Raw genomic sequence first — 144179 nt, 5'->3', positions numbered from 1 at the left:
CATTATCTTCTTCCTTATGGCCTGAGGAGTATGCTTGCTGGTGTGTTGGCTTACCTTTGCTGTTCTTCCATTCTTTTGCTGGGTCCTTCTAGAAAGATGCACGAAGCCATGCGCCATATTGAGTTCCAGTATTGTTATGAATGGACCTCTTTATAGTAGGCTCCTTGCATCCATTTGGCCCATGCTTTATTATACCACAGTTAAAACAAAAAGAAGGGAGGCGCTCATATTGTAGTGAAACCCATACTTGCCTACCATTGATGGAGCACAACACCCCTCTCATGATAGGTTGTGTGATATTAATAGAGATACGAACCAGTAGATATGGTCCCCATCCAAGTCCTTCCTTATCAACGTCTACCTCCACCACGTCCCCCACTTTGGAGCCAATCTATTGACCAAACTCTCTAGTCATCCCTCCAATGGGGAGATTATGTAGTTACACCCAGATAACTTCCTTGTCGAAATGTATCCCCTTGGTTGTTACCATTCCATCGTAATCCTTGATGCAAACCAGGCAACGATCGAAGGTCCATGGCCTTCCTTTCTTGACCTTCTCCAAATCTTTATCCTCATGGAATTCAAAAAGGAATAGGCTGTCCCCCATTACTCTGAAGTGTACCTCCCTTCTTGGCCTCCATAGCTTCAGCATGGTTGCTTTGAAAGCTTCTTGGTTTACCATTTTTTCCATTACTAGTAGCCCCACTAAGCACCTTCTCCCCCTTTGGGAAGCCACACCATCCATGCTAAGGTCCACTTGAACCTCTTGCTTTTCAACATCCGTCAATCTGAGTTTGTTCCGTTGCTCGAGAATGGCCTCTGTCATCTCATCCTTCTCCTCTTCCCTTCTCTTCCTCCATTACCACTAAGACAACACCTTACAAACAACCTTGCCTAAAGCAAGACAGCACCTTCTCAGCAAAAGCTAGAAGGATGATCGAGCTTCCATGAATATATGATATATAATATTACTCAATCTTATAATGTTCTTTCCATTGAAATATTAGTCAGAATGGAATTAGATAGACTCGAAATACAGACTACTAAGTCTTAATCTCATTAATCGCGATCACTTGATCCAAAGTTCGTTGATAAATCACTAAGTAGATTGGATTGACACATGCAGGAAGGATAAAAAATATATAGAAGCTTGAAAAAGTTGTCCTGTTCTTGCTCGAATTTGTAAAATATAAGAAATAATTACCATGTGAGTGAAAACCTCAAAGGTAGGTCAAAAGAACAAGAAGAATGGGACAGTGTAGCCGAGCTTGTAGCATATCTAATAATTCAAAAAAAAATATCAAATATGTATTAAATCCTTTTATAAAAAATTATATATATATAATTATTTACTTTTCACAGATAATATAACTAATTAGTTTTGAGTATTGTTATTAGGTCATCTTAAACTTACCACTCATATCTCTTGACATGGCACGGCTGCCTCATAGTTTGTTAAAAAAAAAAAAATCAAACTAAAAATAATTCAGAAATTTAAAAATAAAAAAGACTAAAATTCTAAATTTTCTTTGTATATTTTTTATTTGTATTTTTAATCTTTTTGAATAACAAGAAGAATGGGAGCAGAGTGTAGTGGAGCTTTTAGTAGATGACAATAAGTTAAAAAAATATCAATATATATTAAATCAGTCTATAAAATATAATATATATAAAAAAATATAATTATTTAATTTTCACAAATAATATAACTAATTAGTTAATTTAGACAAAGCGTATTATAAAGCGAATCCCAGGGACTTAGACAGGGCAGCTAATTAATGCATGTGATCTTGACCTTTAGAGCCATCTCCGAGAAACTTTATTCTATGGAGCGATTGAAGTTGTTCCAACTTGTTATATGGCTCCACTCCAAAATATCAATCAACTTTTAGGATAACTTCTTTTAATTCTCATAATAAAGAAAAATCGATAAAACATATTTTATGTGTAAGATATATAAATTGGGATGACCCAAAAATAATTTCACAAACTGATGTAGTTTGATATGATTCGACTGATTATAAATTTACTTTTATTATAAAGTAGATCTAATGGATTAGATAAAATCACATTAATTTATAGGATTACTTTTATGTAATTCTTTTGTAGATATAGTAGTACTCAATAAATTAAGTTTAAAGTAATTTGAAAGGTCATATAAATATACATTATGTAATTTGGAATTTATAAGTTTAGAAATAGTTTCACTTATTTTCTATTTAACTCTTTTTTTAATTAATAATAAAAATAGGACAATGTTAGGGTGACTACCGAATTTGCCCATCAAATATGCACACTAGTACAAATGAGTTTTTTATTTTTATGTAATCATTTTTTAAACATCCCTAACCTTTAAAAAATAAAAAAATATAAATGGGAGTTATACTATCATTTTTCATAAAAATTCTACCGCAACATATATGGAGTTTTGTGGTGACTAAAGTTGCCGCAAAAGCCATAAAAACTGTCACAAAACCTTTTTCTAGTGAAAAAGTGATGCCACGTATTAATAGAAAGAGTTTCCCTTTGGAACGGTATGTCCTATAAGGAGTTTATCGGAGACCAATAAAAAAATGACACTTCAGTTGAGCACATGATCTCAGCCTGAACCTGGTCGCACCCTAGCAATGGCCAAATCACCGTTTACAGACCGAAGAAAGAATTGTTTCGATGAACAAAAATTCCTTCAAATGCAAGCATCAAAGGATTGTTTTGGTGAATAGAATTTTGTTATGAGATTGGGGATTTTGGGTTCCTAAAAGCACGAAGTCTATCTTGAGATAGTGCTGCTGTGTCGTTTCATTTAAGTTGTTTAAATTCAATATTTTACTGAGTCCAGAGTCGTGGGCTAGGTGGGTCCTTAGTGGGTTGTTGTTTTTATTAATGCTTGTAATCGTTTGGGTTAGTTTTTTTAATTCCGTAAGTAATGGGTTTTGCCCCACGTTGTGTAACGAGTCACTGTCCATGGCCTATTTATGTTAACTGCATTCAATGAAAGAGGATATCAATTGTCTTCAATTTACAAAATATTTAGAATCATAACAGTGGTATCAGAGCCAGGTTCTGGCACCATGGCAGAGGGAACGCGCCATGCTCAGTTGCAGGAAGCAGTTGCTGCTTTGAAGGCTGAATCCACACAGGTAAGGGAGGAGTAGGACAGGCAGAAGCATTTGTTGGAGGGCATCTTTCAACATTTCAACAACTTACCGTCCAGCTACGAGCACTTGGTGGTTAATGCTGCAAAACAAAACTCAGAAGAGAATTCATCAGGTAATAATCCTCTTAGAGTAAATGGTAACCCTCTATTTGAGGGTGGTGGGGGAATTCAAGCAAGGACACTTCGTTTGGCCTTTCCAAAATTTGATGGATCTAATCCTGCTGAATGGATCCTTAGGGCTGAGTAGTTTTTCTCTTACTACAACACTCTTGATGACCAAAAGGTTCAAATTGCCTTTTTTCACATGGAGGGTAAAACCCTTACTTGGTATTGTTGGCTGGTAGAGTCGACTCCTATGAACACGTGGGATGAACTTGTGGGGGCACTTAAAATTAGATTTGGTCCTACAGCTTATGAGGATCCCATAGGAGTTTTTACAAAACTCCAACAAGTCAATTCTATTGAGGAGTACCAAAGTCAGTTTGAGATTCTGTCTAACAGAATCAAAAGTATTACAGAAGAATTTAGAGTGAGCACTTTTATAAGCGGGTTAAGAGATGATTTGAAAATTTCAGTTGCTATGTTTAAACCAACCACTTTATCAGCTGCTTTTGGATTAGCAAGGTTACAAGAGGAGGAAGTGGGAAGGGGAAGTCAAGGTTACCAACCCAAATACCATAATCCACAACCCTTCAACCAATATCAACACCCTAAGCTATCAACAATCTCACCCATCCTTAGACTGCCTGCACCTCCACCTAGACCCAAATTTAAAAACCAGAATACAGCTGTGAGGGCACAATGTATTTTACACTGTTACATTACTTTTTCTTCCCTATTTGCAGCTCCTTGATCCTTCAAAAATTATTATATAACGCTGTAAATATTTTTCAAACTCTATTTTAGATTTAAATATATTATTTCTTTTACAATAAATTCATTGACTGGTTGGTTATTTTGGACTGAGTCCGAGGAGTCGGGGGTCGAATGAATTTGAGGACGGAGTTATTTGTTTATTGTTGATGTTGAGTTTTGTTGGATAAATTGTATCTCGAGGTGTGCATTGCATGGTGTATTCATGTGCATGTATTAAATTGAGAAAAACTGGTTTTATCAGTGTGAATAGATTTTCAGGTGCGTGTATATCACGACCCCAAGCCGGGATGAGGTATTATCTCGATGGAGCTCCTCTGGTCACTCGGGAGTGGATAATACTGAGTGACATTCCCTGGGTTGTTGTTGGGCGATGACCGGATCGCATGATACAATAACGTTGTCATGTCGACTCTGTGGTCCCTCGGTTGGCGGGGACTAGAGGATGGCCTGGTCCAGGTACACTCTGGGCGAAAGATTGGGCATCGCTAGTTTAGGTGTCACATGCGTAGTCGTTACCTGCGGTGTGACACAGGAGCCAGAGTGTGTAGATGATCCCTCGGGGAGATCATGGTGCATGCAATAAATTGGAACGAGTTTTGGATATTGGATACGGGCTATTTTTTGGAAAAAATGGCGAGGTTTTGTTTGAGGTTATTGTGATCCATTTTCTGGGAAAATGGTGGTTTCCTTAGTTTGGGCCATTATCTGGGATAATGGCAAGGACTGGTTTTACGGGATATGTTTTGGGCCAAAATGAGATTTTTGGCATGCGTGGAAAAAATGTGGATTTATGGGACATGTGCATTTGGCATTCTTTCATGCATATTGTTGAGTTTAATATATTTTTTTATTTTGTGGCGTTTGAATTATTATTTACCTGCGGCACCATTTTGGTATAGTAGATTTTGATGTAGATGTTTAGGAGGAGGAGGAGGCTAAGCCCGAGGAGGCGGCTCCGCTAGAGTTTTGATTTGGAGTTGTTTATGTCAAAAAAATATCTCTACTAGTTTTTATGCCTTGTATTATGGTTTTGAAATAATATTTGAGACTTGTAATATTTTATTATGTGTGGTTTATACGAGTTTGTATTTAAACAAAAATTCTGGTACTTAGTTATAAGACTTTATTATCCGCTGCGTGTTTTTATTGTACACTTGTTGCATGTAGACACACACTTGGCACTTGGCGATAGGGTGGTGACCTGTGTTGTCATCATCCCGACACTTTGATTTCCAGGTATCCGTACGTGGGAGTTGGGGGCATCACAGGTGGTATCAGAGCGGTTTGGCTCTGGGTAAAACCATAGGTCCCGTAGGTGCAGTACCAGAATGTTTTTTTTTTTAAGTTGTGATTTGAAATTTATTTTATTTAAAGTTTCTATTTGAATTGTTTTATTTAATTTGAATTTATTTGAGTTAGCTTGTTTGTAATTTATTTATTTACTTGTGTTATTGTATGATATTTTATTTTCTTGTTACTTGGTTTTGGTTTTATGTTGTTTATTTTATTATATATTTAAATGTGGTCAAAGGTTGTGTTATGGCAGGAAGATAGTAAGACCAAGAAAGCCTACTGAAGAGCCTCGGGATAATTTGCCGAGAGACGATGCCATAGCTCAAGTGTTAAGACAAATGACTGAATTTCTGCAGTAAAATTTTTGGCCACAACAAGGAGAGCCTAGTAGAGCGATGCAAGCTGGATGCACCTATGAGCGTTTTCTAGCGCATAGAACCCCACCTTTCACTGGAGAAGAGGATCCACTTCTGGTTGGAAAGTGGATTAGAGATTTAGAAAAGACATTTGAAGTATGCGGTTGCACCGAGGCGCAACAAGTGCTTTATGCCAGTTATTTGTTACAAGGTACTGCTTCTAAATGATGGGAGACAAAAAGAGAATTGTTAGAGTCGGAATTGGGGTCCTTTGTCGCTGTGTCCTGGCAGCACTTTAAGAAAGAATTTGATGATCGTTTCTTTCCAGCTTCTATGAGAAGGCAACAAGCAAGAGAGTTTACACGCTTGGTCCAAGGAAGTATGACCGTGGAACAGTATGCCCGGAGATTTATAGAGCTTGGGTGATTTGCTACTCATCTCATTGCCATGGAGGAGATGCAGGCCGAGCATTTCCAGGATGGTCTATGACCTGATATACGCAGAATCATAGTCTACCATCGGATTACCACTTTTCAGGATTTAGTTGATTTGGCCACTCTTGCAGAGTGAGAGATTAATTTGAGCATGGGCTCCCCTCTAGGACAAAAGAGGCAGAGTTTTACTGGCGAAGGAAGTAGTTATGGTTCACCTCAGAAGTTTGTTCAACGGACCGAGACTCGACGACAAGTAGCCTCGAGAGTGCGTATGGGAGGACGGGTGCCAGTTTGCAGAAGGTGTAATAGAGCACATGTGGGTGAGTGCCTTTCGGGTGGGGCTCGGTGCTATAATTGTGGCCAACAAGGACACTTTGCTCGTGAGTGTCCTAGTCCAGAGGTGATTCCGTAACCTTGAGGACAAGCTTTCGTAAGAAGGGGGGTCTATTATGAGATTGGGGATTTTGGGCTCCTAAAAGCACGAAGTCTGTCTTGAGATAGTCCTGCTGTGTCATTTCATTTAAGTTGTTTAAATCTAGTATTTTATTGAGTCCAGAGTCGTGGGCTAGGTGGGTCCTTAGTGGGTTGTTGTTTTTATTAATGCTTGTAATCGTCTGGGTTAGTTTTTTTAATTCCATAAGTAATGGGTTTTGCCCCACGTTGTATAACGGGTCACTGTCCAAGGCCTATTTATGTTAACTACATTCAATGAAAGAGGATATCAATTATCTTTAATTTACAGAATATTTAGAATCATAACAAATTTGCTGCTGCGTCTTCTTCTTCTTCATTTGTTGCTTCTCTCTCTCTCTCTCTCTCGCTTCATTAATTTAGTATTCATCTTGTGACATCCCCTTTTTACGTGTATTTTCAATGAAGGAGTATTTTAATTTAATTAAAATATTAGTTCTTTTATTTTAAATTATTTTATTTAATTGGATTATTTAGTTGTGATATTTGTTTTGTGGAGCTTTCTTTATTTTATTTATCGTTTTGAATTTAAATTGCTGTGTTATTTAATTTAGTTTTTTTTTTTGCATTTAAAATTTAGTTCTTAGTTTTACTATTTATTTATTATATTTTAGTTTGACGTGGTGTTTAAATTAATTTAGTCGTTTTATAGTTTTTAAAATTGTTTTCGTCGGATCAGTTTTTGGATTCCGAAGGTGAGGACTGGACCTCATTTCTTTTCCCTATCTTTTCTTTTTCTTTTCCCTTTTTCTTTTTCTCTTTTCCTTTTCTTTTTCTTTTCCTTCTTTTCCTTTTTCTTCTTTTTTCTTTCTTCCTTCCGGTTTCCTCCCGTGCGCTGCATCCTCTCTCTCTCCTCACTATCGCCGTTCAGCTTCTGCTGCCCAGCACCACCCACCCAGAAACCTTCCCCTCCGGCCGATGCACCTCCCCACCAAATTTTGCCTCCATCTGAGCCGCCAATTGCCGCCAAGAGCCCCTCCAAGCCACACAGTTTTTGTGCATTTCTGCCGCTATCGTTCCACCTCCGGCCACCATCTCTTCACCACGTCATCACCTACCTCTTGCCATCCTAAACCACCCATTTCTGGCCCCAATCCGTTGCTGGAGCAGCTCCCCCACGAGCTCAACTCTGTTTTGCCCTTTTTCCGCTTCCACCGCCACCCACGGCCAAAACTGACTTCCATTAGCTTCATAAACATCTCTAGGCCATTCCCTATCAATTTCAAGTCTTGGTTTGTCCCCGTTCGAAAGTGGGTATTTTACAACCCACGGCCACAGTGTATTTTACACTGTTATGTTGCTTTTTCTTCATCGTTTACAACGTTGTGATCCTTCGAGAAATATCTTATAGCGCTGTAAGTATTTTCCAAACTTGCTTTAAGATTTAAATGTATTTTTGTTTCGACAAATAATTGTGATTGGTTGGTTGCCGGACTGAGTCCGAGGAGTCGGGGGTCGGATGGATTTGAGGATGGAGCTATTTATATTTGGTTGATGTTGATATTTGTAGGAGATTTGTGCCTTGATGTTTGCATTGTATAGTGCATGCATGTTCATGTTTAAAAAGGGAAAACTGGGTTTTCGTGTAGTTGCATGCATGTACATGTGTTTGTAAAATGAAAACTGGACTTGTAAGCGAGAAATGATTTATAGTATATGTGAACAATTGGATTGACTGGTTTGAGTCAGAGGCACGTGTAGGGATGGTGGTAAGCAGGGACGGTGGTAGAATCCAGCCTGTGGTTCCCGCCTACAATGCACGCGGAGTAGGGATAGTGGTAAGCAGGGATGGTGGTAGAATTCTGCCTGTGATTCCCTCCTACTGTGCGCGCGTAGGGACGGTGGTATGCAGGGATGGTGGTAGAGTCCCGCCTGCGATTCCCGCCTACAGTGCTCTGATGATTTGGTTTTTTGGCGAGATTATGTTTAAAGGGCATGTTTTGGGCCAAAATGGGATTTTTGGCGTGCGTGGAAAAATGTGGATTTATGGGATATGTGCATTTAGCATTCTTTCATGCATATTGTTGAGTTTAATATGCTTGTATCTTATGGCGTTTGGATCTTTACTTACCTGCGGCACCATTTTGGTACCGTAGATTTTGATGCAGATGTTGAGGAGGAGGGGGAGGTTGAGCCCAAGGAGGCGGCTCCGCCAGAGTTTTGATTTGGAGTTTTATGCCTTGTAGTTTGGTTTAGAAACGATATTTGAGACTTATAATATTTTATTATGTATGTTTTAATCGGGTTTGTATTAAACAAAAGATTCTGGTACTTAGTTATAAGGCTTTTATTATCCGCTACGTGTTTTTATTGCACACTTGTTGCATGTACACACACTTGGCCACTTGGCAATAGGGTGGTGACCTGTGTCGATTTCCACGTGTCCGTACGTGGGATTTGGGGGTGTCACACATCTGCTGGTTCTTTCTTTGTTTTCTTTTTTTGTACTATTTGATCACCAGTCTTTATATCTTTAGAGACATGAAGCAATATTCAAAGCACCAACCAGAGGTACCACTGTTACTATTTTCTTGCTCTTTGCATTTTTTTATGGGATTTTTGTTTCAAGCCTTTGGTTTTCTTGTAAACAAGACTAATGGAAAACTTGCAGAGAAGTAGTAGTGCTGAAATTTGTTGTTTGGGTTATGGTGGTGCCTATAGCTCTTCTGGCCTAGAGTGGTGATGCGCAAATTGGTACAGAAAATTGTAAAAAAATGAATTCAAGCCACCTTATGAACCATTAAAGATTTTTCATTTATCATGATGGAAACCAAATGGTGCGGAAAATTGAAGGAAAAGAAACCAAAGAAGAAATGACGTAAAGTCTTCAAATCTAGAGAAAATCGATTAATTGAAGTTGCTGGAGAGAGAGGAGAAAAACAGGTCAAGATCTTGGAGCGGCGGTAGAGAGAGAGAGAGAGAGAAGGGGGTGGGTTTCAACAGAGAGAAGCTTTCGCATCAATTTGGGCAATTTTTGTTTTCCTCTGCAATGTAGTCTACTATTGGGAACATGTGGGCTCTACGTGGCAGGCTACCATTGGTCGTTGTTGTTTGAAGAATAATGGTACACCTGTATGAAGATATTCTCTTATAGAAAATATCTCAGCAAAACAACCCTTTTTTCATGCAACCATGAAGTTTGTTGCAAATATTATTTACTATGGCATATCCATTCATTGTAAATATGCAGGGGAAAAAGCCGCCACAAATAAATTGTTTTAGGGTTGATTTAGATTTAAAGATGAGATGAGATAAGATAGTTTTAGATAAAAGATGAAAGTTAAATAAAATATTATTATAATATTACTTTTTAATATTATTATTATTTTGATATTTGAAAAAGTTAAATTAGAATTTGAAAAAATTCAATTTTTTATTATATTTTGTGTAGAAATTTAAGAAAATTATAATAATGAGATGAGATGAAACACTTTGTAAATCCAAACCAGGCCTAAATGTTTATCCTTGTCAGGAAAACTTATTTTCCAAGTTGAGATCTTTAGGACAACATTTCATGTTGATAATTATCTTTCCCTACGTACCATATTGGCAATTTATGTCGCCACAAGAATATATTTTCTGTAAAGAGATATTGTGGCAAAAAGTTTTAGTGACAAAAAGAGAAATTCCACAATGAGACATCGTGGAAAATATTTTCTGCCATTCATAACGAGTTTGTCAAATTTAATTTCCATGTTTGTTACATAAAATGATTTTTATTTTAAAAACAAGTAATATTGTTAGTTACAAGTCTCAAATAAACAAATTTCATACAAATTCTTTGTAAAAATTTGGATTCCAATAATAAAGAATAGTTTTTTTTTTCCATTTTTTTTTTTTTTTGGTTTGGTGGGATTCAGTTTTTTACAAAAACTTATACGAGATTTGTCTGTTTGAAGTTTATATATATTATTTCTCTTTACAAATAATCATGTACTAATTTAACATTATATTTTCATCCAAATATCAGAAATAATTAATTATCCAAAAGATGGGGAACATCAGCCCGAAATAGTTTGTACTTGAGAATAAGCTTCATAAAGAGCCTGAAGATAAAATACTGATACTTAATAATTAAGTATATCAAGATTGGCTAAAACACGTCCATACACACAAATTTATATAGACGTAGTTCTGTCATCATTGAACATGGCGCACATGAAAAGAGTGCTTAACAATGAAACATAGTTTGACTATATATCAACCATTGTGAATGAAAAGCAACAATAACATCTATAAATTAAAGCAACTTCGTTAGGTTAATACATTTTAATCCAATTACTTCATGCCAGCAGTTTGAGTAACTAGGTGGAAAGATAAATGATATTTGCAGTTATAGAGTATGCAAATGCCATGCATTTCTTTTGAAAAAAGTGAGTAAAAATTAGATATATGCACAAGAAAAAAATTTATTTTTTAATTAAAATAATGCGCATCATTTGTGTAAAAAAATGTCCAACCACTGAACGTAACCGTTCACCTGCAAAGTATCAAAGGATGTCGTCATTGTACGCCTGCAATGTGACGCCCCCAAATCCCCACTCATGGACATTGGAAAATTGAGACGTCCGGATGATGACATTACGGGTGGTGATGACATTACGGGTCACCACCCTATCGACGTGTGCCAACTGTGTGTATAAGCAACAAATGTGCACGAAGAAACACGCAGCGGATAGCAAAGTCATATAACTAAGTACCAGAATTTTTCTTAGTTTAATACAAAGCTGTTCAAAACATACATAATAAAATATTAAAACTACAAATATTATTCAAAACCAAATACAAAGCATTAACTTCCACTCAATACTCCGGCGGAGCCGTATCCTCGGGCTCAGCCTCCTCCTCCTCTTCAATCTCTGCACCAAAATCTACGGAACCAAAAATGGTGCCGCAGGTAAGTAAGATCCAAACACCACTAGATAAAAAACATATAAAACTCAAACAATATGCATGAAAGAAAAGCCAATGCATATGACCCGTAAAACCATATTTTTCCACGCACGCCAAAAACTCATTTGGCCCAAAAAACATATCGTTTAAAACCAAGCCTCGCCATTATCCCAGATAATGACCCAAACCACCATTTTCCTAGAAAATGGATCACAAAGCCTCAAACCAAACCTCGTCATTTTCCCAGAAAATGGCCCGTAACCAAAACCATAAAAACGATCCAATTATGCATACACCATGATCTCCCCTAGGGATCATCCGCACACCTTGGCTCTGTGCCACACCGCAGGTAATGACTACGCGTGTGACACCTAAACGAGTGATGCCCAGACTCGCGCCCAGCGCATCCTTGGCCAGGCCATCCTCTAGTCCCCGCCACTCTAGGGACCACGGAGACGACACGACAGCGTTACCATATCGTGCGATCCGGTTGTCGCCCTGCGACAATCCAAGGGATGTCACTCAGTATTATCCACTCCCGAGTGACCAAAGGAGCTCCACCGAGATAATAACCCATCCCGGCTTGGGCTCGTGAGACTCACGCACCCGAAATCCATTTACGCCAACAAAACACGATTTTCTCAATTAAAATAAAATGCGCATGAATGCAATATATAAATGCAACCTCAATGCACAAAACAACCAATCAATCATAAATCAACAAACCAAACAACTCCGTCCTCAATCCATCCGACCCCTGAACTCCTCGGACTCAGCCCGGAATAAACCAACCAACAGCAAATAATTTATTGTATGAGCAAAATATATTTAAATCTAAAAGTAGGGTTTGAAAAATACTTATAGCGCTATATGGTATTTTTTTAAAGTTCGCGGTGTTGCAAAAGGCGGAGGAGAAGCAACGTAACAGTGTATTTTACACTGTGGCCGTGGGTAATAAATTACCCACTTTCGAATGAGGACAAACCAAGACACGAAATTGATAGGGAATGGCCTTGAGATGTTTATGAAGCTAAAGGAAACGAGTTTTGGCCGTGGGTGGCGGTGGAAGCGGAAAAAGCTCAAATCGGAGTTGAGCTCGTGCGAGCTGCTCCGGCAACAGATCGGGGCCGGAATTGGCTGGGTTAGGACGACAAGTGGTAGGGGAAGAAGCTATGAAGAGGTGGTGGCCGGAGGTGGAACGACAGCGCCTGAAAAGTTTAAAAACCGTGTGGCTTGAAGGAGCTCGTGGTGGCTAACGGTGGCTCGAATGGAGGTGAAACTTGGTGGGGATGTTCACCGGTGGAAGGGGAAGAAAACTAGGTGGGTGGTGTAGGCCACACCACCGGCGAGCGGCGGTTCTGGGCTGAGAAAGCAACCGGCGACAGAGAGGAAAAACAGGGCTGGTGCCATGACTTCCAGCCGTGTGTAGAGGCCAACAGCTGGTCGGATGACCCTGAAAATTGGTGGGGATGATCACTGGTGGGAGGGTAAGATTTTGGTGGGGGTGGTGTACTACACAGTGGCCGGACGGCGGTAAATCGGGCGGTCAAAGGGCCGGCGACGGTAAGGAGAAAGGGAAAAAGCAGCGCGCGGGGAAAGAGAAACTGGGGAAGAAAAGAAGAAGAAAAAGAAAGAAAGGAAAGAAAAGAAGAAAAAGAAAAGGAAAAAGGGAAAAAGAAAAAGAGAAAAGAAAAGAAATGAGGTCCAATCCTCACTTCGGAATCCAAAAACCGATCCGCCGAAAACGATTTTAAAAACCGTAAAATGACTAAATGAATTAAATACAACATCAAATAAATTAAAACCAATATATTAATTAAATTAAAAATATCCCTTCAGTGAAAATACACGTAAAAGCGGGTCATCATATCCTCCCCCCCTTAAAAACAAATTTTGTCTTCGAAATTTGCAAGATCAAACACCAACTTGTAACAAGCCACATAATACCACTGAGATCAAGATTAAGAGATGTACCGTCATTTACTCAAAAAAGTAGGGGTATTGCTCTCTCATGTCCGCTACTCGCTCCCAAGAGAAATCTTGAGCTAAAGGATCTCCCCATGCCACCTTAACCAAAGGTATCGTCATGGACCTCAACTGTTGCTCTTTCCAATCCATGATCTGCGACAGAACAACCTCATAAGTAAGGTTCAGTTGCAACTAAATACCTTTTGGGTCAACAAAGAGCGGCTCTTGTTGTCCAAAATTCTTCTTCAAGGATGATACATGGAAGACATCATGAATATCCCCAAAATATTCTGGCAAAGCAACTCTATACACGACGGACCCTACCTTCTCCAAAATTTGAAAAGGGTCGATATACCTCGAATCCAGTTTTCTCTTCTTACCAAAATGCTTAACTCCTTTCGTATGAGAGATTTTGAGATAAACCCAATCACCTTCTTCAAAGGATAACTCTCTCCTCCTGGTATCTGCGTAGCTTTTCTGACGACTCTGAGCTGCCGCCATTTTATCCCTGATGATTCGAACTTGGCTTTGTATCCCTTGAATTATTTCGGGCCCAATTATCTTATTCTCCCCGACTTCATCCCAACACAAAGGCGATCTGCACTTCCTCCCATAAAGAGCTTCATAAGGAGCCATCTGAATGTTCGCATGGAAGCTGTTATTATACTCAAATTCTATGGGCGGCAAGTGAGTTTCCCAACTCCCTTGAAATTCCATGACACATGCTCACAACATGTCTTCAAGGGTCTGAATGGTGCGCTCTGATTGGCCGTCCGTCTGCGGGTGATATGCAATACTAAACTTCAACTTAGTACCCAATGCTGCCTGCAAACTTTTCCAAAACTGATATGTGAATCTTGGGTCCCAATCCGACACAATACTCTTCGGTATACCGTGCAGCCGCACTATCTCTTTCACGTACAAGCGTGTCAACTTACCCAAGGAATCAGTGTTATTAACAAGCAAGAAATGAGCACTCTTCGTTAACTAGTCAACAATCACCCAAACCGAATTCTTCCCACTAGGAGTCCTCGGCAAGCCCACTACAAAGTTCATCGTGATGTCATCCCACTTCCACTCAGGGATAGGGAGGGGTTGGAGCATACCTACCGGTCTTTGATGCTTGGCCTTAACTTGACCGCGTGTGTGGCATTTCTCAACATAGAAAGCAACATCCCTCTTCATTCCATCGCACCAATAATTTTTCTTCAAGTCCCGATACATCTTCGAACTGCCGGGATGAATTGAATAAGGGGCCGCATGAGCTTTTGCCATGATCCGCTCCTTGAATTATGAATCTTTAGGGACCACTCTACGATCTCGGAACCAAAGAATCCCATCTTTATCCATACTGTAATGCAACGGCCCTTGAGATTTTCTGACTCTTTTTCTGATATCCAACAGCTTCAGATCCTTCATTTGAAGAGTCTTCAATTCCTCAAAATTAGCCACTCGAATATTAAGAATTGAAGATAATATTTCCTCTTGCTGTGAACTCTCAACAAGGAGTCTTCTCATCCCGCAAAGCAAGGAATCCAATTCTGACGACTCAGCCTCATCTTCCAAGTGCGATTTTTGGCTCAAAGTATTAGCAACTATATTTGCCTTCCCCGGATGGTACTTGATCTCGCACTGGTAGTCACTAATTAGCTCTAGCCATCGCCTCTACCTCATGTTCAGATTCTTCTGGGAAAACAAGTGCTTCAAGCTCTTATGATCGGTGTATACTTCGCAAGCTTCCCCATACAAAAAGTGCCGCCAGATCTTGAGGGCAAAAACAATCGCAACCAATTCTAAGTCGTGCGTCGGATAATTCTTCTCATGGTCCTATAGTTGACAGGATGCATAAGCAACAACCCGTCCCTTCTGCATAAGGACACAACCCAATCCAAATTTAGACGCATCACTGAAGACTACGAATGGCTTGTGTGGTTCTGGAAGCGCTAACACTGGTGCCGTCGTCAATCTGTTCTTCAATTCCTGGAAGCTTCTCTCACACTTGTCTGACCAAACAAATTCTGCATTCTTTCTAGTCAAAGCTGTGAGAGGTCCGGATAGGCGAGCAAATCCCTCCACAAATTTTCGGTAATATCTGGCAAGTCCCAAGAAACTCCAGATCTCGCGCACTGTTGTCAGATGCTGCCATGAAAAAATGGCTTCCACCTTACTAGGATCAACAGCCACTCCGTCTCGGAAAATCACATGCCCAAGAAATCTGACTTCCTCCAACCAGAATTCACACGTGCTGAGCTTGGCATACACCTAGTGTTCTCTCAATTTCCCAAGAACTAGACAAAGATGATAAACATGTTCTTCAACATCTCGGGAATAAATCAGAATATCATCAATGAATACTACCACAAAGTAATCCAAGTAAGGCCTAAATACCCGATTCATTAAATCCATGAAAGCAGCAGGGGCATTGGCTAACCCAAACGACATCACCTTAAATTCATAATGCCCATATCTCGACCTGAAAGCAGTTTTGGGCACATCCTTGTCCCTTATCCTCAACTGGTAGTATCCTGACCTTAGATCAATCTTCAAGAGCACAGCTGCTCCTTGAAGCTGATCAAACAAATCATCTATCCGCGGGAGAGGATACTTATTTTTGATGGTCTTATTTAATTCCCGATAATCGATGCACATGCGAAGGGTTCCATCTTTCTTTTTAACGAACAGCACTGGCGCACCCCACGGCAAAGTACTTGGCTGAATGAACCCCTTATCTACCAGCTCTTGCAACTGAGTCTTCAACTCTTTTAATTTTGCCGGTGCCATACGATAAGGAGCTTTATGCACAGGAGCCGCTCTAGGTTCCAAGTCTATAACAAACTTCATTTCACGAACAAGGGGTAGCCCAGGCAAGTCATCCACAAACACGTTGGGGAATTCTTCCACAACGGGAATATCTACTAAAGACTTCTTCTCAGACGGCGTAGACACCATCTGGACTAAGAAGGCATCCACTCCCATGCAATCTCTCTTCTTGCTTGAATTGCCAATATAATTACCGACTTTTCTTTTAGCTAACTCCCCGCAAATTCCAGACAATCACTATCTGGAGGCTAAAAGCTAATTACCCGACTTCTGCAATTAATACTTGCAGAATATCGGTATAGCCAATCCATCCCAAGGATAATATCAAAACCTAGCAGCTTAAATACAACCAAATCAGCATCCAAAAACCTTCCATCAAAATTTAAAGGGCATCCCAAAGCAACCTTGGAACACCATACCATTTCACCATTGGGTAGAGCCACTACCAATAACTTCGGCAAAGGTTCTGTAACCAAATTACACATCCAAGTGAAAGTGGAAGATACAAATGACTGTGAAGCACCCGAATCAAACAAAGTGCAAGCATAAAACTCATATAAACGGACTCTCTCTGAACCAAACACATTAACCCATGAAATCCAAAAACAAAGAAGAAACCAAAGCACACCAAAAATCAAATCCAACATTAAATTAAATTAGATCCATACCTGTAATTACTCCAGCATCATGGGTCGCTACCGCCTCATCATCAACATCTCTGGGTGTGACAGCATAAACCCGAGCTTGCACTCCACAAACTGGCACTCGTCCTCCCATAAGAACACCTGAGGACTCTTGTGGTCGAGTCTTGGTCCGCTAAACAAATTTTTGAGGCGAACTCGAACTACTTCGTTCACCAGAAAAACTCCGCCTCTAATGTCCTGGAGGGGAGCCCATACTCAAATTATTCTCTCGCTCCACAAGAGTGGCCACATCCACTAAATCCTAAAAAGTGGATATCCAGTGGCTGACCATCATTCTGCGTATATCAGGACGCAGACCCTCCTGGAAACTTTCGGCTTGCATCTCCTCCAAGGCGATGAGGTAGGGAGCAAAATGCCCAAGTTCTATAAATCTTCAGGCGTACTGTTTCACGGTCATGCTCCCTTGAACCAAGCTTGAGAATTCTCTTGCCTTTTGCCACCTCACGGAAGCAGGAAAAAATCGATCATTAAACTCTTTCTTGAAGCGCTGCCAGGTCACAGCGGCAAAAGACCCCAATTCTGATTCCAGCATTACTCTCTTGGTATCCCACCACTCAGAAGCGGTGCCTTGCAACAGATAGCTGGCATAGAGTACTCGTTGCGCCTCAGTGCAACCACACACCTCAAAAGTTCTTTCCAAGTCTCTGACCCACTTTCCAGCTTGAAGTGGATCCTCTTCTCCAGTGAAGTGTGGAGTTCTATGCGCCAGAAAGCGCTCATAGGTGCATCCAGCTTGCACCATGCCACTAGGCCCTCTTGGGTATAGCCAAGGCCCTCCCTGATGTGGCCAAGGACCTCCTTGTTGTGGTCAAGGACCTCCTTGTTGCGGCCAAGGCCCTTCTTGTTGTGGCCAAGGACCCCCTTGTTGTGGCCAAGGCCCTCCTTGTTGGGGCCTAAAATTCTGCTGCATGAACTCAGTCATCTGTCGTATTGCTTGGGCAATGGAATCATCTCTCGATGTATCGTCTCGTGGCTCCTGAGTAGATTTCCTTGGTCTCACCATCTTCCTGCCACAACACAACCTTTGACCTCTTTTAAGAAAAACAAATAAAACCAACAATATAAAACCAAAAACCAAAACCAACACCACATAGCAAGAAACAAAAGAAACCAGCATGCAATAACATAACTAAATAAATAAAAACAAGCAAACAAGCTCAAATAAACAAAGAAAATAAAACAAATCAAATAGCAACTTTACTTAAAATAAATTTTAAAACACAACTTAAAAAAAAAACATTCTGGTACTACCTACGGGACATGTGGTTTTACCTAGAGCCAAACCGCTCTGATACCACCTGTGACGCCCCCAAATCCCCACGCACGAACACGGGGAAATCGAGACGTCCAGATGATGACATCACGGGTTACCACCCTATCGACGTGTGCCAAGTGTGTGTATAAGCAACAAATGTGCACGAAGAAACACGCAACGGATAGCAAAGTCATATAACTAAGTACCAGAATTTTTCTTAGTTTAATACAAAACTCTTCAAAACATACATAATAAAATATTACAAGTCACAAATATTATTCAAAGCCAAATATAAAGCATTAACTTCCACTCAATACTCCGGCAGAGCCGCATCCTCGTGCTCAGCCTCCTCCTCCTCCTCAATCTTTGCATCAAAATCTACGGTACCAAAAATGGTGCCGCAGGTAAGTAAGATCCAAACACCACTAGATAAAAACATATAAAACTCAAACAATATGCATGAAAGAAAAGCCAATGTACATGACCCGTAAAACCATATTTTTCCACGCACGCCAAAAACACATTTGGCCCAAAAACATATCGTTTAAAACCAAGCCTCGCCATTATCTCAGATAATGGCCCAAACCACAATTTTTCCAAAAAATGGATCACATAGCCTCAAACATAACCTTGCCATTTTCTTAGAAAATGGCCCGTATCCAAAAACAATAAAAACGATCCAATTATGCATGCACCATGATCTCCCCTAAGGATCATCTGCACACCCTAGCTCTGTGTCACACCACAGGTAACGACTACGCGTGTGACACCTAAATGAGTGATGCCCAGACTCGCACCCAGTGCGTCCCTGGCTAGGCCATCCTCTAGTCCCCACCACTCTAGGGACCACGGTGTCGACACGACAGCGTTACCGTATTGTGCAATCCGGCCGTAGCCCAGCGACAAGCCAGGGGTTGTCACTCAGTATTATCCACTCCCGAGTGACCAGAGGAGCTCCACCGAGATAATACACCATCTCGGCTTGGGGTCGTGATACACACGCACCCCTGAAAATCCATTTACGCAAATAAAGCCAATTTTCTCAATTTAATAAAATGCGCATGAATGCATCATGCAATGCACACCTCAAGATGCAAAACATCCAACTAATCACAAAAACAACAACACCAAGCAACTCCGTCCTCAATCCATCCGACCCCCAAACTCCTTGGACTCAGTCGAGAATCAACCAAACAATCCAATAATTTATTATAAGAGCAAAAATATATTTAAATCTAAAATAGAGTTTGGAAAATACTTACAGCACTATAAGGTATTTTTTGAATTATCACGATCTTACAAACGGCAGAGAAAAAGCAATGTAATAGTGTATTTTACACTATAGCCGTGGGTTGTAAAATATCCACTTTCGAAGGGGGACAAACCAAGACTTGGGATTGATAGGAAATGGCCTAGAGATGTTTATGAAGTGAATGGAAGTGAGTTTTGGCCGTGGGTGGCGGTGGAAGCAGAAAAAGGGCAAATCGGAGTTGAGCTTGTGGGAGCTACTCCGGTAACGGATCGGGGCCGAAAATGGGTGGGTAAGGATGGCAAGAGGTAGGGGATGAAGTGGTGAAATGATGGTGGCTGGAGGTGGAGCGATGGAGCCAGAAATGGCCAAAAGCCGTGCGACTTAGATGGGCTATATGGGGTTAATGGCGGCACGGGAGGGGCTGGTTTTTGGTGGAGAGGTGCGCCTGCCGGTGGGGATTTTTCTAGGTGGGTGGTGCCAGCCACATCGTTGGCGAGCGGTAGGTCTGGGCTGGAGAGGCTGGACGACGACAGAAGAGGGAGAGAGAGTGGTTGAGCGCGAAAGAGGGGAAGAAAGAAGAAGGAAAAAGAAGAAAAAAGAAAAGAAGGAAAAGAAAAAGAAAAGGCAAAGAGAAAAAGAAAAAAGAGAAAAGAAAAAGAAAAGATGAGGGAAAATAAATGAGGTCCAATCCTCACATCCGAAGTCCAAAAACTGATCCGACGAAAACAATTTAAAAACCATAAAACGACTAAAATAAATTAAACACCACATCAAACTAAAATAAAACCAATTAAAATACAATAATTTAAAATAAAAGAACTAATATATTAATTAAATTAAAATATTTCTTTGGTGAAAATACACGTAAAAATGGGATATCACAGTGGAGTCAACACTCACATAACTGCAGACATGGAAAACCTGGTGCTTCATGAAACTTATCAAGGTGGAAATGATATAACAATGGGAATTGGTTCTGGTCTGTTAATAACTCTTACTAGTTATACTTTTTTTTTTCCCTACATCTACTCCTAAACTTGATCTAAATAATGTCTTACATTGTCTATCTGTTGCTGCCAGTCTCTTATCTATCCAAAACATTCGTTGTAACAATAATTTATGGTTTATGCTGACTTCCAAATTCTTTATTGTGAAGGACAACATTTTGGGCCAGATTCTTTTACAAGGACCAAGTAAAAATGGTGTTTCTCCAATTCAATTCCCATCATCTTCCAATAAAGCTTGAGTTTACATCGCCACTTTAGGAATTTCTATTTCTTTATTATGTCACTTTTGAGGTCATCCATCTACCAATGTACTGAACATTTTGAAGAATAAATGTAGTCTTCCAATAAAAGGAAAAATAGACTATGGTTCGGTTTGTGAGCCCTATCAAATGTCAAGAGTAAAAGCATTCCTTTCAATTCTTAAATCGTGCATCTATTGCCCCTCTTGAATTGATACATTCTGATTTATGGACATCTATTGTCACTTCTTTGAGTGGTTATAAGTGTTATGTAATTTTCATTTATGACCTTACTCGATTCTCTTGAATGTATCCTATGCACCACAAATATGACACCTTCACTTGTTTTGTCAAATTCAAATGCTTGGCTGAAAATTTTCTACCCACTAAGATCAAATCCTTTCAAAGTGATGGTGGAGGAGAGTTTATGTCCAAACAATTTTTCCACTTTCTGGACTCCCATAGTATTCTCCACATATTTTCTTGCTCATACACACCTAAATAAAATGAACTTGCTGGATGTAAGCATAGACATCTTGTGGAAATAGGGCTTGCACTTTTGGCACACTCACACTTACCTTCTCAATATTGTGTTGATGCTTTCAACACAGCCCTATATCTCATTAATAGAATGCCTACAGTGGTGCTACAATTTCAATCACCATATCAAAATTTACTCCACAAACATAGATCTCATGACTTCAACACAAGGATGTAATATCTCAAAACTTTAGTAAGATCTCTAACTTTAGCCATATCAGATAATCATGCATATTCCATACAACCTATCTATAAATGCATAAATGGAAAGTCAAATTTGTAAAATTAATATTCTCTCAAATCATGAGATTCACTTTGTTAGCTCCGTATGTAATTACTCACACATATTGTAAACAATTTGTTGAGAAATATAATAGTATTCTCTACAATCTCTAGTTTAATCTTTTATATAGTTACCCCATCATATAAATTCACGTAGGAATAATTATAATTATTTATAAAAAGTTAAATTAATTTTTGATTTTTATAAAAAAAATTGTTAACTAATTTGAAATACATAGAACGCACACCTCAATCTCGCTGCCTGTCGTGATCTCCCTCTCTTACAATACTCACATTAATGTTCAAATATTGATACTTATAGAGCAACAATTAGCATTTTTGCCATTAATATGTTATGCAAGCGGAGACTTTTTTTTTTTTTTTTGTCCTTTTTGGAAAATGAGGATGGAACCTCTAGGTCTTTATTGAAAAGCCCTTACTTGTGGAGGAGGAATACCGTGGTTACAATGCCAATGGCCAACCAAAAGGAAATATAGACAAATCAACCTTAAGAAAGAAAGACATGAACCACCAACTTCTTAATTGTAAACAAATGAACCAATGAATCAGATAGAAAAAAAAAACTAAAGACTAAAAACCACAGCAAGCACCCAGTGGTCATGACCGAAACTTCCAATAGGTCTAACCAAAACATCAATGAACCTTTCACAACTAAGCTAAACCACTACGATTAGTGCACATAATACCCTTAAGCAAAGGCGAATTTCATGTTCCCATTTTCATCACGCAGGACCCCGTCGACACCCAACTCACCTTGATTATGTAAATTACTAACATCAACATTTAGTTTAAACAACCTAGGATTAAGATAGACTGTCAAAGCACTGCCTCTCTAAAAACTCTCTCCCTTCTCTCTAAACTCTCCAAGTTCTAGATCTGACTAAAGGAGGTGGGAGCTTTGGCTGCCCCTTCCTTTCCTTCCCCTTCTCCTCTGTAGTTTTTGCTTTTTGTTTAGTGTTTTTAGATTATTTTTTTTGTGTGTTTTCAGACAAATAAGTGAGGATCGCCAATCAAGTCTTTCCAGCAGCCAACCATCAATACGCGCCCCACCTGAATGTTGCCCAGCCATCGATCTTCAAGACCACCAAATGCAGCGTCATTCAGAGTGGAGTCTAGCCCGCATGCGTGGAAGGAAGTTTCGGAGCTCGTCGGCGTGTGGCCCTCACACCCCATCGAGGAGCATTTTTCCAATGCAACGCTCGACTTTTCTGGGATCTCTGACTTTGAGACTTCAAAGATTAACCATCGGCTTTCCTCCAAGAGTAATGCGTGTCTTGCACGCATCACTGCCACCTGTTTTGTGGTCTGTTCCTCTGATTCTGGAGTGTTTCTGTTCTTTATCTTCATATTTTGACCCTAGTGAGGTGATGAGCTACTAGATAGGATGCAATCTGGGGCAAGTGCTGGTGGAGAGTGGCAAGCGATGTTACTGCCGGTGGTCGTACTACCAGCCTTTGCAGTGGAGGCTAATGGTGGTCCCTGCGGGTGTTGGGTGCTTGTGCTATCTAGGCTCGTACTGTTTGGGCTCGTTAGGCCGATGCTTGTGATGGGTGTGCCATCTGGGCTCATGCTGGTGCTTCTGGCTCTGTTATTGTTTTGTGTGTTTTGTAATGTAGTTTTTGTTATTTCGTTATTAATAATGTAGAAATAGACTATTGATTTAGTGTCCATAGCAGCAGTGTTCTGTACTCTACCTTCTGGGAGGATGGAGGGGGCTATTCAGTTCTGTTTAAACAGAGCGCTCTCTCTTTGTTAGGAGAGAGTTATTGAGAAGTTAAGACAATGTTTGGCTTATAGTCTGGATTTTTCTATATTGATAAGTCACAGTTGTAACTTTGGTTTATTGAATAAAATGAAGTCTATTTCCATCCAAAACAAAACCACCAAGGACCTGGTTTTTGCTAGGATACTGCAATAAATTTTTCTTAACTTCTAGTATTAACCAACAGGTTCAACACATCAATGTCCCTTCGTCCCAGTTAAGAAAAAGCCTTTAACTTGATACCAAACCAGTTTATCCAATATTTAACAGAATGCCACAAAGAATCAATAGAATCATTTCTTCCTTCCATTCTATCAAACATCTCTAACACCACAAATTCCAAGTGATGATAATAGGAATTAAATCAAGTAAAATACCAACCTGCGATGACCTGGAAGTATGCCGAAACCAAGCCTCAATCGTTTCTCTCCATAACCGATTAGCCACATATGGAATTCCCAGAGTAATGGACCTAAATTTCCATATAGCCGCATCAATTTTGCCCCCTTGAAGAATATGGTTTAAGTATTTAAAAGCACCATTTGGACAACACTCACATTTGGAGACAGGGGAATTCCAATTTGCCGAATACGTTCATCAACACTTAACTTTTTGATAAGGCTTTCCACATCAAAATTGAAAATTTCTTTAGCAAAGCAGCATGCCATATCCACTCTGACCACTATATTTTTGGAGCTACTACACATTAAAAATTCCACGCACTCTTGGTTGTAAAGGAACCATCTGATGTACCCAACCAAACCAGTTGATCCGAGCCACCTCTTGTACCACCAATCTTAGAGACAATAAAATTTGCTTGCTCTTACCCCAAGAAAATAAAATGTAAGCTTGAGATTTTATTGAATTCTTTAAACATAGATCGACCTCAAACCCACAAAACTTTTGGCTTTTTCCTCCAGCACATTAGGCTCTGTTTGGATGTCAAGAGTATTTCAGATCATCTGTGAATTAATAATAGTAAAATAAATTATGAATAATAGTGAACCCCAAGGGGTTGGTCCAAGTGGTGAAGGCCTTGGTCTTGAGGTTTTACTCCCTTCAAGATCCAAAGTTTAACACCTCATAGCTGCAAATAATCCTTTGAAGTCACACCCTATAGTAAAAAGCCAGTGATTTAACCAGTTCCAATCCGTGTAGGGAAACTTCCGAAGGTGCAGTGCATGGAATTGGAGTTTTACTTTGCAGGGGTGGGTTTGAAGGGCCCTACCTTGTCGAGGTTCCCCGATATAAAAAATTTATGAATAATAATGAAGTAATCTAAGAAGTTCTTATATAGAACAATTATATTCTCAACAACATCTTGGCACATCTTTTGGGTCAAATTACTCTGATTAATACAATTATGCATTGGAAAGGTCGGTCTTATGTCCATATGCATGTATATGCATGTATACCATGTATGCATATATATGACTATATTCTCTTTCAGAGCTCATAAATTATATCCCTTGAAATCGGCAATTGTATATATATCATGCTAATTCAATTAGTTGGATTATTGTTCAACAATTTCAGAGAGAGTTTCTGATCCCTGATCACGTACGTATACGTAATGGTTGAATGGTTCTATCCTCCAAAACCAATATTCAGGAAAATTTTAATTAGAGACATGAGCTTGATAATAAGAAAACAAATTATTAGAAGACATTGGGATTATATATGTATAAATATATATAGATGCCGGCAATTTCTTGTTTAATTAAAACCGACAATATGCCCAACTATACTAATTGTTAATTGTTATTAGATCCATGATTATAATCTCCAAAAACATGCAATGACATCAAACTTAATTGTTTTTTAAGGTCTTATATATAGTGTACTGGGTTTACTGGGGTAGTAGTATTGAGCTGGACGGTATCTAGGTACAGTTTTCGGACTTTAAATAGCAAAGCAACAACGTGGGAAAACTTTAAGAGATTGAACAAGACAGCTCAAGGTTTCCCTGTTGAGTTAGGAAAAGATTAATTCTATTTCATCAGTACCTCCCAAAAAAAGGTAACCTAATTAGCACCATATTTCGTGTTTCTATTAGCAAGAAAAAAGAAAAGTATTAATTTGCTAGCTGTTCTTAAAAAGCCTAATCTATATTAATTTGTTGTTTTTTACCTATTCCTATGATCACTGATATAAATATTGATGGTTGGAATTGAGGAATTTGAAGTCAACATGCATTTAATCTATTGCAACTGGTAATGATTATCCATATTTAGGCTAGAAGGCAAAGTGGCAATTATTATAGGTGGAGCAAGCAAAATTGGAGCAAGTACAGTGCATCTATTCCACAAACATGGAGCCAAGGTTGTTATTGCAGATATACAAGACAACCTGGGTCGAACCATATCTGAAAAGCTTGGAGAAAAGGTTAGCTACATCCATTGCAATGTCTCCAATGAAGATGATGCTGCAATCTGTTGAACCACCCTAAGTGTGAAACCAACCCACTGCAAACTCATTCACCAACCCCCTGCAAACTCAACACCGTTCTCTATTTTGGAGTATTAGGCCACCCACCCAAATCTCTCCAGCAAGGTCAGAAATTTCTGCACCGAAATTAGAGATTGTAGGCTGCTCTCCTATAAATAGGAGAGCTTAGTCGTGTAGAATGTGTGGGCAAATTACAAAGAGAAAGAGAGGACGTGAGAGAGAATTTGTAGAGTTTTTGTATTCTCGTAAAAGCTCAGTAAAAGAGGCTCCAATGGACGTAAGCAATTTGCTGAACCACTTAAATATCGTCTTATGTGATTTTGGACAGGCCAGAGGCACAACAATTGGTATTAGAGCTTTGGTTTTGCGCTGTCTAGAAATCAAGTTGTTCGAAATCAACTTTTGACAACTCCAGGGTGTTCCACACATCAAGACAAATCCGTTGGACAGGCCAGAGGCACAACAATTGGTATTAGAGCTTTGGTTTTGCGCTGTCTAGAAATCAAGTTGTTCGAAATCAACTTTTGACAACTCCAGGGTGTTCGACACATCAAGACAAATCTGTTGCCGCAAACAAAATCGAAAATGAAAGGTCGAAGGAGCCCGCACGTGCCGGTAGAAGATTAGAGCATGAACACACGCGCTCCACGTGCATCTGGAGGTTGAAGATGACTGAAAATCATGCACCATGAGCCCCCACGCGTGGACACGTGCCCAGAGGTGGAAGATGTGTGACCCACATGCACTCCACGCACCCCACGCACCCTAGAGGAGTTCTACACATGCATCTCACTCTCCCACGTTCCCACCAGCACCAGCGCGTGTACTACACATGCCACAGTCGCTACTGTAGTGCATGCATCTCATGCGCCAGAAAATCAGAACCGTCCATTTTTCCAGATCCTTGTTGGGCTTGATCTCAGCCATTTGGAGTCCAATTTCAACGATCAAATAGTGCTTTCCAACTATTTTGATCATTCCGGAGTCATCTGTATGATTAGAATTTTGAAATTTTGTGTCTAAATTTTCTAAATTTAAATGGAAATATCTGGAAGAGATAGGAGCTCTGAAACTGGGCGTTGGTCCACAGTGTCAAATGCCAAGTTTGAAGTTGAGAAGTTCGATGGAACAAGCAACTTCGGCATGTGGCAGTGTGAAGTGATGGACGTTTTGATCCAATAAGAGTTGGATATTGCGTTGGACGATAGACCAGGTGATATAACTTAATAGGATTGGAGGAAGCTTAATACCCAAGCTTGTAGTAAAATCCAGTTATGCCTTACCAAAGAATAGAAGTATTTTGTCATGAGAGAGACAGACGCTAAGAAACTTTGGCAAAAGTTGAATGATAAGTTCATGAAGAAGAGCATTGAGAGCTGTTTGCATTTGAAGAAAAAGCTCTTCAGATTCCAATTTCATGAAGGTATTTCAATGTTTGAACATCTGAATAGTTATAACCAAATTCTTGCTGATTTGTTAAACTTGGATGTTGAAATCCAAGATGAAGATAAAGCTTTACTTTTGTTAAATTCCTTGTCTAATACATATGAGCATTTAATTACTACTTTATTGTATGGTTTTGACGATGTATCTAGTTCTTGAATTAGTAATGAGTACCACAGAAAAGATAAGCAGGTACAACAAGATACATCAAGTGAAGCGTTAACAGCAAGAGAGAGACCACAGTCAAGGTATCCCGGAAAGAAGAAAGGTTTTCAATTGAAAACCCGGGCCACATCACGTGGTTCATCAGTCGGCAGAAAACTCACCAGAGACGAGTGTTCCTTTTGTCGCAACAAAGAACACTAGGAGAATGATTGTCCCAAGCTGAAGGGACAACAGTAGAATCAACCCACCACAGCCAATGTCGTGGACATAGATGATGATTCAGATTTTGCCTTGACAAGTTCATCATCCATTTGTCATTCCGATGAATGGATTATGGATTCTGGATGTACCTATCACATGTGTTCCAATTGGGACTGATTTACTGAGTTCACAAAGATTAAGGGTGGAGCAATACTTATGGGCAATGACAGTGCCTGTAAGACTCGGGGAATAGGTGGCATTTGGTTAAAGATACACGATGGCAGCGTCAAGACTCTGACAGAAGTTCGGTACGTTCCAAACTTGTGGAAGAATCTCATCTCACTGGATCTCTGGATTCAAAGGGATTTAGAATCACCATTGAAGATGGAACTCTCAAAGTACTAATGGGAGTTCAGGTGGCAATGAGGGGTTTGAGGCGAGGAAACTTGTACTTCTTGCAAGGAAGTACTGTTGAAGGAAGAGCTTCCACATGCTGTGAGAAGCAAGATGAGACTGATGCCGACACCACCAGTCATTGGCATATGCGTATGAGACATGCAGGAGAAAAAGCTTTGCAAACACTACTGAAGCAAGGCTTACTCAAAGGTGCCAAGACTGGTAAACTGTCTTTTTATGAGTATTGTGTATTGGGGAAGCAAAGACAGATCAAGTTTGGAACTGATGTACACAATACATAGGGAATACTTGACTATGTACACTTTGATGTTTGAGGACCTACCCAAAATGTATCTTTGGGAGGTAAGCATTGGTTTGTAACTTTTGTGGATGATTATTCTCGTCGTGTGTGTGTGTATACGATGAAGAATAAAGATAAAGTGCTAAAAATCTTCCTTGATTGGAAGAAAATGGTTGAGACTCATACCGAAGATAGGGAATTGTCAGACAATTCACGGTACGAGGTATACCGTAGCAGAACGAATGAATCGTACTTTACTAGAGAAAATGCGATTTATGTTGTTGGATGTTGGATTTAGTAAACAATTTTGGGCTAAAGCTGTGACATATGCCTCCCACCTCATCAACCGACTACCCGCAGCTGCCAATGACAGGAAGACACCCACTGAAATATGGAGAGGTACACATGCTACTGATTATGACTCTTTACACATTTTCAAATGTCCTGCTTACTATCATGCTAAAGAAAGTAAACTTGATCCTAGAGCCAAGAAAGCAAAATTTTTGGGCTTTAGTACTGGTCTAAAAGGGTATAAACTCTGGTGCATAGAGTCTAAAAAGGTGATCATCAGTAGAGATGTTACATTCAACGAATTTGAGATTCTTAAGTCACATAAGCATAAAGATTCCAATGAAGGCAGCCATGATAGCGAAACACCTGATGATTTGCAAAATGTGGAGTTTTCCACTCAAAATGATTCAAGAGAAACAAATGGAGAGCACAGACAAGATGAGGTTAATAGTCCAGTCACAGTACCTCCAATACAACCTCAATCAATAACAACCAACAGACTGAGATGAGAGAAACGTGTACCGACACGTTTTGCAGATATGTGACATATGCATTACCAGCTGAAGGGGGTGAGATTCCAACTACTTATAGAGAAGCCATACAGTCCAGTGAACAAGCTGAATGGACAAAGGCGATGAATGAAGAGATGCAGTCTCTTCACCAGAACCAGACTTGGGAGTTTGTGTCACTTCCAAAAGGAAAGAGGACAATTGGCTGTAAGTGGATCTTCAATCAGAAAGATGATCAAGCTGCTAAAAATGGATTGCGGTACAAAGCTAGGTTGGTAGCCAAGGGCTACGCTCGGATAGAAGGAATTGACTACAGTGAAGTATTCTCTCCTGTTGTGAAGCATTCATCCATTCGGATATTGCTAGCTTTGGTTGTACAATATGATCTTGAGTTAGCACAGCTTGATGTAAAGACAGCTTTCTTACATAGTGATCTGGAAGAGGAGATTTATCTGTCTCAACCATAAGGTTTCAAAGAAGCTAGAAAAGAAAATTGGGTATGCAGTCTGAAAAAGTCACTTTATGGCTTGAAGCAGTCACCTCGGTAATGGTATAAGCGGTTTGACTGCTTTATGATGGACCTGAAATACACTCGTTGCTAATATGATCACTGTGTGTATTTTAGAAAACTTGCAAATAGATCTTTCATTCATTTGCTTTTATATGTAGATGATATGTTAATTTCATGTAAAAGCAAGGGGGGATAAATCGCATAAAAACTCAGTTAAATCATGAGTTTGAAATGAAAGATCTGGGAGAAGCATGAAGAATATTGAGGATGGAGATCAGCAAAGATAGGTTAAAAGGTACAATTCACCTTATTCAGAAGTAGTATTTGAAGAGAATACTACAACGCTTCAACATCAACTCGAAGATGAAGCCGGTGAGTACTCCTATGGCCCCATATTTCAAGCTCAGTGCATTGCAGTTTCCTAAAGGTGATGAAGAGTGGGACTACATGAGGAATGTCCCATATGCAAGTATTGTTGGAAGCTTAATGTATGCCATGGTGTGTACACAACCTGATATCTCCCAAGCCGTTAGCTTAGTTAGTCGCTATATGCATAATCCTGGAAAGGTTCATTGGCATGCGGCTAAGTGGATTCTACGGTATATTTGAGGAACCGTAGATATTGGTTTGAAGTACGAGAAGAGTGAAGATAGTCTAGTAACTGGATATGTTGACTCAGACTATGCAGGTGATCTTGACAAATGCTGATTGACAACTGGATATGTGTTCACTATGGCAAGAGGTCCAGTTAGTTAGCGATTAACTTTGCAGTCGACAATTGCACTATCATCCACTGATAGTGCAATTTGGTTATAGGGATTTGGTTACAGAAGCCATTTGGTTATAGGGATTGATAATAGATATGGGCTTTAAGCAGCAAGAGGTTACTATTTACTGTGACAGTCAAAGTGCAATTCATTTGGCCAAGAATCAAGTATATCACTCTCGAACAAAACACATAGATGTTCGATTTTAGTTTGTACGTGAAATATTATAAGAAGAGGACATCAAACTTTAGAAGATTGGCACTAAAGATAATCCAGCAGATATGTTGACGAAAGTCATCACAGGGATCAAGTTTCAACACTATTTGGACTTGATCAGTATTGTACACTGTTGAGCACCCTCGGGTGCATTGGAGCGTATTCGATAGACAAAGTCTCTCATGTCAAAGAATGAGGTGCATTCAATTGAAGAATGAATCACTTTGCAAGCAGCCTGGTATGGCACACTTGGGTGGAGGGGGTGATTGTTGAACCACCCTAAGTGTGAAACCAACCCCCTGCAAACTCAGCACCGTTCTCTATTTTGGAGTATTAGGCCACCCATCCAAATCTCTCCAGCAATGTCAGAAATTGCTGCACCAAAATCAGAGTTTGTAGGCTGCTCTCTCCTATAAATAGGAGAGCTCAATTGTGTAGAATGTGTGGGAAAATAACAGAGAGAAAGAGAGGACGTGAGAGAGAATTTGTAGAGTTTTTGTAATCTCATAAAAATTTAGTAAAAGAGGCTCTAGTGGATGTAAGCAATTTGCTAAACCACTTAAATATCGTCTTGTGTGATTTTAGACAGACCAGAGGTGCAACACAATCTTATTGACACCACCATAGCCAAACACGAACAGCTTGATATAATGTACAGCAACGCAGGCAGCATCTACAGTCCCTATATGAGAATTATGGATAGCACTAAAACAGGTATAGAACGAGTTGTAGGAGTAAACTTGGTTGGCGCTTTCCTGGGAGCCAAACATGCTACAAGATTCATGATACCACAGTGCAAGGGTTGCATATTATTTACAAGCAGTGCTTCTGCATCTATTGCAGGACTTTCATCTCATGCTTATGTAGCCTCGAAAAGTGGACTTTTGGGGCTGGCTAGGAACTTGGCAGCCGAGCTTGGCCAATGGAATAAGGGTTAATTGCGTGTCGCCTTATGCTGTTGTGATTGGTAGTAGAATGTTACAACAAAGTGTAGAAGAGGCAGCAAAAACCGAAATGGCAGTGAATGAAATTGGTAATTTAAAAGGACATTCTCAAGGCAATAGATGTCGTAAAGGCAGCACTCTACTTGGTTAGTGAAGATGCAAATTATATAAGTGGGCTCAACCTCTTGGTGGATGGAGGGTATTCTGTGGTGAATCCTAGCATGGGGAACTTTTTAGGCTCATGCCATGACAACAAGAGAGCGTTTTAGCTAGGCCAAGTCCGAAGTACTTCAAGTAAATTAAATAAGGGCATATGTTTCATTTTCAATTAGGTTTAATGTCGTTTGCGATGTGTCTTTAGTTATAAGTACTAAGGATTCTCTTCTGATCTTGATTTTGTAATAATTTGATGTGTTGGAAGGAAGGCTGACCACTTAATGTTACAATACCTCTTAATTTATGAGTAATGTTACAATACCTCTTAATTTATACCACTCACTCTATTTTCTTGAAGTACTCTAGTGCCATGTGGCTTACTTATAAACCCACAAAGTGATATAACTTGATGTAATAGGTAAGATTATAAAGTTACTTTTACTATAATGGAGATCTAATGGATTTTATGAATTCATATCAATTTGTGAGTTTATTTTATATAATTTCTTTGTGTCTATAGTTTTTCTCTTTCGTTATACCCTTTCATGTTTGTGTTTTTATTTTATTTATTTTTTTATAAGCCACGTGGCACCACATTATGATAATGTTACATCAAAGAGACAAAATGAATAATATAAATTAGAAAGCATAGTAGCATTAATTGAACAAAACTAACAATTGATAAAAACAATAATAATATACCATAACAGAATAATGATTGTCGAAAATTACTTGTCTTGATACGCCGGCCGGTGGAAACAATAAAATCTTGAACACTAATATGATGGATAATTGCCGAAAAGTGTTTTGTCTTGATACACCAGCTAGACGGTAACTATGACTGTTCTTTAAAATGTGAAAAATTGTCAACATGTGTGATGAGCGATAGAGACACATGATAACATGGTTGTTTTGGTCACTAGACCTCCTTGTAATCATGTTCCTTCTTCCCCTTAAAAGGTGAATGAAAGTATATTGTTTCAAAACAAAAAAAAAGATAGAGACACATGATACAGTGTTAGAAGTAAGGAGACACTCATGAATGGGCTCAAAGAAAGTCACACATTTTTTTTTACATAATTCTCCATTCGAAGACAGGAAGTTGGTATAAACTTATAATTACTAGCCATTTTGTAAAGTTGTAAGACGGATGACAATAAATTTATACAAAATTTTACCCTTGCATAGAATGAATGGAAAATTATCTTAAAGACCTCTAAGTTCATACCATAAACTTACTCTAATGAACTTAGAGTGATACCATAAAATGCGGAATTAAGTGGAGATAGAGAAAATGAAACAAAGCTCAAAGATTAATGGAAAGAATTAAACATGAGCAGATATTTTTGGAGTCTCAGACTGCCGATGCATGATATGTTTTGAAATGAAAAGAAATATAAATCCAAAAACTTTCAAATATTATTAATTGAAAGTAAATATTTAAACAATACTTAAACAAAACTTACACAAGCTTGAAATAAAGAAAAGAAGAGAAGGAAGGTGAATTGAAGCTTGCAAGTAAGTAGGGGAAACAGTTCTTGCTGAAGGTTGGTTCGGCTAGAAAGTTCTGCCTTACAAATGAACCGAAGAGCCCTTTTATAGAAGAAGGAAGCTCTTTTACAAATAGTGAATCCCATAAATTACGGAATGAACAGTGAACAGTGACCAGTGTATGCACTCGTCGAAAGTAACTTTGTCTTCTTCCGCCGAAAGTAAAATATTCTTTCTGCACTCAGAGCACCGAAAGCATCTTTGTCTCAATGTGCTATCTGGTTGTGCCGAAAGCAAACTTGAAATGATTAAAGCACCGAAAGCATTTCTGTCTTCAATGTGCTTGTCCGTTTGTAATGATCAAACTATCCTTCCGCCCCCAAAAAGATGGGACTCCTGGGTTGAGAAGAGGCCAAATGTCTGGCATGAGTCAATTATCTCCCAGTCTAGGGGGATAGTCTTCTGAGTCATGGCCAAAGGTGTTACTGCATGGAGTAGAAGCCGTCGAGTCTGTTGACGAAGCTGCTGACTCTGCATCTGAATCTTCACTGTCGGAGGTATGTTTTATGGACTGCTTCAACAGTTTTAGTTGTAAAAGTAAATCTTTCTTCTTCTGTTTTGGAGAAGAAGAAGAGCTCGCAGAATTCTTCTTTTTGGCTGAAGATGATTTCTTCTGCTTTGATGAAGAACTCTTTGATCCTGAACCTGAAGCCTGATCAGTTAAACCTAGAATGGTTGGATATGTGATCAAAGCTTGATTTGGGGTGGGGGAAGGGAACTGTTGTTTATCCTTGAGGTTAGGAACAACAAGGGGAAAATCAACCGAAATCCTTGAGACAATATCGTTAGTGTGAGGAAATTTATCCCACCACTTGACAAAATATTGTCGAACTAACATGTAATCTTTTTTAGTGTACTGCCATCTACAAATCCAAGGAGTTTTGTATTTGGCACAAAAATGTAGTAAGGGTGGGAGTAAGGTATCCTGTCCTTTCATTTTTGATACACTGGAAATGGTAAAATGTTTAATAGCCTTCTGAAGACTATCAGGAAACAAATCATCAATGGGGCCAAAGAAATGCCACCATTTCTGAAACCACAAAGGAAATGACTGCTTGCAGTTCTTGTTGAAATTGAAAAACCAAGAATGCTACATGGCAGGTGTTTGAAACAAAGGAAATCTTAGCCAAGCTTCAATATAATCATAATAATTATACTGAGCGTTAGAATCCTTGATTGTTTTGAAGGTAGAAGGGTGGGTTTCCCATTCTTCTTCGGTTATGACTGAAATGATAAAACAGTTGTGAAAGATGACCCTTGCAGGATCAACTTTGCAGTAAATGGGTTTAACTGAAATGGAACCGGTGCCAACCAAAATTCCAAGATAGTAGCTGAGGTTTTTGTTTAGATCTTCGGGGATCCAATGGAAACCTCGGGGAAAATAATCAGAAGCAATCTGGAAGGGATCTGTTTTTATCGATTTCTCAATGTAAAACAGATTTTGAAACCAGGCTTTCTGGAAATATTCTGCCTTGTTGGCAGCAGGAAATCTAGGGTTTACCGTAGCCAGGGGGCTCACATACGCATCGTATGGAGTGGCCAAGGTAGAAGCAAATGAACTGGGGGGAATTGGTCTAGGAACTTGTCCTAGACTGGTAAATCTATTGGCTATCTCCAGTGGGGAGGAAGCCAAGGTTGATGCAGATGCTGGAGGCATAAGCATTGGTAAGATAGGTCTGGGAGGTGGTGAAGTAATCGATGGAACCGGTTTCTTCTTCTTACTCATGTTTTCTGCAAGAATTCACGGGTAAGAAAATCAGGGATCGAATTATCAGTTCCTTTGATAAATTCAATATCATAATCAAAAACGCTTAAAATAGCTTGCCATCGTGCAAAAATCTGTTTTGATGCAATGTTTTTAACATCTTGTTCTAAAATAGTTTTAGCAGTTTTGCAATCAATGCGTAAAAGAAAATGTTGATTAAGCAAATCACTTTGAAATTTAGAAATACATAGTACTACAGATAAAATCTCTTTTTTAATAGTACTATAATTATACTGTGCATGGTTCCAGGTTCCGGAATGGAAACGAACAATCTGTTCAGAGGAACCAGGTGAAACAATCTATTTCAGGATGCCGCCATAGCCTGCGTCTGAGGCATCAGTTTCGACAATCTTGAAGCTATTTGAAGTAGGAATCCCAAGCCACGGGAGAGTTTTGACATGTGTCTTGATTTGTTTAACTATGTTGGTGTGAACATCAGTCCACGGAGAAGGATTGGAACGCAATCTCGCAAAGAGAGGGCGACATTGTTTTCTCATATCCTTGTAGAAATCTGAAATGTAATTTAAAGAACCAAGAAATCTTTGAAGCTGGTTTTTGTCAAGGATGACGTTTGGAAATTTGTCAACAAATTCAATAGCTCTCTGGATGGGCCTGATTTTGCCTTCAAAGATGTCATAACCAAGGAATCTGATCTTGGTTTGAAATAGTTTAATCTTTTTTGCAGAAACAACAAGTCCATTTCTTTTGATGATCTCAAGAAACGTTTTAAGATGTTTCCAGTGTTCATCAATAAATTTGGAGAAAACAAGAACATCATCTATGTAGACGATGGTGAAATCAGTGAATGATAGAAAAATATCATTCATAATATTTTGAAATTCACTAGGAGTGTTCTTTAGCCTGAATGGCATGACGTTCCACTCATAGTGACCGAATGGAGTAGTGAAAGCAATCTTGTACCTGTCTGACTCCCTAATTTGGATCTGCCAAAATCCAGACTTAAGGTCAAACTTGGAAAAAATAACTGCATCACTTAACCTATGAACCAAGTCATTCTTGTTAGGGATGGGATACCGAATCCACTCTAACACTTTGTTCAAGGGTTTGTAATTAATGACTAAACGGGGTGTTCCTCGCTCAATCTCAGCATTTTTCTGAACATAAAAAGCTGCACAAGACCAGGGTGACTTACTATGCCTGATGATATTCTTAGCAAGAAGATCCTGGATTTCATTTTTACAAAACTCCAAAGTTTCTCTATTCATTTGAATAGGTCTTGCTTTGGTTGGAATTAAATTTTCAGAGAAATCTTTAACATAAGGTAAAGAAACAACATGTTTCTTCCTATGCCAGAAAGCATTAGGAAGTTCCGAGCAGATCTCATAAATCAAAGTTTTTTGAAAATCTTCAATTTTAGATCTAAGCATGGGATCATTCAAATTATCAGAAACACGTTTGAACTTGATTTCTTGTTTAAGAAAATCTAAATGTTTTCTTTTTGTAGAAAGCAAAAACACAGATCTTCTAGCAGTATCACGTTCAAACTTGGAAGCAAACTTAAACTTAACTTTCTGTCCAAAGGGGTCAGTGGTGATCCCATCGGCTTCAGAAAGGAATGGATAAATCATGTTGAGAAAAGGCATGCCAAGAATAACATCATGAGTCAAATTCTTAACAAGCACAGAAGGAATCTTAAAGCAAACATTGTCCTGGCAGATATGAGCTGTATTCAACTCATAACGAATCTTCATCTTAGATCCATTTGCCGAGAATAAATTCTCTTCGGACTTTTCGAAATAGGAGGTAGGAACTAAGCCTTCTCGGATACAATTAAGATCCGCTCCTGAATCGATCAAGGCAACAGCAAAGAATCTATATTCATGGTTAACAACAATTTCTACCAAGCAAAACCATTTCTGTGGAACAGAACGGTGAATCAAACAAAATTCCTTAGTTGGACTAGAGGGTTCAGCATGGTCTGACTGGTTTGATTCTTCACCAGAAGGACTTTCGTGATCAAATTCTTTATCTAACTTTAAACATGCTAAATCTTGTTTAAAAGATGCATTCTCAGATTTGAGATTTTTGATCTCTTCTCTGAGTTCAGTAATCTCTCTTTTAACAAGAGATACTTCATGCTGTAAATCATTTAATGAAATATCTTTGGGTTTTTGTTTTTGAAAACGTCCCAAAGTTTCTTCAAAAGAAATCTTGCCCTTGGAAGTCGATGGCTCTTTACGAGTCATTGTTTCCTTAAGCTTTTTGAGATATTTCTCTTTAAGCTCAAGGTCTTGAATCTGTGAGATAATTGAGAGGAGCATGTTTTCATGTTCCTGCTCTTTACTCAAAACAGGTCCTTGTTCTCTTCTTCTGTCTAAAACATTGATTGTTTTGACTTTAGAAGCACAACAAGAATCATTGCATCCAAACTTGATGTTTGGTGAGTTAACATGATCAGAATCCGAGTGGTAATCAGATCCACTTGAACTAAGTTCATCATCATCCGAAGATGTAGAAGATCCATGTTCAAGTAAAGGAAACATATCTTCTTGATCAACGGAATTGATATTTAACTCATTAAGCTTTTTCTTAAAACCTCGTGGCTTCTTTGTACACTTATTTGCATAGTGTCCAGATTGGCCACAATTAAAACATGTTCCCTTTGCAGGGGTTTTTGAAATCTTTTTATGAAATGGTTTCTTTTTTGAAACCGATTTTGAAACAGGTTTTTTATAAAACTCCTCACGAGATCTATTATAGTTTCTGCGAGGTTTTGCAAACTTTTTAGAACTTTTTCTGCGCTGTACAGATGGAGCAATAGGAGGAAGGCCAAATTGTTCGCAAAAGTTTCCCATCTCATATTTGGCTTTCTTTCTATCTTTCATCTGTTGAGCAATCATCCTTTGATCATTGCACATACTAATACCAAGTTTCTGAATCATACTTACAATGTCACCGTAAGTATAATCATCATAATTCAGATAACCCGTAATATCAGTAAGTGAGTCCTTTACCTTAATGGCGAACAAACGAGGCAATCCATCAATGAACTTCTCCTTCCAGTAAGGTTTTTGAGAATCATCTCTAAGCATAACACGAGACATAAAAACATCTTTATACCAACGATAATCAGACATTTTATTGCATCGCAAGTTATTCAAATAATCAGAAACTCTGTTTGTGATGTTGGAAGGGGTTCCAACAAAATGTTTAACTATGGTAAAAATCAGGGTATTGACACCATCAGGAGACCCATGGGTTCCTTCCCTTCGGTCTTCCTCTGGTGGCAAGATGGGCAAACCATCTGCGTCTCTTTTGACAGCAGAACGAATGGTTTCCCTTCCTTCGGTAGTGAGATGTTTATCCCACCAAGAACGAAGCATCCCTGAAAATCCGCTGGCCAGGATATCAACAATCTCAATCTGGCTGAGTTTGCTTTTGTAATAAGCAATAGCAACCATGGACATACGATTCAGAGTATTGAGGATTTCTTGCTCAGAGAATCCATCAATATTCCATTCATACATTTGGTCAGCAGATACGGAGAACTGAGAGTGTGAACCTCTCTCTTCATACTGTAAATCAGGAGGTGTGGGTCTAGAATACCAGTTTTTCGTGAGACCTATTGGTTTAATATCTCTCGAATATATCCTGGCAAGTTCGGGCTTTTTAACCTGAAGACCCTGAAATTCTTTTTCAAGTCAATCTATTTTCTGAACTAAGGAATTATCAGACAAAGAAACATCATCATCAGAATCATTCCAAGTATGTACAGAAAAGGAATCATCAAAATTAACCCCTGGGCCGTTTCTGTCTATGACAGAACAAGAGGGTTGACTCACTCAAAAATGAGTAGCACTAATGCTATCCCAAGTGCAGGAGGATGTCGTGTAATAATTAGGAATAAATTCCTAGATCGTCTCCTCAGGGAAAGTTGCTTAAAATTAAACTTGTTGAAAAAATGTGAAAATCTTCACAAAGAGAAAATAAAATGATGGTATATGCAATGGATGGAAAAGGGTACTAGTCATGGACTAGATTCATGTCTTTTGAATTTTTTTGTTTGTTGGATTGGAATGTAAAGGACTTATAAATTAAACTCAGAAATTAATAAAACTAAATTAAGCATTAAACTAAATTAGAAAGTAATCAACAAAACATGAACGGAAAATTTAAAATACCCAAAACCAAGATTCTAGAATTCATCTTTGTAATTAAATCACGAATTCTTAAAATAACACATAACAGTTGTAATCACTATTAAATGAAAACTTAAAGAAGTAGGACAAATAAATAACACGAAATAAGTAAACAGAAACTCAAAAGTATTCTATAAACTTTAAACTGAAGTTAAATAAAATAGGGAACGAAAAGTCTAAACGAAAACGTCCTTTCACGATTCAATTGAAATTCGAAACGAAAAGGAACAATTTCTCACGTATCACTCTTGAAAATTAATCTCTAAACCTTTAATAAAAACTCTATAACAATTCCTCTGCTCTTCACGTATGATATTTAGAAAAATCAAAAACAAAAACAAAAGCTTAAAACCAAACCTTTCTTGCAATAAATTAAGGTAACACAATTAATTAGAACTTCTAAAACAATTCTTTATGAAACAAAATAGCACACTTGATTAAAAACTTCTAAAACAATTTCTTTTATTTTATGAAACAAACTAGTAATGAAACAAACTAGTAACTTAATGGAAATTAAGGTATTACACTTAATGAAATACAATTCTAGAACAAATATTAATACACAAAAAAAAAAAATACTAAAACAACAAAGCTTTGAAACTAAAAAGAGAAACAAAATTTCTTAAAACAAAAAGGAGCTAATTCTTTCAAGTACATAGCAGAAAATTGTTTGTGTTGACAAGTGTTTTTCTAAGATTGAGTTGTCCTCAATTGTTGTTCTCTAAAGCTTCGGTGTGCACCTCATTTTATAGCCAAACATCTTGGCTACTTCATCTCTCATTCAATTGGTTTTGCATTCACACCCAACAACCAAATCTTCAATCTTGCTTTCACACTCAATTTCGGCCACTTGCATTCCTCTTTCTTTATTTTGTGTCTTGCATTGCATTACTCTTCAATTGCCGTGTCTTCCATTGCATTCCTCTTTCTTTATTTTATTCAATTGGTTTATTAATTCAAACCAAACAACCAAGTCCAACATGCCTAACTTCTTGCCTAACTTCTTGCCTAACTTGTTGACTAACTTGATGCCTAACTCTTGCCTAACTCTTGCACGGTTTCTTCATTGCTTCTTCAGCCGATTTCTTCAATTTGTTTCTTCAATTTGTTATTTCAATTTCAGCACATGTTCCTTCATTCACCTACTGCTTTGACTGGTCCAAACTAATTCAATTCATTCCCCCAACTACAATTCACTCCAGCCGACTTCTCTTCAAGAATCAAGCACGGCATCTCTTCAATTTGTCACATGTTTTCTTTCTTTTTTTTCTTCATTTCGGTTCTTGTTTAATTCAATGGAAAGGAAGCAGCCTTTTATGACTTTTTCAATGTTAAATTTGGTGGAGAGCAGCAGCCTTTTTCTTCATATAGTTTCGGTGGACAGCAGCCCTTTGATTTCAATAACTTCTTCCTTCATTTCGGTGGACAGCAGCAGCCCTCTTCTTCCAATCCATCACATGTTCCTCACCTTAATTTAGCTGCAACAACCAATGTAAGTTAAGCCAAACCAGCAGCCTTCCAATTAATGTATAATTTAGATGGGTTGGAAATGAGTTGGTGGATTTATTTGAGTGCGAAAAGGGATCCATTGGTGAGATGGTAGCTAGCCGAAATGAGGTTAGATGGAGTTAGGATTGTTTAAATGGTGGGAAGGCTCAAGACAAAGTATGATCAAGGCATGAACATAATGAACCATGGTATGCATGAAAAATGGAGATGGAGATTAAAAAAAAGAAAACACTTAACAACAAAATAACACAAATGCAAAATTAGCTTGAGCAACTTCCATTCAAAGATGGCAAGAAGTGTTTCTATCTTTTGAGGTTCATGAATTGAACCCAAAAGATGAAAAGATAGCTCAAGAAATCTTATGAACATGAAGAACAAGAAAAACAATGGTACAAATGCAAATAATAATGGAAAGCAAGAAAAATTATGAACTAGAATGCAAGTAATCAATAGCTGGTAGAATTCAAGCATAAATTCATGCTTTTAATCAATTAAAATCACAACTTTGATTTATTCATTTTAACCATTTTTCCATTTAAAACCAATAATAATGTCATGATGAATTTAAAATACATTGGTTTTAAATAGTTAAAATGTGCAATATTTCAGCTCAATCAAGGGTTTTTCTTGCTTCACCTCAGCAAGCATTTGATCAAGTTTAGCCATTGTATTGGTCACTCCAAAATGGATTTTTGACCTATCTGATGGCAGGACGATCAAAGGTTTTTCAATCGTTTTGTTTAAAGCAGGTTTTTCGAAAACAGGTTTTTCAACTTTATCCTCAATACGGTCAAGTTGTTGACCTATAGTATGGAGGGTCTGGTTGACAAAATCGTTTTGCTCTATGATCTTTTTTGTTTCGGCAAAAACATTTTCATTCGGACCTGGATCCGAGATCTTAAAGGGTGAAGCTCTCACTTCTTTCCCTGTGACAGAAACAAGGATGGTTTCTAAAGGAGGGTGGCTGGTTTTTACAACTTTCCTGCCTTCTTCTTTAGTAAAACTTGTTTTTAAAACATTTAAAAATTTCTTCGAATCATAATGATTTTCAAGGAAATCGAAGAATAAGATGTGCTTGTTATCCTTGTACATCTTTTTCTTCCATTCTTTTCGAATCTTCTGTTTCTCAGAAATTGAATAAATCCTATGATAAGTTTTTCGCTTATCACGGTTTTCTTTAGACATAAAATCAGCATGTAAATTAACCATATCAATTACAAGCAATTCAGAATCTAAATCATCCAATGCTTTATCCAAAACCATTAAACTGGAATGGACTGGAGCAACCATATCAGAAGCTGTAGGAGATGTTGATTCAACCTCATCTTCTACTTGTACTTCTTCCTTTATGGATTTACCTTTGGATTTATGATCATCTATGGTTGAATAATAGGCGGAAGTAACCTGGGACTTAGTTGAAATTCCTTCCAACTTTACGTCTTGGTCTAAGGGTTCTTCTTTTGGATGAAGTTCCCTAATCTGGATCGGACGAGTGTGATTATCACGGTCCCTCAAGTATCTTTCGAGATTTTCATCTCTTAGATCTTGGTCCGAACTAACTGAAGACCTAGAACCTGCAAAAGAATTTCTTCTTTTACTGATAGAAGGTTGGTCAAAAGAAATCTTTACAGTACCATCAAGATACTGTTGGATAATCTTAAGGTCTGAATTTTGAGCTGGTATCTTCCTAGGAGGAAGTTCCTGCTTGAGTACCCATTCATTTGGAAGAGTTACGTCCTTCCAAAAGAGCATCTTGGGCGTTGTGATGTTAGAATTTGAAGTTGAACTATATATCAAAACGGTCTCATTTTTTGGAGACTTAATCTTAGCCTTTGGCTCAAGGCTAGTGCTTAAGACTCTGTAATAGATGCGGTAAACTAAGGATATTGGTCTGCTGCCTTCAACCATATCAAAACTAGAGGTTTTAACACTCAAAGTTAAAGAAGACAAAACATTCTTATCAAACAAATCAACAGTTAAATCAGGATAACAATTAAAATGAACTGGTCCGTCAATTAGGGATGTTTGAATGATCCCTAAAATACTATTATTGTAATTTAAATGTCTTTCATCACGTAAACATAAAAGAACACAAGCATCAATACCTTTTCTAACTAAAGGTACTACTGCAATTTGAACAGAAGCAATATGCATGAACTTATAACCCTTTTCTTGAAAAGATTTTATGGTTTTCTTTTCAAATAGAACACAATGTTCTTGTGTTCTGGAAATGGGAAAGGTTTGTTCTAATGTTTTAACATGAAACAAACTTTTCATTTTAGATTGAATCCAAGTGCGATGATAAAGAGAATCGATTTTGATCTTTGGCATATGCCATTGATCAGAACCATTTGAATCATTTTCAGAAATCTCACAATCTTCTTCATTAACAATATCAGGAGGCATACCTGACTGGGAACTAACAGATGAGCTAGATCTATACATCTTGTTCATCTTGGTAATTACTGAAACAAAACTCTTGGGTACATCCTAGATCTAGGTCTTTTCATTTTCCTAGTTGCAGGACTCACACATACCGGAGGGCCACAAGACCAAAGCACAACCTCTATATCCCTTCAACGTCCTTCACACGCCTACCCGGCTAACACGGACCACAAGGAACTCCGGAGGTATCTCGTAGGGTCTATTCGACTGCGGTGGTGTACAACAGGAAAGAGAGAAAATAACTAGAAACAGAATGAACTTAGAGTGTTTCCAGAAATTATCAAGATAAGAAAGAGATAAAGATATGACAATATCGTTAGTGTTTCCAGAACTTAGAATCCTTGATTGTTTTGAAGGTAGAAGGGTGGGTTTCCCATTCTTCTTCGGTTATGACTGAAATGATAAAACAGTTGTGAAAGATGACCCTTGCAGGATCAACTTTGCAGTAAATGGGTTTAACTGAAATGGAACCGGTGCCAACCAAAATTCCAAGATAGTAGCTGAGGTTTTTGTTTAGATCTTCGGGGATCCAATGGAAACCTCGGGGAAAATAATCAGAAGCAATCTGGAAGGGATCTGTTTTTACCGATTTCTCAATGTAAAACAAATTTTGAAACCAGGCTTTCTGGAAATATTCTGCCTTGTTGGCAACAGGAAATCTGGGGTTTACCGTAGCCAGGGGGCTCGCATACGCATCGTATGGAGTGGCCAAGGTAGAAGCAAATGAACTGGGGGGAATTTGTCTAGGAACTTGTCCTAGACTGGTAAATCTATTGGCTATCTCCAGTGGGGAGGAAGCCAAGGTCGATGCAGATGCTGGAGGCATAAGCATTGGTAAGATAGGTCTGGGAGGTGGTGAAGTAATCAGTGGAACCGGTTTCTTCTTCTTACTCATGTTTTCTGCAAGAATTCACGGGTAAGAAAATCAGGGATCGAATTATCAGTTCCTTTGATAAATTCAATATCATAATCAAAAACGCTTAAAATAGCTTGCCATCGTGCAAAAATCTGTTTTGATGCAATGTTTTTAACATCTTGTTCTAAAACAGTTTTAGCAGTTTTGCAATCAATGCGTAAAAGAAAATGTTGATTAAGCAAATCACTTTAAAATTTAGAAATACATAGTACTACAGATAAAATCTCTTTTTTAATAGTACTATAATTATACTGTGCATGGTTCCAGGTTCCGGAATGGAAACGAACAATCTGTTCAGAGGAACCAGGTGAAACAATCTGTTTCAGGATGCCGCCATAGCCTGCGTCTGAGGCGTCAGTTTCGACAATCTTGAAGCTATTTGAAGTAGGAATCCCAAGACACGGGAGAGTTTTGACACGTGTCTTGATTTGTTTAACTATGTTGGTGTGAACATCAGTCCACGGAGAAGGATTGGAACGCAATCTCGCAAAGAGAGGGCGACATTGTTTTCTCATATCCTTGTAGAAATCTGAAATGTAATTTAAAGAACCAAGAAATCTTTGAAGCTGGTTTTTGTCAAGGATGACATTTGGAAATTTGTTAGCAAATTCAATAGCTCTCTGGATGGGCCTGATTTTGCCTTCAAAGATGTCATAACGAAGGAATCTGATCTTGGTTTGAAATAGTTTAATCTTTTTGGCAGAAACAACAAGTCCATTTCTTTTGATGATCTCAATAAACGTTTTAAGATGTTTCCAGTGTTCATCAATAGATTTGGAGAAAACAAGAACATCATCTATGTAGACGATGGTGAAATCAGTGAATGATAGAAAAATATCACTCATAATATTTTGAAATTCACTAGGAGCGTTCTTTAGCCCAAATGGCATGACGTTCCACTCATAGTGACCGAATGGAGTAGTGAAAGCAGTCTTGTACCTGTCTGACTCCCTAATTTGGATCTGCCAAAATCCGGACTTAAGGTCAAACTTGGAAAAAATAACTGCATCACTTAACCTATGAACCAAGTCATTCTTGTTAGGGATGGGATACCGAATCCACTCTAACACTTTGTTCAAGGGTTTGTAATTAATGACTAAACGGGGTGTTCCTCGCTCAATCTCAGCATTTTTCTGAACATAAAAAGCTGCACAAGACCAGGGTGACTTACTATGCCTGATGATATTCTTAGCAAGAAGATCCTGGATTTCATTTTTACAAAACTCTTTCGGTTGATTTTCCCCTTGTTGTTCCTAACCTCAAGGATAAACAACAGTTCCCTTCCCCCACCCCAAATCAAGCTTTGATCACATATCCAACCATTCCAGGTTTAACTGATCAGGCTTCAGGTTCAGGATCAAAGAGTTCTTCATCAAAGCAGAAGAAATCATCTTCAGCCAAAAAGAAGAATTCTGCGAGCTCTTCTACTTCTCCAAAACAGAAGAAGAAAGATTTACTTTTACAGCTAAAACTGTTGAAGCAGTCCATAAAACAAACCTCCGACAATGAAGATTCAGATGCAGAGTCAGCAGCTTCGTCAACAGACTCGACGGCTTCTGCTCCATGCAATAACACCTTTGGCCATGACTCAGAAGACTATCCCCCTAGACTGGGAGATAATTGACTCATGCCAGACCATTTGGCCTCTTCTCAACCCAAGAGTCTCAACTTTTTGGGGGCGGAAGGATAGTTTGATCATTACAAACGGACAAGCACATTGAAGACAGAAATGCTTTCGGTGCTTTAATCATTTCAAGTTTGCTTTTGGCACAACCAAACAGCACATTGAGACAAAGATGCTTTCGGTGCTCTGAGTGCAGAAAGAATATTTCACTTTCGGCGGAAGAAGACAAAGTTACTTTCGACGAGTGCATACTTTCTGAAAAGTGAATAGTAAAAAGTCACTATTCACTGTTCACTCTAAGTTCATTCTGTTTCTAGTTATTTTCTCTCTTTCCTGTTGTACACCACCGCAGTCGAATAGACCCTACGAGATACCTCCGGAGTTCCTTGTGGTCCGTGTTAGCCGGGTAGGCATGTGAAGGACGTTGAAGGGATATAGAGGTTGTGCTTTGGTCTTGTGGCCCTTCGGTATATGTGAGCCCTGCAACTAGGAAAACGAAAAGACCTAGATCTAGGATGTACCCAAGAGTTTTGTTTCAGTAATTACCAAGATGAGCAAGATGTATAGATCTAGCTCATCTGTTAGTTCCCAGTCAGGTATGCCTCCTGATATTGTTAATGAAGAAGATTGTGAGATTTCTGAAAATGATTCAAATGGTTCTGATCAATGGCATATGTCAAAGATCAAAATCGATTCTCTTTATCATCGCACTTGGATTCAATCTAAAATGAAAAGTTTGTTTCATGTTAAAACATTAGAACAAACCTTTCCCATTTCCAGAACACAAGAACATTGTGTTCTATTTGAAAAGAAAACCATAAAATCTTTTCAAGAAAAGGGTTATAAGTTCATGCATATTGCTTCTGTTCAAATTGCAGTAGTACCTTTAGTAAGAAAAGGTATTGATGCTTGTGTTCTTTTATGTTTGCGTGATGGTAGACATTTAAATTACAATAATAGTATATTAGGGATCATTCAAACATCCCTAATAGACGGACCAGTTCATTTTAATTGTTATCCTGATTTAACTGTTGATTTGTTTGATAAGAATGTTTTGTCTTCTTTAACTTTGAGTGTTAAAACCTCTGGTTTTGATATGGTTGAAGGCAGCAGACCAATATCCTTAGTTTACCGCATCTATTACAGAGTCTTAAGCACTAGCCTTGAGCCAAAGGCTAAGATTAAGTCTCCAAAAAATGAGACCGTTTTGATGTATAGTTCAACTTCAAATTCTAACATCACAACGCCCAAGATGCTCTTTTGGAAGGACTTAACTCTTCCAAATGAATGGGTACTCAAGCAGGAACTTCCTCCTAGGAAGATACCAGCTCAAAATTCAGACCTTAAGATTATCCAACAGTATCTTGATGGTACTGTAAAGATTTCTTTTGACCAACCTTCTATCAGTAAAAGAAGAAATTCTTTTGCAGGTTCTAGGTCTTCAGTTAGTTCGGACCAAGATCTAAGAGATGAAAATCTCGAAAGATACTTGAGGGACCGTGATAATCCCGCTCGTTCGATCCAGATTAGGGAACTTCATCCAAAAGAAGAACCCTTAGACCAAGACGTAAAGTTGGAAGGAATTTCAACTAAGTCCCAGGTTACTTCTGCCTATTATTCAACCATAGATGATCATAAATCCAAAGGTAAATCCATAAAGGAAGAAGTACAAGTAGAAGATGAGGTTGAATCAACATCTCCTACAGCTTCTGATATGGTTGCTCCAGTCCATTCCAGTTTAATGGTTTTGGATAAAGCATTGGATGATTTAGATTCTGAATTGCTTGTAATTGATATGGTTAATTTACATGCTGATTTTATGTCTAAAGAAAACCGTGATAAGCGAAAAACTTATCATAGGATTTATTCAATTTCTGAGAAACAGAAGATTCGAAAAGAATGGAAGAAAAAGATGTACAAGGATAACAAGCACATCTTATTCTTCGATTTCCTTGAAAATCATTATGATTCGAAGAAATTTTTAAATGTTTTAAAAACAAGTTTTACTAAAGAAGAAGGCAGGAAAGTTGTAAAAACCAGCCACCCTCCTTTAGAAACCATCCTTGTTTCTGTCAAAGGGAAAGAAGTGAGAGCTTCACCCTTTAAGATCTCGGATCCTGGTCCGAATGAAAATGTTTTTGCCGAAACAAAAAAGATCATAGAGCAAAACAATTTCGTCAACCAGACCCTCCATACTATAGGTCAACAACTTGACCGTATCGAGGATAAAGTTGAAAAACCTGTTTTCGAAAAACCTGCTTTAAACAAAACGATTGAAAAACCTTTGATCGTCCTGCCATCAGATAGGTCAAAAATCCATTTTGGAGTGACCAATACAATGGCTAAACTTGATCAAATACTTGCTGAGGTGAAGCAAGAAAAACCCTTTTGTTCTGTCATAGACAGAAACGGCCCAGGGGTTAATTTTGATGATTCCTTTTCTGTACATACTTGGAATGATTCTGATGATGATGTTTCTTTGTCTGATAATTCCTTAGTTCAGAAAATAGATTTACTTGAAAAAGAATTTCAGGGTCTTCAGGTTGAAAACGAGCTTGCCAGGATATATTCGAGAGATATTAAACCAATAGGTCTCACGAAAAACTGGTATTCTAGACCCACACCTCCTGATTTACAGTACGAAGAGAGAGGTTCACACTCTCAGTTCTCCGTATCTGCTAACCAAATGTATGAATGGAATATTGATGGATTCTCTGAGCAAGAAATCCTCAATACTCTGAATCGTATGTCCATGGTTGCTATTGCTTATTACAACAACAAACTCAGCCAAACTGAGATTGTTGATATCCTGGCCAGCGGATTTTCAGGGATGCTTCGTTCTTGGTGGGATAAACATCTCACTACCGAAGGAAGGGAAACCATTCGTTCTGCTGTCAAAAGAGACGCAGATGGTTTGCCCATCTTGCCACCAGAGGAAGACCGAAGGGAAGGAACCCATGGGTCTCCTGATGGTGTCAATACCCTGATTTTTACCATAGTTAAACATTTTGTTGGAACCCCTTCCAACATCACAAACAGAGTTTCTGATTATTTGAATAACTTGCGATGCAATAAAATGTCTGATTATCGTTGGTATAATGATGTTTTTATGTCTCGTGTTATGCTTAGAGATGATTCTCAAAAACCTTACTGGAAGGAGAAGTTCATTGATGGATTGCCTCGTTTGTTCGCCATTAAGGTAAAGGACTCTCTTACTGATATTACGGGTTATCTGAATTATGATGATTATACTTACGGTGACATTGTAAGTATGATTCAGAAACTTGGTATTAGTATGTGCAATGATCAAAGGATGATTGCTCAACAGATGAAAGATAGAAAGAAAGCCAAATATGAGATGGGAAACTTTTGCGAACAATTTGGCCTTCCTCCTATTTCTCCATCTGTACAGCGCAGAAAAAGTTCTAAAAAGTTTGCAAAACCTCGCAAAAACTATAACAGATCCCGTGAGGAGTTTTATAAAAAACCTGTTTCAAAATCGGTTTCAAAAAAGAAACCATTTCATAAAAAGATTTCAAAAACCCCTGCAAAGGGAACATGTTTTAATTGTGGCCAATCTGGACACTATGCGAATAAGTGTACAAAGAAGCCACAAGGTTTTAAGAAAAAGCTTAATGAGTTAAATATCAATTCCGTTGATCAAGAAGATCTGTTTCGTTTACTCGAACATGGATCTCCTACATCTTCGGATGATGATGAACTTAGTTCAAGTGGATCTGATTACCACTCGGATTCTGATCATGTTAACTCACCAAACATCAAGTTTGGATGCAATGATTCTTGTTGTGCTTCTAAAGTCAAAACAATCAATGTTTTAGATGGAAGAAGAGAACAAGGACCTGTTTTGAGTAAAGAGCAGGAACATGAAAACATGCTCCTCTCAATTATCTCACAGATTCAAGACCTTGAGCTTAAAGAGAAACATCTCAAAAAGCTTAAGGAAACAATGACTCGTAAAGAGCCATCGACTTCCAAGGGCAAGATTTCTTTTGAAGAAACTTTGGGACGTTTTCAAAAACAAAAACCCAAAGATATTTCATTAAATGATTTACAACATGAAGTATCTGTTGTTAAAAGAGAGATTACTGAACTCAGAGAAGAGATCAAAAATCTCAAATCTGAGAATGCATCTTTTAAACAAGATTTAGCATGTTTAAAGTTGGATAAAGAATTTGATCACGAAAGTCCTTCTGGTGAAGAATCAAACCAGTCAAACCATGCTGAACCCTCTAGTCCAACTAAGGAATTTTGTTTGATTCACCGTTCTGTTCCACAGAAATGGTTTTGTTTGGTAGAAATTGTTGTTAACCATGAATATAGATTCTCTGCTGTTGCCTTGATCGATTCAAGAGCGGATCTTAATTGTATCCGAGAAGGCTTAGTTCCTACCTCCTATTTCAAAAAGTCCGAAGAGAATTTATTCTCGGCAAATGGATCTAAGATGAAGATTCGTTATGAGTTGAATACAGCTCATATCTGCCAGGACAATGTTTGCTTTAAGATTCCTTCTGTGCTTGTTAAGAATTTAACTCATGATGTTATTCTTGGCATGCCTTTTCTCAACATGATTTATCCATTCCTTTCTGAAGCCGATGGGATCACCACTGACCCCTTTGGACAGAAAGTTAAGTTTAAGTTTGTTTCCAAGTTTGAACGTGATACTGCTAGAAGATCTGTGTTTTTGCTTTCTGCAAAAAGAAAACATTTAGATTTTCTTAAACAAGAAATCAATTTTTACTATTCACTTTTCAGAAAGTATGCACTCGTCGAAAGTAACTTTGTCTTCTTCCACCGAAAGTGAAATATTCTTTCTGCACTCAGAGCACCGAAAGCATCTTTGTCTCAATGTGCTGTCTGGTTGTGCTGAAAGCAAACTTGAAATGATTAAAGCACCGAAAGCATTTCTGTCTTTAATGTGCTTGTCCGTTTGTAATGATCAAACTATCCTTCCGCCCCCAAAAAGTTGAGACTCCTGGGTTGAGAAGAGGCCAAATGGTCTGGCATGAGTCAATTATCTCCCAATCTAGAGGGATAGTCTTCTGAGTCATGGCCAAAGGTGTTACTGCATGGAGCAGAAGCCGTCGAGTCTCTTGACGAAGCTGCTGACTCTGCATCTGAATCTTCACTGTCGGAGGTCTGTTTTATGGATTGCTTCAACAGTTTTAGCTGTAAAAGTAAATCTTTCTTCTTCTGTTTTGGAGAAGAAGAAGAGCTCGCAAAATTCTTCTTTTTGGCTGAAGATGATTTCTTCTGCTTTGATGAAGAACTCTTTGATCCTAAACCTGAAGCCTGATCAGTTAAACTTGGAATGGTTGGATATGTGATCAAAGCTTGATTTGGGGTGGGGGAAGGGAACTGTTGTTTATCCTTGAGGTTAGGAACAACAAGGGGAAAATCAACCGAAATCCTTGAGACAATATCGTTAGTGTGAGGAAATTTATCCCACCATTTCTCTAGGGTGCTCAAGGTTGTGCTCATCTCATTAATAGCGCCTCGCAACTCATTTATGGCCTGAGTGTTCTGATTATTTGTGGTGGCCTGAATCTGCATGAATTGCTAAAGTGTATTAGCCATCTGAGCCATACTGTCATCTAGAGTCTTCTTTGCAGATGATGAAGGCCGAGAACTCTGTGTAGCTACATGAGGCTGAAATCCAGGAGGAGCTACATAAGGATAGCTCTGAGGATTCTGATATGGTGGATACTGGTGCTGAGGAGCACACCCTGATTAAATGGCTACTGCTGAGGTGGTGGGGACCGACCAGGCTGATCATTTCTCCATGAGAAATTTGGGTGATTCCTCCACCCCGGATTATATGTGTTGGAGAAAGGCTGATTTTGTGCTCTATTAACCCAGTTAGCTGATTGCATCTGCTCAGACCCACCTTCTTGAAATACTGGCATAATCGGGAAGTCTTGGGTCTTATGGTTTAAATCAGCACATATAGAACATGCCTCTACCACCTTCACGGCCTTCACTTTTTTCATTTCCATGACCTCTAGTCTTCTAGTCAATGCAGCTATTCGGGCCTGAACATCGGTGTCTTCTTTAAGCTCATATCTACCCCCTCCAGAAATAGCCCTCAGTGGCTGTGCTGCTAATGGAACTCGATCAGTACGAGTGTTCCACTGTTGTGCGCTCTCAGCAAGGTAGTCAAAAAATGATAGTGCTTCATCAGGTTCCTTGCTGAAGAACTCCCCATTGCACATTGTCTGAACAAACTGCTTGCATTTTGGAGTAAGACCAGTGTAAAAATAGCTCACCAACCTCCAAGATTCAAGACCATGATGTGGACAGATGTTCATCAAATCCTTAAATTTTTCCCAACTGGCCTGAAAGGTCTCATCAGGTCTCTGACTGAACTGACTAATTTGCTCTTGCAAAAACTGAGTTCTCTGAAAAGGAAAAAACTTTTGTAAGAATTCACGCTGCATATCAGACCAACTAGAAATAGAATTAGACCTCAAAGAATTAAACCAAATCTTCACTTTATCCTTTAAAGAGAAAGGAAATAAACGAAGTCTAATGAATTCATCAGTAACGGCCCTAGTGATAAAAGTAGTACAAGCCAACTCAAAATCTGTCAAGTGCTGGTAAGGACTCTCAGAATCCATCCCGTGGAACTGAGGTATCACTGACATCATGCCATGCTTAATAGAGAAATTAGATATATTTTCTGGTAAAACAATGCATGAAGGTGTAGTGGTGCGAGTGGGTTGCAAATAATCCTTAAGAGTGCGTGGTGCAGGTGCAGCCATATTTTCTGGTTCAATTTCAATTTCCTCACCTGACTCACTAATAGAAAAGACAGAAGAGCTATCTATCTCCAAACTGTATATACTACTCTCAACACTCGATGTGACTCTAAGCAACCTATTTGAACTGTCCCTCACCCATGACATGAAACATCAGTTTAAAGAGCATAACAAAAATAATGAGTTTAAATTTATGTTAAAATACTTTCCCCGGCAACGGCGCCAAAAACTTGACTCACTCAAAAATGAGTAGCACTAAAGCTATCCCAAGTGCAGGAGGATGTCGTGTAATAATTAGAAATAAATTCCTACATCGTCTCCTCAGGAAAAGTTACTTAGAAATCAAACTCATTGAAAAAGGTGAAAAACTTCACAAAGAGAAAATAAAATGATGGTATGTGCAATGGATGGGAGAGGACACTAGTCTTGGATTAGATTCATATTTTTGGATTTTGATTATCGGATCAGAATGTAAAGGACTAATAGATTAAACTCAGAAATTGATAAAACTAAATTAAGAATTAAACTAAATTAGGAAGTAATTGACAAAACATGCACTGAAATTGAAAAGCCCCAAAATCAATGTTCTAGGGTTCATCATTATGTTCAAATCACAAATTCTCAAATTAAACCACCGTAATTGTAATCACTACTAAAATGAAAGTTTAACGAAACGATAAAAATAAATAACATGAATTGAATGAATAACAAATAAATTTCTCAAATGTCTAAATCAAAATTCTCTAAAATAATTCAGAAACTCAAAACTGAAATGAAATAGTAAGTAGGGGATTGAAAAGATCAAGCCAGTTGAATGGAGATGAAGATTCGAAGCGGTGGAGGAGGCTGAGCTGCAGTGGCAATTGGACCCCTCAAGGAGTTCTTCAATCTGCTGTAGTGTGAGTGAATGATCCAGTGGAAATTGTGTAGCTGCGTGAATGATCGATTGAATGAATCCTCCTCTTCGAATCTGAACGAAAATTAAAGGAAAAATGAATTCTAAGTGTTTCTCTACTCAAAAACCGAGTTTTCCCAGCCCAAGAGTCGTCCTAAGATGTTAAAAAAAACATATATATACTCTGACGGTGGAATGAACCCTGATCTGTAAAAATGCGATATTCGCTCGAGCGGAGTGTCGAGCGAACATCGAGCGTTCGGCTCTGCATAAGTTCGCTCGAGCAGCCTGTCGAGTGAACATCGAGCGTTCGACTCTGCCTGAATTCGCTCGAGCAACCAAATGCCTCCGCTCGAGCGATCTCTTTTCCCGCATCTCGCTTGAACCCACTGTCGAGTGGAAGTCGAGCGTTTGAATCTGCCTGACTTCGCTCGAGCGGCCAGAAGCCGCCGCTCGAGCGAAATGTACCATAATCCATATTAATTGGCAGTTGATAAAATTAGAGCAGAAATTCATGCTTTTAATCAATTAAAATCACAACTTTGATTTATTCATTTTTCCATATAAAACCAATGATAAAGTAATGAAAGAATTAATATATATTGGTTCCAAAAGCATTAAAAATGCAATAATTCAACTCAATCATGCATTCATGTGCATTTTATTTAAATCGAGAAAATCTTGTTTTATTAGTATAAATGGATTTTCGAGTGCGTGTGTATCACGACCCCAAGCCGGGATGGGTTATTATCTCGGTGGAGCTCCTCTGGTCATTCGAGAGTGGATAATACTGAGTGACATCCCCTGGGTTGTCGCTGGGCAACGATCGGATCGCATGATATGGTAACGCTGTTGTGTCGACTCCGTGGTCCTAGAGTAGCGGGGACTAGAGGATGGCCTGGTCCAGGGACGCGCTGGGCGCGAGTACTGGGCATCGCTCGTTTAGGTGTCACACGCATAGACGTTACCTGCGGTGTGGCACAGGAACCAGAGTGTGCGGATGATCCCTAGGGGAGATCATGGTGCATGCAATAATTGGATCGGTTTTATGGATTTCGGATACGGGCCATTTTCTGGGAAAATGGCGAGGTTACGTTGAGACTTTGTGATCCATTTTCTGGGAAAATGGTGGTTTCTTGTTTTGGGCCATTATCTAGGATAATGATGAGGTATGGTTTTAAAGGTTTTGTTTTTGGGCCAAATAGGATTTTTGGCATGTGTGGAAAAATGTGGTTTTTGTGGGACATGTGCGTTTGCATTCTTTCATGCATATTGTTGAGTTTAATATGTTTTTATCTTGTGGTGTTTGGATCTTTACTTATCTGCATCACCATTTTTGATACCGTAGATTTTGGTGCAGAGATCGAGGAGGAGGAGGAGGCTGAGCTCGAGGAGGCGGCTCTGCCGGAGTATTGATTTGGAAGTTATGCTTTGTAGCTTGGTTTGAAATAATATTTGTAGCTTGTAATATTTTATTATGTATGTTTTGAACGGCTTTGTATTAAACCAAGAAAAAAATTCTAGTACTTAGTTATATGACTTTGTTTATCCGTTGCGTGTTTCCTTTTGCACATTTGTTGCTTATACACACATTTGGCACTTGGTGATAGGGTGATGACCCGTGTTGTCATCATCCCGACGTCTCGATTTCTACGTGTCCGTATGTGGGATTTGGGGGTGTCACAGCCCAAAATTCAATATGGTCTTAAAAGGAGGAGATCCAGTTTTCATCCACATGATACGCTACGAAAGACACGACTTGGGCTTATTGTTATTGAAGGCCTTGGACTTATTTATTTCATTAAAAGAGCTTATTTTATTAGTTTAGAATAAGTGGGTTTGATGATGTCAGTCCACACATATGTCTTATTTCTAATGAACTAGGGTTTTTGGGAAGGCTTTGTATTTTGGCTCAGGGCATATTTGGAAAGTTATTATTTAAAGTGAACTAGGGTTTTAGAAGTACTGTAGCTCGGCACTGTTCATGCTACAGTACAGGCGGCTCACTTAGGGTTTTAGGGATTGTTATTTAAACCACTTGTAGCCTCATTTAAGAAGGTAAGACATTATTGAAATTGATGAATTTTATTCATTGGAAGTTAAGTTTATCTCCTCTTGTTCTTAATTGAACGCTTGAACTTATCAAACGTAAATCACAACCTTTGTGGCGTTTCTCCTTTGTAGTCTAGGTTCTTGAGACGGGTTTTTCAACGGGTCTAGATTTTCATATAATCTAGGTTCTTGAAATAATTTCTCATCGGGTCTAGATTCCTCCATCCAATAGACTTGATATTGGCTTTCTTGGGTTTGTTTTTTCCAATATTGTTGTTGGGCCTCAAAACAAGTCTATTGGAGTTCACATCATTTGGTATTCAGAGCTCGATTTCTCATCAGGTCTGATTCTATCTTTTATTTATATCATCTTTAATTCTAGGGCTTCATTTTTCTAGGTTTGCAAAGATAAAAATAAAAGTGCAGAAATTCATGTTTCCTAAGGCTGCCAAAATATGCATGTGCTTATTTTTAGAAGAATGTTGTGAGAATAAGAGAAGAGAAGCCGAACAACAATGGTCAGAAGAGAACGTCACCGAGATGAGGAGAGTGATAAGAGCTAAGGATCTAATATCCAAAACTCTAGATCACACTGACATGAATGTGGCATAGCGAGAAGGGAAGAGGATGACGTCAGAATGTGGTGAGCAATATGAGAACAAGGATGAAGATTCACCAACGTCTTGTGAAGTTGAACCAGGTCTTGACGTTGGGATACAAGAGACAACCACCGATGGACAACGTCAAAGAAGAAGGCAAATGAGACATGAGGAGTCATCTCATGTCTCGACCTTTGATAAAGAAGGTCAACCCACTAACACAATCAAGGGAAAGCCTCTGTAACACCCCACTTAAAAGTACCTTAAGACTTGAACTTAGTACCTAAGATCCTAGCTAGTCTAAGTTATGTTTTTTTTTTTTTAGAAACTTGTAGAGCTTAATTGGCATTAGTCTCACACCATTGGGTTAGTTAGAATCATAAGAGGATTTTAGTGTATTATTAATTTTTGTGGATAAATGCCAAGAGGTTAATAGTGGTATGACACATGGCATATTGACGAGCTAGGCAAATGGCCTAAGTATTGGATGGATCTAGGAGAAGCCCAAGAGTGTTTCATTTAGAACCCTAATTTGCTAAGGATGAGATGGGCTAAGGATAGATTTAAAAGCTTTAGGCTCAACTTGGGAGATATAAGGTTCTAAGCCCTTCTTAAAGGATACTAGAAATTAGGCCCAATGTAATGGACATAAGGTCATTGGGCCTAACTTATTAAAAGTGAAGGCCATTGGCCCAACCTAAGAAAAACCTAAGATTAGAACCCAACCCAGTGGGCCTTTGAGGCGAAGGATAGGTCCCATAAATCTAGACATAAGATCCATAAAATAGCCCACTCCAAAACCCACAACCAAGGCTTGCTCATATAGCCCAACAAAAGCCCAACCCATGAAGCCCAAAGCCTTTTCTTTTATTTCATTCTTCCAAATGGGACACACATATACCACACCATTAGTTTTCCTTAAAAGCTCAGCCACACACCCCTAGGGCTCCCTCCCAACCATTGTTAAGTTTCTAACTTGAGTTAAGAAGCACTATTAATCTCAAAAATGAATAGTAACTTACACATCTTGATTTTTGCATAGTTTTCTATAAATTATTTTTCTTCACTATTAGGATTTGAAATTTTTGGCCTTTATAATTGTTTTGCATCATCCTTAGACAACCCTAAAAGGTTAGGTTTAACCAAACCCATGTCAGTTGGAACCAAGCCATGTCAATGTCCAAAACAATCACCAATTGGCACCTTGGTGCATCACCATGCACACTTCATCAAACCAGCCCCTAACCCATGCCATTTCCACCAATTGTTTTAGGGGCAATTGCACTATTCATACCTCACTACATCACTCAAATACCAAACCTAACAAGGGGCAAAATGGTCCCAAGGAACAAAAGCCAAAACCCAACTATTTCCTTAGACGGTGTAGTTGAATACTACCTGGCACCTTTAACCCTTCAAGGATTTTCTGCTTTTCATTAAGCCACCTCCACACAACACCACCACCACTCACCTCCAAATCCCAAAGAAGTCTTCAAGGCACTTAATCACATTTTTGTGCATCTATTCCCCAAGGAAAAGCCAAACTGATTGGCAACAGGAGAAGGTTGCTCATGTCACTCAACTACCAGCATCACTTTGCTTCTCTTTCATTTCCTACACATATATGATCAATTGGAAGCCAATCAAGCCTTCTTCCCTCACCTAAAAAGCCACCAAATGAAGTCATCATACCTGCAAAACAAATCCATATGGATGAGACAAATAAATGATGAAAATTTGGCCGGCTAGGAAGAACTCTACCTGTCAGCTTCTAGCATGACCTCACCTTGGAATTATTTTATTATTATTATTTATTTTATAAAACCATGGTAGCCCCTGCACCTATAAACACATTGCAGCACCTAGCCTTGATAAAATCATGAAATGGAACACTATTCACCTTACCAAAGATGACACAATATGGAATTTTACACTCATAACTACCATTGCCCGCTTCCACCACTCACAAGCCTCACCATTGCCATCTCCCTCTCCCTTCACCCCTCCATTGAACCCTATAAATATCCCCCTTCACTCCTAATTTCCTCACACCATTTCCATGGCATCTTACTCTAGAGTTCTTGAGAGGAAAAAACTTTTTGCGTGAGAAAAGAGTTGAATCCGAGTACGTTGTGCAAGTGATATTGAAGTGAGTTGTGTTTAGGAGCTCAAGGGCCACCATTTTTGTAAGTAATTGTACCCTAACTTTTTTTAAGTGTTAGAATGACATGTTAGGTTTCAATTTATGGCATGAGAATGATGTTTTGATTGAGTTTAATTAAGGTTTATCATAAAAGATGCAAACTGGGTCAAATTTGAGGTATTGATTGAATAAATTGTTTTGGGCTGAAATTTTAGCTATGGTATGTCTTGATATAATTTTGTATGATTTACTAATGTCTTAAAATAATTTTTGAAGGTTTAAATTGAGGTAAAAAGTATGCCATGATAGGTTTATAAATCCATATCTTATGTTGATCATTAAGCATGTTTCAGTTTCACTTGGTCAAAGTATATTTTATGAAGCTTTGCTTAAATTTACTAAGCTTGAGTAATGAGCATTTAGAAAAGCCTTGTGATTGGTATGAGAATGAAAATACATGACTTATTTAGGTTCTAAACATCTCATTGATAAGGAAAAGCTAGAAATATCGTGCATATACTTAGCTGATGGTTTAGTGATGATTTGGCTTTGGAGTAATGCACAAGTGTTGGGATGATTTCGTATGATCTGTATCTAAGTTTTAAACATGTCTCTATGGTTATGTTCATGGTTGCCACTTGAGGAAATTTGAGCACACATGCATCCCTAAAGGTTATAGATTTGAAATCACATATAAGCCTATATAGATGCATGCCACGAGGTGGTTGATTTTGGCATAGTTGTGATTTGATTTTTGTAATTATAAGGGCATAGATGATTTTAGAATATAAAAATATGAAGTTTGTGAAATTTGGTATTTTTGGGGCACAAATACAAATAGTAAAAATTTAGGGCCTTAGTGGCAATTTTGCAAAATATAGGGGCATTTGTTTAATATTGACTTGTGAATCTTTTTTATTACGAACATCTTCCTTAGCGATGCAATTCCTAACTTAGAATAACTTTGTTTACAATTGCAACAATTCTCTAAAACCTTCAAAAAGTTTGTAAGTTAACCTCAAACTTACGCTTAGATAATTTATTTATGATTTATTTATAAATGTCACATTCATAATATAAATGTCATTTTAAGCATGAAACATAAATTTACTATTTAAGCATATTATATCAAACTTTCATTTTCATACTTCACAAACACATGTCACGAAAAACATTTTCAAGCATAGCATGAAAATTAAATTTTGTTATGACCATAAAGGCTAGGATGGAGAGTTATCCTAGTGAAACTCCATTGTCTACTCTGGGGTAATTAAAAATTGAATGGTAACATTTAGGTTGACAAAGAACTGTTAACCGGCTCCGAATGGATTCTTTTTTAAGAGTAGCAAAGCAAAGCATTTATAGCACCTAAGGTTGGTTGATGCATATGTTATGATGTTATGATGATATGATGAAATGTTATGTTACCAATGCATTGAGATCGAGTCTACAAACAACATAGATTCAACATGAATTGTACTACGGTCACCAGCAAGTACTCACAATGCATAATGGAGAGTTGTGATGATACCATATGTTATGATGTTATTGTTAATAATGACTTTAATAGTGATAAAATATGTTTTATTCGAATTGGTAAATGTTCTCTGTAAGAAAATGTGCATCAAGTTCTTTTGAAAATGTTGAAGAATCTAGATGGGAGACAATTACTAATTTTTCTACATAGCATGTATCTCATGTTTATCGTTTATCATGCATAACTTACCTCTGTGCAACTTGGTTGTTTAATTTATTAAGATTTCATGTAAATCTCACCTTTGTGGACCCACTACCATTTCCCTTGAAATGGTAGAAGTTGTGTCAGGACCGATTGAGGAAAAACTGGATGGACCACTAGATACAGATGGTTGAAGAGGAGCTGAACCTTAAGTGAAGACTAGATATTATTTTGATGTTGATAGCACTGATTCTTCATATTTTAGAGCGTATGAAAGAGTTAATCTAACTATTGAGACTTGGTTTCAAGTATCTTGTATTAAGGAAATTCTATCCTTAAGTTTGAACTAATGATGGTTATTACTGACTATTGAGACTTGGTTTCAAGTATCTTGTATTAAAGAAATTCTATCCTTAAGTTTAAACTTATGATGGTTATTAATATCATTGAGATATTTAGTTCATTCTTGTATAAGTTCTTTTTTTTTTTAGGCATTGATGGGTCCCCCATCTGAACTCGGAGAGCCCTACCAAATCTTGAAACAAGATTCCTGATGAGTGTGCGAAAGTGCACTCTAAATACCCTATTATTGGATTAAAATGTTAAAATGTGAATAGAAATCATATAAATTAATGTGTATTCTTAAATTGAGTTTCTATTTACGTTGGGGATACTCCTAAGTAGTTTTTTATGTTTAATTTCAGAATTTATAAAAAAGCAAGTCAAGCCCAATCAAATTTAAGAAAGGACATTCATGGGGTTTGAGAGCAATTTTGAAAAAAAGAAAAAGAAAAAGAAAATCACAAAATGAAACCACAAGAAGTCCAAGTCTAAAATTCGCTAAGAGACAGTCTGGACATACTTTAGTCTTTTGACCGTATCTTTTTACTCACATATCAGTATATGCGATTCTTGATACATTAGAAAGCTATCTTAAAGGGCTATAACTTTGTCTGTAATAAGGATTTCCAAATTCGAACTCCTGAAAAGCGTACGTGACTGCCAAGATGAGTCCTAAAATTTAGGTGATTTTTTTATGCAGAAATTAAGAGGACATTAGGGTTTCTTTCCTATCTTATATAAGCATATTTTTAGCACGAAATGAGGGGGGAGGAGGCACAAGAGGTAGATTTGAAGAGATGAGAAAATCACTTCCATAGCCACCGTTCGCTTTAGTTTTCTCTGGAGATTTTTGTTATCCAGTATATTTATGGGTAACTAAATTCTCAAGTAGGGTTAGGGATAAATTTGCACATTAGATGATATTTCTAATTTATTTTTAATTCATGTATTGATTTGTAATTGCTAAAACTCTTTTGTTTTATCATTCTCAATTCATCGTTGATATTTTCTTCTCCAAATAATCATAGAATTTAATTCTATTTATGGATTTAGTCATGCTTTTTCTATTGAATGGATTGGTTCTTTGATTATGTTTGGATCAATTATTTATCTATATTGATTTAGTTCTTTGCTACAATATCGCTTCCTGAGTATATTGTCGTTGTTGGATTTTCTCAATAGGAATAGTAATTTACATATTTTAAAAGTGGTGAATGATTTTTCAAAGGGTTACATTTGATTTAATTTTGGTTTATAAATCTATACCTTCCGATTGAGAATTTCGAGAATTGAGTTCCTAATTGAGTTATCTAATGAATTAAGAATAATTAAAATTTCAGATTTGTGCAAGGGATTCCCAACACTCTACTGTTTGTCAAATTTGAGTACTTTTTTCGATAATCACTTTGCTTCACTTTAATTTATATTTAAAATTAATCTTTGTTTTTCATTACTTATTTAATATTTTTCTTTAGTTTCTTTGTTTCTTTTGCTATTCTTTTAATTTGTCTCCCTGTAGAATTGACACCCCAAAGCTGTGCTATAACTATCGCGTTATTTTTTGGGCGTAATCAATTCCTTATAAGGTGGGGAGGATGTGAGGAACCACCAAGCTTGGAAGGGGATAGACCATTCTTAGAGTTGAGTGGAAGGCAAAAATGAGAAATATTTCAGTGGTTTAAGGAATTAACAACGAGTGATGTAGAATGTAGCTAGTCTAACATCCGGGTGAGCAAACACCTTGTAGGAGGCCTAGCTGTCATGTTCTAATGTGAGGTAGGGCTGTACACGAATGGGTTCAACGTTGATTTTGGCGCCAAACCAAGAAACCACCGACTCTGCCATGAGCCAACACCACCGACCGAAACCGTGGGTTTGGAAAGAGAAAACTGAGTATATTGGTCTCGACGTGCTTTGGTGCTATCTTCAGTTTACCGTCGGCATTTTCTGTGAAGAAGGAGGACCTAAGGATGAAGGAATATGCATCGTGCCGTCGTTTGCCATGGAAGAAGAAGAACGTTACATAGAGGAACTGAGGTAGAAGATGACGTGTGGAAGAAGAAGATGGGTGATTGATTCAGTAGTTTTCCCTTGGGTCGAACCTGGACCGAGTTGATCAATGTCAATTTCTATGTATTTCACTCGATTGCCGACCGGTTCTTTGCCGATTTCAACCCTAATGTGAGGTTGAGGACTGTTTGGTAGTTTCATGTACACCCCTAACGTGAGGTGGAAATAAATGTCTCAACCCTAGTAGGTGAGCTAAAAAAGTCACCTACTATGAAGGCGAGAGAACGAGGAGTTGAAAAGTCTGGTGAACTCGGAGGAGATGAGTTACTTGCCCAAGGAGAGATAGGATTACTTGTCCAAGATGAGCAATGGCCATGGAAAGACCAACCTAGACATGTAAACTTTGTAAGATAACACAGAAGGGCTCGAAAAGGTGGTAGTGTCGCATGCAAAAAGTCCAGACTCCGTCTGAAAGGTTACATTCGGAGTGGTTCTACAATGAAAGGTGAAGGCATAGTAAGTCATGTCATCTGGAAGTAGAATTATGGCCCAACGCCATATGGAGAACCCTCCTTTAAGGAAGGACTGAGGAGTTGGCAGGGTGTAGGGATGTGCAAACCATGCATTAGCCATTTGTCTCTATCATCCCTTAGTATGACAAAGAAAGATTAAAGAACATCCTTAGCACAAATCCAAAGTAAAAAAAGATTAAAAAATGACATCTAATAATCCCACCCTATTTAAATGTAATGCCCGTCCTTTTGGTGGGACCTTTTTAGTTTGATTTTGATAAAAATCGACTGGAATTTCAATTCCTTTAAAATTTCTTTTTCATTCATGCTTGGATATAAAAGACTCCATGTTATAAATAAAATTCATTTTTCTTAATTAAAAGATTACAGTGGAAAACATTAAACTTTATAATTAAAGTTTATCGTACAAAATATCTTGCCTAGACCTTCATGCTCTTCCCCTTGGGTTGTGCCTGTCCTGACCTGTCATGCTCATCTTGTGCCTGGGAGGGCACACATAAAAACTAAAATGAGTCGATGACTCGTAAGCATTACTTTATACAATTAAAATATAATAACATAGATTTTCAGTTATGCATTTATCATTCCATACATACATATCTTACCTAGCATGCATACATCTTTTAGTTCGTTTGAAAACATTGCGAGGTGGAGTTTTTCTTTAAAACATGATTTCTTCTTTTTAAACAGTTCCCCACACATCGCTGCTTTCATTTCTTAAAAAGTCTTTTCATGCATTTATCTTTTTACGTACATCCATGCATACATACATTCATTCATTCATCTTTTCTTACTTATGTATATTCATGCATTCTGTTTATCCATACATATATACATTCATTCTTAACATGCATCCGTTCTTTCTTTTCACTTTCATTGGCCATGTAGCACACTGTTACGCCCCGTGTGCTGGGGTTAGCAGTCATTTGAACCTGATTCCATGGGAAGCTAGGGAAAGGTGGCCTCATGGTGGTCAAAGTGGCAGAGCACGACGGCATCACACCGTGAACAATGAATCTGAAATGGTAGGAGTTTGCTTGGAGTAAATGAAGGCCATAGAACTTCATGGGAAGCTAGGAAAAGGTAGAGGAAGACGTGGTGGAGTTGTGGTGGCGAGGTGGTGGTCAGGTGGTGGCTCACGGTGGCGGATCGGGCACTAGAAGTGTAACTCGTGCCTTGGAGAGTGAGGGAGAGTGAGAGCTGTACACAGCTCCTTTGGACATAAAATTTGTTGGGGAAGTTCGTGGTGATGAGAGGAACATGATGGTGGTGGTGAAATACTGTGGGTAGCCGTGTACGGTAGTGCAACAATGCATGTGTGAGTGTAGACCCATCAGAGAAAGAGAGAGAGTTAGGGAGAAAGGAGGACATGGAGAGGAAGCCCATGATGTGGTAAAGCTGTTAGCAGTGCTTGGTGGCCGTTTTGGCCGTGTATGGTGGCTCTAGGAGGAGAAAATGGGTGTAAAACCCATTTTGAGGGTGGTGCCATGGGGGGAGGAGGAGGGCACGTAGGGGCTCGCCGGTGGGAGGGAATGATGACCGGAGGGTGGTGGTCATTTGATGACCGGAAATGAGACCATAGCTGCTGTGTACGATGGCGTGGAGAAGGAAGATGTGGTCTTACCCATTTCGGCTAGTGAAGCTATGGGAGGAGAGAGAGAGAGCGTGTGGCTTGCTGGCTGGAGGGAAGTGTTGGGCGGCATGTGGGGAATGATCAGCGACTGGTGGTGAGACCAACGGTGGCCAGAGGTGGCTGGCTAGAGGTGCAACCCATACGGTGAAGGAGAAGAACGTGTGTACGTCGGGCATGAGGGAGAGGAAAGAGAAGAAAGAAAAGGAAAAGAGAAAAAGTGAGGAGGAAAAGAGAGGGGCCTGGGTTTTTAATCCCAGTTCTACGTTTTGGGATCCTCAAAACGATCTAACGATGAGTTTAAATATTGATTTGAAAACGCGTAAGTGTTTTATTAAAATAAAAATAAAACACCTAAATAAAATACTGAGGGAATTAAGATAGAATATTATTTTATAAAATTATATTTCTTTGTCATTATTTAAAACGATAAAGTATCGTTAATTACTCAAAGAGGATAAAACCATTTAAATTAAATAAGAGTTTTCAACGTAAAGTTAAACCTCTTAATATTTTAAAACAACTAAAATATTTAATTTAAGTGTATTTATCCACAATTATAATATTTTTAGAACTCATTAAAATATTATAATTGTGTTACTTTAAAAACAAGTTTATCTAATAATACTGGAAATATCTCTTATAGATATTTCCATAATATTTAAAATATCCGTAAGCTTTAAAATATCTATCTTACTTTGAAATCCGTTGGATAACTTTCGGAACACGCCATCCAGATACAGCACCTAGGATAAAGCTCAACACGTAGATCGAAACTTAGCATGTAGAACGAGGCTCATAAATAAAGAAAAAGAAAGAATGAGCAGATATTACATTAAATGACCTAGACGTATGACGACATCTCACTTTTGAGACGTTATTCACCAAAGAGTTCGTGAAATCAATTGCCTTGAAAAGTAAGGAATAGAGAGGAGATGAAAGAACTTGCAACGTATGATGGTAGGTTAGCTTCTTAGACAATGCTGGGTAACGTATATTTGGATTATGTAACATTTTGAGATTTTATGAAAGGAGACAAGCCCCTTTTGTTGTGAAATTTAATATTCTGGCCCTTAATAGTTGTTGTTACTGCAATGTATTTTGCCTTAAATTCTCAGTGCGATTTCATAGATAACATTTTACACGTACTTCCCCCTACAAAATCATATGCCTACCTCAATTCCCTCTTGGGTGTTGACCATTGTCTAGCATCCTTAGCACCGCTGATTCTTGCCTAGATCTTCATGAGGAACGAGGTGCCACAATTGTCTTACCTTACCATTCCAAGATTGTCATGTGAATCCTTGACTCTTGTATTTCCTTGGGGGGTATAGCCTCATTGCCAACATCCAGGAGGTTGGCATTGGCAATGAGGCTATGAAGTCTAATAGACTAAGGCATTTTAGGATTTAAGACGATGGGATGTTGTGCTATAAAGATCGAAAGGTGATCCCGGTAGATGCAGAAATGAAGGAAATAATACTATAGGGAAGCATACATTACGCCCTACACGACACATCCTGGAAGTATGAAGATATATCGGGATTTGAAAGAACACTTTTGGTGTGACGGAATAAAAAGAGATGTGGTAGAATATGTTAATAAGTATTCTGTACGTCAACTCGTGAAAGCAAAGCGAAGTAGTGGCACTTAATGTTAGTGAGCACAAAACATTGTAGGTACGGCGAAGGTGAAATGTGAACTGGCTTGTTAAATTGTGAACTCGTGGTGAATGCGTGTCGATTTGCCAAGAGTGCAAGATAACTCGGTGAAGACATGTTGATCTACCTGGGTGTCTAGGTTATAACATATCCACAGCTAGTTGAACGGTCTGTGATGTGATGATGTAACTAGTAGGTGCACATGGTTTATAGGATAAACTTGAGGTATCCATATATTGTTATATTCAATAAAAACTTACGTGATTGATGTTAAATGACATTATTATATTGCCACAAATGTATGCCAAAAATATTGGATTCCAATCAGTTCCCCACTTGTTTTATTATAGCTTCCAATCAAGCTACTCTATTCAATACAAACTGAATGCAAAAGCTTAAGATTAGATTTAGACGTTGAGATCATCCGAATTGATTTGTAAATAATTCTATTTTATATATTGTATTAAAATATGTTTGAAAGTAAATGGATTGATATATCTTCTATATATAAAAAGTGTGTATGAAACGGAAAATCTTGTTTTAACGGTTTTTCTTGTTTTTCCGTTAAAGTTAACACCGTTTGTTTTAATGGTTTGACACATAAATTGAAGACATAAATGTTGAGAGAGATAGCATTCAATGTTGTTATATGATTTATTAATCTCAATAATTATAATACTTAATAGTTTATATAATAATAAATAATTAAACATTAGTTATTATATTTTTCTCTTTCTCCTTAACATATACACGTGTATTAGGTGCATAAGACGTGAATCCCTAAGTATAATATACGTGTATTATACGTTTCATTAACTCAGATTATTGAGTATTTCAAATTTAAAAATCTCATATAATATATAATATAAGTGCATTTAATCAAAGTGTTTTTTTCCCCATGGTAGTAGGAAGTAGCTTCTGCTAAGTCATATTCCATACGTGGGCTTGCTATGATAGGCATGTGACAGAGGCCGTGATCCTTGAGCTAATCAAGAAAGAGTAAATTCGGCCAACAATTTCAAAATATATTTTATGATTTATATATATGCTATATATAGAAAATATTATACCACAAATTTTATAAAAAGATTATGTTTTAACTTTATGTTGTCCCTGATCGACTCAACCAACAGCAAAATAAGAATTTCAATGTTGTCTCTATTGATTGTTTACAGGATGATATAAATTGATGAATTATAATATAAACATCAAACGACACATATTTTGAACTACCGTTTGTATTAGACTTTTATTAAATTTTTCGTATACATCTTTGCTAAAATTATAGATGTTATAAACATGTATTGGATTATATGATACTTTGAACTAATTTTTTTTATTTTCTCCAATATGCCTTAAATTATTAAGTGACATCAATAATTTTTATAAAATATATATTATTTTTTATAAATAATCATTTCATAAAATTAGACAAACGTGCTTTGCACATTACTCTCACCTAGTATATATATATATTTAAATGTATAAAATATGTAAAGACGAGGTTAATTCTTTTTATTTATAAAAAGTTAAAAAAAATAGTTCTATTAATAATTAGTTAGAAATGAGTTAAACTCATTCGACGACTAAACACAACATAAATATTAATTATTTTTAAGCGGGAAGCAAAAGTCTCACCGATGATCGGCCAGCCATTTGTTTGTTTAGTTGTTTTTTTAACAGGAAAATGGGTGCACTAAAAAGGAAAACTAAAGAAGGAAAGCTAGCTAAAGTAGCAGCACCACGCCACCCCCACCAACACCTTCCCTGTAACTCATTACCCTTTGCTCTTTTGCCCTTTAGTTCCTTTCTTCCGCCAGGAGCAATCCCTTGCCCCAACCTTCTCCCAAAGTATCTCTTTCTCTCTGCCCACTATTAAACGACGCAATGTGTCTCTTCATTCCCACTTTCCACAACTCTCTAACAAACCCAAACCCAAAACCAAACCCAAGCAGCAGTATCCACGAAATTCGTCTGCTAAAGTTCTGTGATCTCATCGAGGGAAGAGAAAGTGTTTGCGGCGCTGAAGATCGCCGGAGATCAGATTTTCCCAATGGCTAGCTCCAGTGGGACGAAGAAGACGACTTCTCGTCGAATGAGTCGGCAACAGACTCGATCGGTCGAGGGGCCGAACGAGGACGACAGTGAGGTGGTGCCCTCTTCCCTCTCCTCCATCGTGCCCATTCTCCGCGTGGCCAAGGAGATTGAGACCGACAACCCGAGAGTTGCCTATCTCTGTGAGTCCCTCATTCTCTCACTCGCTCACTTTCTTTACTTTGCTTCCTTGAGTTGATTTCGAACCTATCTTGCGTTTGTGTTACTTATGACCTCACTCAATATATGCTTTTTTATCATGTGTTTTCATTCTTATCGATTTGAAGTGAGCACGCTATAAGTTTACTTAATGGTCAAGAATCCAGCAAACAATTTTCCCTATTTTGTTTAGCTCTTTGTCCAATGATAATATGATATTGTAACTGAACTTCACAGAAGTTTGCGGGACACCTAAATTATCCAATGTATTGTTTATGCGAACCATATTAAAGCTTCTGACACATGAGAAGTCAATGATAGTGATTTAATACTACCAGTTACAGGGGAGTCTACAAACTGCACTGCAGATCCCAACGCAAAAATATGATAATGTTGGAGTGGCAGTATAATTTTTTTTTTTTTTCCGTTTCAAAAATGCCTTTTGCAGTCAGGTTGGGAGCGGCGGCGTAGTTGGCTCCAACGTGGCATAAATAAAATGGTCCAATTGAAAGCATTTTAATGAAACGGTTCGTTTCATTCAATCGTAGCCCATCCCGATTTCAATCTTTCTTCCCTTGGGTTTTACACTTCGATTCTTTTCCTTCTTCCCTCTACCATTTTCAATCACCATCGCCGATGAAGGTGTCGCCGTTAGATTCGATGAAGGTCCCAAAACCCTCCATATGATCATACTTGAAGTTGCCCTCATAGATGGGCCCAGAGGGCCACGAGAATTTGCCTTTCTCCAAGGCCTTCCCTCTCCACCATTCCCCCTCGTACATGCGCCCGCCAGACCACAGTTACTTTCCGGATCCGTGTGGTGCGCTCCCCATGTAGAGATTGCCATTCGGGAGGGCCTTCTCGACTTTGGAGGTGGAAGGGGATGCCACACTTGCAGTCAAGGCAGGCGAGGTTGTCAACGTGGTCGGCGTCACCCTCCACGTAGCGGTTTGGTATCGGCTATGGCCTACGCCGACTAGTTGAGATGGTTATGGGTCTCTCTACCTAGCTTGTCAACCTCCGATTTCTTCTTCTTACCGTCGGAAACGACATCGTTGAACTCATCAAAGAGTAGTGCTGCTACTTCATGCATTTTCGGGTCATTCATAAAAGCCAAGCTCTTTCTCACCCTTCTTTTAATCCCTAATATGCGACCTATTTACTAGTGCTCACTGCATTTGCGGGTTTCACTGTGATTCTATATCTAGAAGGGAAAGACTGGCCGGAGTGTGGAGCAATTAGTGACAGTTTCTTTCTCTAGAACCTACCCTTTTTCTCTCACTCTCGCTGGTATTTCTCACTCCAAAACTCTCTTTTTGGCATTTCTCACTCCAAACCATGGGAAGAATCTATGAGTGTTGGAGCTTTTTGGATCTGTCTCGCACCCTCAAAGCAAAAGCAGGAAATTGAAAAGTGAAATGGCTTTCAACCATTCTGCGTTTTCCTTTTTTTTTTATTTAAATAAATAGCAGCTGATTTGGCATGATGTCAGCCGATTGCACGGCGTCTATATTCAACGACTGTCTATAGAACTACTGTTGAGGCAGTATAATTTTTAATTAACACTAAGGGATTCTTTACCAAGCACCACAAAAAAGCATTGGAGAATACAGGGCTGAACTAAAGCAAAATAAAAGTGAAGCATTGGGCTCTATTCGTATTGACTGTAGGTGAATTCAGCTCCAGTTTGATTAAGATTTTTTTGATTAGATAATTAATGATTGCCACTGCCTGGGATTAATATATTTAGTTGTTTGAAATTGAATCTTTTAATATTTTTAGGTTTGAGATCGACTCAAGCTGGAGTAAAAAAGAAAAAGTAAACTACTCATGGTTGAATTTGAGTAGCTCGAGCTCGAGCTCAATTTGTTTATTTTTTATTATTAATTTATGTTTCTTATTTGAATTGATTTAAATGTTTTTTTGTAAGAGTAATGATTTGTACAAGCACCAAGTATATAAGCCTCGCATAGGCCCTATGTAAAAAGCGGACCCCACCCCAAAAAAGTGTGAAACAAATCACCTTTTTCTGGTGGGGCTCCTTTTTACAAAAGGCTTGTGCAAGACTTGTATATTTAAAACTTGTCCCTAGCATTATTCATTTCTAGGGGACATGTTCCATAAGTGAAAAAGTCGATTATTTACATTATTTGTGTGATGGGGATGTGTTACACAGACTTGGGGTTTAACTGAGTAAAAGACATGTTGCATATGCACGGTCTCTAGGATTTTTGTCGTAAAAAAATTATTATTATACATATAAAAACATAAGTAACTAATATGCAACTAACGAGTTATAAGTGATAGTTATAAATCATAACATACATTATCATTTATATAGAATAATAGAAACCATATCATAGATACAGTCAGTTATATGAGTCACTTGATTAACAAGAAATAATAGTAACTTATTTCATGATACATGCTATATACTTATACAAAAAATGTTTTGATTAATAATATATACTTATACAAAAACAGTTACGATACATACTATATATATGTATACAAGTTATAGTTAATTTATTAAGGTCAATCAATTATAATTCTATTATTAAACTGTAATAATTCCAATGAGTGATCTTCTGTTATAGTAAAGTCAATTACATTAAATATGCTTTATGTATACAAGTTATTATATTAATGAATGTATTATGATATTTATAGGTGTATCATAAGCATATGACATAAATATACTTGGATCATCACGTTAAGTCATGATATACACAATATAAGTTAAATTTAACTAATTAACGTAAATTCATTGCCATTAGATTATTAAATGATACTAATTATAGTATTTAATCTTAGTTTATGAGAATGTAAATTATAACCTTGTTCATTCATAGCACTAGTGAAGCAGTTCCCAACTTACCGTGACTACAATGGGCTCTTCCATTATGCAACCCAGATGGAATAATTATTGTACAGGGATAGAGCAGTTGCAACATCTAATTGAAAGCTTTCATATATAACAAATTGTAATAATAGTAAAAGTTTTGAGAGGTGATCTTTTCACATGAATATCTCTATGTTGCGGTTATAATCTCACTTTACATTGCTGGTCCCAATTTATTGTAAAGGAAGACATTAGTGCTTGGTAAATCGCCATTGTAGAATGCAATCACAAGGTGCATCCTACGAGAGGAAAAAAGAGTTGGACATTTCTCCTCACAAAATGGAAAGATGTATAAGGGTTAATGTAGCGGAGCCTTTGTGATATGTGATTAACGCATATCTGAGTTGTGTATTTGTTCTCTACCAAACCGTATGCTTGTATTCTTTTAGCAAATTGACCGCCAACATCATGTTATATATTGCTGTAACATCCCTTCCCCCTAGGGTCAAGAATGCCATGTCATAACATTCCGTGACACTAAGTATTAAGAAATTCCATAAACTTTAAAACCTCAAAAGGGTAAACGAATTTTTTTATTAAACCTACAATATCAAGTAGGAACATTAAATAAATTGAAACGAATACTATTCCTGGATGTCACTGTGTTAACATTAATCAAATCCCCATACCATGTGTTGACCTCTTATTAAAATTTGGCTAAGTTCTAATCTCTATTACTGGTTCCAATCTGTGGACTCATCATCATCTGTGACATTTTAAATAAATGAGTCAAATACACTCAGTTGGTAAACATACCATACGGTACATAAGGTTCAAATATTGAAAGAAGTATTTGCATATATCATAAACCTTTTTTTATCTTTAATCTCTTGGATGACCAACACACATTTATGCCTGATGCGTAAGGATTAGTTGTATGAAGTATTCTGGCTTCATTCTCATGGCTACAAGTGAAATTGTGTCTAGGTTATGGACATCACTCGATAAACTAGATGCACTTGGATGAGCCATTCCTAGCAGATCATACAAGATGGATGCCACTATCTCTTTAGGTGCTGTACCAATGCACATCAGTTGCAAGACCAAGAATGTCAAAATACTGAGAAACTAAGAATACCAAGAGAACTTTTGGAAAAACTTGTGCTATGTGCAGCATTATCTCATTAAGTAGTAGGCAATCAACCCATGCTTTACAAGGAAAGAAAAGATTACCATACATAGTAAATTCTAACGTATAAGTCCCTAATAATTAGCATCTATATAAGTCCCTAAGAATTAGCATTTATTATATGCGGTAACATCCTCCCTCTAATTGATGCGGGTAAGTCAACTAACAACAATTTGCCAACAAGAAATTGATGCCTCTGTCGAGTATGGCTTTGGTGAAGACATCAGCCACTTGGACATCAGTAGAAATGTAAGGAAGAGATATCACCCGACTTTCCAAGGTAACGCAGATAGAATGGAAATCAACCTCAATGTGCTTGGTGCGTTTATGGAATACAGGATTTGTTGTAATCTGAATAGCACTAGTGTTATCAACATGAAGAGGGGTAGAATGAGTTTGAGGAAACCCAAGCTCTTCAAGAAGACCACATAGCCATACAATTTTAGAACAAGCAGTGGACATGGCACGATACTCGGCCTCAGTAGATGATTTAGAAACACGATCTTGTTTCATACATTTCTAAGAAATTAAGGCATCACCTAAGAATATACACCAACCCGTACTAGATCAACGCATATCCGGACACCCAGCCCAATCAACATCATTATAGGCAACAAGTTGAAGAGATGAGCTTGTAGGAAAAAATAAACCACAAGTAGGCGACCCTTGAAGATAGTGGATAATGCGGCGAACCGTAGCAAGATGGAGATACCGAGGAGAAGACATAAACTAGCTGACCTGATGAACGGCATAGGAGATATCCGATTGAGTAGGATCATCCAGAAGATCCCCTTCATCTTTCCTGTATTTGACATTTACCTCCATAGGAGTATCAACAGAAGAAGTGTCCTCCAAGCCAATCAAGGTGATAAGATCTTGAATATACTTATGCTGGTTCAAGAAAATACCATTGGCTTGATGATGGACCTCCACTTCCTGGCCGAGATCTTTCACGTGAAAAGTTGCATGTAGCAACTGCTGAAGTTTTAGTAAGCAAACCACAGTCAGTGTTAGTAATGATAATATCATCCACATAAACCAAGAGAAGTACTATACCCGCAACAGATTTTTGGAAGAAGAGAGAAGAATCATATTGATTTTGTTTAAAAGAGAAGGTAAGACATGTACTATGAAACTTCTCAAACCAAGCCCGGGGAGCTTGTTTGAGCCCATACAGAGAACGCCTTAGCTTACAGACATCTTAAGGAAAAGAAGTAGTCATACTAGAGGGAAGCTTCATGTAGATCTCTTCTCGGAGATCACCATGAAGAAAAGCATTCCTAACATCCATCTAATGTAGTGGCCACAACTGTGAAGCAGCAATAGCTATGATGGTCCGAACCATGGTCATTTTGGTAACAGGAGCAAATGTCTCATAGTCAACCCCATATTCTTATTTGTTACCCAGAGCTACGAGTCGAGCTTTGTACTGGTCCAAAGAGCCATTAGAATGAAGTTTTACAGAGAAAACCCATTTACTCCCAATAGGTTTGATTGTAGGAGGACACGAAACAATATCCCAAGTGTGATTCTCCTCAAGTGCTTGAAGTTTTGCTTGCATTGCATTTTGCCAACACATGTTTCATAGCCAGTTTGTAGTAAGAGGGAATGGAAATAGAGGACAATGTAGCTACGAGAGACAAGGGAGGAGAAACCATACTGATTAGGGGGTCGTGAAGCACGAGTAGACCAGCGAAGAGTGGTGGAAATAGTAGTAGGATCAGGTCCCGGCTCAAGATCTTGAGGGGGCACAGAGGAAGTGGAACTAGATTTAGGATGACTATGTCTTTCATACACAAAACCCTGAGGGGTAGCTCAGTTGGTTAGGCCTTGGGTTTGCTCCCTAATGGTCACTAGTTCGAGTCCCCTCAGGGCCACTGGAGGTTTACTTGATCGTTAACTTCAGGGCTCTGTGGGATAAGTCAAGGTGTGCGCAAACTAGCCAGGACACCCATAGATATTTAAAAAAAAAAAAAATGTCTTTAGTACACAAAATCAGGTTTGAACCTTTCCAGAATTGTTGGAGAATCTGAAAAACCAGGCATAAAAGATAAAGACGAAGATGACAACTCAACATGAGAGGGAAATAAATGTTGATTCTTAAAGAAAACCACATTCCTAGAAACTTTGATATGACGAGCATGGGATCATAACAAACATGTCCCTTTTGAGGGATAGCATAACCATTATTATTTTGTGTGTACTTTAAATAATTTTCAGAAAAATACATTGAATTGACATTTTGAAGCAAGTAAGGGTCTGATCATATCCAATTACCTTGTTTCCTTAGCTTGCAATTTATCAGCACCCCCTTTGCAATCTAGGGAAAATGCTAATATTCATCACTAATAATCAATCCCCTTTTATGCCCTTTCAAATGTTTGAGCCCTTATATACCTGCTTTGCATGGTTGACTTTATACCATCCTGCTGATAATGTTACCCATATGCTATGTGTAAGGCCACACTTTAATGTGCTAAACTTAACATCTACTAGTCCTTGCTTCTGTGGCTGCTGAGGTCCATAACAGGTCTCTTAAATTTTCTGCTTAACACTTGGAAACTTGCTGAAATCCTTTATTCCAGAATCACAGTAAGTATCAATTGCAGGATTTTCTAGCATGTATGTACTACATTTTAAGTGGCTTAAAAGTTATACTGTGCAAGGAGTTGTAGCAGCATGATTGAGGGTCTTTTACTGTATAACCCTCTGGTCAGGTTTTGTATTGGGTCCAAAGCAATCTTTTAGGATCTAAAAATTGCCATGTGTGTTTGGGTGCGGGCTGTGTAATCAATCTTGTATCTGTAGAACTTAACTTGTAACTCCAAGGGAAACTTTTAAATCACCCACAATAAAAGATCCCAATATTAACCCTTAGGAGCTGTCCTAGTGCTGCAACGTTTTGCAGTGGTTGAACCTTTACCATTCTATGATGCATATTTCAACTCTGCCCTCATAAATATGCACTATTCCCGAATAATCATGTTCTCTAATGTGATCTTGCCATAAACAAATTATTAGAAATAAAGTCACAAAGAAATCAGTTTCTCTTTCACTTGGACAGCATGTATAGAAAGAAGTCTATCACATAGTGAGTCAAGCCAAGCCCCAAGTCACATTGGGGCTTATATTCTAAAGAACTAGTCAAGGTTACAATTGGAACTCCTTGAAAATATTAATAAAGGGCAAGAACTTCTCCTTAACTGTAACGACCCAAAGAAGGCCCAAGTCACATATGAGTACATGGTTCAAAGGACTAGTCAATGATTAAATGTAGGAATCATTATAAAGCGTTTGAACTTCTCCTTCCCGAGTAGTGTGGGATCCCATCCATCACATTCTCGTACACAAGCTTAGGTATTATAACCTCTCCTCTTAAATCTTTGACAACCTCCTCAAATCATTCGTTCATATAGGTGGCATAGCGTCTTACACTTTTGGCTGGGATTTGCTATAATACCATTGATAAAACGCAAGGAAAGCTCAAACATTTGGGTTTATTGTAATACCCCATATGATAAGGATATGAGTAGGTGATGTATGGGATCCCACATTGCTGGGGAAGGAAAAGTTCATGCTCTTTATAAGGTTCCAATGGGGCTCCAATTGTATCATTGACTAGTCCTTTTGGAGTATAGGCCATGTGGTTTGGGCCTTCCATTGGGGCGTTACAAATGGTATCAGAGCTTATCCCAACCAGAAATGTGGGACTTGAGCCGTGCCACCTACAACGGATAGGCCCGACGAAGACGTCGGGAATTTAAGAGGGGTAGATTGTAATACCCCATATGATAAGGATATGGGTAGGTGGTGTATAGGATCCCACATTGCTTGGGAAGGAAAAGTTCATGCTCTTTATAAGGTTCCAACGGGGCTCCAATTGTATCATTGACTAGTCCTTTTGAAGTATAGGCCATGTAGTTTGGGCCTTCCATTGGGGCGTTACATTTATACTTCAGAAAGACTAATAAATGTTACAGTTAGAGCCCATTGAAGTCATTATAGAGGGCTGCAACTCCTCCCTCCCTAGCAATATGGATCCCATTCACCACTTTCTTATACTTAGCTTGGGTTATTAGAATCTCCTCTTTTAAAATTCCCGTTGTCCTTGTTGGGTCAAGTCCATTATAGGTAGCATGTCTCAAGTTCCACACTTCTAGTTGGGCTTAGCTCTGATAGCATTTGTAACAATCAAAGGAATCTAATTTCCAGGAAAGTCTTCTATTTGCATATTATAACAAAACAGCATTAAACACAATCGTTTAAAACCCTAAATAGTCAAACAGCAGCTGAAACTTGGACAATAAAGACGTGAAATTATGTCAACCAATTTCAGAAAATCAATGTCTTGTTACCATCTAAGTTCTCCATATGGTGCAAGTACAAACTTAACCATTTGCATATATGCACTTGGATTGTAACATGTCTTAATCTTGTTCTAATGAAGGCCCTAGTATACGTAAATTGTATGACCATATTTGGGATCAGAGCTGCTATCATGGTACGTACCATTTTTTTTTCCTTTGTATATTTGCTCTTATTTGAAGGAGAAGTATAGTTCTGGAGCTTTTCTGTACAATATTTGTGTGTATCACATTATTTATGGTTGTGGTTCACTGAGCATTTTATAATTTAGCATATACAGAAAAGTGTACATTCAGTTTCTTTGCAATAATGATAAAAAATTCTACTGTCCAAGAAAGAAAAGCACAAATAATGGTGTTAGGCATTTAAGCTGTTTATGCTTCATATGCTAAACAGTTTAGGATGCTTTGTGTTCTTACTTAAGTGGGACAGAGTGCATTTTATGCATGCATTTGTAGGCAACAATATATTTATTAAAAAAAAATTTGTAGGCAACAATATATATTTATTTCTGACACATCTATATTTTGTTTGATTAGGCCGCTTCCTTGCATTTGAGAAGACACATATGATGGATCCGACATCAACTGGACGTGGTGTTCGTCAATTCAAGACGTATCTGTTGCATAAAGTTGAAAGGGTAACTGACTGTTTACATATTCATGATTTCTTTCCTCATTGAATGATGATCTGGTTTACTTCTGATCAGTGTTTTGTATTAAGTTTATAAATGGAAATACCCTGAACTCATTTCTTGCATAAACTTATGAGTACGATCAGTGTTAATCTGAGGCTGTGGCTAAGTTAAAAAATTAGGCTGTTTGATAAATAGCAAGGATTCTATTGCTCCTTCTGCCATTTACTCTCTTCTAAATTTTGGTCTTGCATGAAGACTCAGTGTTCTAGCACCATCTTAGTTTCATTCCATCAGATCCGTAATTTATTGGCTAGAAGATGTTGTGGTGAATGTTCTTCACATGAGCACTTGAACAGTATATCATGCAATAAAACTATGGTCATAAATTTGAGCTGCTTCACTTTTTTTTATTCAATCTCAGGACCTTTCTGCATATTTGTCCACAAAACTATGGAACTCTTTGGGTTTGTTGTGTTCTATTCAGCTTTAATAACAACATATCTGATCTGATTCACACCATTAACTTGTATGGAAACCAGAAATGTGCAATTTTTACGAAGAAAATTGAGAAGTAATATATGCCCCAAGTTGAAAGATAGTTGTGGCCTTATGTTATAAAGATAAATTTAGGTGCTGAAAAAATCCATATCATATTTCACAGCTTCTAAAGGTGACTCAAAATTATTTTTAATATTTTAAAACCCAATTTGTTACAGGAAGATGCAGAGACAAAGGGGAAGCTTGCACCTCCTGGACAGGATCCAAAAGAGGTTCGGTTGTATTACCAGCAATTCTATGAGAAAAATATCAGAGGAAGAGATTATACAAAAAAACCGTGAGGATTGACTTTCAACTGTCTATGTACCTAAATTTTTCTGTGCACGTTATTCCATGCGTCTTACTTTTTTTTTTTTTTTAAAAAAAAAAATTTCTTTTCAACTGATGAAGGGAGGAGATGTCAAAGATTTTCCAGATTGCAGATGTATTACATGAAGTACTGAAGACAGTTTTGCCTCATGGGAAACTTGATCCTGAGGTATAATTTATATAATTTATTTTTCCTAGCTTGTATGTGTCTGGAAAGACTCAGGTGATGTTCAATTGATCTTTTCATTACAGATGGAAATATATGTCAAAGATGTTGAGAGGATAAGACAACAGTATGAACGCTATCCAGTTGGGGTTAACCCATCAACTATGGAACTTCCTGAGGTTGTTAAAATGCAGCTTATGTATTCTTGGTTTTTTGTACTCATCGAATTTTTTCTATTCAAACCCTTGGTTTCCTTCATTTCTTCTTGAACAATGATTTAGGTCAAAGCAGTAGTTGAAGCCCTACGTAATGTGGCTGATCTGCCGAGATTACCATCAACTTCCAGCCTTCCAAGTGGCAGTTCAGTAACGGCTACAGAGAGGGTTAAATCTAGCTTTGATATACTTGATTGGCTTTCGTCTGTGTTTGGGTTTCAGGTAACCTTTTGTTTCATTTCTACTTTCTACATGCCATAGGCTGGTAAATCACCCTAACCACACTGCATTATGTTGGCTTGCACTGCACCAAATTTGAGTTGCTAAATGGACTATGTAAGTCTTGATTTTCTGTTACTATTATGAATTAGTGATTTTTTAAACCAATACAAAGCTATAAGGCTGCGTGAATTGGGCATTTGTGTGTGAAGAAAAAGAATACTGAGAAGAACAACGTATATCATTTTCACAACTGAGAGAACAATGCAAAGATTAAAATTTACCTTGATTTTAGGCCTGCCGTCACAGATTTGAGGATGCTAAAAGATACACTTAAAAAGAGTCTAGGCGTCAGCCTTTGCAAAACATGGCCTGCCTCCCCAAGCATCTGGTATGAATTAGGTTTAGCACAAAGGAAAGGGGAGAAAAAGATCAATTTTCATCCCTCTCAAGCAACATTCTGCTGTGTGGGATAAAATTAATATATTTGAGTTGTCATTTATTAAAATTACACTTTCTCACTAACACCATTATTCTTTCCTTAACACTTCTCAAGTTGGTCATTTATGTGTGTGTGTCATATACGCTTAGCTTGTAGCTAATTACAATTTAGAGGCTTTGCATTTGTTACATGCAATTTGGTCAAGGCTTCATAGACAAAGTAGGTATTTTTTTTTTGTCATATTCCTATCTTCACCAACATGACAATCAACTTCAATATGTTCAGTTCTCTAGTGAAAGGTGGATTAGAGGCTATATGCAAGACAAACTGATTACTACAATATAATGGAATGGAAGATGAAGTTGGAAAACTGATCTCCTGAAGCAAATGTTGTAATCGGATTGGCTCACTAGAAGTGTGAGGCGTTATTCCATGCTCAACTTTCTGCACTGTATCGAGCCACTCTTATTTGCTTCTTAGTCCTTCACATAGCCAAATTACTCTCCAAAAGAAGTACAATTTCCTATGGTAGATATCTTATTTGAAGAAACTGCCCGATTAGCATTAGTAGATCCTCCATGTGTCCATTTGGTCTGTTCTCTACTGATAAAAAGAAAAGTGTCCAATTGGTCTATACAGTACCTTGAGATCAAGAGCTAGCCTAAGATAGTGAATAATGCAAGTGACAGCATCCAATATGGAAACTCTGGGATCTTTCAATAACTGACTCACCATGTTGGCTGAACATGGTACATCTGGTCAAGTAATGGTCAAATAATTCAACTTCTCAACTAGCTGATGATAACATCTTGGTTTTTCAAATAATTCTACATCAACCTTTTCAGAGGTTGGAATATGGATCCATAGGAACAACAATGCTTTGTTAATCTAATAGACTTTGTCCTCTAACAAATTAAGAACATATTTCCTTTGAGATAAGACATAGCTTTTTGATGTAGAAACTTTAATCCCATGAAAGTATCGAAATTTACCTACTTGAAGAGCTGAGCTGAACCAGAAGATGCTTGCGGGGGTCCTGCTTAAGTTCAGGCCATAGATGGCAAGCCTTGTGGAGTCGAAAGACAGTGCAGTCATACCGGATCAATTAAACTCATCAGTATATAAATGAAATAGAGAATGATCTGTTTAGAATCTGTGAAGACCAAACAAACTCTGATACTGTTTCAGAAATTTTCAAACCATGCTCTCAATGATGGCTTTAAGTCATACAAAGCCTTCCTTTTAAAACATGTAGTTTGATTTTTAGTTGAGGATAAGAGGCATGGTGAATTTTTAATTAGGGTAACTGTGGATGGAGAAGTGATCTGCTTATGAATTTAGCCGTAGTAAAGGCAATGCAGTGGCAGGTAGGAACTGAGCATTTGCAGTGTTTGAATTGTCTCAAGTCAGGTGTTGGACTGGAGTTAGATCTAGGTCTTGATGATGATGGGTACTTATTCCAAGAGGAAGAGACATGACATTGCAACCCAGATGGCTTCCATGTCAATCCTAGCAATATTTCAGTAGATGATTACAACCACCACAGTGTGTGTGGGTGTATTTTCTGGTTCACAGCCACTAGCATGATGGACACCCCAGAGCCGGCTTCCACATGAATTACAGTCATCTTGTCTGCCACGTGAACCATCATTGGTTATTGTAGCACATTGGACTCTAGAGAATATATGAGGAAGTGATGGGATGTTAGAAGGTAGAAACATCAGGTGGTAGTGGCTGATATATGTCATTCTTCAAACACTCTCACGACCTGGAGTATGATTTAGTTTAAATCAGGGTAATATTGTAGAGCCAAAATACATTTGTTGGAGATGCTCTCATATTGCCTTAGCACAAATAAGATGTAGTGAAATAGAACTGATGTGGGTTCCATGCTAGTCAAAAGATGAGCCAAATGTTTTAGGCATTTTTCTGATCCCAGAAACTTGAGTCAGCGTCTTTGAGATAGTTGAGATCATGTGTTGATAAAGACCCTTGCCCTGCAAAATACTTCTACAGATCTTGCCTATGGTGCATAATTTTATGCATTGAGCTTGCTATGAGTTTTTAGAGCATTGAATAAGGAAGCTGAGGTGGCTGATTCAGACATGGCAGCCATGATACTTGTTCAGGATATACATGGATATTAATAGTTAGTATAGATAGTAGTAACTTCAGAAATGGAGAGAAAATCAAAATTAAGACCATAGCCAACCTGAGGGTAACTGAAATTGTCTAAAATGGCTGAAAGTAGCAAAATCGATGCCGCACAACTAAAAAACAAGGTGGACATGGCCCATGCAGCAGGATTTGCATGATCAAAACTGGATTGGTCAAAATGTACCTAAATTGGCCTGAAAACAACCTCAATGGGACAAAAAGCCCCCTGTACCTATTGAAATCCACTGGTGGGAAAAGTGGTAGTGTTGTTGGATGTGTAGGAAACGTGGTGAAACTGTGGATCACTTGTTGTTGCATTGTGAGGTTGCTAGAATGTTATGGAATGAAGTGTTCAGCAGGTTAGATCTTGCTTGGGTGATGCCTGCCACAATGATTGAGCTCATGGCCAGTTGGACAAATCTACAAGGTCTCCCACAAATCTCAGCGGTGTGGAAAATGGTTCCGATATGTATTATGTGGTGCCTATGGAAGGAGCAAAATGACCCGATGTTTGAAGACAAGGAGCGCTCATTAGAAGAACTTAAATTATTTATTTTGTTAGCACTCTTTTTCTATGGGTCACAATTGTAGATTTTCGTGGCCTCGATTTTCATGAATTTCTTGTTTCTATTTCCTCTTCCTAGCAGAAGCATGACTAACCTAGCAAAAACAAATTGAAATTGGTCAAAACACATGATATCTGTGGAAACTCAACGTGAATTGGTTGATACATGCCAGAGCTGGCTGGTATCGAAAAAATCGACCCAAATGTGGAGTTGGGCCGAATCAGTTTGGGGTTATGGGTGTGGGTTTATCTGGTTTTGCTGATGCCTACTGACTTAGGCTTGAGTCAACTTGGATGGGCTGGAATTCGGCTGACTCATTTTGGTGTGGTGATGTCTTGTTGAAAAATGCTTTCCCATCTCTTTATAGGATTGTGTCTGATTAGGGCTCCTTGGTGACTGAGAATGTGCAGTACTACCGATTCCATTCATTGGTCTGTGAGGTTCACTAGAGCTGTTCAGGATTGGGAGGTAGGAGACATCACTGATTTCTATAGTGTGTTATATGCGCCGAAGCAAAGGGCAGGAGGGGAGTATAGATTATTTTGGACATGCACAAGGAACAAGAAATTTTCAGTTCGTTCATACTATAAGGCCTTGACAACTCACTCCCTCAATGCCTTTCCTTGGAAGAGCATTTGGAGGAGCAATGCCCCCCTCAAGGTTGCTTTCTTTTGTTGGTTGGCTTCCCATGGTAAAATATTGACTATAGACAAGTTAAGAAAGCGTGGACTATATATAATGGATTGGTGCTTCTTATGCAAACATAATAGTGAATTAGCGGATCATCTTCTTCATTGTGAAGTAGTTAAGGTATTGTGGGATGAAATCCTCTTGAGACTTGGTATCGCATGGGTTATGCCTAAGAGGGTGATAGATTTACGGGCAATTGGCAGATCGTAGCTGTGTGGAAGATGGTACTGTTACGTTTAGTGTGGTGTATATGGAAAGAAAAAAATGGCCACTGTTTTGAGAATAGGGAATGCTCTCCGGATAGTTTTAGGGACTTTTTCTTTCATACATTGTTGCTTTGGGTCTCTTTTATTGTATTGAATGGAATGAGTTTTAATGACTTTTACTCTGCTATCTGTGGCACGTAGTTTGTAATTAGGCTCTTTCTTGTATATGTTCTATTTACTTGGGCTTTGCCTATTTACGTGGATCAATAAAACCTCTTTTGCCTATCAAAAAAAAAAAAAGAAAAAAAAAAGAAAAGAAAAAAAAGCATGTTATGATTATTTAGATTAATCCGATGTAGAGATATCACTAACCCAAATTAGTGCTTATTATTGATGGACCCAAAAATGAGTTGACTTCATCCTTGAGCTGATGCTGATCACGTTTTACTTTTTTGACATCCATGTGGAGACCAGCACAAACACCCGATGACCACAAAAGCCACCGGAGACCACATAGACTTTTGAAAAGGGTACCAATCTGCCACATGAGAGACCAACGACCACATAAACATAAAAAATAATCATGTTTGAGGGAAAAAAACCATAAATCAGTAAAATACCTGAATCGATGGTTATCTTAAGGAAAGCCACAATTGAATAAGCCATGATTTGGTTTTGTTCGTTGTTAAATCTCCAGTAGTCCCAAACTCTAAGGGTTGGCTCTAGTGGTAAAGGCCTTGGTCTTGGTGGTATGCTCCCTCCAGGTCTAAGATCAAATTCTCTCGGGAAATCGTCTTAGGTGCAAACAATTTCTAAGGGCCATTGGACTGATGGAACTTTCCCTTTAATTACTCGAGATGCACTTGTGGGAAACTCCTTGCTGAGGGTGTGCGCATTCCGGAATTAGTTGGGACTTTGTTCTCGGACACCCGGTGCCAATCAAAGAAAAAATATCCAGTACTAAAAATTTAAGCTGATGGGAAGTAGTGAATGTAATCATTTATTTTATATTCTAACATTCCCTATCACGTGTGTCAGACTTTCCTTAGTAAGTGGACCCAACATATGAAATTTGTAACTGACATGAGTTAATTTGTGGAGTGAGGGTTTGAACTCAAGACATCTACACCGATACAATGTTAAATCGTGAGATACTTAAAGCTTAAAGTAATGGGAAGAGGTGAATTTAATCACTAGATACCAACCATATGCGATGACAACAATTCCGCGTTCTAGGACCACCGTGACCACCTTTTGGCTATTATGATGAATGCACCATTCACCCTTGGCCACGACCATTAGCTTGGATCTCATAGTCTTATATGTCATGTTAATTCCAACTCTATCCCTTTTCAGGTTCTACTTTTCAGATCCTGCATTTTTTGTTAATTTCAACTCTTTTTCTTTATAATGATTCCAAGGGGCTCAATTCGTAATGACCCAAGGAAGATCCAAACCACATTTGGGCATACTCCAAAAGGACAAGTTATTGTTACAATTGGAGCGCCTTATAATTATTATAAAGGGCAAGAACTCGTCCCTCCTAAACAGTGTGTGATCCCATTTGCCACATTCCTATACTCAATTTAAATCATTACAATCTCCTCATCTCGAATTCCTGATATCCTCTTTGGGCTATTCTATCATAGGTGGCATGGCTCAAGTTCTACACTTTTTGTTTGGATTAGCTTTGATACAATAAAGACCCAAGGAAGGCCCAAGCCACATCTTGGACCATACTTTATAGACCAGTCAATGTTAGAATTGGAGCTCCTTAAAATTATATAAAGGGCAAGAACTTCTCCCTCCCAAGTAATGTGATATTGCATTCACCACCTTCCTACACTCAATCAGGGGTATTACAGGGGTATTACATGTGCATCTATACAGGTAGTTAAAATATTTTTATTTTTATTTTTATTTTTTTTCTGGAAATCTATGCAATGCAAAGGAATTTTCAAATGAATGTCAGTTTGAATATTGACGCATCAACGCAGTTTTTTTATTTTTTTTATTTTGTTTAGTTTAGTTTAATGGCTTCTTTCATGTAAATTCTGATAGATTGTTTCATATTATTTACATTGTATCATTTTATCATTTTTGGGTACAAAGAAAGGGAATGTAGCAAATCAGAGGGAGCACCTAACATTGCTACTTGCCAATATTGAGATAAGGAATCAGGAAACTGAAAATACTACTGAGGTATATCATTGTTGCTGTCCTCTGCTTCATATATCGTACTATCATTTGAGAAAAGTTTTCTATTTTTGCTCAGTAAATTCCTTAAGTTGGATGTTATGTGATTATAAATTGAAGATTGATGAGGAATTTATTGCAGCTGGGTGGTGCCACTGTAATGGAGTTAAAGGGTAAACTTTTTAAGAATTATATCTCATGGTGTAACTATCTGCACCGTAAACCAAAGTTTGGGTAAGTAGTTTTTTTGCTGCCCCATTGTAAGTCTTAAAGGTTTTTTGCTTAATGTGTCTAACAATACGGAGACTCATATATTTCATTTTCTTTGCCCATTACAGGTCTTCTCCAGGTTTTGGCAGACAACAGTTAGATCTTATTTACATTGGACTTTATCTTCTTATATGGGGTGAAGCTTCAAATATCCGATTCATGCCTGAATGCCTTTGCTACATTTTCCATAATGTATGTTTCTTTTGTTAACATTCAAGTATACCTGCTGAGGATTGTTTCTTATTGCCAGGTCATGCTAGTGTCTTGAATATCTGTTATGCTAACATAAAGTTGCTATAATTGCATTATTAAACTACCATTCAACATGTCAAGATGGCTTCCTATTTACCATTAGGTTTTCTCATCAATCCTTGTGAGAAAAGGGTTCTATCATCAAATCTTACTTTTTTCATTATTTTTTATGAGACTTATCATCTTTCTTGCGTTTGCTCATCTTTACATCAATCAAACTTCAAGTAAGGAAGAATAATCTAATTGTAATTATTCTGCCTACAGCCCATACCACGCACATCAAGCAATAGGAAAAGGTTGGTAGGGATGCGTTTTAAATCTTACTAAGGTTGGAAGATTCGAAAGTGCAGATTTGAGAAAGAAAACAAATGCCAATTAAATGCAGGAAAGTTTAGAGGGAGGGAGTTGTGTTAAAATTGGGTAAAAGATTGATGCAAAGCACAAGAGCTGCATTTTTGTTGGAATACATCTTATTCTCAGACATAATTATAGGCCCTTTTTGCGTGAAAATATTGTAAGAATTATCATGGTCAATCAAAAAGTACCCCAAAAGACAAGTAACACTGACCAGTTAAATGGAAGTGGAGAGTCATGGAAATAAATGTTTGGTTGGGGCACCAAATAACTAGGTATCCATTAATTGCTAAAGTATTAATGAAAGGTGTTTCCTTCCATCATTAAAATAATTTCTAAATTAGAATTTCTTAAAAATAGATTATGATCTGAACGCATTTAGAGAAAGGCTGTTTTATTTGGATTTTAGTGCAGGTTAGTCCTAGATAGTGTGTGCTAAGTGGGTCATTTATATGGACTTTCCCAATTGTGATTAGTCTTGGGTATCATATAGATGTGTCCAGTCGGTCTCCCGGTTGTGAAAATAAAAGCAACTCGATGATGCTTTTTGGCTTGGAGGTATTGTATTGTGTCACAGGTTTTCCTGATGAGAACATCAAAGATATCTTCTATTAAAAAAAAAAAAAAAATCAAAGATCTGTGACAGCATTGCCAAGGTGAAAGCTTCATAAAATAACCAAGTGAGAGAACCCTAACACATCCTTCCCACTATCACCCCTCAACCATCATCAACTGGAGAGTGACATATCACCTCTGTGACGACGCTGACGGGCCCCGACGTTCTCGCTGAGGGCTGTCCAACGTTGGCCCTCTCTGGCAAACTGGTTTTTTCTTGCTATTTCTCTTTGTCGAAGGTGTCAACGACTGTCGTCGAGTATTTGCCTTTGCCACCGCCATAGGCTTGACCGACGGACTCCGGCGATTACATTGAGGGGCTTCCGACATCGGTGCTCCTTTGGCGAGTGGGAGTTTTCTTCTCCAGCAACCTGCAACCTGAGCCTTTGCCTCTGCCACTGCCATAGACTTGATCAACGGACTCCAGCAAAGCCATTGTGGGGCCTCTGACGTTGTCCTCCTCCGGTGAGTGGGAATTTCTTTTTTTTTTTTTTTTTTTTTTTTTCCCGGTAACACAGTTAAGGGACACTACAACCTAAGCCTTTGCCTCCGACATTGCCACAAACTTGAACGACGGACTCCGGCGACTCCATTGTTGGTTCTCCTCCGACAACTAGGAGTCCATTCTGTGTCTTTGCCATTGATTTGAAGTGGGCACAGAACTACTTTTTTTTCCTTAAGAGGATGAAGAAGGAGCAGTAGGGTATCTCTGATTTGGGTTTTGGGATTTGACGATGACGACACGCGATGTGGATTCATCTTAGTTGGAAGGCAAGAGGTGGTTGAAAGTGGAATAAAAAACTTTCATTTTTATGAAAGAGGGAGGTAATAGTTTTCGTATCTCTGAACGTGGCAAAAGGATAGCTAAGTTCATGTGTCTAGGTAGGATGGAAGCTTCGTGGGTGGCTAAGGGGATTGAGAATTGTTTAGAACTTAACTTTCATGAAGGTTTCTTCAAAGAGCTAAGGATGGGTAATGGAGCTTTTATAATTCAACATCATGTTAATGCAAGGGGCAGCTTTCTGCAACTCTCAGAATTCCGGAATGGAAGGAGGAAAGGTTTGTTGGTGATTCTGAAGGGCGCAAATGGCTTTAGATGATGGAGAGGCTTTATGCAGTCCATACGTAGCATTACTGGGTCCAAAGCCACTTTTTTGAAGCATGCAAACAGTGGGGAGTTTGTTAATGGAAAAACAGTGGGAAGGTCTTCCTCAGTTAAAGGTGCTTTGTACGCTGCAATGTTGAGGTCAATTGCGGGTAGTCCGGTCGAGATCAGCTCAGCGATAGAAGGAAAGGGGAAGGCACTTGTAGGAGACAAAGGCCGTCAGATGACATTGGGAAAAGTGGAGGGGGTCTTGTGGGATGTTAAAGCTCAATTGAAGGGAGTTATGGAGTATGTGAGAGATCTGATGATTAAAGTGGATAAGGGGTTGGACCTAGTCGTGGGTTGAAAATAGATGAGGGAGGGTGGGGGGTAGATCCTTTGGAAGGTCACAAGTGTGCCGACAAAGGTTTCAATGCCATCACAAATAGGGTCGTTGGACGTTGGCATCTTTGTCCATGCCAATGTCACTATGCCTCCAGAGGGAGCAGTAGGGCAGGCACCAGTTGCAAATGGGGTTGGTACTCCTGTCCAGGGTTCAGTTTTAGTTGAAGATGGGGGTCCCTCTAGGGTCTTGTGTATTGTGGAAGAAACAGTCGAGCCTCTTTTAGAAGATGCAAACGCGGTAACAACAGGTTGTGTTTCCCCTACCTGTTCTATGTCTCCTGAGGGAGCAGTAGGGTCTGACAAAGTGGCACGACAAAGATCGTCGGGGGGTGGAGTACATACAAGCAGTGTTGATGGAAGGGAGGAACTTTTAATGGTGATAGAAACAATGGACAACAACCATATAGCTGTCGAGCAACCATTTGGTGGGAATGAAATTATTGGTTTGTCGTTGGTGCCTCGTGTGGAGGAAGGTTTAGAGTCGGGAGTGCAGTTGGATAATGTGTCTAGGGATAGTCATTCCCCTGGTTTCTCTTCCTCCCTTAAACGATATAGCGGGGTTACCATCGGATTGGATTCTGAATAAAGTTAACGGGTTTCAGCAAATATTGGGGCTTACACATGGAGGATATGAAGACGATATTAAAGCAATACTCACTGTGATTGAGGTGAGCCATGCGTGTGAAACCAAATAACATTTTAAGAAAAGAAGGGAGTTAAAGTGTCTTTCTTGGGCAATCAACTACTATGCTAAGGGAGGTAGCTCAAGTCAAGGGAAGCCTAAAGAAGGGTATTGTGAAGACGTTCTTGTAGTTGGTTTTTTCGGGTAGAGGATTAGTTTTTATGGGGAAAAAGGGGCTGGGGTTGGGGAGGTGTGTTCCATTCTAATTCGGGCTTGGAGTTTTTGGGTAGTGTGTCAGGGGCTCTCTAGTATGGACTAAGTGTTTTCTTGTATGCTTCCAGTGTACTTGCTTGGAGCAAATTAAGTTGATTTAGGCTCCATTTAGTTGTTAAACTCAACTGAGATCAATTCAGTTTAATCTATTTTTAAACTGAGTCTAACATCTAAGCACTCAACTCTCAAATTACTAAACTCATCTCTCAAAACCTCTTTACATGTGAGAACCACAACCTTTTTCAACTTTCTATAAATATTTCTAAACTCATCTTAACATCCGAATACATTTAAACTCATTTTAGATGGGGCCCACATAACTCACTCTACCAATTCAATTCACAATAAAGAATTCTACTCAACTCAATATCCAAACGCAGCCTTAGGGTCAACTGTCAAGGGATCTGATTGTGTTAAGTCGTCTTAGGGTATCAGATAATTTTTAGTGCCCATGGGTGAGACAAGAAAATGAGAGTGCAAAAGGCGAATTGTGCGGAATATTTTTTCGTATCCCTAGGGGTTGGCTTAAGTGGTAAAGGTCTTGGTCTTGGTGATATGCTCCTTCCAGGTGTAAGGTTCGAATCCTCTTGGGTTGCAAACAATATCTAGGGGCCATTGGATTGGGGGAATTTCCCCTTGAATTACCTGAGGTGCATTTGTGGGGAACTTCTTGTTGAGAGCCTATGCACCATTGGGATTAGTTGAGACTTTGTTCTTGGACACCCGGTGCTAGGGTGAAATCGGTCCGGTCCGAAGGGGGATTTGCGGACTGGACCGGACCAATTTGGTCCAAGGTTTTCCCACCCTGGACCGGACCTAAATGCACTAAGTACCGGTCCGGTCGGTCCCTTTCGGGGGGGGGGGGGCCAAAAGTGAAATCACATTAATATTTTATCTAATTTTAAGTCAAAAAATACCTAAAAAAAAAAAGATTTGAATGCAAAATAAATTTAAGCATAAAAAGAAAATTATCTATATACAATAAATTTGAATAAAAGATTTTACAAGAAAAAAAATAAAGAAAATTGAAAAAGACCCATAAATGGTGAATTGGTGAATTTGTGGTAGGTTAGTTAATTGATATCATATATTAGTTCATTAAAATTTACATTAATATTTATAATTGCTTTATATTTAGTTATAAGTTACAACTTACAAGTTACAACTTAGGTATTAATTAAAAAATTTATCTACTAACTTTAATTAGATCATAGATGTAGTGTAGTCTTGTATATGTTAATAATTAATGGTAACATAGTTAATGGTGAATTGGTGATAGGTTACTTAATTGATATAATATATTAGTTAATTAAAATTTATAATTGATTTATATTTACAAAGTTACAAGTTACAACTTAGGTATAACTTGTTTATCTAATAACTTTAATTAGATCATAGATAATAATTATATTAGTAATTAGTTAATTCACCTACTAATTAGTTAATGCCTAATGGTGAATTTAATCAATTGATAATAACTAATTGACATTAGTTAATTACTAGAATATTAATTTAAATTTAAAGTTTTATATTGTTAAACGTAATGGTAATATTTTAGATGAAAATTACATAAGTACTTATACAATTATTATATAAAATAATATATATAATATATTTAAAAATAACAATTTCCATTCGGTCCGGTCCGGTCCAAAAAAGTCATGAACCGGGACCGGACCGAAAACTGAAATCACATCATCTGTTGGACCGAGACCGACCGGCTCTAAGGCCGGTCCGGTCCGGATCGACTGGCTTTCAGCCCTACCCGGTGCCCATAAAAAGAAAATATTTTTTCGAATCCTCACTTATCTAGCAAATGAAATTTAAGCTAATGTGATAAATCATGGGAATTTTGAGCCATACAATTAGATGGGTTTATCTTAACAACATGGCCTCAAATTATTTTGCTTTTGGTTTGGTTTGATAAATAGCATAATATTGTTTTTTGCAGTCTTCTAACCAATTTATTTTCATCAATTGTATACTTAGTAGAGCCAAATAACATTACTTTGTTTTCCGCTTTCAGGTATTGGTTCTAATAATGTTACTAGGTTAATCTATAATCGACTTATTACTTGACGTTATGGAATATAAAGTAAACATAAAATAACTGTGATTTAATCGTGCTTGTGTTTTATGTGTAACTTATTTACTTAGTGTAAGTTTTATATGCTTCAAAAACTTATGACATCTGAAACAACCCTTGTTTCCTGAATCCTGATTGTTCAAGATGGCCAATGAACTCAATGAGATCCTGCATATAAGCGTCAGCGCTGTCAGTGGAGCCACATACCAAAGAACAACACGTGATGAAGAATATTTTTTGAGGGAAATCATAAGCCCTATCTACCAAGTCCTGCTTAAGGTGTTCATAATATTGTATGGATTGTACTCCGTTCATTAGTAAATGCTACTTATATATGAGTTTCAGCCTGAAATTTGATTTCTATTGATGCAAAAGGAAGTTAAGAGAAACAAAGGAGGCAAGGAAAGCCATTCAGTATGGAGAAATTATGATGATCTAAACGAGTACTTCTGGTGAGTTTGTTGACTTCTAAATTCCTTTCTATATTCAAATCAAATCTAATATCTAGTGGCTTGAAATTTATCTTCCTTGTCTCTACTAGGTCTGACAGATGTTTCAGACTGAAGTGGCCAATGGACCTCAAAGCAGACTTTTTTCGGCATTCCGATACGACAAAACCTGCAAACATGGTACTTATCTTCCACTTCAGTTTTTGGCTCTTTTCTTTTTACTTTTTACACTGTCCAAGCTCCCTCAGTTGGAAGGAAAGAAGCTGAGCAAGTGAGCTTATTTATATAGTACTGGTGAGGGGGTCTTTTTTTAAAAGGAGTCAAATTAATCCTATGGGCCTGCCCCTTTGCTACCTTTTTTTTCTGTTGTTTAAAGTTTCAACTACTCCTGCCATCAAGATTGTAGGAAGTGGGCAACACGTTCTTGTATTTCTATGAAAATCTCTACATCACACAGGATTCCCAGGAGGAAGTTGTTAGCATGTTATCTGTAACAAATCCTTACTAACTAATAAATCTTCAATGGAGCCAGCCTACTGGCCAGGCATCTCTTTGACCTACTAACTAGTCTTGCCTCCCCCACCCAGCTCTATTGACGGGCACTTTCTTTTGCAATGCTTAATAAATCTCGTTTAACCTTTGGTGAATGTTAAACGAACCAGCATATCTCTACTGGTTAAGTATTTGTCCATCCAATAGAAAACAAAAGCACTTATCCATCCCACTGATGGACTATATGTTTTTCACCATACATTTATTATGCTCATCAAAGACAAAAGATGATCAGAGATTAAAAACCATCTTGTTACAAATTATTTGAGATTTAATCTTTTTTTTTAGAAATATACTCAATATACAAGTATATGGATTTGATGGCAAATAACATCTGATTTATATCAAATTTGTTTGCTTGTTAAATATGGGGAGGACACGTCATATGGTGGCAGTGAAAAAATATTAATCTAATGTAAAGCCATGGAGGGATGTAACTTGAAATCATATATATATATTTATATATATATATATATTATGCAAACACACAAGCTTTGTGATGTGTATGTATATGGAGTAAACGTTTTCTAAAAGATTGCTGTCGAATTTCATTTGCTTTTGGCAGAGATTTAATCAAACTGTTGATGGAAAGAGGAAGCCGAAAACAAATTTTGTGGAAGTCCGTACTTTTTTGCACCTTTACAGAAGTTTTGATCGAATGTGGATATTTCTTATTTTGGCTTTCCAGGTAGCCTTAACATTTAAAAATGTGTTCTTACTCTTTTATCTTTCTTTGTGTGGAACTTTATCTGCATAAGTTATTGTTTTCAGGTAATGGTAATTGTTGGCTGGAGTCCTTCGGGATCTCTTGCTGCTCTATTTGATGCAGATGTCTTCAGAAGTGTTTTGAGCATATTCATTACTTCTGCTTTTCTTAATCTTCTGCAAGGTATTTCTGCTATCGTGAGGTGGTTGATTTATTTTGAAATCCTTTTTTCTATGTTTTGGTGGGAGTTCTTTGGATTTTAGCAGAATAAAATACAATCTTACGTTTGTATTGTTCTCTGTTACTGTTGTATTGGTCATTGGTGCAGCTGTAAGAATTATTATAGTTTATATCCTAATCTAATGGCATTCTATGGGGTTGAGTGGCTTTTGTGATGCTCTTATATTCTGTGTCACCTGCTCTTCAGCCACTCTGGATATAATTTTTAGTTGGAATGCTTGGAAGAGTTTGAAATTCAGCCAAATAATACGATATCTTCTGAAGTTTGCAATAGCGGCTGCGTGGGCTGTGGTTCTGCCAATTGGTTATTCCAGTTCAGTGCAGAACCCAACAGGATTGGTGAAGTTCTTCAGTAGCTGGGCTGGGGATTGGAGGAATCAGTCATTTTATAATTATGCTGTTGCACTTTATTTGGTGCCCAATATACTTGCTGCTATACTGTTTTTACTTCCACCTTTACGGAGAACCATGGAACGTTCAAACTGGCGAATTATCACTCTTCTTATGTGGTGGGCTCAGGTAAGCACGTCTGACCTTTGTTCCTTTTGACTTATGTTATCTAGTTGTTATACATTTCTCTCTCTCTCTCTCTCTCTCTCTCTCTCTCTCTCTCTCTCTCTCCCCTTAAATTTGAATGGTCTTTGTCTATTGACCGCCTTGCAGCCCAAACTTTATGTGGGAAGAGGCATGCACGAGGACATGTTTTCACTGCTTAAGTAAGGAAATGAATTTTATTAGTTTGTTTTTCTTTTTCTGTTTTCTTTCCTCTGTAGTGTTAGAGAGAGGGCTCAAGTAAGTGGGCAGTGGGTAATTTCAGAGGAAGTTTTTCATACCATTTTGGAGTTAGGTTGCATTTAGATGCTGAAGTGATCTCAGATGATCTGAGTTGATCTGTGAATAGTAGTGTTTTGTGGGTCCTATTGAGATGTGTTTGAATGTAAATAGGTTGAGATATGTATTTGAATGTATGAAGTAGGTTGAGATGGGTTTAAGTTTTTATGGGAAGTTAAAAAAGTAGTGGGTCCCATCAATGATTGGTTTGAAATGGATTGAGGTGATCTTGACATCCAAACATTACTCTTCCTTTAAGGTCTCATCTATTTTTTCCTACAATTTGGAGGTTTTTTTTTTTTTTTAATTAACGAATTTACATTTTCCTGTGCTTAGATATACACTGTTTTGGATTCTGTTGCTAATCAGCAAGCTAGCATTTAGCTACTATGTCGAGGTGAGTACTCCTATGATTTGTTGTTATTCTAGTGTCTTTAAGAGTATATTTCGTTTTACTCCAAGTTGGATGCTTTATATACACACATATATGCATGCACGTGTTCCACCCTGCACATATAATACACACACCCAATCATGAATGTGAATTTATGTGTGTGTGTGTGTGTGTAAGAGTTGGTTGAAATTTGAAGATTTCAAAGATGGGTTGAAAAATTATGTGAAACTGAGGTATGTCACCTATTTAAATATCCATATTTTATGCTGCGTGGATTTCCGGTTGATCACCCGGTACAATTGGCACTGTTTCCTAATCACTATGTCCTAAGCACAGTAGATCAGATGACAAATATGGGAATGAACTAATGAAAGTTAACATCAATTAACAAATATAGCTAAAAGATAAAGTAATGAACTACTTATAAGATTGGGAATTACTCAAAGCACATACTCTTAGAAGAAGAAAAATAAAATCACAAATACCAACACAGATACCTTCTTAAATAATCCTTCAAAATGACTTAGTGCGAGGAACTAGCAAGTCTTAAATCACTATAATGACTTGGTAAAGAGGCCTCTCAGGTTCCTTTCTCTGCTGTTTTTGAAGGTCAAACACATCAGCCTCAAATTAATAAACCCAATAGATACAAATAAAACTTCTTCAGCAGACATATTTTTTACCAATACTAATATCTAATCTCTGCAAAAGTGAATATGATGCTCCAGCAAGGGCAACCTATGGACAGAATCATGGGAACCACGCAAGTCAATGTACATCATTAATCTGGGAAACTTTCAAGCAATAGCATTAATCTATGGGGAGGAAAAAGTTGTAACCTAGAATGCATTACCTAATAAAGGGGGTGGCAAGAAGATAAATGAGTATAAAATCTACACATATGGCCATTACCTAAGAAAGGTAATGAGAGGAAGTACACATTCCAAATAAAAAGTGAGAATTTCTAAAAATTCACATACTCTTAAGAATGAAATAAGATATAATTAAAAAATATCTATACATATATATATAAACACAATGCATCAGTATTGCCAAGACACGAGCAGACCTTGTTTGGCTTTCCAATATTCAAATCCACCTTGCATAATCTTAACCCTGTATTATCTTTATCCTGATAACCCAAACCCCAGCCCCCAAAAAGAAAAGAAGCAAAGCAAAGAACAAAATAGTTATGGTCCTGAAAGTCTTGATTGAACTTCCTCTCTATCCAGCCTGTTTAACTGACTCTAACTCTCATGAGAGGCCTAATAAGTTCTAACATCCTAAGCCATTGGAAGAATGCTTGTGGACAGCATCGAACCATTTTGTTGGGGTTCCTACATCACCTATGGTTATGCAACATAGTATATACTACTACTAACTTATAGACTCATGGGAGAGCCTGTAATAGGGGATGACGGATTGAAGGTTGAAGTTCCTAATTAGAATAACATAGCTATCGGTTGGACCATCTCTGCTGTTAGAATACTAATAGGGGATGTTTAAGCTCTCTTTACATTCTCGGGCTGCAGAATTTGTATTTTAACTATCACTTGGAATAATATCATGGTGTTTAAGCTCTATTTACATGCTCTGTTACAGGTACTGCCACTAGTTGGACCAACAAAGTTGATTATGGAGATTCCAATCAGTAACTATCAGTGGCATGAGTTCTTTCCAAATGGTAACATAACAGTCTTCCTACATTTTTTCTATCTGTGGTTACTGCTGATACTAACTTGCAATTTGAAACTGCTCTAGTAACACATAATATCGGCGTTGTTATTGCGATATGGGCTCCAATTGTCCTTGTAAGTGAAAATTAGATGACTCTTCTTGAAAGAAATTTAAAGTCATTGCCTTATTTTGCATTCATTAGAAAAGAATGCTGTATATGCCCTTTACGCTTTGCTTTATGGTGCCTAGGTTTATTTTATGGATGCGCAAATATGGTATGCCATATTTTCTACTCTATTTGGTGGGATTCATGGAGCCTTCAGCCATTTGGGTGAGGTTAGTCACAACATTGTGAACACCATCCATATATGATTCCTTGGGGTGGGAAGGGAGGGGAGGGGAGAGAAAACTATAATTTTTAATGCCCTTTAGGTGGTTTCAGATTTGTCATGGCTAATAATAATGGTTCTCTGCCTGATGTTTGTCAGATACGGACACTTGGAATGTTACGATCCAGATTTGCAGCTGTACCCTCAGCTTTCTGTGAACGTCTTGTGCCATTACTAAATAAGGAAAAAAAAGGGAATTACTTGGTAATTTCATTTTTTATCACCTTGCAACGCTTCCAAAGTGCTCCTTAGTGTATGAAGTTTCATTTGAATTCATTACATTTGCATAGCAAATGTAAATAAATTTCACACCATATACTCGAGCAGGAAATTTATATAGGCGTTTTTATCATTTCTGCTTACTTGACTTGGAGTTTTTCATCTTCTTTGTCCTTGACCATGTTGTATACTTTTTCCATGGCAGGATCCAACGCAAGAACGGAAGAACATTGCTAGTTTTTCTCAGGTGTGGAATGGGTTCATAAATTCCATGCGCGAGGAAGACCTGATTAGCAATAGGTCCTGATTGCTGTTTGGCCAAATAATTAAATATATATGAAATGCATTTTTTTATCTCTCTAATTTTCCTATTTTGCTTGTGATCATTCAGGGACAGAGACCTGTTGCTTGTTCCATATTCATCAAATGTCATCACTGTTATCCAGTGGCCTCCTTTTCTGCTTGCTAGTAAGGTACATCCCTTTTTCTTGCTCTAGTTTTTAGACTAAACATTAGTTTTGTTTTTTATGCACCTTTTGTTCCATTTGGTAGATTCCCATAGCCTTAGACATGGCAAAAGATTTCAAAGGAAATGATGATGATTTGTTTAAGAAGATCAAGAGTGATGATTACATGATTTCAGCAGTTATTGAATGCTATGAGACACTCAGAGACATTATATCTGGCCTTCTGGAAGATGAAAGAGATAATATGTAAGTGAAGCATTCATATTACCAGCTTGAATTATATAAATCTTCTTTTAGAAGATTTGGCTATATATAAATTCATTGACAATTCCAAGCCCCTTTTTTTTCATTTCCTTGTCCAGCCTATTATTTTAGCACTCATGTCCGTTTTATTTTTCTTGTTTATCAGGATTCTGGAGGAGATATGTCGTCAAATAGATAGTAGTATAAAGGACAAGAAACTTTTATCCAATTTTAAAATGAGCGAGCTGCCTCAACTAAGTGAGAAGTTGGAGAAATTTCTAAAGCTATTGGTATTATTCTCTGTTTATGTACATATAGTTTTTCCCTGTTGTAAATTTATGGTTGCCTCAAAACTAATTGATAGTCTCAATTCTTACTCTTGTACTACTTTTGTTCGCAAATTGACAGCAAGCTGACGAGGAAAAAATATCTGAAGCTCAAATAATCAATGTCCTACAGGATATTATGGAGATAATCACACGGGATATCATGGCCACTGAAAATCAGTAAGTAGTGAGAGTCATTTATGTATGCAGATGTAGAAGGATTTTTTTTCTTATTTAATTCAAAATAAATGCTCATGAATCTTATATGCTATTGGTTTTGTCATTTCCTTGTAGAGTCCTGGAAACAGCTCACCATGGTTCAAAAGAAGAGCAGAGGTTTGAAAAGCTTGACATCGACCGGATGCTGGAAAAATCGTGCAGGGACAAGGTTTGCTCTCACATTTTTCATGAAAAATGCTAAACTATTTTATCTGAGATCTTCAGACTTATCAGATCTTATGTTTCTCCATAGGTTCGTAGGCTCTATTTGCTATTGACTGTCAAGGAATCTGCCATAAATGTGCCTCAGAACTTGGAGGCTCGCCGCCGCATAACTTTCTTTGCAAACTCCTTGTTTATGACCATGCCAAGTGCTCCGAAAGTCCGTAAGATGATGCCCTTTAGGTTAGTCACTAGCAAGATGATTTTTCTCTTTGAAAACAATATGGACTTATAAATTTTAAGAATGAAAATAATAATTGTACAGATTAGTTGTCATCAATTTGGAAAGAATAAGCTCATGCCAAGAACTAGTTTCAAAGCCATTTGTGACTAACTGAATTTTTGTTTAAAGCAAAGTATTGATATGGTTGTCATGGTAATGAATTTCTCATATGCCTCTCTTTAGTATCTTAAGAATGCTTGCTTGCCTGTATCTATGAATTATTGTGTGGTCAGCTGGTAAATTACTATTTACTCTTTATTTTTACTTATGTAAAATAATTACTATTTGCTGTCAACACTTTACTAAAAGGAAATTTGAATGATATTTTATGGAATAGTGTTTTAACTCCATATTACAAAGAAGAGGTCCTTTATTCTGAAGAAGCACTAAAGGAGGAAAATGAGGATGGGATATCAGTTTTGTTCTACCTACAAAAAATATATCCTGGTGAGTTCCAATGTCATTACTGCATGCCTTTTCATTGTATGAAACATACTGCTTACAATGGTCACAAATTAGATGAATGGATAAATCTCCAAGAACGCATTGGAGATACCATAAGAGAAGATACCATAAGAAAAGATCGTGAAGATCGTGAAAATCTCCAAGAACGCATAGAAGATACCATAAGAAAAGATCGTGAAGATCGTGAGAAAGCAAAGATGGATTTAATTTGTGAATGGGTATCTTACAGAGGGCAGACACTTGCTAGAACAGGTTTGATAGTGATGAATTTGTGGTACGTTGGGTATGTGCATTTGTGGATTTCAACTGAATTTATGTCTGCTATCAATATGGTTGTCAGTGAGAGGGATGATGTACTACAGAAAAGCTCTTGAACTTCAATGCTTCCTGGATTCTGCAGGAGATAATGGTCGGTGGTTTCTGTCATATCAGTTTGATTCTTAATTCATATTTCAACTTTCCATTCCAACATATTTAGGATTTGACCATTTGGCAAATGGGATTTTTAACTATCTGCTCAGTGTTTTCTTTGCAGATATTTATGGTGGCTACCAAAGCTCAGATTTAAGTGAAAGGACTAAGAAGGCTTTAAATGATCGTACACTAGCCCTGGCTGATTTGAAGTTTACCTATGTTGTCTCTTGTCAGGTTTACGGGAATCAGAAAAAATCTGATGATCCTAAGGATAAAAGCTGTTACAGTAACATTCTTAATCTAATGTTAAAGTGAGTCATTATTTCAAATTGAAATTTCTCTCTCTTCAAAGAGTCCAATGGGTTGGTAGATCTTTAAATATTTAAAAATGGTGTAGTTATCCATCTCTGCGCGTTGCTTACATAGATGAAGGAGAAGAGAAAGTGAATGGAAAAACTCAAAAGCTGTATTTCTCTGTTCTTGTCAAGGGAGGTGAAAAGTATGATGAGGTATGCAAGAATAACCTATTGATTTCAGGTGCATTTATATTCTGTTTGTTGGCTGAATATGTAGTGTTTAACAGGCTATACCTATCATGAAAATCAACCTTTCAAAACTGCTCATGATATTGAGCTTACATTCAAAATACATCTCTAATGAAGTCTGTATGTGTTGAACTATCATTCAAATAATGAACCAATGCTAAGAGAGTTTTCTTTTGAACCTCAATTAGACGGTAACTGTCAAAGTGTATGAATTGGCCAAATTCTGGCCTTGAGATTCCTGTTTATTATATAAACTGTATAAAGAATTCTATACATGGAAAGAAGTAAGTATATGCTAATTCTATCCCTATACAATCTGTCAAATATAATGCTAATTGTACAGAAGAGTAAATCAAGGAATAAGGTGGCTGACATTAGGAAAGAAATATGGACAGCTAAGCTGTCCATTGACAGTAACTAGCACAGGTCCATTTAGTATTGGTTAATTCATCTCTCTCATTCCTTAGGCACAGCCTGGCCTATTAAAACATACAGCAAGCATCTGTTTAGAATTTGTTTCATTTCATTCAGCTGCTACATTTATATTTTTGTTTTGCCAGTGTATGTATGTATCATTTTATGAGAACAATAAGGTTTTCATTTTGACTCCAACCACTGCAATCTGTTTTGAGTAATGTACTAATGTGCATAATGCAAATACATTTATTCATTTATACCATAATAGGAAGTATACCGCATCAAGCTTCCAGGGCGCCCAGTAGATATTGGTGAAGGGAAACCTGAAAATCAAAATCATGCCATTATCTTTACTCGTGGAGAAGCGCTGCAAACAATAGACATGAATCAGGTAGTTTGCCTTCACTTTTGATTGATGATACATTATGAAGTGACTCGCTGTGTTTCCTTAGACCTTACTCTATTGTTCCCCACACCCCTCTTTGAAGGATAATTACTTTGAAGAAGCTTTCAAAATGAGGAATGTATTGGAGGAATTCCTGAAACGTCGCCGTAGCCAGCGGCAGCCAACAATATTAGGTCTAAGGGAGCATATATTCACTGGAAGGTCAAACTTACTTAATAATAATTAGATCTCCATGAATGCTGATGATGATAAAGCAAGTCATCCAAAAGAGAAAAATTGTTTTGTGCTTATTACTAGATTATGTGCTTACCTTATTCCAATGTATTTCACAGTGTGTCATCACTAGCATGGTTCATGTCCAATCAGGAGACGAGTTTTGTAACTATTGGGCAACGAATCTTGGCAAATCCTCTTAGGTAAGCCTGAAGTTTGATCTAAATTTAAGGAATAGTTATTTGATTCATTTGTACTTTTTGGTTGTTATTTTCTTTTGACTTGGTGTTTTAAGTTTTCTCCTTAACTATATGCTTTGTGGTTTTTTCTCTCTTCCCCACCTGCTTGCCTGCCCAATTGCGGATAGGTTCTTTTCTATTTTGAAAAGAAAAGGCAGCATTCATAGTAACTAAGTGTAATACTCCATTCCACTAGGGTTCGAGATGTTACTAATGTTAACATTCCATGAGCCTAGTATAAGGTAATTCCATAAATAACTAAACATGACAGATTTTATCAATAAAACTTAATATGGTAGCAAATATAGCAAGCCCCATATGATGACAGGTTTAATAAAGTTCCCTTATAAAATAAACCGAGGACAGGGGTGGACTTCGATGGAGGAAGCTGGCTAAGGCATTAAGGGACTCTGTGAAAGGAGCTTCTGGCCATATACCTCCACCAGAGACGACGACAATCTCTGTAGGTGGTAGGACGTATAGGGAGGCTTTGGAGAAACCAAGGGTTCTGGAGGTACCTCGTGAACCTATTAGACTAGGTGGGGCGGGGCTTCTTGGGTCAAGTGGAGCATCCTTTATGGCGTGTGAACAAAGTCGAAAGGGAGGTGGCAGGAACGTGGTCGCACCAAAAAAGGTAACGTTGTAGGTTATGTGTGATTTGAAGCAACAGCTCGAGGAAATGAATGTTAAAGTCAATTCCCTTATACGGTGCGTTGAGGGCAAGGATGCTGGGATCCAATCTTCGGGCTCCAACACGCAGCAGGGCCAGGTTTTCATAAAGCCAAATTTGAGCACGCAGTGGACTAGGCTTAAGGGCAAGGAGAAGGCCCTGGGCCATGGGCCCATGGGGCAGTTTGGCTCTGGAAAGCTAGGCCCCCTTTGGAGGAGTGGAACCAGACAGAGGCTGGCCCATCAAGGTGTGGGCAAGCCGCCACGGAGACCCATGAGCCATTAGTGCCGGCGGCGACCCAGGTAGCTCTGACGGCGAGGGTCAACTTGCTGCCAATAGTGCAATCACAAGTTTTAGTCCTCGCAGAGTTGGAAAATGAAGGCGTATGTCTTAAACCCGTCGGTGACGGCTCAATGGGACTGCAACCTCCACAGACAAAGATGATGGGCGCGGGCGATGCTCCTACAAGGGCGACGATGGAAGTAAATGACAAGGGGGTCTCGGAACTCCCAGAGGTTGTCGTTCTGCCTCACTGTGATACATGGGATGTCTCTGTAACCGTGTTGGCAGAGCTTGAGGATGGGGAGATGGCTTAGAACTTGCCGTTGGCTAAGTGTGAGGAGGAGGGGTGCGTGGAAGTTTCTGCTAAAGCATGGGTGAAGGAGAAGGAGAGGAGAACTGTGAGGAGCTAGTAGGAAAAGGAGCCTTGATCTTATGCGAAGTTATAGAAGAAGGAAAGGGGCTGCTAGGTGATGATCCTACTCCTATAAGGATTATTCCTCCGTTTACTCCACCTGATTGGATTCTAAAAAAAAGTGGAGGAGCTTTAGGGATGGATAGGGATATCCTGTGTAGGTTATGAGGAACAATTCAAGGCACTCCTAATAGCCATAGAGGCAGGAGGACATCAACATGAAGGAATAGAGACAGAGAAACAAGGAGTTAAAGAGGCAAAATTGGTTTCTTAATTATGATGGAAAGGAGGGGAATGCGAGTCGCAGACACAACAAAGGGAGGGCTGGAATGGTTGATTAATGTTACCTAAAATTCTGATTTGGAACGTGAGGGGGCTGAATGAGATTAACAAATGCCTCCGTATAAGAGCATTGCTTAGGCAATGGAAGGTGGGCATAATTTGTTTATGGAAACTAAATTGAAACTTATTACAAGAAGAACTATACGGAGTATTTGGGGCTGCCAATTCATAGGTTGGGCATACTTACCTTCAGATGGGGCTGTTGGGTGGAATATTGGTTATGTGGGATAAAAAGGTGGTGAACATTGATGAATTTGTGGGAGAATATTCCGTGGGATGCTCGTTTAAAAATTCTAAAGATGATTTTTTGTGGGCCTTTGCTGGGTGTATGGTCCCAACTTGGAGTGTGAGTGGCGGTTACTGTGTGATGAGCTTGCATGGTGGGAGGTTCCATGGTGTATTTTTTTTTTTTTGGTGGGGGGGGGGGGGTGGGGGGGAGGGCAAAATCATGACATGGGGAAATTCTCAGATTTCATTTTTGAGTTGGAACTCATGGACATACCTCTCATGGGAGGTGACTATACTTTGTCTAACAATCACACCTGGTCAAGACTAAACAGATTTCTTATATCTTCTTCATGGGAGATGCAGTTTCCAGATTCATGTCAGAAAAGACTTTCTTGGTTGTGCTCGGACCATTTCCCTATTATGTTACATTGTGGAGGAATTGCAGGGGCTAGAAGGCCCTTCAAGTTTGAGAACATGTGGTTAAAATCTGAGGGGTTTGTGGATTTGGTTAGGCAATGATGGAGTTCTTATCAAGTACAGGGCACTCCAAGCACGGTGTTGGTGGGAAAGTTGAAAGCTTTGAAGATGGATTTGAAGACATGGAATGAACAGGTATTTGGTAGCAATACAAAAGAAGTCAATTTTTCAAGAATTACAAAGATTAGAGGGTGTGGAAGATGAGGATGATCGCAAAGGGCAAGTAGTCTCAGAGTTAGAAAGGTTGATCCTAAAGAAGGAGATCTCATAGAGACAAAAGTCAACGGCCTTGTGGCTTAGGGAGGGGGATAAACTAAGTTTTTTCACCATGTGGCAAATTCTCATAGGAGGTTTAATACTATCGAGTCCATGAATATAAATGGCTATTCAGTTTCAGATCAAGCAGAAATTAAAGATTATGTAGCTGGAAATTTTGAACATTTGTTGGAAGAACTGTATGCATGGAGGCCTAAAGTTGATGGTCTAGCTTTTGAGGCCATTGATCAAACTAGTATGACTTTGTTGGAGAGACCATTTGAAGAAGAAGAGGTGCACCAAGTCGTTAGAAAAATGAACAAAGATAAAGCTCCGGGGCCGGATAGTTTTACTATGGCATTTTTTCAGACTTGTTGGGAGGTGGTAAGAGAGTATGTAATGCTGGTTTTCCAGGAGTATTTTACTTTTGGTAAATTTGAGAAGAGCTTAAATGCTACCTTCATTGCACTTGTCCCTAAAAAGGCGGGTGCAACAGAGGTACAAGATTTCAGGCCTATTAGTCTTGTGGGCAGAGTGTACAAGATACTTTAAAAAATCTTGGCCAACAAAATGAGTACAGTCTTGGATAAGATTATTTTGAAGTCTCAAAATTCCTTTGTACGAGGTATTCAAATATTGGATTCGGTTCTTGTAGCTAATGAATGTTTGGACAGCCGGTTTAAGTCGGGAGTTCCAGGTATTTTATGTAAATTGGACATGGAGAAGGCCTATGATCATGTTAATTGGGATTTTTTGCTCTATTTGCTGGGTCGCTGTGGTTTTGGGGAAAGATGATGCGGATGGATGAGACATTGTATATTAACGACTTGGTTTTCAGTCCTAGTAAATGGTGAGCCTGTGGGTTTCTTTAATAGCTCGCAGGGGTTACGATAAGGTGATTCATTATCCCCCCTGCCCCCCCCTCTTTAATTTGTTATTGTGATAGTGAAGACGTGAAGACGGAGATGGTGGCGGTGGGATATAAGAAACATTCGGGGGCTGGCCAACATTTTGGGGTGTGGAGTTTCTTTGCTGCCAATGAAGTATCTTGGTCTCCCATTGGGTGCATCTTTTAAAGCTAAGACAATTTGGGCAGAGGTGGTAGAAAAATTAGAGCGTAGGCTGGCCGGATGGAAAAGGTTATATTTATCTAAGGGGGGGAGGCTCACACTTATTAAGAGCACTTTATCTAACATTCCTACCTATTTCTTGTCTCTTTTTCTCCTTCCAGCTAGCATTGCTTCAAAGATTAAAAAACTTCAACGTGACTTTTTGTGGAGTGGTCTAGGGGATGAATTTAAATTTCATTTAGTTGGGTGGGATAAGGTGTGTACACCATTGAGGGAGGGTGGTTTGGGGGTTCACAATGTGAGGGTATTTAATAAGGCCCTTCTAGGGAAATGGTTGTGGCGCTATAATTACTAGAGAGAAGCTTTATGGAAAGGGGTGATTGATGTGAAGTATGGGAGTGCAAGGGATGGTTGGTGCTCTAATGAGGGGAGGGGGGCATATGGTGTGGGGTTATGGAAACATATAAGGAAAGGTTGAGAGGTATTTTCTAGCAACACTGGGCTGTGTATGGGGAATGGCCAGAAGATCAGTTTTTGGCATGATGTGTGGGTGGGTGATACGGCTCTTAAGGCAACTTACCCCATTATTTTCAGCATTGCAGGGGAAAAAGACGCAATGCTGGCTTACTTGTGGGGTACTACACATGATGCCCAAGCGTGGAACATAAATCTCACTAGGGAGGCTCATGATTAGGAAATGGATATGTTGGTGGAATTTTTTAAACTACTCCATAATACCTCCCCTGCTGTCACAACTGAAGATAAGTTGGTTTGGAGACCTTCTCGGAAAGGGAAATTCTTGGTAGGTTCTTTTTATGAGACACTTACAGCCCAACCTTCTCCCAACTTTCCGTGGAAGAGCATATGGAGGAGTAAAGCACTCCCAAGGCTGCGTTCTTTGTCTGCACAGCAGCCCTTGGGAAGATCCTAAACATTGATAACTTAAGAAGGCGTGGTCTTATAATTGTGGATTGGTGTTGTATGTGCAAAAATAGTAGGGAAACAGTGGACCATTTACTCCTACATTGTGACTTTGCCCGAGATATATGGAATCATTTGTTTAGCAGAATGGGGCTAGTATGGACAATGCCGGAAAGGGTAGTTGAATTATTGGCAAGTTGGAGAGGGATCTCGGGGACAGCTCCGATGGCAGCGATGTGGAAGATGACCCCCATTTGTATTTTTTGGTGCATTTGGAGCGAAAGAAATGATCGACATTTTTAGGATCATGAAAGATCTGTAGAAGAGTTTAGGAGTTTTTTATGGAAGACTTTGTTTACGTGGGCCACTGCTTTAGAGTTTAATGGTCTCAGCTTCCATGATTTCCTCGTAACAGTTTCTAGTTCTTAAAGCAGTGTAATCACATGTATACTTTTGGTGTACCTAGCTTACGCCTTTCTTAATATCAATAAAATTTAATATTACTTAAAAAAAAAAAAAAGTGGTCTATAGTCAGTGCAGGCACACAAGCTTTAAGAAAAGATCTAAGATTATGATCGATTTCTGAGTGTTGAAAGGAGGACTTTAGGGTTTATTGATTGGATATGATTAGCAAAGATCAAATCCTGGTGGTTAATTATATGCCAAGAAACTAGAATTAATGTTAGCATGTGCTTGAATTACATTGATGGTGCACTTCCTGACAAGGTAAAATTTTGAATTGCCATGAGTTTATTAATGCTCTTGAAAACGCTAACTTGGAACTTTTAATATAAATTTATGGTTTAGGATTTTCTAGAATGATTGTGGTGGGTTGTTGAGGGGTTGAATGAGATCTGATTGTGCCTGATTGTGGCTTAAGATTAGAGAATGCAAAGAGACTTTGTACACTCACCATTGTGTTCTTGTAGTCTCACATTGAGGAATTGGAAGTCTTACAGTGATAAACATTTATAATATGCTGAAATTTCTATAATCAATCTTTTACAATGGGAATATATATGTTTGTTTGTATGTATGATAACCTGAGAGGTCAATACAGTACGAAAAGGATGAAATAGGGTGCATCGCTCTATTAAATGGGGTGTAAACAAGAGTAGCACAAAAAAGTAAAACAGCTTATCTAACATCTAAAATTTAGCAACTCAAATAAATAAATAAATAAATTTAAAGCAAAACTTTATAAAAATTGGAATAGCCTGCATAGTTCTTTAACAGGCCTCATTTCAAAATTAAACCATAATTTCAAATTTCTTTAATTTTTAACCATGCTTTGTCACAAGTGTCTTGTGTCAACTTACACGAGAATCATAATGGACATAATCAACTTCCATGAGACATCTCAAAAATACTTGATGGTCGAATGTCTTTGTGATACTCTGCTCTCGGTGACAATTATGTGCTTCTGTACCATATAAAGCGTCACTCTTGGTGGGTATATCTGGTCATTTCTCTAATTTTGTTACAACTTTGAATTATGTCATTAAGGGTTCTAAGTCCACAAATTATGGCTTTGTTTTAGTGACAACTGATTTGTTTCTGTGATATTTCAGGGTGAGGTTTCACTATGGTCATCCTGATATATTTGACAGAATCTTCCACATAACAAGAGGTGGAATAAGCAAGGCTTCAAAAGTAATTAACTTGAGTGAAGATATATTTGCAGGTAGTTTTTGGCTCCAGAAAAGATAACTGACTAAGTGGTATTACATGTTCACTTATATTGGATATTGGATTAATCTCTTCAGGATATAATTCAACTCTGCGTGGGGGATTTATAACCCATCATGAGTACATCCAAGTTGGTAAGGGACGTGATGTGGGAATGAATCAAATATCCCTTTTTGAGGCAAAGGTTGCAAATGGAAATGGAGAGCAGACACTTAGCCGTGATGTTTATCGTCTTGGGCGTCGATTTGACTTCTATAGGATGTTGTCATTCTACTTTACAACAGTTGGTTTCTATTTTAGTAGTATGGTAAGTTAACCAAACTAATTTTATTTACATAATTTCTTTCTAGTATGCTAATGTAGTTCAAAATATGGTAACTTACACATGACTACAATGAGCTTGCATATTTTGTCACCAGTTTACTTCGGGTTGATGTTTTGATCTTCTCTTTATTGCCACTGCATTTGTTGAAGGATGTTGATGTGTGTGTATGTAAAATGAACCCTTGGTCGTAAATGCGATGCAACTCTTTCCAAAGATGCTAATAAACATTAATATTTTGAAAGATCTGGGGCTCATATGTACATTTCAACTCTTTTTTTTTTTTCCTTGTGTTTAATGAGTTGTTATAGTAAAATTTGAGCCAAAAAGGGAATTTAAAACCACCAACTGAATGTGGATATTATTAGGCGTATAGCAATGATGCCTTTAGGTTAGCCGTTCTGTCAGGCTTGGGACTTCTGAGAAGGCATTGCTGTAAGGAGCTAAAAAACATTTTTCCAAAACAAGAAAAATGAATGGAGAGAAAGAGAGATGGATTATGGGTGTCTAGTAATGATGCCTTAAAGGTAACTATTTCGACAGGTTTGGGAGTTGTGAGAAGGCATTGCTATAAGGAGCTAACAAAACATTTTTCCAAAACAAGAAAAACAAATGGGGAGAGAGAGAGAGAGCGAGAGAGAGAGAGAGGTGCCACTATAGTGCTTTTCCACAAACCCACCATGTTTTCTAGAAATATACCTTCATGGCTTGATTTGGACATTTCATTGTTTCAGGTGACCGTGCTTACTGTATATGTGTTTTTATATGGACGTTTGTACATGGTTATGAGTGGTTTGGAAAAAGAGATTCTTGAGAACACAAGCATACGGCAGAGCAAGGCTCTTGAAGAGGCTTTGGCTACCCAATCTGTTTTTCAATTGGGCTTACTGCTAGTTCTGCCCATGGTCATGGAAATTGGCCTGGAAAAAGGATTTCGTACTGCCCTTGGTGATTTTATCATCATGCAGCTACAGCTGGCATCTGTATTCTTTACATTTCAGCTTGGAACAAAAGCACATTATTATGGAAGAACAATCTTGCATGGAGGTTCCAAGTATCGTGCTACAGGCCGTGGATTTGTTGTTTTTCATGCCAAGTTTGCTGACAACTACAGGATGTACTCCCGAAGTCACTTTGTGAAGGGGTTGGAGCTTTTTATTCTATTGGTTGTCTATGAAGTTTATGGGGAATCATATCGAAGTTCAAGTCTTTATTTGTTTATCACTTTCTCGATGTGGTTTCTTGTGGCTTCTTGGTTGTTTGCTCCTTTCTTGTTCAATCCATCTGGTTTTGACTGGCAAAAGACAGTAGATGATTGGACAGACTGGAAGAGGTGGATGGGAAATCGTGGTGGTATTGGGATTGCACCTGATAAAAGTTGGGAATCATGGTGGAATGAAGAACAGGAGCACCTCAAACACACAAATATCAGGGGGAGATTGCTGGAGATGATACTTGCATTTCGCTTCTTTGTTTACCAGTATGGAATTGTCTACCACCTTGATATAGCTCATCACAGCAAGAGCATACTGGTAAATTTTCCTAGGTTTCTCTTGTTGGACTTCTAATTTACAGCTTACAACCTTCTGATTTTTACTTAAATTTTCATTGTAGGTTTACGCACTTTCTTGGTTAGTTATGGTGACCGCTCTTCTTGTCTTAAAGGTACGCAAATTGGATCGACCTATATGCAGTAAAAGTAAACTTCCATAAAACTGTTCTAGCTGAAATAATTCATTAAACAAAATAACAATTTGTGAATTAAATGCATCTCAAAGTGCGTTAAAAGGAGTTGTTTAGCTAGCTTGACCATAAAAATAAAGTTGTTTTGATTTCTTTCATAACCAGGTTATGGTTAGAAACAGAGTTAAAGATAAAAGGAACAAAAAAATGGGTTACAGATGCAATGTGTGCAATTTTTTCCTTATACTATTACCTAGTTTTACCTTCCTTTTCGATATATGTTTACATTATTAGTCTGGAAGCAGAAGTGATCATTTGGTAATTCGCTTTGTGTTCTTCCAATGCTCCTATCAGATGGTATCAATGGGTAGGCGAAGATTTGGAACCGACTTTCAGCTCATGTTCAGGATTCTCAAAGCCCTTCTTTTCCTTGGCTTCATATCAGTCATGACTGTCTTATTTGTTGTATGTGGACTCACCGTGTCAGATTTATTTGCTGCGATCCTTGCCTTCACGCCCACAGGATGGGCCCTTGTTCTTGTAAGTTTAAAGTTCCGCATGATCTTTAAGTAGAAAGAATAAAATATATTCCTATAAAGAAAAGGGAGATTAATATATATAGTGAGTTTTAATCTCTACCAAGCCTTTGTCTTCTGAAGATCTGGCCTTGTTCAATCTCTAAATTATTCTTTTTGAGAATCTTACAAATAATCTCTCAGTCACAACATATGCTGCTTTTTCTTTCATGTACTTCCCCTGGCCATGAAAATTGTCTTAATTTACTTATTCCCTTCTGGCCCTAGAATCTTTTTAACTGTTTGTTCACTGCTTGAACTTGTTCAAGTATTTGAACTGTGGTTGTGTTATCCAGCCACATTTTTTGAATGCTTTGCTTCCAAAACCTACATGATCATATGTTATATCAGCCCATGAGCGTTAGTGGTTTTCTCTTGGAAATATATTTATTTTGGACATGGACACTTTTACTTACTCGACATCGTTCACTGATTTGATGCTTTGTTTCGTTTTGTTCTTCCAAGATTGGGCAAGCATGCAGGACACTATTGAACCGGGTTGGATTCTGGGAATCGGTAAAGGAGCTAGCGAGAGGATACGAATACATAATGGGGCTGATAATTTTCATGCCCACAGCCATTTTGTCTTGGTTCCCATTTGTATCTGAATTCCAAACACGCCTGCTCTTCAATCAAGCATTTAGTAGAGGCCTCCAGATTTCAATGATTCTTGCGGGAAGGAAGGATAAAACTCATTGAAGTCTTTCGCATCTTACATTTGCCTTCACTCATCAAAATGTTATTTATGTTCTTCAGATAGTGTTACAGTTACTACTTCTATGGCACTTGGTGACTTTTGAAACCTCATCTTTCTGAAATTTGTGGCAACATTTTTCAAGAAAAAAGTTGCATCTTTTTCTTCTCTTTTCCCTTCTGAGGAATTTTCGATTAAGTGGGCTAAAAACCAGTGAGAGTGTGACACCTTGGTAGGAGCGGCAGATCTTGAGGCTTTGAGGTTGGTAGTTATGTGCGTGCTTGGAGTAGGTGGTCAAAAGACAATCGACTTAAGATACAAAACCTGAAAGTCAAGCAAAAGAGGGAACAACAAATAAAAGGAAGACACATATAGGAATATAAGAAGAAAAAGAGGTGGAGAGGGGAGGATCGTGAACTCCCAAGGGGAGAGGGGTTCTCAAGAAGTGGGAGATGGACAATTGGTTAGGCAGTGCTCTGGTTCCTCCATGTGGTAATAAATCTTATTGCAACTTCGGAAGTATGCGAAGTGGTATATAGTCGGTGACCCACGCAATGTGTGGGAATAATTATCTGACTAATAATGCATGAATTATCCAAAGTTTTATTACAAAGAGTCCATAATGCAAGAAAATCGAGAATTTCTGTTACCTAACTGACAAACCAACTCACGGATAAACATATCATATTGTCTATATTTCATTATCAATTGACTCAACGTCCAATCTTCTTTTGCCTTCTCCAGTATGTAACACACCCCAAATACTTGCCGAAATTCTTCTAGTAACAAACACCTTGGCGGGGAACAACCTCTAGAGAAGATGAAGATGAGAGAGAGAAAAGGAAAGTAGCTTTCTGATCAAGGATTTTGCATGCCGTTCCAAAGAGGGACACCCGCTACGTGTACTGGTCAAACCTTTATGAACTAACGGGCCAAAGCCCAGCACACTGAAACAACAATTATAACAAAAGGCCTAACAAACGGCCAATCCAACAAACAAAAGGCCTAAATGCCAAACAAAAAACAAATAAATGGACCATGGGCCAATCCTCTAGCCGTTTATTACCCCAAAACAAAGTCAGCAGTGACTTCATTCCATTCCTTGTATAGGTACAGGATTGTGACAAATCGTACCCCTTCAAAGCACCTTGCCTATAAAAGTGCGGTTATGCTTCAACCTTTCCTTTGTAGCTGAGGTAAGCTTCTTGCCTTCAAATTCTTTTGAGTTGTCCAATGGTATATTCATCGTCGGCCTCTACCATATGGAGAAACTCATACCCCTTCTTCATTTCCTCCGTGATCTTCTTTTTCTCGTAAGCTAATAACTGTCACTCTGGCCTGCCTTCATCTTGGTCACATAATCTTTCAAACTCGTCATCTCTAGTGCTGTTTGTGGCATGCTGAACTGACCTCTACTAGCTAATGGGCCCTAGGCCAACTTAACAAGACTAAAAATAAACAGTTCAATCAAGGCTAACAATAATAAATGGGTCATGGCCCAATTCAAGACTTGAAAATAAAAGAAATGGCCACAGGCCAATACATCCAATGGGACCAGCCCAAGCGCCCAATAACTTCACTCCACCACTGTTCATGTACACCTTATCCTCAAGGTGCGGTTGAGTTGGCCAACAACATACTCATCACTGCCTTTAGATTCCTCTAATTCAGCCAAGCTGATAGAATCTCGAAAGTTGCTTTGATCTGCCTCCTATTCCCTGTTCTTAGCAAATTCTGACCAGTTGTGCTATTGTTCAGCATGTACCCAATTATTTCCAGATTTTCCCATGCAATAAGACACTCAACAATAAGTGAAAAAACAGGAACTATGATAGATTTGATATTCCAGTGATGAAGGCTTCCTACCACTGCAGGAAGTACAGCTATTACCAAAACAAGACATCTTAAGTCCTCCAATACATAACACAAAAAATCCAACAATCTCAAGTCTTTATTCTTGAATAGATAGGCAGCCTTGGCTGCTCTCTCTTGGGATGGTACAAAGAATAAAAGAAAGGGGCCCGTAATTGATAAACCTTCTTTCTTCTTTCTTGCATGGTATTAGCAGCAATGGGAATCATGCAAGCATTTTTCTCTACTGTAGAACTAGCTCCACTTTTCCGGCAGAATGACATTTCCAAAACTCGATTACCCATGAATTAATAACTAAGGGCTGGTCCTCTTTATTAATGAAGGTACCATCTTGTACCAATGTATTTTTTTATTGAATTTAGGCACAGAAGAAGAAGCTTTGATAGACCATTTGAGTTTTCACAGACCAATCCACTTTGACCGTGGTCAACTACATTATGAATCATTTGGGTCCTACAGTCTCGTCTACCACGTTTTCCTCAATCAACAAATTTTTACCATTTTGATTAGCAGGCTTCCTGCAATCAGTCGCTCTATGCCCCTGATCACCACAACGAAAACAATTGGCAGTAGGGTTAGAATTGCCCTACGGTGGCTGCTAGACAGGACAGGAATCTTGAGGGCGAACTGGCCGACCGTTTTGATCGCTCTTGATCACTGATCTCCTGTTTTGCTGTTTTTCAACAGCAAGTGCATGCTGGTAGGCCTCTGAAACATTCCACAGTGAGTGAAGGCTAAGGACATCTTGCAAGGGTTGGCGCAAACCCCCCAAATACCGCGCCACCATCTGCTCCTCCGTCTCAGATAAATTGTTCCAGGCGACCAATTGGTAAAACTCCTCCACATAATCATTGACTAATCTCGCGCATTGCCTCAATGCATGAAGTCGCTGAAACAAGGTTTGCGTGTAGCCGAAGGGAAGGAAGTGACCCTTCATCTTCTTCTTCATCTTCTCCCAAGCAGTGATCTTGGCCTTGCCTTGCCTGTCTCGTGAACGTCGCAACTGCTCCCACCACGCAGATGCTCTGCCCTTGACTTTGATGGCGACCAGTTTCACTTTCACACGATTGGGAACTTCCTTATAATAAAAAATACACTCCACTTCGTTAATCCAATCAACGAATCCCTCGGCCTGTAACGTACCAAAAAACTCGGGCAGATTGACCCGAAAACCGAGGTCTCCATGACACTCCTCCTGACCACGGTGCTCCCAGAATAGAGCAGGATTGTGATATGGGTTTTCAAAAGTAGAATCAGAATCATGATTAGAGGCCTCACAATCCTTGAAATCTTGCGTCGCTAGGTGTTGGGTTAATTCTGCGACTTGCCTCTACAAATCCTCAATCATTGCATCCTGAACGCTGCGATCACGGTGTTGGGCTTCCTCATTTGGAACTTTTCTACGATGACGATGACCACGACCACCAGCCATTGAAACTGATGAAATTTTCCAGGAAGATGTTGAAGCTCTGATACCAACTGACGTCGGATTGAATAGCGATTATCCTGCAGGCTAGTTCCAACAGATGATTCACAGGATAAAATCACCAAAACAAAGAGAGAAAAGTCTCTAGGGTTTAACTGAATGTTATCAAATCAAGCAATGTCCAAAATCAGTCCACAAGCCGGACTGTTATAGCCAAAAATCGTGTTTATCCGAATTTTGCCAAAAATAGTAAAATCCCGAAAATCACTCCAGATTGAAATTCAAAATAAAATAAGCAATCTGCAAAAAATTCAGCCCAAATCAGGTTTAAAATGGCTTCCTAACTGACAAATGAAATATTACCATAAATAGTAAAAAAATAACTAAAACTAGTGATTCAGAGGGAAAAACAGTAGAATTTGAGGTTAAAAAAGGGCACATGGAGCCATGCTTAATGTGGACAGCGTGCGCGCCAAAAAGAGCTTTCTGAATTGGGGTCTTATGTGCAATTCCGACGCCCGTAACCAAAGTTATGGCCAAAAGACTAAAACGCATTCAAAACGGCCCCAATTAGGAACATATCATAATCAATTCCCGCCTTTGTGCTAATCTACCAACTCATGGTATCTCAGCACCATCAAGGTGCAATCTGATAGCTCAGCATCATTTGTCTCGGTTCCCCCTGCATCAGAGCCTTAGAGATCCGAAACAAGTTCCTGATGTGGGTAATCATGCAATCGAGAGCCAAGAAGAGCAAGAAGCAATGCAATGATTGGTGCAATCCACTTGAGATGAGTTTATCTAGAGCCCAATATTCAATATGGGCTTAAGAGAAGGAGATCCAGTTCTCATCCATGTGATACAAGCTATCGCCAACATTCAATATGGACTTGAGAGAAGGAGATCTAGTTTTCATCCACGTGATATAAGCTATAGAAGACACGAATTTGGATTTATTATATGTACTTATTATTATGTTTATTATTTTTTAGGTTGGGATTTGTTGAATATTTTGGGCTTGAGTATGTTTGGCCCAACTATGTTTTATGTTTTAGGAACTAGGGTTTCAAGAGAAGTTTTTAAGGGTAATTTAGGGATTGTCTTAATTTTCGGCTAGGGTTTCTTTTGGGAAGGCCTTGTATTTCGCCCAGGGGTATTTTGGAAAAGATTATTAAATTTTTAGTTTAGGATTTATCTTGTTTAGGGAAAGGGTACTGTAGCATGGCACTATTCAAGGCATTGTAGCCCAAAACTATTCACCAAGGGTATTTTTGGAAAGGGTTGGTTTTATTTTAGCCTACGTCTTTGTGAGGATTTAGTTTAAATACTTGTTGTTGCCTCATTTTATAAATGTATGAAATTTAATGAAAATTAATAAATTTTATTCATTGTGAGTTGAGTTTATCTCTTCTTATTTTTCATTGAACATTTAAACTTATCAAAGGTAAATTATAACATTTGTGGCGTTCCTCTTTTGTAATCTGGGTTCTTGAGTCAGGTTCTTCAATGGGTCTAGATTTTAATATAATGTAGGTTCTTGAAACGAGTGCTCATGGGTCTGGATTCTCCACCCATTGACTTGATTTTAACTTTCTTGGATTAGTTATTAAATTGATTGTAGGTTCAAGGGATTTCCATACCACGAGTTCACATCAAAGGGGCTGAATACATCTTTCTAGTTGGTATCTTGTCTTGTGATTACTCTTTTCCTTGTATATAAATTTCTTAAGTCTTGTATCATTTTATTCTATCCTTGCTTGCTTGTTCTGTTTCTTGGATCTAATTACTAGTTGGAATAAAACAAGATTGTATTATCTTGATTTAGTTTAACTAGTTCTTAAAGGACTTGAGCGAGAAACTCAATTTACGAATATACATTAATTCCTATGATTTCTATTTGCATTTTAGTCCAATAATAGGGTATTTAGAGTGCATAAAAGTGCACTCATCAATACCTCTTTCTAGTTGAGGTAGAGTCCTCAGATGATGACGAATGCGGTACTTCACCTTCTTCTTCTGTCATTGAGTCTTGCGATAAATAGAATATCGCATCCAAGTCAAGATAAGAACACATATTTACTCACATCTCGTTTAACATATGCTTAATCTCTATCACGGTATTCTCAATAGGTTGTCCTTCTTCACGATAACAAATACGGTTAGTAAACGTATTTCAAGTTTGAAAAGGCTCATATTTTAAAGCGCGAGCTTTTGCAGCGCGACTGGATTCTACCTCAGGGTTATGTCCAAGTAGGTGTACCCTTCCATACTAAAGGATCATGTGGGGGTTGACGCTCTTCATAAGGTAAGGCTTGCCTTAGAAAAATATTGCCTTGAAGATTCATGTTCAACACATGAGTACGATGATGCTCGAACCTTTCCATTTGCTGCCAATGAGCATTCATCATTCAATCCTGCCAATGAGCATTCATCATTCAATCCATCCTTATTCGTTGGTTCCTGTGACTGCATTCACTTCTCTCTCTAATCTGCACTACTGAAGATATAGACATACATGGGGTATTCCTATTACGAGCCATGCCTTCTATTCATGGGTATGGTAGGTGTACATATCATCACTAGAATTCATAGATAACACAGAGACATCCATAGCTTATCAGCTTCTCCCATAATCAGAGATTTACACCTTCTTCACTTTAGAATTTGAGTTCAATCGCATACTTATCCATGAAACATGCCTCCTTAAGGGTTCAAACCATAGAGCTATAAAGTTCAAGCCTATAACTATTAGATTCCAATCCTAGCATCAGGTACCATGTATTCCTAGGATAACTTGGGATCTGGGGAGCTGGTCTCTTGCATTTTCCCCATAACTATTCTCTTGGGTTCTTGTCACAACTTTTACCATTCTGGGTGGGGAATTGATAGTGGAAATTACATAGTGAGATTTCGAGAAATCTCAGTAAGTAAACAAATAACATGTAAATATGATAAGTATATATAAGCAAACTTGATATGAACCCAAAACGGGAATCCCTTGAACCCACAATCAATTTGAAAACTCACCTAAGAAAGTCAAAATCAAGTCAATAGATAGAAGAATCTGCACCCGTTGAGAAACTTGTTTCAAGAACCTAGATTATATTAAAATCTAGACCCGTTGAAGAATCTGTCTCAAGAACCCAGATTACAAAAAAGGAACGCTACAAATGTTGTAACTTACATTTGATAAGTTCAAATGTTCTATGAAGAACAAGAGGAGATTTTCTAAATAAAATTCATCAATTTCATAAACCTTCATTCTCATACTCATGTTCACGTCTCATCCTATATTGTAGATTTCTACTCACTATATCTCGATGATCTATCCTATCCCTCACTTCCCCGAACACCAAATTCAATCGCTCAAATTGTTGTTGCATGGCCTGCAACACAAATAATGATTTATCTACCACCCCATTCGGTGATGAGTCAATCTTATAAGACATCATAATGCACTGTACAAAAAGGATGTTAGTGGAAAAAACCTCACACACTCCCTTACGTGTTTACGCTTGAATAATGACACTCCACTCGGGTTTCACTCTTAATTGATTTTTTTTTTCCGATAATGATCTCACACTCTCTTGCCTTTTACCTCAAGAGTTTTCCCACTCAAGTTCTTTAAGAACTAATTGAACTCAATCAAGACCATACAACCTTATTTTATCCCAATTAGTAATTAGGTCCAAGAAACAAAGAACAAGAGAAATAAGGAAAAAATAAAATCACAAGAGAATCAAAGAAATTATACAAGGAAAAGAGTAAATACAAAACAGGATACCAATTATAGTATTGTATACAGCCCCATTGATGATAAGGCTCAAGAATTTTTTTTTTTTTTTTTCTTTTCCTTTCTTTTCTCACCAATTCAATTACAAATAATTGTTTCAATTGTGAAAATCCAACAATTGAATTCAACACACAAGAATTTATAGGAATTTGAAGGGAATCGATGAAACCCTAAGATGATGAAGAACACGGCAGCCCTAATAAGATGGAATTTTGGCCAACCCAAAAACTCTAATGAATAAGATAATCTTGGCAACCTCAAGATGATGTAATTTGGCCAAACAAACCCTAGGATAAGCAATTTAGTCAAACCCTAGAAAATAATGAGAAATTCGCAGCCCCTTTGTATTTTGTTTTCATTTTTTTTGCAGCCCTAGAACAATGAAGCCCTAGAATTAAAGATGCAATAAATAAAAGATAGAATCAGACCTGATTGGAAACTCTGATACCAAATGATGTGAACCCGCGAAATTGAAATCCCTTGAATCCACAATCAATTTGAAAACTCACCCAAGAAAGCCAAATCAAGCCCTTTTAATGAAATAAACAATTCCAATGCCTTCAATAACAATAGACCCAACTCATGTCTTCCAAGCTTGTTGTATCACATGAATGAAACTGGATTTTTTTTTTCCTTTAAGCCAATCTTGAATGTTCGGCTCTTGCTAGATAAGTCCCAAGTGGATTGCACCAATCTTTTCATTACTTTCTTGCTCTTACTTGGCTCTCAGTCTTGTGATTGGCCCATCTGGAATTTGTAACAAATCATTATGACTAGGTCCACCTCGGAGCCCAACTAGATAAGTCCCAAGTGGATTGCACCAATCTTTTCATTCCCCCTCTCCTCAAAAGGATTTGACCTAGAATCTCTACCTACATCAAAGAAAAAAAAGATCACTAACATTGAAAATAGCAAACACGTGATACTTACCTGGAAGATCAACTAGATATGAAGAAGTATCATTAATGTTTTCAAGAATTTGAAAAGGTCTATCTATGCTACTCCTATCATTAACATGCAAAAGTATCAAAGTTAAAAGAGTAAGTGGATTAAAACCATTAACAACTTCAGAAGGAGAATATGATGTAGTAGTATGCATGTTCCTATTCTATGCAAACTCTATAAATGGCAAATAATACTCCCACAAATGTTCATGAAACACATCTAAAGTCTTTCTTATACCAAAATGACCATTCAAATTATATGCAACCTCAATAACTAGCAAACTATACTCCCAAAAGTGTTTATGCAATACGCTTAAAATCTTCTTTATACCAAAGTAACCACTCCAACTGTATGCAAACTCAATGAATGGGAAACAATACTCCCACCAATGGTCATGCAACACGTCTAAAGTCATCTTTACACCAAAATATCCCAACAAACTACATCCATGCACAAGCAGCTCACGCATAAGACTTGTAGGATTACAAAGTCTATTCTCTCTAAATAAATACCAATCTAGTCTATAACACTTAGCAAGCGATGCCTTCTCTGAACAAATACCAATCTAGTCTATAACACTTATAAAGTCATCATCATTAGCATGCAATTCTTTATTATATTCAAATCTCAATAACTTGCCATCTAAAATAAAGATAAGGTCATACCTTCTTGCTAATGAATTAATCTGAAAATTTTCCTCACCATGTGTGTATTTGATTATATGAGGAAAAGTTTCAATACAGTTCCTTCCACTTAACATGCATTCTAGTCAACAACTTACCTTGTCCCTTCAAGTGCATCAAGGACTTATGTTTGGTATGTAGGACAAATTCTTTTGGCCATAGGTAACGTGACGCCCCCAAATCTCACGTATGGGCACATGGAAATTGAGACGTCGGGATGATGACAACACGGGTCACCACCCTATCGCCAAGTGCCAAGTGTGTGTACATGCAACAAGTGTACAAATAAAAACATGCAGCGGATAACAAAAGTCTTATAACTAAGTACCAAAATTTCTCTATATTTAATACAAACCCGTTCAAAATATGCATAATAAAATATTACAAGCCACAAATATTGTTTCAAACCAAACTACAAAGCATAAACTCCAAATTAAAACTCCGGCAGAACTGCCTCCTCGGGCTCAGCCTCCTCTTCCTCCTTGACCTCTGCATCAAAATCTACGGTACCAAAATGGTGCCGTAGATAAGTAAAGATCCAAACGCCACCAGATAAAAACATATTAAACTCAACAATATGCATGAAAGAATGCAAATGTACATATTCTATAAAACCACATTTTTCCACGCACGCCAAAATCCCATTTTGGCCCAAAACATAACCTTTAAAACCAATCCTTGTCATTATCCCAGCTAATGGCCCAAAACAAGAAACCACCATTTTCCCAGAAAATAGATCACAAAGCCTCAACATAACCTCGCCATTTTCTCAGAAATGGCCCGTATCCGAAAACCAAAAACCCGATTCAATTATTGCATACACCATGATCTCTCCTAGGGATCATCCGCATACTCTGGCTCCTGTGCCACACCGTAGGTAACGATTATGCGTGTGACACCTCAACGAGCGATGACCAGTTCTCGCGCCCAGCACGTACCTGGACCAGGCCATCCTCTAGTCCCCGCCACTCTAAGGACCACTGAGTCAACACGACAGCGTTACCGTATCATGCGATCCGGTCATCGCCCAGCGACAACCCAAGGGATGTCACTAAGTATTATCCACTCCCGAGTGACCAGAGGAGCTCCACCGAGATAATAACCCATCTCGGCTTGGGGTCGTGACACACACACCCGAAAATCTATTTACACGATTAAAACCGGATTTTCTCAATTTAAATAAAGTGCACATGAATGCATCATGCAATGCACACCTCAAGATACAAATTATTCAACCAATCACAATATCAACAAAACCAAGCAACTCCGTCCTCAATCCATCCCACCCCCGAACTCCTCGGACTCAGTCCGGAATCAACCAACCAGTCAAATAATTTATTGTAAGAGAAAAAATATATTTAAATCTAAAATAGAGTTTGGAAAAATACTTACAGCTCTATAAGGTATTTTTTGAAAGATCACAACATTGCAAACGGCGGAGAAAAAGCAACGTAACAGTGTATTTTACACTGTGGCCGTGCGTTGTAAATTACCCACTTTCAAATGGGGACAAACCAAGACTTGAAATTAATAGGGAATGGCCTAGATATGTTTATGAAGCTAATGGAAGTAAGTTTTGGCCGTGGGTGGCGGTGGAAGTGCAAAAAGGGGCAGATCGGAGTTGAGCTCGTGGGAGCTGCTTCGACAATGGATCGGGGCCGGAAATGGGTGGGTTAGGACAGCAAGAGGTAGGGGATGAAGTGGTGAAAAGATGGTGACTGGAGGTGGAGCGACGGCCCCGGAAATGGCCAAAAGCCGTGCGGCTTAAATGAGGCTGTAGGTGGCTAACGGCGGCACGGATGGGGCTGATTTTTGGTGGGGTGGTGAGTCGGCCGGAGGGGAGTTGACCGGTGGGGGTGGTGCCGGCCATGTTGCCGGCGAGCGGCAGGTCTGGGTTGAACAACCGGACGGCGACGGGAGAGAGAGAGGTCGAGCGCGCGGGAAGAAAGGAAAAAGAAGAAGAAGAAAAGAAAGAAAGAAAAAAAAAAGGAAAAGGGAAAAAAGAAAAAGAGAAAAGAAAAGATGGAGAAATAAAATGAGGTCCAGTCCTCACCTCCGAAGTCCAAAAACTGATCCGACGAAAATGATTTTAAAAACCATAAAACGACTAAAATAAATTAAACGCCACATCAAACTAAAATAAAACCAATTAAACTACAATAATTTAAAATAAAATAACTAATATATTAATTAAATTAAAAAACTCATTCAGTGAAAATACACGTAAAAACGGGGGTATCACATGTAATGTTGCCAATTCTCCAATGCTGTCACAAAATGAATTTGATGCTTTATTCCTCTAATAAGTGAGAATCCACAAAGAACATTGCTAGGCAACACAACCTCATATCCCTGCAACAAAGAGATAACAAAACTAGGCAAAAGTTTGTTAAGTTTGTTAATATTAAAATTCGCCTTAGCATAAAAACTCACTTCTCTCTTTATTTGTCTCTCACTTTCTTCACTTTCACTTTTCTTTTCACTCTCCATTTTCTTTTCACTCTTTTTTTTTCTTTCACTCTTCACTCTCCATTTTCTTTTCACTCTTTTTTTTTTTCTTTCACTCTCTTTTTCAACATATTTTTTGTAACTCTCGGCCTCACAATTGTTTCTCAACTCATACTCTCTTTTTGTCTTTAGGTTTTAGCCTTACCCTCATCTTTTTTTCTCTCATTTTTCTCTCTCTCATCCTCGGTCTCACTAATTATTTCTTCCTCAATCTCACTCACACTCTTTCTTTTTCGCTCAACGTCACTTTTACTTTCTCTTTTTTGATAAATCTCAATTCTCTCTTTTTCTTTTTTGATCAACCTCACTATCACTTTCTTTTTGGCTCACTTTCACTTTTAAGCTTCAATTGATCGCCATGGACCTGTGTTGGTGTTAAAGGAGTAAGTTTGATTATTTTTCCATCTTTTTCAAAATTGTACATGTTCCTTAATCCTTCACGGATCACTTTCCTATCATACTGCCACATTTTTCCCAACAAAATATGGCAAGAATGCATAGGCATTATATCACAAAGCACCACATCTAGGTATTTCCCAATTGAAAAAGAAACTTGCACTTGCTTATTTACCCTAACCTCCACAAAATCAATCAACCACTACAAGTTGTATGCTCTAGGGTGTTTCAAAGTAGGTAAATTCAATTTCTCAATTAAAGTAGTGCTAGCCAAATTAATACAACTCCTCCCATCAATAATCGTACTAGATACCTCGTTGTTGATGTGGCATCTGGTATGAAAAATGTTCTTTCTCTGCTGCTCTATATCATCAATCTTAAATTGTGCATTGAGAGCACGCCTGAAAGCAAGAGACTCACCATACTCATCATTCTTAACATACCTATTCTCATTACTAGGCTCACTTCTCCTTCTATCTATCCCACTTTATAGATTTCTAATCACTACACTTCGTTGATTCATCCTATCTGTCACTTCCCTCAACACCATGTTTAACTGCTCAAATTGTTGTTACATGGCTTGCAACACAAAAGAATTATCTGACATCCCCTTTGGTGATGAAAAGAAAGGAAAAGAAAAGAAAAGAAAAGAAAGGAACATAAAAGAAAAGAAAAAAATTGAAAAAAAAATCTGATTTTTATTTTATTGATTAAGCCTTATCTTTAAAGGGGTTGAATACATCTTTCTAGTTGGTATCTTGTTTTGTAATTACTCTTTCCATTGTATAAATTCCTTGAGTCTTGTGTCATTTTATTCATTCCGTATTTTCTCTTGTTCTTTATTTCTTGGACCTAATTACTAGTTCGAACAAAACAAGGTTGTATTGTCTTAATTGAGTTCAATTAGTTTTAAAAGAACTTGAGTGGAAAAACTCTTGAGGTAAAAGGCAAGAGAGTGTGAGATAATTATTGAAAAAAAGCTAATTAAGAGTGAAATACGAGTGGAGTGCCATTATTCAAGTGTAAACACGTAAGGAAGTATGTGAGGTCTTTTTTCCACTATCATTCTTTTTTGTGCAATGCGTACTATGTCTCACAATAGTGACTCAACACCAAAGGGAGTGGCAGAAAATTCATTCTTTGTGTTGCAGTCTATGCAACAAAAGTTTGAAAGGTTAAATTTGACGTTAGGGGAAGTGAGGGATAGGAGGATAGGAGGATACGTGAGCCTAATATTAAGAATATGTATGATAAGAATGAAGAATATGGTGAGTCTCTTGTTGTCAGGCATGCTCTCAATACACAAATTAAAATAGATGATATGGAGCACCAGAGGGAGAATATTTTTCATACTAGATGCCACATCAACAACAAGGTATGTAGTATGATCATTGATGGGGGGAGTTGTGCTAATGTGGCTAGCACTACTTTAGTTGAGAAGTTGAATTTACCTACCTTGAAACATCCTAGACCATACAAGTTGCAGTGGTTGAATGATTGTGGGGAGGTTAGGGTAAATAAGCTAGTGCCAATGTCTTTTTCAATTGGGAAGTACAAGGATAGGGTGCTTTGTGATGTAGTGCCTATGCACGCTGGCCATATTTTGTTGGGGAAGCCATGGCAGTGTGATAGGAAAGTGATCCATGATGGGTTCAGAAACATGTACAGTTTTGAAAAAGATGGAAAAACAATCAAACTTACTCCTTTAACTCCAACATAGGTCCATGAGGACCAACTCAAGTTGAAAAGTAAGGTGGATCAAAAAAGAAAGAGTGAAAGTGAGATTGATCAAAAAAGAAAGAGAGAAACTAAGATTGATAAAAAAGAGAGTAAAAGTGAGGTTGAGCAAGAAAAAAAGAGTGTGAGTGAGATTGAGGAAGAAAGAAATTGTGAAATCACAAGAAAAAAGAGAATGAAGCCGAAACATCAAGTGAAAGAAAACAGAGTGAAAGAAAAAAAGAGAGTGAAAAGGAGAAAGAAAGTGAAAGAAAAAAAGAGAATTCAAAGAAAAATGAGATTGAAAAGAAAAACGAGAGTGAAGAAAGTGAGAGAGAAGTGAGTTTTTATGCTAAAGTGAATTTTAATACTAACGAATTTAATGAATCTTTGCCTAGTATTATTATCTCTTTGTTGCAGGGATATGAGATCGTGTTGCCTAGCGATATTCTTTTTGGATTGTCACTTATTAGAGGAATAAAGCATCAAATTGATTGTGTGATAGCATTGGAGAATTGGCAACATTACCTTTGGCCAAAAGAATTTGTCCTACATACCAAACATAAGTCCTTGATTCACTTGAAAGGACAAGGTAAGTTGTATAAAATGCATGCCAAGTGGGTTCAATTCATTGAGACCTTTCCTTATGTAATTCAGTACACACATGGTAAGAAAAATTTTTGTTTGATGCTTTAGCAAGAAGGTATGTCCTTGTCATCATTTTAGATACAAACTTATTGAGACTTGAATATGATAAGAAATTGTATATTAATGATGATGGCTTAGCTAGTGTGTATAGAGTATGTGAGAAAGCATCGTTTGGTAAGTTTTATAGACTAGATTAGTACTTGTTTAGAGATAATAGACTTTTTGTGCCTAATAGTTCTATGCGTGAGTTGCTTGTGCTTGGAGCACATGAAGGTGCTTTGATGGGACATTTTGGTGTAAAGAAGAGTTTAGGCGTATTGCATGAATACTTTTGGGAGTATGGTTTGCCATTCATTGAGGTCGGATATAATTGGAGTGGTCATTTTGGTGTAAGGAAGACTTTAGATGTGTTTCATGAACATTTGTGGGAGTATGATTTTCCCATTCATTGAATTGTTGCATGAATGCTTGCGAGAGTATCATTTGTCATTATTAGAGTTTGCATATACAATAAGACCATACATACTACCAATTTTTATTATCATCTTGAAATTGTATATGGTTTTAATCCACTTACCCATTTAGCATTGATGTTTTTGCTTGTTGATGACAGGAGTGGCTTGGATAGATATTTTCACATTCTTGAGAAAATTAATGATAATTCATATCAAGTAGATCTTCTAGGTAAGTACCATGTTTCTGCTACTTTCAATGTTTCTTATCTTTTTCCCTTTGATCCAAGTCGAGATTCGAGGTCGAATCCTTTTGAGGAGAGGGGGAATGATGGGCCCCAAGGCAGACCAAGTCTTAAGGATCAATTACAAGATTAAGAGCTACGAGATCAAGGAAGCAATGTAAGAATTGGTACAATCCAATTAGGATAAGCTAGCAAGAGCCCAACAATCATGATGGGCTTGAAAGAAGGAGAACCAATTTTGATCTACTTGATCTAAGCTATGGAAGATACGACTTGGGCCTATTGTTATTGAAGGCCATGGACTTATTTATTTCATTAAAAGGACTTATTTTATTAGTCATAGGAATTATTTAGAATAATTGGGTTTGGGGATGTCCAGGCCACACGTCTTATTTCTAATGAACTAGGGTTTTTAGGAAGGCCTTGTTTTTTGGCCAAGGGCTTATTTGGAAAGTTATTATTTTATTTGAATTAGGGTTTTAGAAGTACTGTAGCGTGGCACTATTCACGCTACAGTGCCCATGGCATTATTCACTAGGGTTTTTAGGGATTCTTTATTTAAATCACTTGTAGCCTCATTTGAGGAGGTTAGACATTATTGAATTTTATTGGTGAGTTGAGTTTACTCCTCTAGTTCTTAATTGAACTTCTAACTTATCAAAGGTAAATCACAAGCTTTGTGGCATTCCTCCTTGTAATCCGGGTTCTTGAGACGGGTTTTTCAATGGGTCTAGATTTTAATATAATCTGGGTTCTTGAAACGAGTTCTCATCGGGTATAGATTCTCCATCCATAGACTTGAGTTTGGCTTTCTTAGATTTATTTTTCCAATATTGTTGTTGGGTCTCAAAGTGAGTCGATTGGGGTTCACATCATTTGGTATCAGAGCTCGGTTTCCAATTAGATCTAATTATATCATTTATTGATTTCATCTTTGATTATAGGGCTTCATCGTTCTAGGGTTGCAAAAAAAAAAAAAGCACAAAAATTCATTTTTTCTAGGGCTGCCAAATTATTCTGTCATTTTGGTTTCGTATTCATCACCATAAGGTGGCTAAATTCCTTATTTAAGGGTTGTCAAAAGTTGCACCATCTAGGGTTTGAAATTTCTAGGGTTTCATTGATTCCCTTCTATTTCTATGTAAATTTTTATGTGTTTGAATTCAATTATTTGATTATCACAATTGAATATTTCTGTTTGTGGTTGAATTATTGAGAAAAGAAGAGAAAAGAAAAGAAAATAAAGGAAAGGAAAAGAAAGGAAAAGAAAGAAAAGAAAAGAAATTGAAAAAAAAAATTTGAATTTTATTTTATTGATTGAGCCTTATCTTTAAAGGGGCTGAATACATCTTTCTAGTTGGTATCTTGTTTTGTAATTAGTCTTTCCATCGTATTAATTCCTTGAGTCTCATGTCATTTTATTCCTTCTGTGTTTTCTCTTATTCTTTGTTTTTTGGACCTAATTACTAGTTGGAACAAAACAAGATTTTATTGTCTTGATTAGGGCTGTAAAACGGTCGGTCCGGACCGGAAAAACCGACCGGACCGATCGATTTGGTCCGGTTCGGACCGGACCGAAAAATATAGGGTTAGGGTTCGGTCCATGATTGCTTGGACCGAACTAGTTCAGTCCGGTCCACGGTCCATGATTCCACGAACTGAAGTGGACCGGACCAACCGGATTAAAAAAATATATTTTTATTTATATATATATTATTTTATATACTTAATTATGTAAATTTTATCTAACCTATTCCCATTTATAATATAAAAGTTTAAATATGTAATTACAAAATAATATTCTATTAATTAAGTAGTGTATATTATCAATTAATTATAACCAATTCACCATTAACTAATTACTAACATCTACATCTATATCTAATTAAAGTTATTAGATAAATGTTTTGTAAAATACCTAAATTGTAATTAAATATAAAACAATTGGTAAATTATAAATTAACTAGCCTAATACCAAATCCCCGTTATGTATATATGTATATAGTATATATATATTATAATTTATAATTTAGAATATGTATTATGTATGTATATATAATTTATAATATGTATCATTAACCATATAAAATTTCTTTTTAATAAGTTAGTTACATAATCTACATTAATAATTTACTTAATTTTAATTTAGTAATTTAAATAAAATATTTAATTGATTTATTTAGGAAAAAAAGAATAATTAGATCGGACCGAATGGACCGACCGAATGGGACTGGACTGAATGCAGACCGGACCGACTAGATGTTTGGTTCGGTCCGGTCTGGAAAAAATGAAAGACCGAAAAAATGATGGACCGAATCGAACCGGACCGAACCCGACTGGACCAGACCATTTTCACCCCTAGTCTTGATTGAGTTCAATTAGTTTTAAAAGAACTTGAGTGGGAAAACTCTTGAGGTAAAATGCAAGAGAGTGTGAGATCATTATTGGGAAAAAACCAATTAAGAGTGAAACACGAGTGAAGTGCCATTATTCGAGTGTAAAACACATAAGGGAGTGTGTGAGGTCTTTTTTCCACTAACATTCTTTTTTGTGCAGTGCGTACCATGTCTCACAATAGTGACTCAACACTGAAGGGAGTGGCAAAAAATTCATTCTTTGTGTTGCAGTCTATGTAACAAAAGTTTGAAAGGTTAAATTTTACGTTGGGGGAAGTGAGAGATAGGATGGATCAATGAAGTGCATTGATTAGAAATCTGCAAAGTGGGGGAGATAGGAGGAGACGTGAGCCTAATATTGAGTATAGATATGATAATAATGAAAAATATGGTGAGTCTCTTATTGTCAGGCGTGCTCTCAATACACAAATTAAAATAGATGATATGGAGCACTAGAGAGAGAATATTTTTCATACTAGATTCCATATCAACAACAAGGTATATAGTATGATCATTGATGCGGGGAGTTGTGCTAATGTGGCTAGCACTACTTTAGTTGAGAAGTTGAATTTACCTACCTTGAAACACCCTAGACCATATAAGTTGTAGTGGTTGAATGATTGTGGGGGAGGTTAGGGTAAATAAGCAAGTGTCAGTGTCTTTTTCAATTGGGAAGTATAAGGATGGGGTGCTTTGTGATGTAGTGCCTATGCATGCTGGTCATATTTTGTTGGGGAGGCCATGTCAGTGTGATATGAAATTGATCCATGATGGGTTCAGGAACATGTACAGTTTTGAAAATGATGGAAAAACAATCAAACTTGCTCCTTTAACTCCAACAAAGGTCCTAATAAAAAGTTCATTAGCATTAAAATTTGCCTTAGCATAACAACCCACTTCTCTCTTTGTTTTTCTCTCACTCTCGCTTTTCTTTTCACTCTCATTTTTCTTTTTACTCTCTTTTTTTCTTTCACTCTCTTTTTCCTTTTCACTCTCCTTTTCAACATCTTTTTTTGAACTCTCAGCCTCATAATTGCTTTTCAACTCATTCTCTCTTTTTCTTGAGGTTTCACTATTTCTTTCTTCCTCAATCTCAATCTCACTCCCACTCCTTTTTTGCTCAACCTCACTTTTTTTCTTGCATTCTTGATCAACCTCACTGTCACTCTTTCTCTTTGGCTCACTTTCACTTTTCAGCTTCAATTGGTCGTCATGGACTTGTGTCGGAGTTAAAGGAGCAAGTTTAATTGTTTCTTTATCATTTCCAAAATTGTACATGTTCCTTAACCCTTCATGGATCACTTTCCTATCATACTGCCATGTTTTTCCTAACAAAATATGGCAAGCATGCGTAGGCACTACATCACAGAGCACCACATCCTGGTATTTCCTAATTGAAAAAGAATCTAACACTTGCTTATTTACCCTAACATCTCCACAATCATTCAACCACTGCAACTTGTATGGTTTAGGGTGTTTCAAGGTAGGTAAATTCAATTTCTCAATTAAAGTAGTACTAGCCAAATTAATACAACTTCTCCCATCAATAATCATACTACATACCTTGGTTTTAATGTGGCATCTAGTATGAAATATATTTTCTCTCTGCTGCTCCATATCATCTATTTTAAATTGTGTATTGAGAGCACGCCTGACAACAAGAGACTCACCATACTCTTCATTTTTATCATACCTATTCTCAATACTAGCCTCACGTCCCCTCCTATCTCCCCCACCTTGTAAATTTCTAATCACTACACCTCGTTGATCCATCTTATCCCTCACTTCCCCCTAAAGCCAAATTTAACCGTTCAAACTTTTGTTGCATGGACTGCAACACAAAAGATGAGTTATCTACCATCCCCTTTGGTGATGAGTCATTTTTACGAGACATCATATGCTATGCACAAAAAGAATGTTAGTGGAAAAAAGACCTCACTCCCTTACATGTTTACACTCGAACAATGGCACTCCACTTGTGTTTCACTCTTAATGGGCTTTTTCCCGATAATGATCTCACACTCTATTCCCACTCAAGTTCTTGAAGAACTAATTGAACTCAATCAAGACAATGCAACCTTGTTTTATTTCAACTAGTAATTAGGTCCAAGAAATAAGAACAGGAGAAACAAGGAATGAATAAGATGACATGAGACTCAAAGAATTGATAGAGGGAAAGAGTAATCACAAGACAAGATGCCAACTATAATAATATGTATTCAGCCCCTTGGTAATAAGGCTCAATCTTTTTTTCTCTATACTCTTTTTTTTTTCAATTTTTTTTTTTGAAATTTTCTTTTCCTTTTCTCACCAATTCAATCACAAACAATTATTTCAATTGTGAAAATCAAACAATTTAATTCAACACACAAGAAGAATTTATAGGAATCTAAAGAGAATCAATAAAACCCTAAGATGATGAAGAATAAGACAGCCCTAATAAGATGAAATTAGGAGTGAAACGTGAGTGGACTGCTAAAAATCACTTTCACATGCTATTAATTAACCAAATTCTTGTTATGACATAATTATCCAACCTTTTAAACCTTGAAAATTTTATTGGGGGCAAAAAAAATTAGATTTGGCCTTGATAGCATTCCAAACCCTAACCAAAGCCCCTTTAAACCCCAAGTTGAAGACCACTTGGTTGAGGCCCACCAAGGCTCATGGATTTGGCCATCTTGGAAAAAATTCTTGAAAAAGCTTCCTCCCCTACATGTTAGGCCATCCACTGTCCTTGGTTGCACCCAATAGTGCCTTGATGTGAATGAGAAATCCACCTCAATATCTCACAGCTTATGCAGGCAGTCCTTGTCCCTCACTATTCTCTACTTTATGTCACATAGCCACCTCCAATCAAGGGTCATTTAAGTGGGTCTTTTATGTGGAGATTTTCAAACCCTTTGTATGTATTTCAACACGATGAATCCTTCATAAAAGTTGTTTTTATCTGAGGATATCTTATTTGTCTCATTTAGTAGTCACTTGTTTGGTTAAAAAGTATTTTTAACCATGGAAAGGTCATTCTAGGCGTAAAACTAGAGAGTATGTTATGTTTTGGAGTTTTTGACCAAGTTAATGGACATATCTTAGTCCAAAAATTTAATGGAGTGTTTTTAGCATGTGTTTATGAATTTTCATTGAGGTTTTATTACATGACTAAAGCTTTAGATGATAGATTTCCTTAGATCTAGAAACTTAAAAATTGGAAGTGAAAAAACAGTTTTTGTTTTGAGAAAGTTTGAATGTGGTGACCCGCTTTTGAGTGTAATTTCACTGAAGGGTTGTTTTATTTTAATTTATTGCGTTTTAAAATTGGTTTTTATTTATTTGATGTTGTGTTTTAGTTCTTTTAGTTGTTTACGGTCTTTAATCTCGTTTCGGCGGATTTGTTTCGTTTTCCCAGAGTGAGGATTGGACCTTATTTCTTTTTGCATCTTTTTTTCCTTTTTCCTTTTTCCTTTTTCTTTTCTCTTTTCTTCTTCTTTCTTTTTCTTTTTTTTTTCTTTTCTTCTTCCTTTCTTTTTCTTCTTCCCCGTCCCGAGCGTCGACTCTCTCTCTCTCTCCTCACCCACGCCGGAAGCTAACCTAGCTCGACCCGCCGCCGTCCGGCCGCCGTGCGGCTCACCGCCCCCACCGCTTGACTCCTTTCCCTCCAACGCACCTCACCACCAATTCCCACCCCCATCCGGCCAGCTGTTTGGCCGGAAAACACCCTTGAAGCTCCACGGTTTTTAGCTCGATCTGCCGTCGTTGCTCCACCTCCAGTCACCATTTCTTCACCACTTCATCACCGGTCCCTTGCCGTCCTAACCCACCTATTTTCGGCCTCCAACGACCACCGGAACAGCTCCCACGAGCTAGCTTTCCTTTTTGGGAAATCTGGCCTCTCTCCGGCGTTTTCGCCGCCACCCACGGTCAACCACCACTTCCAATAGCTTCACAATCATCCCTAGACCATTCCCTATCGATCCCAAGCCCTGGTTTGTCCCCGTTCAAAAGTGGGTATTTCACAACCCACGGCCACAGTGATTTTTCACTGTAACGTTGCTTTTTCTCTGCCGTTTGCAATGCCGGGTGTTTTCTAAAATTACCGTATAGCGCTGTAAGTATTTTCCAAACCCTATTTTCAGATTTAAATATATATCGCTCATCCCTAGAGGATGGCCTGGCCAGGTACTCGCTGGGCGCGAGTCTGGGCATCGCTCTACTCACCGACTCCGTGGCCCTTCGCTGACGAGGGCTAGAGGATGGCCTGGCCAGGTACGCGCTGGGCGCGAGTCTGGGCATCACTCGTTTAGGTGTCACATGCGTAGTCGTTACCTGCAGTGTGGCACAGAGCTAGGGTGTGCGGATGATCCCTAGGGGAAATCGAGACGTCCGGATGGTGACAACCCGGGTCACCATCCAATCGACGGGTGCCAAGTGTGTGCAAAGGCAACAAAAGTGCACGAAAGAACACGCAGCGGATAACGAAAGTCATAACTAAGTACCAGAATTTTTCTTGACGTAATACAAGCTGTTTAAAACGTACATAGATAAAATATTACAAAACACAAATACAGTTTTAAACAAATATAAAACACAGCATCAGCAGCCCGGCGGAGCCGCATCCTCGGGCTCAGCCTCCTCCTCTTCGTCCTCTAACTCTGCACCAGAAGCTACGGAACCAAAATGGTACCGCAGGTAAGTAAAACCCAAACACTACCAGATAAAAACACATAAAACTCAAACAAGATGCATGAAACATGCCCAATGCACAAAGCCCATAAAACATCCGTTTTCCACACACGCCAAAAACCCATTTGGCCTCTCAAACCATTGTCCAATTTTAACTGCGTGCACCATGACCTCCCCTAGGGGTCATCCGCACACCCTGGCTCCAGTGCCACACCGCAGAGTACCACCACGCATGTGACACCTAACGAGCGATGCCCAGTTCCGTGCCCCGCACGTTCGTAGCCAAGCATCCTCTAGCCCTCACCAGCAAAGGGCCACGGAGTCGGTGCGTAGGGCGATGCCCGGTTCCGCGCCCGGCGCGTTCGTAGCCAAGCAACCCCTAGCCCCCGCTCCCGTCGTCTAGCGACAACTCAGGGGACATCACTCAGTTTATTCCACTCCCGAGTGACCAGAGGAGCTCCACCGGGATAATAACCCATCCCGGCTTGGGCTCGTGATACACACGCACCCGTAAAACCACTCACGCCAATACACAGGCTTTTCACACAAATCCACAAACACACGTGCATGCACCATGTAATGCCATAACAACGCATAATAAAATAATCCAACAATCATAAATCAAATAAACAGGCAACTCCGTCCTCCATCCATCCGACCCCCGAAACTCCTCGGACTCAGTCCGGAATCAACAACCAACAACAATAAATAATTGAATGAGCAATATATATTAAAATCTGAAAATAGGGTTTGGAAAATACTTACAGCGCTATATGGCAATTTTAGAAAACAAGCGGCGTTGCAAACGGTGCCGGAAAAGCAACGTCACAGTGAAAATTCACTGCGGCCGTGGGTTGTGAAAAATCCACTTTTGAACGGGGACAAACTAGGACACGAAATTGATAGGGAATGGTCTAGGGATGGTTGTGAAGCTATTGGGAATGATGAACGGCCGTGGGTGGCGGCGGAATCGCCGGAAAATGGCCAAAAACCCAAATCAGAAACTAAGCTCGTGGGAGCTGTTCCGGTGGTCGTTGGAGGCCGGAAATGGGTGGGTTAGGACGGCAAGGAGTCGGTGATGAAGTGGTGAATAAGTGGTGGCCGGAGGTGGAGCGACGGCGGCGGATCGAAGCAAAATCCGTGCGCCCTTCTTGGAGCTTTTCCGGCCAAACGGCTGGCCGGTTGGGGGTGGGCTTTGGAGGGGTGGTGCACCGGAGGGAGGGGAAGAGAATGGGACCGGTGGGGGGCCGAACGGTGGCCGGACGGCGGTGGTCTGGGCTGTTGAAGGGACGTCCGGCGTGAGGGAGAGGGAAGAGAGAGAGAGAGCTCGGGGGGGTTTCGGACGCGGGGGAGAGAAAGAAAAAAAAAGAAAAAGAAGAAAAAAGAAAAAAAGAAAGGAAAAAGAAAAGAAGGAAAAAGAAAAAAAGAAAAAAAAGAGAAAAAGGAAAAAGATGTGAAAAGAAATGAGGTCCAATCCTCACTCCGGGAAAACGAAGCAAACCGCCGAAAAAGATTAAAAACCACAAAAACAACTAAAAGAAATAAAACACAACATCAATTAAATTAAAAACCAATTTTAAAACGCAAATAAATTAAAATAAATAACTGATATATTAATTAAAATAAAAACAACCATTTAAGCGAAAATACACTTAAAAGCGGGTCATCACATCCTCCCCTCCTTAAAAACAATTTCGTCCTCGAAATTACAAATCAACCACCAACTTAACGCAAGCCACATAAACGCTCATAAACCAACTGAGATCAAGATTAAAATACATACCTTCATCATTCAAACAAGTACGGGTACTGCTCCCTCATGTCCGCTGCTCGTTCCCAAGAGAAGTCTTGTGCTAACGGATCTCCCCAAGCCACTTTAACCAAAGGTATCGTCTTGGACCTCAACTGTTGCTCCTTCCAATCCAAAATCTGCGACGGAACAACTTCGTAAGTGAGATCCGGTTGCAACTGAATACCTGCTGGGTCGACGAAGCAAGGCTCTTGCTGTCCAAAGCTCTTCCTCAGGGATGATACGTGGAAGACATCATGAACATCCCCAAAATAATCTGGCAAAGCAACTCTATAGGCGATGGACCCTACTCTCTCCAGAATCTGAAAAGGGCCGACGTACCTCGGATCTAGTTTCCTTTTCTTACCAAAACGCTTAACACCTCTCATGGGAGAGACTTTAAGATAAACCCAATCACCAACTTCAAAAGACAACTCTCTCCTCCGAGTGTCAGCGTAGCTTTTCTGGCGACTCTGAGCTGCCGCCATTTTGTCTCTGATGATCCGGACTTGGCTTTGCATTTCTTGAATTATTTCGGGTCCAATTACCCTACTCTCCCCAACTTCATCCCAACACAAGGGCGACCTACACTTTCTCCCATAAAGAGCTTCATAGGGAGCCATCTGAATGGTCGCATGGAAGCTGTTATTGTAGGCAAACTCAATGAGCGGCAAATGATTTTCCCAACTCCCTTGGAATTCCAGGACACATGCTCGCAACATGTCTTCCAGGGTCTGAATGGTGCGCTTTGACTGGCCGTCTGTCTGCGGGTGATAAGCAGTACTGAACTTCAACTTAGTACCCAAAGCTGCCTGCAAACTCTTCCAGAACTGTGATGTGAACCTCGGGTCTCGATCCGACACTATACTCTTTGGTATGCCGTGTAGCCGCACTATCTCCTTGACATACAAACGGGTCAACTTACCCAAAGAGTCGGTGTTATTAACAGGCAGAAAATGAGCGCTCTTCGTTAATCGGTCCACAATCACCCAAACAGAATTCTTCCCACTAGGTGTTCTCGACAAACCCACTACGAAGTCCATCGTGATGTCATCCCATTTCCACTCAGAAATAGGGAGGGGTTGGAGCATACCTGCAGGTCTCTGATGCTCGGCCTTTACCTGACGGCATGTGTGACATTTCTCCACATATAAGGCAACGTCCTTCTTCATTCCATCCCACCAGTAATTTTTCTTCAAATCTCGATACATCTTTGTACTGCCGGGATGAACTGAATACGGGGCCGCATGAGCTTCCGCCATGATCCGTTCTTTGAAATCTGAGTCCTTTGGGACCACTCTGCGATCTCGGAACCGAAGTATCCCATCATTATCCAGGCTATAGTGCAACGGCCCTCGAGATTTTCGGACTCTTTTCCTGATGTTCAGCAGCTTCGGATCCTTTCTTTGGAGAGCTTTCAATTCCTCAAAATCAGTTACCCGAATATCAAGAACTGAAGACAAAATCTCTACTTGCTGCGAACTTTCTATAAGGAGCCTTCTCATCCCACAAAGCAACGATTCCAATTCTGACGGCTCGGCTTCTTCTTCCAAATGAGACTTCCGGCTCAAAGCATCAGCAACTATATTAGCCTTCCCCGGGTGGTACTTGATCTCACACTGATAGTCACTGATTAGCTCCAGCCATCGCCTCTGCCTCATATTCAGATTTTTCTGGGAAAACAAATGCTTCAAACTCTTGTGATCAGTAAATACCTCGCAAGCTTCCCCATACAAGAAATGCCGCCAGATCTTGAGTGCAAAAACAATCGCAGCCAATTCTAGATCATGCGTCGGATAATTCTTTTCATGGTCCTTTAGCTGACAAGATGCATAGGCTACAACCCGTCCTTCCTGCATAAGGACACAACCCAAACCAAACTTAGACGCATCACTGAAGACTACGAATGGCTTATGCGGTTCTGGGAGTGCTAACACTGGTGCCGTTGTCAACCTGTTCTTCAATTCCTGGAAGCTTCTCTCACATTTCTCTGACCAAACAAATTCTGTATTCTTCCGAGTCAAAGCTGTGAGAGGTCCGGATAGGCGAGCAAAACCCTCTACAAATCTTCGGTAATAACCGGCGAGCCCCAAGAAACTCCTGACCTCACGCACTGTTGTCGGGCGCTGCCATGACAATATGGCTTCTACCTTACTAGGATCAACTGCCACTCCGCCCCGGGAAATTACATGCCCAAGAAATTTAACTTCTTCCAACCAGAACTCACACTTGTTGAGCTTGGCGTATAGCTGGTGTTCTCTCAATCTTTCTAGTACCAGACTAAGATGATACACATGCTCTTCAACATCTTGGGAATAAATCAGTATATCATCAATAAATACTACCACAAAGGAATCCAGATAAGGTCGAAACACTCGATTCATCAAATCCATGAACGCTGCAGGGGCATTAGCTAACCCAAACGGCATCACCTTAAATTCATAATGCCCATACCTCGACCTGAAAGCAGTTTTAGGCACATCTTGATCTCTGATTCTCAGCTGGTAGTATCCCGACCTCAGATCAATCTTAGAGAACATGGCTGCTCCTTGAAGCTGGTCAAACAAATCATCAATCCGCGAGAGAGGGTATTTATTTTTGATGGTCACCTTATTCAATTCCCGATAGTCAATGCACATACGGAGGGTTCCATCTTTCTTCTTAACAAATAAAACTGGTGCACCCCACGGCGACGTACTAGGCTGAATAAATCCCTTCTCTACCAGTTCTTGCAACTGAGTCTTCAACTCTTTCAATTCAGCCGGTGCCATGCGATAAGGAGCTTTATGCACAGGAGCCGCTCCAGGTTCCAAGTCTATAACAAACTCCATCTCCCGAACAGGGGGTAGTCCAGGCAAGTCATCCACAAACACATCGGGGAATTCTTCCACAACTGGAATGTCTGCCAAAGACTCCTTTTCAGACGGCGTGGACACCATCTGCACTAAGAATGCATCCGCTCCCCATGCAATCTCTCGTCTTGCCTGAATCACCGATATAATCGTTGGCTTTTCTTTTAATCTACTCCCCGCAAATTCCAGACAATCACCATCTGGAAGCTGAAAGCTAATTATCCGACTTCTGCAATTAATACTCGCAGAATATCGGTATAGCCAATCCATCCTGAGGATGATATCGAAACCCAACAGCTTGAACACCACCAAATCCGCATCCAAGAATCTTCCCTCAAAATTTAACAGGCATCCCAAAGCAACCTTGGAACACCACACCAACTCACCATCGGGTAGAGCCACTACCATAGACTTCGGCAACGGCTCCGTGACCAAATTACACACCCGAGCAAACGTGGAAGACACAAACGATCGTGAAGCACCGGAATCAAACAAAGTACAAGCATAAAACTCATACAAACGGACTCTTCCTGAACCAAACACATCAACCCATGAAATCCAAAAAGCAAAGAATAAACCACAAACACCAAAAATTAAATCCAACTTAAGATTAAATTAATCCATACCTTTGATTACTCCAGTATCATGGGTCGCTGGTGCCTCATCATCCACCTCTCCGGGTGTGACAGCATAAACCCGGGCTTGCACTGCTTGTCTCGGGTTGGTTCTCCCACCGTGTCTACCTCCACGGCTTTCTTGAACTCTGACGGAGCAATCCCGAGCGATATGTCCCACTTGGCCGCACCGGTAACACTGGGGTCCGCTACTCATCCGACACTCGCCCTCATGAGCTCTATTACAAGCTCCACAAATAGGCACCCGTCCTCCATACGAACACCTGATGACGTAGGAGGTCGAGTTCCGGTCCGTTGAACAAACTTCTGGGGCGAACCCGAGCTGCTTCCTTCACTAGAAGAACTCCGCCTCTTATGCCCTGGAGGGGAACCCACACTCAGATTATTTTCCCGCTCCACAAGGGTAGCCACATCCACTAATTCCTGAAAAGTGGATATCCGATGGCTGACCACCATACGGCGTATGTCATGACGCAGCCCCTCCTGGAAACGATCTGCTCACATCTCCTCAGTGGCGACAAGGTGAGGAGCAAACCGCTCAAGTTCTATGAACCTCCGAGCGTACAACTCCACTGTCGCGCCCCCTTGGACCAGATTGGAGAACTCTCTTGCCTTTTGCTTCCTTACTGATACAGGAAAGAAGCGGTCATTGAACTCCTTCTTGAAACGCTGCCAGGTCACCGCAGTGAAAGATCCCAGTTCAGATTCCAACAGCACCCTCTTGGTATCCCACTAATCAGAAGCGGTACCTTGCAAGAGATAGCTGGCGTAAAGTACTTGCTGTGCCTCAGTGCACCCACACACCTCAAAAGTCTTCTCCAGATCTTTGATCCATTTTCCAGCCTGAAGTGGATCCTCATTTCCCGTGAAGTGTGGAGTCCTATGCGCCAGGAAGCGCTCATAGGTGCATCCGGCTTGCACCATGCTACTGGACCCTCCTGGATACATCCAAGGCCCTCTCTGATATGGCCAGGGACCTCCTGGTTATGGCCAATACCCTCCTTGTTGCGGACAAGGCTCTCCTGACGGTGGATAAGGCCCTCCTGATGGTGGGCAAGGCCCTCCTGATGGTGGCCAAGGACCCCCTTGTGGTGGCCAAGGTCCTTGTGGTGGCCAAGGCCCTGCCTGTTGAGACCTCGCACTCTGTTGCATAAACTCCGTCATCTGCCGAATTGCTTCGGCTATGGAGTCATCCCTGGAGGTATTGTCCCGTGGCTCCTGAGTATTTTTCCTTGGTCTTCCTGGTCTCCCCATATTCCTGTCACAACACCACTCTTGACCCTCCTTTAAGAAAACAAATAAAACCATCATAAAACCAACAAAAACAAAAACAGCACTACACAGCAAGAGATAAAAGAAACCAACATGTCAAAACATAACTAAATAAAATAAAAACAAGCAAACAAGCCCAAACAAATAAAACAAATAAAACAACTATACTTAACATAATTTTCAAAACACAACTTTAAAAACATTCTGGTACTACCTACGGGACATGTGGTTTTACCCAGAGCCAAACCGCTCTGATACCACCTGTGACGCCCCCAAATCCCCACGCCCGAACAGGGGGAAATCGAGACGTCCGGATGGTGACAACCCGGGTCACCATCCTATCGACGGGTGTCAAGTGTGTGCAAAGGCAACAAAAGTGCACGAAAGAACACGCAGCGGATAACGAAAGTCATAACTAAGTACCAAAATTTTTCTTGACGTAATACAAGCTGTTTAAAACGTACATAGATAAAATATTACAAAACACAAATACAGTTTTAAACAAATATAAAACACAGCATCAGCAGCCCGGCGGAGCCGCATCCTCGGGCTCAGCCTCCTCCTCTTCGTCCTCTAACTCTGCACCAAAAGCTACGGAACCAAAATGGTACCGCAGGTAAGTAAAACCCAAACACTACCAGATAAAAACACATAAAACTCAAACAAGATGCATGAAACATGCCCAATGCACAAAGCCCATAAAACATCCGTTTTCCACACACGCCAAAAACCCATTTGGCCTCTCAAACCATTGTCCAATTTTAACCGCGTGCACCATGACCTCCCCTAGGGGTCATCCGCACACCCTGGCTCTAGTGCCACACCGCAGAGTACCACCACGCATGTGACACCTAACGAGCGATGCCCAGTTCCGTGCCCCGCACGTTCGTAGCCAAGCATCCTCTAGCCCTCACCAGCAAAGGGCCACGGAGTCGGTGCGTAGGGCGATGCCCGGTTCCGCGCCCGGCGCGTTCGTAGCCAAGCAACCCCTAGCCCCCGCTCCCGTCGTCTAGCGACAACTCAGGGGACATCACTCAGTTTATTCCGCTCCCGAGTGACCAGAGGAGCTCCACTGGGATAATAACCCATCCCAGCTTGGGTTCGTGATACACATGCACCCGTAAAACCACTCACGCCAATACACAGGCTTTTCACACAAATCCACAAACACACGTGCATGCACCATGTAATGCCATAACAACGCATAATAAAATAATCCAACAATCATAAATCAAATAAACAGGCAACTCCGTCCTCCATCCATCCGACCCCCGAAACTCCTCGGACTCAGTCCGGAATCAACAACCAACAACAATAAATAATTGAATGAGCAATATATATTAAAATCTGAAAATAGGGTTTGGAAAATACTTACAGCGCTATATGGCAATTTTAGAAAACAAGCGGCGTTGCAAACGGCGCCGGAAAAGCAACGTCACAGTGAAAATTCACTGCAGCCGTGGGTTGTGAAAAACCCAGTTTTGAACGGGGACAAACTAGGACACGAAATTGATAGGGAATGGTCTAGGGATGGTTGTGAAGCTATTGGGAGTGATGAACGGCCGTGGGTGGCGGCGGAATCGCCGGAAAATGGCCAAAAACCCAAATCGGAAACTAAGCTCGTGGGAGCTGTTCCGGTGGTCGTTGGAGGCCGGAAATGGGTGGGTTAGGACGGCAAGAAGTTGGTGATGAAGTGGTGAAGAAGTGGTGGCCGGAGGTGGAGCGACGGCGGCGGATCAGAGCAAAATCCGTGCGCCCTTCTTGGAGCTTTTTCGGCCAAACGGCCGGCCGGTTGGGGGTGGGCTTTGGAGGGGTGGTGCACCGGAGGGAGGGGAAGAGATTGGGACCGGTGGGGGGCCGAACGGTGGCCGAACGGCAGTGGTCTGGGCTGTTGAAGGGACATCCGGCGTGAGGGAGAGGGAAGAGAGAGAGAGAGCTCGGGGGGGGGGTTCGGACGCGGGGGAGAGAAAGAAAAAAAAAGAAAAAGAAGAAAAAAGAAAAAAATAAAGGAAAAAGAAAAGAAGGAAAAAGAAAAAAAGAAAAAAAAGAGAAAAAGGAAAAAGATGTGAAAAGAAATGAGGTCCAATCCTCACTCCGGGAAAACGAAGCAAACCGCCGAAAAAGATTAAAAACCACAAAAACAACTAAAAGAAATAAAACACAACATCAATTAAATTAAAAACCAATTTTAAAACGCAAATAAATTAAAATAAATAACTGATATATTAATTAAAATAAAAACAACCATTTAAGCGAAAATACACTTAAAAGCGGGTCATCACATTGATTGAGTTCAATTAGTTCTTAAAGGAACTTGAGTGGAAAATTCTTGAGGTAAAAGGCAAGAGAGTGTGAGATCATTATGGGGAAAAAGTCAATTAAGAGTGAAACACGAGTGGAGTGTCATTATTGGGAGCGTAAACACATAAGAGAGTGTGTGAGGTTTTTACCACTAACATTCCTTTTGTGTAGCACATTAAGATGTCTCATAATAGTGACTCAACATCAAAGGGGGTGGCAGACAATTCATTCTTTGTATTGCAGTCCATGCAACAAAAGTTTGAGAGGTTAAATTTGGCTTTGGGAGAAGTGGGAGATAGGATGGATCAACAAGGTATATTGATTAGAAATCTACAAAGTGGGAGAGATAGGAGACGTGATCCTAGTATTGAAAAGAACGAGGAGCATGGTAAGTCTCTTGTTGTCAAGCGTGCTCTCAATACACAAAGTAAGATGGATGATACAGAGCAGTAGAGAGAAATTGAATTTAGTTGAGAAATTGAATTTACCTACCTTGAAATACCCTAGACCATACAAGTTGCAGTGGTTGAATGATTGTGGGGAGGTTAGGGTAAATAAGTAAGTGTTAGTTTCTTTTTCAATTGGGAGGTTCAAGGATGAGGTACTTTGCCTATGCATGCTGGCCATATTTTGTTGGGGAGGCCGTGACAGTGTGATAGGAGAGTAATCCATAATGGGTTATGGAATATGTACAATTTTGAAAAGGATGGAAAAACAATCAAACTTGCTTCTTTAACTCCAACAAAGGTCCATGAGGACCAACTCAAGTTGAAAAGTAAGGTTGATCAAAAAAGAAAGAGTGAAAGTGAGGTTGATCAAAAAAAGAAAGAGAAAAAGTGAGATTGATTAAAAAAAAAGAAGAGTAAAAGTGAGGTTGAGCGAAAAAAAAAGAGAGTGAGAGTGAGATTGAGGAGGAAAAAATTATGAAACCCCAAGAAAAAGAGAGAATGAGTTGAAAAACAATTGTGAGGTTGAGAGTTCAAAAAAAGATGTTGAAAAAGAGAGTGAAAAAAATGAGAATGGAAAGGAAAAAGAGAGTGAAAGAAATGAGGGTGAGGTTGAAACCTCAAGAAAAAAAGAGAGTGTGAATAAAGAGGAGGGTGAAGAAAGTGAGAGAAAAATAAAAAAAGACGTGAGCTTTAATGCTAGGGCAAATTTTAATTATAACGAATTTAAAGACTCTTTGCCTAGTGTTGTTATTTCTTTGTTGCATGGATATAAGGTCATGTTGCCTAGCGATGTTCTTTGTGGATTGTCACTTATTAGAAGAATAAAACATCAAATTGATTTTGTGACAGCATTAGAGAATCGGCAACATTTACCTTTGGTCAAAAGAATTTGTCCTACATACCAAATATGAGTCATCAACACACTTGAAGGGACAAGGTAAGTTGTTGACCAGAATGCATGCCAAGTGGGAGGAAGGTCTTGAGACTTTTCCTCATGTAATCAAGTACACACAAGGTAAGTAAAATTTTGTGGTTAATGCATTAGCAAAAAGGTATGACCTTATCTTTATTTTAGATGCAAAGTGATTGAGATTTGAATATGATAACGAATTGCATGCTAATGATGATTACTTTGCTAGTGTGTATGGAGTACTTGAGAAAGCATTGCTTGGTAAGTTCTATAGACTAGATTGTTATTTGTCTAGAGAGAAATGACTTTGTGAACGTACTAGTCTTATGGATGAGTTTCTTGTGCATGGATATAGTTTGTTAGGACATTTTGGTGTAAAGAAGATTTTAGGTGTATTGCATGAACACTTTTGGGAGTATGATTTGCCATTCATTGAGGTTGCATATAATTGGAATGGTCATTTTGGTATAAGGAAGACTTTAGATACGTTTCATGAATGTTTGTGGGAGTATTATTTACCATTTATAGAGTTTGTATATAATAGGATCATACATACTACTACTTCATATTCTCATTTGAAGTTGTTTATGGTTTTAATCCACTTACTCCTTTAACGTTGATACTTTTGCTTGTTGTTGATAGAAGTAGCTTAGACAGACCTTTTGAAATTCTTGAGAAAATTAATGATAATTCATATCAAGTGGATCTTCCAAGTAAGTATCATGTTTTTGCTCTTTTCAATGTTACCGATCTTTTTCCCCTTGATGTAGATGGAAATTCAAGATCGAATTCTTTTAAGGAGAGGGGGAATGATGGGCACTCACTGACCAAGTCTTAAAGATCCTTTTCGAATTCTAGATAGTAAAATTATAAGATTAAGAGCTAAGAATGTCAAGAAAATAATGCAAAGGTTGGTGCCATCCACTTGGGACGTCTAGCAAGAGTCCAATATTCAAGATGGGCTTAAAGGAAGAAAATCTAGTTTCATTCATGTGATACAATAAGCTATGGAAGGCATGACTTGGGCCTATTGTTATTGAAGGCCTTGGACTTGTTTATTTAATTAAAATGGCTTATTTTATTAGTCATAGGAATTAATTTAGAATAATTGGGCTTGGGGGATGTCCAACCCACACATATGTTTTATGAACTAGGGTTTTAAGAGAAGTTTTTAAGAGCAGTTTAGGGATTGTTTTAATTTTTAGTTATGTTTTCTTTAGGGAAGGCCTTGTATCTCACCCAGGGGTATTTTGGTAAAGATTTTTAAATTTTTAGTTTAGGGCTTTTTTTACATAGGGTTTTGTGAGGTTTTAGTTGAAATACTCTTTATTGCCTTCTTATGAAAAATATATGAAAGTTTAAGAAAATTGATGAATTTTATTCGTTGTGAGTTGAATATATCTCCTATTGTTCTTTATTATATGTTTGAACTTATCAAAGGTAAATCACAACTTTTATGGCGTTCATCCTTTATGATTTGGATTCTTGAGATAGGTTTTTCAACGGGTCTAGATTTTCATATAATCTAGGTTCTTGAAACGAGTTCCTCAACGGGTCTAGATTCTTCCATCCATTAACTTGATTTTGGCTTTCTTGTGTGAGTTTTCAAATTGATTTTGGGCTCAAGGGATTCTAATTCCACGGGTTCATATCAGTTGGTTTTATACCTTTAAGAGGAAAGGAACTGATGTGCGTGGACGATGTGAGGAAGCTTCTCTAAGATCAAGAGATCAGGAGGCTAGGAACCTTCCACTGGAAGGAGGTCAAGCAATAGGAAAAGCTATCCACCAAATGACG

At 38.6% G+C, this 144179-nt stretch overlaps 1 protein-coding gene and 1 pseudogene across 4 annotated transcripts; both read left to right on the top strand.

Moving 5' to 3' along the window:
- The first annotated feature begins 22952 nt into the window (after positions 1-22952).
- On the top strand, positions 22953-31791 carry LOC122304740 (annotated as a pseudogene).
- A 35885-nt stretch (positions 31792-67676) lies between these two features.
- Positions 67677-110585, top strand: LOC122304140 (callose synthase 7-like). 4 transcript variants are annotated; one of them, XM_043116227.1, is made up of 42 exons: positions 67677-68204; positions 77156-77256; positions 77970-78088; positions 78202-78289; positions 78373-78465; positions 78568-78723; positions 84894-84983; positions 85120-85211; positions 85316-85439; positions 91083-91217; positions 91314-91390; positions 91480-91567; positions 92505-92627; positions 92711-92828; positions 93073-93404; positions 93549-93601; positions 94053-94113; positions 95713-95794; positions 95872-95921; positions 96037-96123; positions 96276-96380; positions 96601-96695; positions 96787-96868; positions 96948-97108; positions 97272-97395; positions 97514-97611; positions 97726-97819; positions 97904-98055; positions 98433-98542; positions 98615-98812; positions 98901-98969; positions 99096-99285; positions 99372-99483; positions 100205-100327; positions 100425-100543; positions 100675-100758; positions 107023-107135; positions 107218-107447; positions 108197-108994; positions 109077-109127; positions 109500-109685; positions 110186-110585. In XM_043116227.1, exons 1-42 carry the CDS (start codon positions 68021-68023, stop codon positions 110417-110419), a joined length of 5781 nt encoding a protein of 1926 aa, XP_042972161.1. In that variant the 5' UTR covers positions 67677-68020; the 3' UTR covers positions 110420-110585. The 4 variants fall into 4 exon arrangements, with proteins under 4 accessions (XP_042972161.1, XP_042972162.1, XP_042972163.1 ...); XM_043116228.1 differs by having other exon boundaries at positions 68162-68204; positions 77970-78023; XM_043116229.1 differs by lacking the exons at positions 67677-68204; positions 77156-77256; positions 77970-78088; ... (1 more) ...; positions 78373-78465; positions 78568-78723 and adding an exon at positions 84514-84671.
- Positions 110586-144179: the final 33594 nt, after the last annotated feature.

This window comes from Carya illinoinensis, chromosome 3 (assembly GCF_018687715.1).
Source record: "Carya illinoinensis cultivar Pawnee chromosome 3, C.illinoinensisPawnee_v1, whole genome shotgun sequence".
Classification (NCBI taxonomy): domain Eukaryota; kingdom Viridiplantae; phylum Streptophyta; class Magnoliopsida; order Fagales; family Juglandaceae; genus Carya; species Carya illinoinensis.
This window is presented reverse-complemented; position numbering and strand designations above follow the sequence as displayed.

What these genes read in the sequence shown, in the direction of transcription:
- LOC122304140 (XM_043116227.1), top strand. Translation starts at nt 68,021, where the DNA reads ATGGCTAGCTCCAGTGGGACGAAGAAGACGACTTCTCGTCGAATGAGT. An exon ending in CCTTCAGCCATTTGGGTGAG is followed by an intron (nt 96,124 to 96,275) that starts GTTAGTCACAAC and finishes GATGTTTGTCAG; the next exon opens with ATACGGACACTTGGAATGTT. An exon ending in ATTCTTAATCTAATGTTAAA is followed by an intron (nt 99,286 to 99,371) that starts GTGAGTCATTAT and finishes AAAATGGTGTAG; the next exon opens with TTATCCATCTCTGCGCGTTG.